This window comes from Acomys russatus, chromosome 32 (genome assembly GCF_903995435.1).
Source record: "Acomys russatus chromosome 32, mAcoRus1.1, whole genome shotgun sequence".
NCBI lineage: Eukaryota > Metazoa > Chordata > Mammalia > Rodentia > Muridae > Acomys > Acomys russatus.
The window spans coordinates 29816706-29939271 of record NC_067168.1 but is presented as its reverse complement, the minus strand read 5'-3'; the positions used below and the strand labels follow the sequence as shown (position 1 = coordinate 29939271).

Here is a 122566-nt window from a genome sequence, read left to right as displayed (position 1 = left end):
AATATTTTCAGCCTCTGAGACTTACTGCTGAGTAAGCTCACCCTTAATTGTTCTTTCTGAGCTCTGGGCTGGCTGGTTCAACTCGGCTGTTCTGGCTCAAACTCTTCTCCCAGCTGATTTATTTAATCTGGCTTCTCTCTCAGCCCAGAATTGCTCTGTTTGACCTCAAACTAACCCAGCAATCTGCTCTAATCTTCTGGCTTCTTCTCAGTTTCTGGCTCGTTGACTTCACTCGAGTTCTCTTTCTCTGCAACCCATTTCTCCATTACCATCCTGGTAAACTCCCTCTTCTTGCTACAAAACTGCCTCTTACGTAGCTTCCCTTTCCTCGCTCTTCTCCTGACAGTTGGGTGTATCCTATTCTGTCAAATCTTCTCTGATTCGTCACCTTTTCTGACACTCAATTAGACATCACTTTCAAACACGGGTGCTTCTTTCTACAAATTAACTTTACCTTTGTTTGGGATAACCTGGACCTAAGCTTTTCTTTACTTGATACTTGCTCTATACCAGGCTGGCCTTGAACTCAGATCTGTTTGCCTCTGTCTCCTGGATTAAAGGTGTGTTTGTATTCTAGCCAGATCACATAGACCTAGAAGATCTTTGGATGTGATCTCTTGCCAGAACAGCCATGTTCTGGATTAACATTCCTCTACACCTTCCTCTAGCCTCCCAGGTACTGATACACATGTGTGTGTTCACACATGCATACTGTTAGTAATGGTTTCTACTGCTGTGATGAAAAACCAGGACCAAAGCAACCTGGGGAGAAAAGGGCTTATTTGACTTACACTTTCATATCATTGTTCATCATCAAAGGAAGTCGGGGCAGGAACTCAAACAGGACAGGAACCTGGAGGCAGGAGCTGATGCAGAGGCCATGGAGGAGTGCTGCTTTCTGGCTTGCTTCCATGGCTTGCTCAGTCTGCTTTCTTATAGAACCCAGGACCACCAGGCCAGGGTGGCACCACCTACAATAGACTGGGCCCTACCCTATCAATCACTAATTAAGAAAATACCCCACAGGCTTGCCTACAGCATGATATTACTGAGATATTTTTCCAAATGAGGCACCCACCTCTGATGACTCTAGCTTGTGTCAAATTGACACAAAACTAGCCAGCACACATACACATAATTAAGAAAAAAGGTTTTATCAGGTCAAAATAGGCACATATATCTGTGGTCCTAGCTGGTCAGGATACAAAGCGAGGTGGGTCATACAAGCCCAGGACTTTGAGGCCAGCCTGGAGAAAATGAAACCAAATTAAACCAAAACAAGCAAAAGAAAGCCAGGTGTGGTGGCACGCATTCGTAATTTCAATACCTGGAAGGTGAAGTCATGGTGTCCTGCTTTGCTTTTAAATTACTGTGACAAACACTATGACCAAAAGAGACTTGGGGAAGGAAGGGTTCATTTGGCTCGCTTGTCCCAATCACAGGCCATCACTGAGAGAAGCCAGGGCAGGAACAAAAGAGAGGCAGAAGCAGGAACTGAGGCAGAAGCTATGGAGGAATGCCGCTTATTGGCTTGGTCCTCGGGGCACATTAAGCTTGCTTCTTTTATATGTACAACTTAAGACCACCTGCCCGGGGTGGCATTGCCCACAGTGGGCGGGGCTCTCCCACATTAATCGTTAATCAGGAAAATGCACACAGACATGCCTACAGGCCAATGCAATAGAGGCATCTTGTCAATTGAGGTTCCCTTCTCCCAGACGACTCCAGCTTGCATCAAGTTGACAAAAAAATAGAAAAACAAAAACCTCACCAGCACGTAGAGGGATCAGGGATTTTCATTCCAGACCAATCCCAGAGCCACAAATGTTAGGCAAGGGCTTTACCATTGACCTATACCTCTTGTCCCATTATTCTTAATTACTAACATAGGGCCTGGTAATATAGTTAACATTGAGAAGATGTTCCAGATCAATGAAGGAGTGATTGAATGACTTAGAAATCATGGGACTATCAGCAAGGAATCAAACGCACCAAAATAAAAGGGCCAAGGCCTTGTAAGGCTGGATACCCACGCTGTATGTGGAGACCTTTGGGGGTGGCGGGGAGACACTGGCACCCTCCTCCCCCACCCCCAGGGTGAGACTTTTAAGACCAGCTGGAGAAGGGGAACATTCAGGCAGTGGCAATCTGCCTCACAACTGTTAGAAGGGAAAGATCCTGGCCACCCGCTTCCTGCCAAGCTGTCTGGCCGGTGTGTGCGGCATTCTTGTGAGCTGAGCACTGGCGGAATTTCCAGCCTGGGGAGCAGAATGGAACTTGGAACAAACAGCTCAGCAGAAAAGAACCCCCGGGACAATGGGGCTGCTCAGCTGCCTTTTGCTAGCTCGTGATAGAATACCGGAGCTCAGCAGACCCTGGTCAAGGGGGGCAGGGGAGGATAACTGACATTCATCAAGCTGGGCATTCTGAGTCCCCACAGAGAAATGCCCATGTGGGGACAGTGTTAAGAATCTCTGAAGAAGCCTACTGTGATGGTGCATGCCTTTAAGTCCAAGCACTCAGGAGGCAGAGTCATGGCTAACCTGGTCTACACAGCAAATTCCAGGCCAGCCAGGGCTACATATTGTCGGGTCCAAAACCCTGCCTCCTCTCATGGTCAAGTTCAGTCTAGTACTTTGTCTCTGAGTTCTGGACTCCTCCAGATGCCTCTGGCTGTGCTCTCCCTCGTATCTTCAGTAAAAACCTTCCCTTCAGCCATACTGTGGAGCAGTCATGGCCCCACTTTACACACATATGAGACCCTGTCTCAAAAACAGCAAAGCCCCCTCCCAGACTTGCGGAAACACTCCAGAATGGTCACAGTCTGTCACTTCCTCTCTCACAAGGGCAGAGAGATCTGCATACACTGGAAGATGGATGTGAAGATTTCTGCAAGAGCTGAAACATGCTTTGGAGATGGGGGCCAGATAGGATGAAGGGGTGGTCACGGTAGGATTGAGGGCACACTGTTCCCAGCTTTCCAGGCAAGCTGCTTACTAACCAAGCCCTCTCCCTACCCCCTTCCTCTATGAAGCACACACTTATATTTGAGACACTGCTTTATTCAAAGTTGAGTAAAGAGCCTTCAACTCTTTAATAATCTGGAAGACGAGTTCTAAATACAAATAAATGGGTCCCCATCAATAATACATGATGGTCTTAAAGAATCAATGGCTTGAGCAAACGCAGAGAAGGGACTGCAGCCAAGGGTTGACGCAGCCGAGTTCCCGCCTGTGCTTTGCAGTGTGATTGATGGCATCTTTCCCAAACTCCATCATGTATAAGAAATTGAGGTCAGGCCGATAGAGAGGCCAGTGTCTTTGTGGTTGTGGCACCTGTAGTTAGTCTCTCCAGTGTGAAACTGGTCCTTTCCTCTTTGACTCCCTGGCCCCGAAACCAAGAGCGGCTACTCCCACAAGCTGCTCTTGTTAAGTTCCCCTGCCGCCCTTCTCTTCCCTGGTCACAGGGTTCCATGTAATCCTAGTTCTGGGGAAGCATCACTGACCAGGAAGTCTAGCTGAATTAGTGCATCCCAAGCCCAGTGGGAAACTATGCACCCCAAAACAAGGTGGGGTGGCAAAATGGCTTGCTGCCATGCCTGACCTGAGTTTGAGCCTCTAGATCTCTGCAAGTTGCCCTCTGACCTCAGCATACATGCCATGGCATTTGAGGTCACACGTATACAGATTTAAAAAACCAAAACAAAGTAGATGGCACCTGAGGCCTAAGCACCTAAGATTGTCCACTGGCCTCCAAGGACATCATGAACACACAGCCTGCATTTACCTACACCACTGCCACCAGCACCAACGATGTAAAAACAAAAGAGATTTTGTAGTGTAGGTCTATAATCTCAACACTTTTGGAGACAGAGGCAGGAGTGTTAACTCAAGGCCTGCCAGGGTTACACAGAAAGACCTTATTTAAGGAAGAGAGAAATCCAGCAGGAGAGATGGCTCAGCGATTGAGTGCTTACTGCTTTTGCAGAAGCCTGTGCTCAATTCCTAGTACCCATATCAGGTGGCTCACCATACTGTAAATCCAGGTCCAGAAGATCCAATGTACATAGTTACATACATACAATAAAAATACATACATACATGCAATAAAATACATATACTACATACGTACAATAAAAATAAAATGTGTCTTTTTAAAAAAGAGAAAAGGGGCTGGGGTCCAGTTGCTAAAGTGGCTGCCTAGGACACATGAAACAAACTTTGAAAAAAGTAGTGATGGGGCTGGAGCGATGGCTCAGCAGTGAAGAGCACTGGCTGCTCTTCCAGAGGACCCAGGCTCAATTCCCAGCACCCATATGGCAGCTCACAACTCCGATTCTAGGGGATCAAACACCCTCACACAGACACACATACAGGCAAAACAACCAATGTACATGAAATAAAAATAAAATGCTAAATTAAAAAAAATAGTGATAATCTCAGGTGGTGTACGCCTATCCCAGCAGAAGGAGGCAGACGCAAGATCTCCAGGCCAGCCAGGGTTACAGATCAAAACTCCATTAAAAGAAAGAAAGAAAGAAAGAAAAGCTAATTGAGGTAGAAGTTCAAGATCATCTTGTCATCTTGCCTCTGTCTCTGAAGGGAGTTCAAGGTTAGTTTGGGATACATGAGACCCTATCTTTAAGGGGGATGCGGGGGTGGGTGTGGGTGGGTGGGGAGCAGGTAAGGGCAAAAGAAGGAAAGAGGAAGAAAGAAGGCAAAAAAGAAATTTTGAGAAGAGGTGTTAAGCAAAGCTGGTGGCTCTGGGCAGTGCTGAACTTGGCCAATACTACAGGAAGGTGTCACAAAAGGAATCACCTAGGAACCATCCTGGGTTTGGAGAATGAGACAAATGTATCTCCTTAGTAGCCAGGTGTGCTGGGGCACACCTTCACTCGCAGAACTCAGGAGGCAGAGGCAGAGAGGCAGAGAGGCAGAGACACTCATACACTGATACACTCAGAGCTTAAATCTCCAGTAGGGTGACTACAGTAAGACTTCTAAAGGAAGACAAGAGGGAACTGATATAGAAGAGACAGCTCTCCATTTACTGGCTGGGTTCTATCTTTCCCACAAGGCTAGAGACCTAGATCTGAGTCATTTCCTTGGTGGTTGTCACGGCTTTCTCCTCTACTCTTAAGAGGAAGCAGAAGTTTAAAAGCGTACCTAGACCACACTTCTCATAGGGAAGCATACATTTGATTCTTCCGGCCCCAAAGTCAAGGCAGGTGGAAACAAGCATATTTTTGATTCTCGTTTCTGTATCTTGTGGTCGTTCCCTTTCCCCGTCCTTAAATCCAAGATAGGAGCCAAAGTTAAACCATAGCCATCAAACTCAAGTCAGAGTAGGAGGAATTCTAGGTGCATTAATATATTAACAACAACAGCAAACCTCAAAACCTATGCGTTGCGACCCCAGCAGCATATAACATAGGCACGGTGGGGTGTGTTTGTACTCTCAGCACTTGGAAGGTGGAGGCAGAAAGATCAGAAATGATCTTTTTCACGTATGGGGTTCAGAGAAGCCTGGGCTATGTGAGACCCAGTCTCAAAACAAAATAACCTCCCGAAAGCAGACAAAAAAGCTTTCTGGGCTGGAGACATATCAGGGGTAAAACTATTAAACTCAGTAAGCACAAATAGAGTGCAGGCTCAGGAAAACTAGTTGTGTGTTGTGTGTGATTCTGTGGGTGGAGCCCAGCACTGACATGCGCCTGTTAAACTCTTACCACTAAATCACATTCCCAGCTGTTCTCCATTTCACAAGAGCCTGCGTTAGAGAGTCAGATAGACACATCCAGGATGGAGTTCATAATCAGTTCCCTTTCATTCATCTACTGGCTTATTAAAGATCCTTCCTCCCATAAATGGAACAAGTACTAATCCACTGCTCAAAAGCATCCTGTTCAGAAGAAAGTAATAGGTGCCAGACCAGAGATGGTGCAAAGTAGAGCGAAGAGCAGGGCAGGAGGAACAACCTTGAACACAGCTGGCTTAACAAGGTCTCTTTACTGAAAGTTCAAACGCCTTACCAGGCCACAGTCCTGGCTAGCAGACGCACGTGTACCCTACGCATGCGCGCAACCAAGGCACACCGCCCCCTCCGGCTGGTCTTCTTCAGCCAAGTCACCAACCCTCTAAATGCCCGACCTCAAGGCAAGATCGTTGGCCAACCAGAGGCTGGAGTCACTGGACACGTCACTCTTTTTGCATATACCCGCTCCTCCCCCGCCCCCATGCTGGGCACCGCCCCGTCGAAGGAACGGATTGTCACCTAAGCGCTCCGTCCCGGCATCTGATTGGCTCTCCCGGAGGCTCCGCCCCGTGTCCTCCCGCCGCCCGCCCCGCTCGGCGCGCCCACAGCGGCGGGCGGAACCGAGTGCGCAGGCGCGGCGCTGCCTCTCTGTGCTGGTGGCCCGCCCTCCCTCCTCCCCTCCCTCCCCTCCCCGTCCCCTCTCCCCTCCTCAGGCCCGCGCGTCTTCCTCCCGCTCGCGCCGTCGTTAGCCGAGCGCTTGCCGGTGCGCGCTTTCATCGCCCCTCAGGCAGCGGGGCGGGCGCGACCCTGCTCCGCGCTCGCGGCCCGGGCGAGGAGCGTACCACCGTTCGGCGGAGCGCGGGGGGAGCCGGCCGCCCTGCCGCCCGCGCCTCGGCGACCCCGCGGGGCTGAGGCGACGCCGCACCCGGCAGCCTGAACGCACTGCCGGCCTTGACCCAGAGCTCCGAACCGCGAGCGCCCGCCGCGCCCTCCGCGGGCCCCACCCATCCGGGCAGCGGCCATGGCCGAGACCGAGGAGCGGAGCCTGGATAACTTCTTCGCCAAGAGGGACAAGAAGAAGAAGAAGGAGCGGAGCAGTCGGGCGGCCAACGCGGCGAGCGGCGCGGGCGGGAGCAGCTTGGCGGCGGGTGCCAGGCCCGGCGACGGCGGGAGCTCGGGCTCCGGTGCCAGGTCGGGCGACGGCGGGAGCTCTGGTTCCGGTGCCAGGTCGGGCGACGGCGGGAGCTCGGGCTCTGGTGCCAGGTCGGGCGACGGCGGAATCTCGAGGCCGGGAGACGGCGGGAGCGCGGGACCCGCCGGCAAGGCCGTAACGAAGGTGAGGGTCGGGAGGCCGGCCGCATGTGCTCGCCCCCGCCGGCCCGGGAGGCCACGTGACTCGGGCTTCGCACGTCGGGCGGGCTCGCGGTCCCCGGGTTCCCGCCGCCCCCGTCCGTCGTCCCCCGCGCGCCGCGCCCTCTGGGCTACGGGGGGGTTGGGGCGGGCCGCGGTTCCCGAGTGACGTGTGCTTGAGTACTCCGTCGTCCCACTTGAGCCGAGTTGGGGAATGGATTTCATTTTCTTAAGGTGTTTTAAGTCTCATGAGCAGCTGGTGTAGCGTGGCTTGCTCACCCAGCCGCGGCCACATGGAGTTGTGGGATTTCTGTTGGTTATTCTCCGCTCAGTTTTTTCCCTATAGTTGGTTTTAAGCAAAAGCAGAGAGGGCGTGTGGTAGCTAGGCACGTGTCAGGGGGCTTGGAAGAACGGGCTATGCTTTACAATCCAGCCACTAGACCCAACTTACTTTTTGAGACAGGGTCTCACTGTGTAGCCCTGGCTGGCCTCGAATTCACAAAGAACCTCCGGCCTCTGCCTCCTGGGATTAAAGGTTTGTGTCACTACCTGCAATTTTTGAAAGATCAGATGTATTTGCTAGTTTGTGTGCGAACACTCGTGTACATGTGCCAGAGAGATCAGAGGACAACTTGCCGTAGTGAGTTCTCTCCTTCCACCATGTGTGTGGGCTTTGGGGAATCAGACACAGGTCCTCAGGGATGATTGCAGGTGCGCTTACTGGCCGAAGAATTCCGGTGGCCCTTGATCACCGTTTTCCTGGTCTGAAACCTGTTTACCAAGATCTCTAATTAACCAGATGTTTTGCAGGTGCCTTTACCAGCTTGAGGAATCCCAATGGCCCTCGATCCTTTTTTCTTAATCTGAAGCCTGTTGACCAAGACCTCTAATTAATCAGATGGTATTTCTTCCATAGGATGAAGATGAGTGGAAAGAATTTGAGCAAAAAGAGGTTGATTACAGCGGACTAAGAGTTCAGGCAATGCAAATAAGGTAGGATGTGGTGACTAGTGGGATTAGATAACCTTGCAGAGGATAAACATATTGGACACATTTACTTTTTCTTCAGGCCCAATTTTCCTGGGCTTGAGCAAAGGCAGTCAGTCTCTCTGGTGTCATTAAATTAGCTTCAAGCTCTAAAATCCAGTGAGAGTTTCGCCACTTGGCAGCTGTTTAGATTTTTATTTGAATTGACTAAATGGGTTGATCATTGTTCATTTTAAACACATAGTGTTTGAATTTAGATGGTGCCCTCTATCCTCAGTAAGGTCTCCTGCAGCTCAGTCTGCCCTGAGAGCTTACTGTATAGCTGAGAACCTTGAGCTAGTTTAAGGGTATATGGATGTGAATATGTCTGTACTGTTCTCTGGGTTGTGCTAGGAACTGGACCCTGGGCCTCTGGAAGAGCACTGAGCCATCCTGACCTTCAACAGCTGATCCTTCAGTTTCCACTTAAATGCACCACCAGATTCTGTCTGTACTTTTTATGTTTTGGGGTTTTTGAGACAGGATTTCTCTGCATACCCTTAGCTGTCCTGGAACTCAGTCTGTAAACCAGACTGGCCTCAAACTCGGGTTCACTTCCCAAGTGCTGGGATTAAAGGCGGTCGCCACCACTGTCCGGCTTACTTTTTAATTTAATTTATTTCTTTAAATTCTCTCCAGTAAACAAGTTGATATATTTGCAATTGGAGTGTAGGGTATTTCCAGACTGTGCTCCCAGTGATCTTGCCTTCTGTGCTCATTGCCCAGTCAAGAACTGAATATCTCTGTTAAAGAGCAGCCCTCCTGAAGTCTTGCACTCACTGCCTTTATCCCCAAGGTTAACTGCTGTTGTGGCATGGCACATGAATTCCCTTTAGAATTTTATGGGAATGAGATTGTAGATTCTAAGTATTTTGTTTGCACAGGTCTTGGTTGTGTGTCCCAGGCTGGCCTTGAATGTTCATCCCATTTCCTCAGCTTTTGGAATTGCCATTTTAGGCTCTGAAGTGTTATTTAAAGTTGAGGAAAAGTCATTTTTTCAAAGTTGGATTGATTGATTAAGAGACTTTAAAATTGAGAAGTTGCATTGTTGGCCTCAGTTGTAGTTTTAGATTCCCCCCGTCACCCCCAGCTTTTTCCAGGCCAGTCTGGTCTACAAGGTGAGCCCAGGATAGCCAAGGCTACACAGAGAAACCCTGTCTCAGAAGAAAAAATCCAAAAACCTTAATTCATCTTACATAAACAAAAAATCTGAAATTAATTGCCATTGATTTGAAGCTTGCAATTTGTAAATTATTCTAGTGACTATGGGACAGTGGAGAAAATAATTTTCCTAACTCTAAACTGTCTTTTGAAATCTAGTTTATAGTATTTATAAGTAACTTCTGTTTTAAAAAAAAACAAAAAACAAAAAACACCCCAGCTACTATTTTAATGTTCCCGGTGTTCTCACACCAACTGTTGTGAGTGTACCAAAACATTCCTTTTTTGTATCGTGGAACTTAGAAGGTATCTTTTTGGTGTGTGTCTCATGTTTTTTCATTTGTGTTTTCCTTTTTTAAATTTCAAGATTTAATTATGTATGTGTATCTGGGTTGGGCATATGTACATTTGCATGCAGGTACCTGAGACCAGAAGAGGGCATTAGGTCCCTTGAATCTGGACTTAAGAGTAGTTGTGAGCTGTCTGTGAGTTTTAGGAACTGAATTTGGATCCTCTGCAAGAGTAAATTCTAGAAAATACTCTCATTGGGGCTGGTGGAGAAAGCCTTAATTCTCATTTTCTTAGGAGGCTGAGGTAGGAAGCTTGAGAAAAAAAATCGGGCCTGACTGGGTGAAGTGAGTTGAAGATTACCCTGAGCAAGTAGAAAATGTTCTTGTTTTCTTTGTTCTTTGGCTTGATCTGTGGAGAGGGAGTTTACAGGTTCCTTTTATGTAGGGTGCTTGGTAGACTGGATGTGCTCCCAGTACTGTAGTAAAAGTTAGGCTCTTGGTCTGCTCTTGTTCTTGAATATTTGAGTGGTAGTTTTGGCCATGTTGAATTTAATGGGCAAAAGTTATACCTTCTAAGGTGGGGGAGAGGGCTTCAAGTTTATTTGGTATAAAATTTAGTTTTGTTATGAGATATTTAAATTGAATTGTTTTTCCAGCGGCCTTTATTTTAACTTTTTTGGAGTCAGGAATTTGCTTTGTAGCTCAGGCTGGCCTTAAACTGATTTGGTCCTCCTGCTTTCGGGCCCTAATGCTAGGACTATAGTATGTACCACTATGCCCAGCTTATTTTGGCGAACCTCCCCCTTTTTTCTTGCAAGTGTGAGAATCAGACACATGGTTTCATACAACATAGGCAAGCCCTGTATCACTGAGTCATATCCTTACCCCTGACTTTACTACCTAACAGTTTTTGGTTCTTTTTTTGAGGCAGGATCTTGTAGCTAAGTTGGTATTAAACTCCATATACAGTCAGGACTAAACTTAAACCCTTTATCCTCCTGCCTTTACTTTGCAGTGCGTTGTGTAAGATAGTAGTCACAACCACTGGGTTGTCCAGGTGAGCTCCCAGGCTCCTGGTTGGAGTGATAGATTATTTGATCTAAGGTAGACTAGCTTTTGTGTGTATTTTTTTTCATTGTTCTTAGTAGTATTTTGTCATTGCTCTCCAGTAGTCATTCTAGAAGACTTCACTGGTCTTTACTAATAGTTTATAATCTAGATGTGTTTTTAAAATATGGTTATTTTAGTTATTCCTAAAAGTCTTTGGACAGAGCTAGATGTGGTGGGACATGCCCATAATCTCAGAGCTTGAGGTTGAGGCAGGAGGATAAACATGGGCTCGACCTAACCTTAGCTACAATGGGAGAGACATTGTCTTTTTGTTTTGTTTCGAGAAAGAGTTTCTCTGCAGTCCTGGCTATCCTGGAACTCACTCTGTAAACCAGGCTGGCCTTGAATGCACAGAGATCCTCCTGCCTCTGCCTCCTGAGTGCTGAGATTAAGTGCGTGTGCCACCACTGCCCAGCAAGATGTCTTAAAAAAAGAAATGACTTATACTTGATGCTATCTGTTAAGCCAGATTGGAGTTTTCCTTTATATTGTGAGCATGTGGTATATCCTGAGTGTTCACTCCTGTACTCTTGGATTTGAGGTCCAGAGGAGTCCATGAGCACATCTTCCTGTATCTCTCCACTGTATTTTCTGAGGTAAGGTCTCTTGGTGAACCTGAACCCCTCACCATTTGGTTAGGCTGGCTAGCCAGTAAACTTCCGAGAATATACTGTCTGTGCCCTGCAATACTGAGCATGCCTGGCTTTCATATGGGTACCAGGGATTGGAACTCTGGTTTCTTTACTTTTACACCAAATGCTCTTTAACAGTTGAGCACTTGTGATTTCGTGCATCGGTGAGTAAATGGATTCAAAATGTGAGTAAATAACTGAAAGCTGCTGCTTCAGTGTTAGCATGCCGTGAAGGTCTGTGTGGGAATCTTTACCTCTTAAAAGGATTGGTTTGTGGGGATATCACCACTAGTCATTTGCATCTAGGTTAATACTTGTTTTATTCATGAGGCAATTATCATAGTACAACCATATTGATACGGCTTTAAATTTTTTTTTAAAGTAAAAAAACCTTTTGAAAAAATTCCTGAAGTTTGGACACTATGATTAATCTGGGTAAATTATAAACTTCATACTAGCTAATAAAGCTACTGTTAGGGTATCACTCAGCCAGGGTAGTGGCACACTTCTTTAATCCCAGCACTCTGGAGGCAGAGGCAGGTGGATCTCTTGAGTTCAAGGACAGCCTGGTCTACAAAGAGAGTCCAGAACAGCCAAGGCTACACAGAGAAACCCTGTCGAGGGGGAGAAAAAAGAAAATGGTGTAACTCTGTCTAACCAACTTTTTAAGATTTGTTGGAAGCCAACAGTGATGGCACACACCTTTAAGCACTCAGGAGGCAGAGACAGGATCTTTGTGAGTTTGAAGCCAGCCTGGTATATAGAGTTTCAAGATAGCTACACAGAGAAATCTTGTCTTGAAAAACCAAGAAGATGTGCTAAATATATAAAATGCTTTAGTTGATTATTAAATGGCATGAGTATTAATTAGTTTATTTTGTGTGAGCATGCTGTTGCAAACATGTCAGAAGATACCTGGCAGGAGTTAGTTCTTTTCCACCTTGTAGATCATGGGGATTAGATTCAGATTGTTAGGCTTGGTGGCAACCTTAGGTTTTAGGAGAAGTTATCACTAAGTCATTGCCCTCTTGCGTCAGCCTCTTGTGTGCTGTGGTCATCACAATTTCCAAATGGTGTCTACTTTTGTGCTTCTCTTTCACTATTGGGCATCATGGCCAGGGCAATGTACCCTGTTACTCCTCCCTATCCCTTAGAGAGTCTTAAATACAGACTGAAGATGAAGCTGCTCCTCTTTGTTGGCATGTAGGTCTTTGGATGCTGTAGTTATTTGGAACTGGTGGGCACTGTCTCTAAAGGATCTTGGGGAGAGGGATTTGGTTTTTTGAGACAGGGTTTTTCTGTGTAGCCTTGGCTGTCTTGGACTGGCTTTGTAGACCAGGCTGGCCTTGAAGTCAAATAGATCCGCCTGCTTCTGCCACCTGAGTGCTGGGATTAAAGACGTGCGCCATCATGGCCTGTCTAAAGGATCTTAAAGATGAGTATGGTGGTTTACATTTTTAATCTCAGCTTTTGAGAGATAGAGATGGGAATACAGGAAGATCAGCCAGGAGTTACAGACCAGCCTGGGCTACCTGAGACCTTGCCTCATAAAAGCAAGTTAAAAGGGTCAAATTTGTCTTGGATTCTAGAAAATCAGTTTAAAATGCTTATGTAGCATACATGAGAATCCAAATTAGATCCCACTCACCCGCTCCCCAAAAACCCCAAAACCAACACTAAGCCAGAAGAAATTTGTCTTACAGCGAGGACACATTTTGCTTTAAGAGAACTATCCTTTTTGGGGCCCAGCAAGATGGCTCGCTGGTCATTGCTGTTAAAGCTGATGACCTGGCTTTGTTCCTAGAACCTACAGAGAGAACCAATTCCCAAAAGTTGTGCTTTGACTGCATGCACTTACACACACCTTCCCCCTAAAAGTTTAGCCGGCCGTGGTGGTGCACACCTTCAGTCCCAGCAGAGACAGGCAGATCTGTGAGAGCTGGGTCAGCCCTGACTATGTGTCTGCTACTGTGCCAGTCGGGGCTGCATAACATGACCTTATTTCAAAAAAGGAATGACTTTTGTAGAAATTTGATATCGTGGTGCATACATCTAATCCCAGCATTGGGGAAATTAAATGTACTTGTTTGTTTTTCCAATAGTGAAAAGGAAGACGATGATAATGAAAAGAGAGAAGATCCGGGCGACAGCTGGGAGGAAGGTGGAGCTGGCAGTGGAGGAGAAAAGTCTTCAGGCCCCTGGAACAAAACAGCCCCGGCACAAGCACCTCCCACTCCAGTCCTAGGTAATCTTCTGTTTCCTTTTCTGAGAGGATGGGGGAGCGGGAAACTTACTACTCCTGGGAGGGGGGTGCATTAATGGAAGGAATGTAGTAATTGAGTGACAAACTTTTGTCCCATAGGCTGTCAAAGTTTTTGGTGCAAGAGCATGAAGCCAGTAGTTAACCTGCATTCTACCACTAAATTACATCCTTGATGCTATTCCTAATCTTGAAGCTTTAATTCTCAGCAGAACTTTGTTTTCTGAAGGGAGTAAACATATCTTGGAACTAAAAAACAAAAAACAAAAACCAGCCATGTGTGTGTGTTTGCAGCTTGTACAGGTGCTTTTGGATAGGCCAATTTTTTTTTTTTTTTTTAATCATTGTCCACTTATATTTCTTGAGTAGGTTCCTCTAGTGAGGGATTACAGGTGACTGCCATGCCTACCTAGCTTTTACATTGAATCTAGTCATCTAGCTCTGGGCCTTATACTTGCTCACCAAACACTGCCTCAAAAGTTTTTGTATTTGCTTTGCGAGACATTGAACTAAGGGCCTTGCACATGCTAAATGTGCTGTACCACTGAGCTGCATTTCCAGTTCAGAAATCTTAGTTTTTTAAATTTTCTTTTGAAGCATCATTTTTATGAAGCCCAGTCTGGCCCTGAGCCCTCTCTGTAATAGGGATGACCTCATGCCACCCCCACCCCCCAACCCCCATTTCCTAACGCTAGGATTACAGGCATGACCTTTCCTGGCAGCTTTTCTCACTTAAAATATTTTTAGGATATAAGTAGTAATAAAATAATTTTTAAAATATAAAAATAAAGCTTATAAAATATTTTAAAATTATTTTTATTTGAGATTGTCATACAGTATATTTTTGATAATATTCATCCCTACTCTTCCAAGACCCACCAACCACTCTTGCCTTTTGAGACAGGATCTCACTATGTCGCCCAGGATAGCCTCACATTTATATGGTGTGTGTGAAGGCCGGAGGATGACTCTGTGTGTCTTCCTCTGTCAGTCTGCACCTTATGTTTGAGACAAGTTCTCACTGAGTCTAGAGCTCATTGAATGGCTATACTAGACGGCCAGCACGCTCCTGGGATCTTCTTTCTCTGTCACCACCCAAGCCTGATCTGTTAACGGGCACATGCTGGATTTCTGTGCATACAAATGTAAGTCTCGTGTTTTTATGGCAAGCGCTCTACCAGCTGGACCATCTATCCTCCCCAGCCTCTCGATTGCTGAGGAGACTGGTGTGAATTGCCATGGTAATGCTGCTTGGTTTTTCTCTCTTGAACTTGATACACTTCACCAGGCACACAGCTCCTATGTCTGTTCTTAACGCTTTGGGGCTCTATCTTTCTTCTTTGTGTCAGGTGCCTGAAACTTTCTCTGTGAAAGGCCAGATGGTAAATAACCTAGATGAGAGGACTGTGGTGGTTTCTGTTGTGCTTCTGTGGCACAGAAGCTAATGGGGTTATAACAACGATGAGTGCAGCCATGTTCCAGTTGTTGGGCGGATTAGATTCAGCTTGTTTGCTAACACTTAGTTTTATATGTTTGCTTTCTTTTTCTGAATTTAGTATTTATTTGTGTGGTGAGTTTGTGGAGCTGGATCTTGCCACCAGGTTTGTACAGAGAGAGAGAGAGAACATCTTTACTTGCCAATCCATCTCCTGCGGTCCTCTGCAGGCCTTTAGTTCTTTCCATGGCTGCTTAATTTAACCCTATCACTGAAACCCTCCCTGAGGTTCTTTTTAGAATGCATGCAGCCCCTTTGGGGATAGAGCGAGCACACTCAGCAGTTCAGAGTACTAACCTGCTCTGCCAGGGAACAGAACTGTTATCTCAGTGTTCTTGTCAGTGGGGCTCATAAATACCTATAGCTCCAGTTTCAAGCAATCCAACTTTTCCTTCTGGCCACCATGGGCATTGTGTGCCTACACACAGTCATGCATATTGTTTTTAATTACCAATATTATCAGTATGACCAGTGTGCCTGGCTAGCAATCAAGACAGACACTTGTTATATTTTAAAATAGCCTTAGTTAACCTGGGGTAGGGCAGATATCAACCCTCTATAAACTACCTCCCATAGTGGGGCAGGCATGGGATCCCTGCCTCAATCCCATGCCATCTGCTTCCAGTAACTTCTATCAAGCTACCTCCCATCCATAATCCCAACTACTTGCTAATGTTCTTCATCTGGGCCGGATTCTCCAACCATTAAAATTTTGGGAGGCGATGGAAGAGAGAGCTCAGTGATAATGTGACCTCTAGTCACGTATTACTGTTGAGTTCTTAGCTTGTAGCCGATGTGACTTAGGGAGCTGAAATCTAGATTTCATTTTACTCATCTGAAATAGCTACATGTGTTGCTCTGAATCTCAACACTTGGGACACTGAGGCAGATGGAGTCTTTGCGTTGAGGCAGCCAGGGCTATAAAGTGGAGACAATCTCTCTCTTTTTTTTTTTTTTTTTTTTTTTGGGAAACAATCTTATGAATGATTGAGTGATTGATTACAAAGTAGAGCAAGCGAGCAGGCAAGTTTCTCAAGTCATATCACCCACAAACAAATAATAATTCTTTTTAGAGCCATATGTGGCTAATGGCTGAAATATAAAATATAAAGGTCGTAAGTATTCTTTGAAGATGGGTCTGAGTTGCCCGGGTTGGCTTTGAACTCAAGAAACTCCTGTCTCAGCCCCCTAAGCGCTGATGTTGCAAGCATGTTCAACCACTCCTGGCGGTTTTTACTGTTTGTATCCCACGCTCAGGTTAGATAATAAATAAGCATGTAAGCTCCCCTCTGGTATAATCTAAGCATGTAGAAAACAGTCTTTTAAACTGTGAGAACATTTTATTTGAGCTAGATGATGATTACGGAGATGTTTATTGTATTTTCATGGTGTAGGCTATCAAACCTCAGGGCCTTGCACTTGCTAGGCAAGTGCTGTACTGTTGAGCTTCCCCAGCCTGACACTTAAGTTTTTGAAACTGGAGAACAACACTGCTTGAAACCGTATCAAGATTCAGTTGGGGAAAGATAGAAAAAACCTAGAAGATTGTGGCCCCCAAATTAAGTCATAATTGAAGATGTTAAGCTGCTTGGTTGCTTTTTCTTGTGTTTTATAAGCAATAGAGAAACTGAACATCCATTGATCTTAAGAGAAGAAAATAAAAATAAAGACTGGCGCTTTTTTATTTTAAGATTTATTTTTATGTATAGTCTTCCACCTGTGTGTACACTTGCAGGCCAGCAGAGGGCACCAGATCTCATTATAGATGATGTGAGCCACTGTGTGATTGCTGGGAATTAACTCTGGACCTTTGGAAGAGCAGCCAGTGCTCTTACCCTCTGAGCCGTCTCTCTAGCCCAAGGATTGGCTTTTTTTTTTTTTAAGTCTAGAATCTAAAATACTATGTACATATATAAGATACCTGGCCTACCTTCCAAATAAAGAAAGTGAATGTCACATTTACTGATAGAAATGCCAGGGACTGCAGACCAAAGGGTAATCTCTTGAGGACTGTCTCATTTCCCAAGCCGGAGGACTCCCTCCATCAAGCCTGTAACCATACCCAGAGCATGCATACTTTATTCCCAGGGACGTTAGAGCACTGCCTTAGAGATGAGCAGGGTTCTGCTTTTTCACAGAACTTTGCTAGTGTTTACTCCAAATCCCTTCTAAGTTAGGGTTGCCTTTCTCACGATTGTTAAATGGTCAGCCGTGTAGGGAAATGTTACTAGAAGGTGAAGTGTTTGAATGAATGATTTATCTATTAGTTACAGAAACCCCGGAGCCGGCAATGCCTAGTGGTGTATACAGGCCTCCTGGGGCAAGGCTAACCACGACAAGGAAAACGCCACAAGGTCCACCAGAAATATACAGCGACACACAGTTCCCATCCCTGCAGTCCACTGCCAAGCATGTAGAGAGCCGGAAGTAAGTATGTGAGGTTATGAGTTAGGCTTTCCGACAGGCAGCTAGGAGCCGGCTGGGACTTGGGTGGCCTGGAGGGAAGGAGGAGGTGGGGCAGAGTCCTTGGAAAGGGCAAGAGAAAGGATGCTGAAGACAGGTTTGCTGTCTGCTGTGTTTCTGTCACAGCCCCATGTAGTTAGTTCTTAAAAGTACATTGTTAATGGCTTACGTTCCTTTAAAATATGGGAACTAGAAATGTAGAAGCATTTATCATTGCATTTCCAATAAGTGGGAGTAGATGAAAGATACTAGTGTTTACAAATCTAATACTAAAAATAATCTTATTTCAGCAGGTACTTAAAATGAATGCTACCTGAAGTTAAATGACCACATGTGGCACATCTACATCTTATTTAGGGACATGAAATTTCAAAAGTAAATAAAATGGGAAGAAATGTAAATGGCATCAGATGGAAAAATTTTTTTGGGTGGTTTTAAAGTAAATCCCAGCCTTTTCGCCTCGTTGAGAGCACAGCTGGCTTGATTTTAGACCTCCACTCAGACTTGCTTCTCTCCTCTGTCCTCAGATGTGTGGGGACTCTGGGAGGGCAGTGACTTGCCACACGCATCTTTCTTTACCTGATCTAATCAGATCACTCGCCCAACGCAAAAGGGAGGGGAAATCATTGAATGATGAGACATTACTTGAATGAAAAAATTGTTGCCCTTATGAATAGAGACCTGTTATGTACTAACTGCTAAATTTAGGAGCGAGTCTCTAGGAGGAATGTCATGCTACAGCTTCTTTCTGGTTGTCTTCAAGTTGGTCCCAAAATAATTCTATTCAGAAAATGGGGCCTAGGAGCTTCAGTACAGTATTACATGTTTTCTGTTCAATTGAAGCCTTAAAATGGTTTGATAAGGATTTTGTATTCCCTTCCTGTCTCTCCAGGATTATTTTTAGTTGTTTTTGTTTTTGTTTTGTTTTGTTTTGCTTTTTAATTCAAGGAAGAATACTTTCAAAATTCCCTAGTGAAGAAGAAATTTACTGATTACATTTCTTTTCCCTTAGGGATAAAGAAATGGAGAAGAGCTTTGAAGTAGTAAGACACAAAAATAGAGGTAGGGAGGAGGTTTCAAAAAACCAGGCCCTTAAACTTCAGCTAGACAACCAGTATGCTGTGCTTGAAAATCAGAAGTACAGCCACACACAGTACAGTTAAGGAATGGTCTTTGCTAAGCCTTCCAAGAAAGGTAACTAGACCACAGCTAACCACCAAGGACAGCCATTCAGCGTTTTTGATTTCTGGATCTACATTGACTGACTGAAGACCTCGATTCCGGTGACTGTGCCTGTTGCACTATGGAATTTTCAAGAGTCACGACTGATCTTGATGTGTGTTGGATTTAGGGGTGTTGTCATTGTCTTAAATATTTGTGAATTAGATTCAGCAGTGTTTTCCATAGTTGCTCTGCGTTTAAAACCAAACCTGCAGCCAGTGGTCATTTCAGACATCGTTATGTTCAGATACTGAGCCTTCACAAGGCTGACTACCTCAGATTTGCTGCACTTCATTGCGGATTTCATGTGGATCCCAACTTCTACATAAGGTTACAGCTAGTAGTGTCTGTGTGAACCTCGGAACCAACTCTACTGGATTCCTGTCAGAGAGCCTTCAGAAGTCAGCCATCTGGGTTCTGATCTGCTGTAAAAGATGGAGTTAAGTGACCTTAGTTAACCTGTTCAGTGCCCCATCCTAAGGAGTACTCTGTAGGCTGTGGCTATATTAGACTTCTGGAACAAGCTGTTGTCAGAAATGATATGTTTGGATCATCTGTGTGGGGCTATGATTTATAACAAGTTTTTAGTTGTAGTATGAAGTAACTACAGATTTGATTCAACCAAACTTGGGTCCACCAAATGGGGAATGTGGGGGGGGGGGTCTTGTTTCTTTGAGTACTTTTTTATTCAGATAGTGCTTGTTCTGTTCCACATTAAGGCCTTGCTTTGACTTGGAGTAAGTTCTTTGACAGCATATTGTGTGGTGGAATAGCTGAAATGAGACATTGAAGTGTGAAATGCCCTGTGGATTTGCCAGTCCGTAGGTGGAACCAGGTAGCCTTGGTGTGAAGGGCAGCCGATGCCACAGGTGATGCTCAAGCCTCTTAATCAGGTCTAAATTGCAGTGCTGTGGGTGGAATGTGGTGTCTGCTCAGGTGGGAAGGAGTTCACTGACCTGTCTTAACAGTTCAAAGCAGCAGGAGCAAAACCTCACCCAAAGTGGTTCTTGCATGGTGTCTGATAAATTGTGTGTGCCCCAGATTTGAAGGTATTGGTGTTCTGTAGATGCATCCGTTGTTCCACCCAGCTCTGTTCACATTGGGAGTATGTTTGTGGTGTTCACTTGAAGAGGCAGGGGAATAGCTAGCAATGTAGCACTTCTGTTGTTAGTAGTTACAATTTAACTTCCCAGTAACACTCGGCCCTTAAAGAAGTGACTCTGCTAAGTTAGTTTCCACTCAGTCAAATAGTCTGGCAGTTGCCTACTTTAAAGTCATTAGAAATGGTTCAGTGCAGATACTCTAATATTGGCATATATGATGCCTGGTTTTCTCTATGTAAATGAATCACTTTGCCAAATACATTTCAGACCTGCTCACTACTGACAGGTGAAACAGGTAATGAGGGAAGCTCTCCTGGCTTGAGAACATGTCTTGCAGTTTAGTGGGTGAGTGCAGCAGCGTGGGGAGCGGGAGGTGTAGTGTAGCCTAGTGTCTGCTGGGCAGTCATGTTGGCATGATCTGAGCCAGTCCTGAGGAGGTTGGGTGACTAGAAATTTGAGATTCTTGGTTAAACTGGAAACTTATTTGGGCACCAGAAACCTTAACAAGTAATCTCACACATTGAGCCACGTACTTAAAGTATACTTTACCCCACCTACACACACGTGCACACACCACCACATTCTGTTAGGGGTTATAGTTTAAGAAGTGAACTGAGACAGATGTGAAGGTTTGTTTAATGGCATACTGTACTGGAACACTGAAGACCTGCAGCAGATGTAAATTCCAAGTCTTTTTAAGATTGTGAAATTATCAAAATGCACATGAATCAAGTTTTAATACACTGTCTGGATGAATGAGGCTGTCCATCGCAGCATTTTCTTTGGGTTCTCAGGCATGGTTCGACAGTGTAAGACTCTGTAACATTAACATTGAATAAAAAGTAAACCTATGGATGGTGGAGTGTCATGCTTTCTGTTGAAACCCCTTAGCCTCAGATCCATTTCTGGGGATGAGGACCCTGCTCTCCAAGAGTGAATTTAGAAAGGTTTGCTAAATTCTGTAGAAGTTAAAAAGGCATGGGTGATACAAGTCTGAGACAGTTCCTTATGAGAAAATGTTAAACCATGTTCTGGAAGCTTCTGTAGATTTTGTTAGCTTTATTATGTCAAGGGGAGATCTAACATATTTTATCCTGTGAACTGAAAGTTCATGTTAAAGCTTTTTTTGTTTTTTTTTTTTTTTTTTAAAAGGAGGGCAGAAGATGGAGGAATGTGTGGGCCAGAGGTCAAGGTCAACATTGGGTATATTCAGTCATGGTCACATGTGCATTTGCATGTATGTGGAGGTTCGAGAACAACTTTTCAGAAGCCGATTCTCTTCCTATAATTGAGTCCCAGGGCTTGAGATGAACTTGTCTGGCTGGAAGCACGCTCCTTTACCAGCGGAGCTATCCTTACTCTGCCCCCCTCACCCCCCTGTGTTTTGTAGGTAGGGCTCCTGCTAGCTTCAGAAATCTGCTGGCAACCATTGTGCCTTCTTAGCCATCTTTGTGCTTACATAAAATCGTAAGACATTTTTAGTAGTTCTTTTGTGTGTGGGTGTTTTACTTGCCAAAGAAGTTTCTGGATCACCTGGAACTGGAGTTAACAGGGCTAGTTAACAGGTAGCAGTGGGAATCAGACCTGGGTCCAGAGCAGCCAGCCAGTGATCGCTTCTGATGGCACTCAAAGGAATAGCATTTTCCAGTTTTAGGATTTGGTTTATAGTTTCTAAGTCAGTAAAAATATTTTTTTAAGTAGTTTTTGATAATGGAATTTATATCTGTTTACTCTGTATTTGGTTGTGGCTTAAAAAATATTCATGTATGTCTGTGTGAATATATGCTACTTGTGTACAGGTGCTTGAACCAAAAGTGTTGAATCCCCTAGAGCTGGAGTTACAGGCACAAACCTTGCATGGATGCTGGAAACTGAACTCTGGTCCTCAGCAAGAGCATCACATGCTCTTCACCACTGGTCTATCTCCAGTTCTGAGGCTTAGCTGTTTTAAAATAGAAAATATGAAACATGCTATCACCTTAGGGCCATAAACATTCCAGGCAAAGTATACAACCCTCTGGCTACATATAATGACTCCATTACCCCCCGCTCCCCGTTTTGAGATAGCATTTCTCTATGTAGCTCTGGCTGTCCTGGACTCATTTTGTGTATCAGGCTGGCCTCGAACTCAGATCTACCTGCCTCTACCTCCGAAGTGCTCGGATTAAAGCGTTCGCCACCACGTCTGGCTCTTCAGGTCAAGTCTTATTATGTAGCCAAGATGGTTTTGAGATCAAACAGACAAAGTCTCAATGAGTACAGGCTACCCTTAAACTTGCTTTGTAGCCAAGGCTAGCCTTGAAATCTTGACCCTTGTATATGCTACCTGGGTATAGTGTCTTGTATCTGTAATCTCAGCACTTTTCTTGCAGAGACAGGAAAATACTGTTTTGTGGCCAACCTAGTCCACATAGCTTGTTGCAAACCAGGGCATATAACAAAACTCAGTTGATGGAGTTCTGGGTTTTCTCAAGGGTATGTGCCCACTGCAGCTCTTCATTCTCAGAGACTTCAACACCAAAAAGAAATGCCTCACTTATTGCCTAACGTGGGTGTTGGTACCTTATGAGATATGTGATGTGAAAAACGATTTTTTATTGTGTTTTTGAGACAAGCTCTCATGTAGGCCAGGCTGGCCTCAATGACCCTGAGCCTTCTGATACTATTACCTCCTTCTAAGTGCTGGGATTACAAGCCACCCTGCTTGGTTTTATGCAGTGCTGGGACTGAACGTAGGCTTCGTGCAAGAACTTTTGAGTACATGCCCAGCTGTTTCTTTTTTCAATACACATACATACACAGTCTGTGATGTATGCTTGTATGACCATATGGAAGACAGAGACAACAGTCTTCCTCAACCACTTTTCACCTTTTTATTGGTCTTTTAGGATTTAAGTAAATGTTAATTTAGTGTGTGTCATACACGTAGCGTTGGAAGACAGCTTGGGGAAGTTACTTCTACTGTGGGTTCTAGAGAATCCAACTTGGTTGTCAGCTTCATGGCAGTTATCTTTAACTGCTGAGCCTAAGCCATTTCCCTGGCCCTCCACCTTAGTTTTCAAAATTGTTTTACATTCTTTTTAAAGATTTTTTTTATTATGTATACAGTGGCCTGCCTATGTGTACAGCTTCACGCCAGAAGAACACATCAGATCACATTATAGATGGTTGTGAACCACCATGTGGTTGCTGGGAATTGAACTCGGGACCTCTGGGCCATCTCTCCAGCCCCTACATTCCTTTTTTAAAATGTATATGGATGTCTTGCTGCATGTTTGTCTAGGTGCAGCTTGGTCCCTATGGAGGCCAGAAGAGGGCGTTGGATCTCCTGGGACTAGAGTTAAAGATGGTTATGAGCCCCCACAAACCCAAGTGCTCAAGAGTAGTCAGTGCTCGAACTGTGCTACTTTGTGAGACACGATGTTTCACTGAACTGTTTATGTTAGAATGCTAGCCTGTGAATCACCGTTTACAGATTGTGGAGCCTACACTTGGTTTTATGTGGGGTTTAGGGATCTAAGCTCAGGTCTTCGTGCTGGTACAGCTTCATGGAGCCAAGCCATCCATCTCACCTTGGTTTGGCTTTGTTTTTAAGAGATGTATTGTGTAACTTGGGCCAACTCAACATATTTTGTAACACACTTTTGTCACCTTTTAAAAGATTTGTTTTCTGTGTGTGAGTGCTGGTGCCCAAGGGACCCAAAACCATCAGATGCTTCTGAGTTTGGGATTATAGGTGATGGAGAGCCACCTGCTAAGGGTGCTGGTAACTCCTCCAGAAGAGATGTATGTTCCTAACTACTGGTGCCTCTCTAGCCTTTGCTTTATTGAACAGTCTCTACAGCCTAGGCCAGACTCAAACTTAATGGTCCTCCTACCTCACTACTGAGTTCTGAGATTACAAGTGAGCCTGTTGTCCCTTGCTCTCATCTGTGTGTATCTTTGGGAAAGGGTCTTACTGTGTAGCTTTGTCCTCTGCCTGCTTGGGATTCACACCAAATGTTTTCAAGGTAAGTATAGCAACATCAGCAAATCGAAATGAACAAATAACATCAGTTTGAATTGCTATTTTTTACTCTTTATATAATTTCCTAAGTTTTGCTGCCCACGGTTGGCAAATCATGGAAGTTTATACATACATACATTTACATATATACACATTTAAGTTTAAAGCCCCAGCTTCATTATTAAGTCCTGTGCTTAGGCTGTTAGGTTAAATGGCAAGTATATATATATATTAATCAGGAAACATGAAATAATCCCAATTGATAACTTTTGCTTTTGTGAACTAAGACATTTCCAAACAAAATCTTATAACTATTATAGCCTCGGGTATTTACAAGAAAAACACGTCCTTTAAGCACCCAATGTGGCTTGACAAGCTAGTAAAGGTCCCTTTTCATTAGGAACAGTCAGTATTCAGTGATTCAGATTCAGGTGTTAAAGGCATCAAGTTCACAAGATCATTACATTAATCCTTCAGATGAATGCCTTTAAACTGCTACACAAACCCCATCCCCGCAGCATTCAGGTTGTAGCTGACAATTTTCTTGCTTTGCATTGCTGGGGACCAAACCCGGGGCCTGATGCATTCTAGGCAAGTGCACTGTCACCAACCTATAGCCATTTCTGAACTAGAAAACATTTGCTATTTGGCAGCTAGTGTAGTGCATCAGTGCACTCGAGGCCTTTTGACGCCATTCTCTGTCAGAGTTTTCCTCTTCTGGGGTAATCCAGGCCCAGCATCCTTATTCTGGAGTAAAGCAGCTTCTGATAGACGGTAATTATCCACACAAGGAGGGCTTTCCTAGGATGGGAAGAGGGAACGTTCAGATTTTAAGTTTGTAGGCATGAAGCAGTGGACTCCATTCTTTGTTTTTCCGTAAGAAAAGAGTTTCCAGTTTTTTGTTTGCTCAATTAGGGTGCTCATAGGAACCTGTGGGACAATGCTCGGGTGAGGTGTGGCTAGCTCAGATCTATACTATACCCTCAGATAGGTATTTACAGGTAAAGTCTTAACTAGCAGGTAGCAAGGACATTAAAGCCTTTCTAACTGGCTCCAGGCCCCTGCATTTTTCACCTTCGTAGCCATTTTTCTATTTTCATAGATAACATTCCCCCAAAGTAAATAACCAGTCTCTCTAAAACAGACAAGCTATTCTGTAGTACATTTTGTAGCCCAGAATGCCTCAGACTTGCAGTGATCCTCCTATCTTTAATGCCCAAGTGCTAGGATTGGAGGCCCAAACCACCATACCAATTCCACCTTTTGAGATGGTTACCAACAGGCCTATGTCTAGCTTCCTGGTGCCAAGATTATAAGCCGGGGCTACCATGTTTGCCTTTTTGGGTTTTAGAAACTGAACTCAAGTCCTTATACCAACTGAGCAAGTTCTAGCTCCAGCCTCAATGATAAATTCTGACTAAATACATTAAGATGCTGGAGAATACCAAACAAATGCTACCAGGAAGTTTATACTTGGAAAACTTGTACCTGTTTATTTGTTGTGTCTGTTTGGCTACCTAAAATTCTAACCGAAATGGCTTGAAGAACCAATCAGGAAAGCAACTACACTCCCACAGAAAATAAGGTTGGGAATCCCAATAAAGGCCAAACCCTGGAAGCCACAAATACAGTCTGTGGAGCAGGGCCAAATCTTTGGCCTCTAATCCATGTATAGGAGACATGAGTTAAGGCTAAAATGTGCACTGATGGTTGTGCTGTTTCTGTTGTGGTTAAGTAAACGCAAGCAAACAGTACTCTTTAAAGGAAATGCCAAGATCCAGAGTGTCTACAGTTTATGCATGATATCCAGGACGTGACCCAACAGAATATAACCCACTTTCAGCCAGAATTGTACTGAAGGATAAAACCAGGGAGAGCATGAAGGCACACATGGGGCAGCTGAAGGAGCAGAGTTCTCAAAGCCAACTTGGACTACACAGTGAAACTGAAAACAAAACTGGGATATATAGTTTAAACTGACATATGAGCTACATCTTAACGATTACTGAATGCTGAGAGAAACTGCAGATCTAATTTGATGCCTCATCACATCACAACAACCAATCACAGTGATGCTAACATCAATGCCCACCCATGTTAGAGCTTTGGTAACTTTAAAGTAAACAAGCTTAGCCTAGATGTATGTAAAAGGGGTAAAATACCTATAAGGACCTTGAAAAAGCACTGAGAACGTACTGCCCCTTCCCAGGCTTACAATTAGCTCAACATTAATCATAAGCAAGAAACCGTTAAGACTTTCAGAAGGGAAAATGGCCAGCTATAAGGCCCTAAAGCTGACTAGGTAAAGAACTGACAAAGCCAACAATCCATAAAATGTTGGAACAGACCTCTACAATACAAAATGCTTTCTCTGCCATAAGCCCTAAGACAATAAGGAGGCTACAGACTGGAAGGGGGAGGAAAAACAAAACAAACCCACACATCCAGCAAAGTGCTGTTATCCAAGACCAAACATTTTCAAGGTTCAACAGTGAAAAACCAACTCAACAGGAAGTGAGAAAATGTGAGCTAGGGTTGGGGTGTAGTGCTTGCCTAGTATACAGGGAACTTTGAGTGTAATCCCTAGAATTGCAAACTAGGCAATTCAGGGTCGTTCTCAGCTGCATACTTCCAGATACTAGTTCATGATATCAAATTTCTAACTCAAAATAGTATCAAGAAATTTAAAAGCAGAGGCACTAAGTCAAAAGCATTTAGGCACTTAAATGAATAGTCCCAGTGAAATGAAAACTCAAGTCACAGGAAACAAAAACAAAACTGTATACAATGTTTCTAGTAGCTCTTCATAATGCGCCTAAGCAAAACCCCAAACACTCTTTTGGTTTAGGTTTGCCTTAGCCAGGGCAATGGCTAAGCAAAGGATGCAAGGAACAGTCTGGAGAAACTCACAGAATTTGGCGAAATGCAATCCCCAAAGATAAACATTATACTCTTTAACGTGTTTCATTTACTTGCTTGCTTGGAGACGGGCCTCACTGTATAGCTCTGGCTGGCCTAAACCTGCTGGCAGTCATGATGGCCTTTAACTAGGATCTTCCTGCTTCAGTCTCCATCCTGACAGAATTATAGGCATGTGTCACCACCCAAGAACACTATGAATCTCACTGATATGTGATTTACACATGACAACTACAGGAATCATAGAAGCCACTAACAGATCAGCAGTTGCCAAGGGTGAAGTAAATATTGCAGGATTAGAAATGCAGCTCAGTGGTATAACATCAGCTCGGCATGTATGAAGGTCCTACAGTTATTCCCAACACCCCTTCCTTCTTCCCTGCCCTTCCCCTAAAGTCAGTACAGGACTTTCTTTCAAGTTTTTGTTTTGGTGTGGTTTGCTTTGGTTTTTTTGACACAGGATTTCTCTGTGTAGTCCTAGCTGTCCTTGAATTTACAGCAATCCGCCTGCCTCTGCCTCCCAAGTGCTGGGATTAAAGGCATGGGCCACCACGCCTGACTTTAGTTTTATGTGGATTAGTATGTTACTTCAAGCAGACTGGAGGGGGTGGGCAAAGAAAAAGTGCAAGCGTAATGATAGCGTAAGAAGTTCATTTTAAATATAAAGCCACATAGCTCTAAGGCTATGCAAGCATTGGGTAAAGGATATTCAAGACAGAATTCTCCAGCTAGGTATAGGACACAAGACTTTTAAGTGCCAAATCCCCTCTTGAATCAATAAAAGTCTATTCAACAAATGGTGGACATCTATCTGTTTGGGAGAAACTAGCTGCTACCTCACAGCACAAAGGATAACTGAGATAGGTCACAGACAAACAAAAGATATGAGAGCTTAGGTTATAGAACACTTGCTGGTCTTCCAAAGGACCAGCATTTGGTTCTCAGCACCCTTGTCAGACAGCTCACAACTGTCTATAGCTCCAGCTCCAGGGGATGATATAACCTTTCTGGCCTCTGACAGCACCCACACATATGTGCACACAAAAGGTAAAATAAAAGTGTAAAACGTTTAGATAAAGAATACCAGAGAATACACTGACTGGTTCCCTGAGAAAAGGCAGGATACAAAATATATAATTATTTACAAACAGTGTTTAATAAGAAATAGAAATTTAAGCCAAACATAGGGATATGTGCTTGTAATACCAGCGCTTGGAAGGCTGAAATAATTGTTTCAAAATAATTGTTTCAAGACCAAGAGGAAAAGAGAGAGATGAGCAGATTGGTTTACTTGTTGTTGTTGTTGGTGGTGGTGGGTTTTTTTTGTTTTTGTTTGTTTGTTTGGAGACAGGGTTTCTTGTTATCTTGACTGTCCTGAACTTTGTAGACCAGGCTAGCCTTGAACTCACAGAGATCCACTTACCTCTGCCTAGCAAGTGCTGGGATTAAAGGTGTGTGCCACCACACCCAGGTGAGAAGATTGATTCTTTAAAAAGTGTGATGTTACCCCACTATAACCCTACCAGATGACCAAAAGTCAAATGTATAAAACCAAATGATGGCCAGATCTCTTTTAGAAAAAGTCTGGTACTGAATACCATGCAATCCTAGTACCAGCAGACAGAAGGAGGAGGCCCTGCCAATTTAAGGCCAGCCTGACCACATACACTAAATGTTATTTAGTCTGCAGCCCAGCACTTATACACATCTACCTCGGGAAAAGGGTGCCTGTTCCTATTCAGTGTCATCAACAGCCTGAAGGGAAGTCATCAGGTGCTTTCCTCAGACAGAATGTTCTATAGTAAAAAGGAATAAGCTACCAGCAGGCACCATGACCTGCACACATGGACACTATACCAAGTGAAGCTACAAAACAGTAGTGTTCTCTAATGGCAGGTAAATGAAGCTCTCAGGCAAAATATATTCTGGGGACAAATAATCAAAACAAGCTTATTCCCACGGCTAGGATAAAGGTCATTGAAAGGGGGCCCAAAGGGAAGGGGGGGGCAAGGATGCTTGTGAGGTAAGATCGTGCTCCTGATACTCATTCAATGGAACTGTGAGCTACAATTTTCACTGTACAATAGCTCTTCTAAGAAAGCAATAAATACTGGATTCTAGTTAATGATATACATGCTAAGTCTTTGAGAGAATGCATGTTCTGATTTTTACAACTCTGAAATGCATAATAAATGAGAAAGGAACTGATATGCAATAAAGCAGATTATTGAAATGTTTCTTGTGCAAATATTAACTTTAGACCTAGGAAACAAGTATATTGTTTAAAATTCATTCATTTAGGGCTAGAGAGGACTTTGCAGTTAAGAGCACATAGTGTTCTTGCAAAGACCCGAGTTTGATTCTCAGCACCCACACTGGGCAGCTCACAGCTTCCTACAAAACCAGCTCCAGGGGTCTAACTCTCTTCTGAACTCCATGGACACCTGCACATGCCCGTGTGCATGCACACACACAATTTCAATATTAAAAAAAAAACTTAAAATTTTAAGTTATCATTCACAAAACAAAATATTAGGTCTGAAGAGTGACATGGTAGGCCTCTGTTACTGCTGGGCACTGAAGCCGAGTCCTCCGGCAGCCAGTTCTCTTACATCTGAGCTGTCTCCCTAGTCCCTCTGCTTTCTTTATAGCCCAATATTTTTAAGAACTTGTAAAACATTTTAGAGCTACTCATAAACTTCATATTAAAAAATGTTTGTGTTCAATATAGAAATGAAACTAAACAAAGAGGCTGACTAGAGAATAGCAGACTATTAATTCTATTGGCAGCAAGCCATGGTCTGAAGTGCGGCTCCTTATTTGCAGCTATAAGCATACCTCTAGAAATAAGGAAGTGTGGGGCCAGCAAAATGACTCAATATGTAAAGGTACTTGCCACCAGCCCGACAACTTGAAGTTGGTCCTCTGAATCTACATGGTAGGAGAGAACCAACTCCTGCAAGTTATCCTCTTACTGGCGCGCGCGCACACACACACACACACACACGTGTGCCAACACACAACACACACACACACACACACCCACCCACCCACCCCAGAAGTAAGAATAGAATGTGACAAACCAGCATGAGATAATCAGCAATATATTCTGTTTTCAAGCAGGCCATGTTCTGGGCAGCAGCCTCTGCTATGAAAACTCTGCAGTCATCAGGTTTCAGTTTATTGAAGTCACAAAAGAGATGTGTAGCATCTTTAAATAAAGGTACAGGATGGCCGGGTAACACCTAATGAAAAACAACAAGTATCATCACCCCTCCATCCTCCAAAGTGACTCAGCTGTGAAGTATGTGCTCAGGAATGGAGACCTCACAGAAGCCTTGCTGGGCAAGGCTGGGCAAACGTGCCCCTTGAACAGCAGTACATTAATCCAGCACAAACCTTTCCTCCTCCTGCCTGAAGAAGGCGCTTGAACCCAGCTTCTCGGGGCCGATCAACACGTAAAATGACCTTCCAGCCACTAAATGCTCCCTATTAAAAACAAAGGGTGGGGGGGTTTAACATACTAAACACTCAAAATGCAGAGGTCATACATGAATTTATCTTTTTTGTTGTTTTGTTTTTTGAGACAGGGTTTGTCTGTGTAGTCTTGGCTGTCCTGGACTCACTTTGTAGACCAGGCTGGCCTTGAACTCAGAGATCTGCCTGCTTCTGCCTTCTGAGAGCTGGGATTAAAGGTGTGTGCCACCACACCAGGCATTGCATGAATTTATCTTTGTTTAATGTCAATAAGTAACTTGGTCTTTTTTTTTTTTTAATGTATATGGGTATTTTGTTGGCATATATACACAAATACTGTGTATCACTTGTGTACAGTGCCTGTAGAGGTCAAAAGAGAGAGAGTCACATCCTCTGGAACAAGATTTACAGATCAACAGCCTTGCAGGTGATGGGAAGTGAATCTGAGTCCTCTGGGAAAACAGCAGGCACTCTTACCCCTGAGCCATCTCTCCAGCCCACAACAAACAAACAACACCCCTCACCCCACCCCTGCTGACAAAAGTTTCATATAGCTCAGACTAACTTCCCAATGTAGCTGAGGCTAACTCTGAACTCCTGATTCTCCTACCTGCCAAGTACTAAGATTACAGGAGTACTCTGCAGTAGACTTATTGTCAACAAGTAACCTCCCATCCCATTATTTATTTGGGGAAATGGGTAGAAAGCTTTTGCCAGAACATGCCCATGGAAGTCCGAGGACATCCTGCAGGAGTCAGTTCTGGTTTTGCCACTCAAGTCTTGAGGATCAAACTCAGCTGGTCAGGTTTGGCAGAAAGTGCCTTTCTAGCTGCTGAGCCATTGGACTAGGCCAATAGCCCTCTACCCTCTACTTGTGTCACAGGTAGCCACGAGCATGAAACACACGTGGCCACAGTGTGTAGCCATGGTGTGTGTCACTGAGCTGAGCTTCCAGCCGCTGACATGGGTACAGTGAAAGCCTTACTTTAAAGAGGGTGGAGCCTTCATTATGTCTCACTTAAAAATGTTTGATATTTGGAAAAATTAAATATGTAAGTAAGAAATAACACAACAAAAGACAGTAAAATTATTCTGGAAGAAAGGGAATATAGGCTAACTAGGCTTTCGAGAATGCAGAGAACTCAATGGCCCATCAGAGTGCTTTAATTGAGAGAAGCTTGGCCGTCCTGAGAGTTCTTTGACCATCTGCTCAAACCTATTTTTCTTTAGCTAACAACTTAATTGTGAGATAATCCCATACAATATAAGTACTATTTTAAAATTTCAAAATACAAAGAACCATGTATTAAAAATGATCAAATATTAAAAGCAAATGTGTGACATGGTAGACAGTTGTTATATTATCACATTTAACAAAAGCACTAATGACAGGTCTGATGATAATAAAAGTGAACACAGTATCTCAAGATCTTGTAATTAAGATGCAAGTAAAAATAACAGATTCTTCTATTGAAAATGGACGCAAAGAGTCATTTAAGACTTCAAACTTTGGGGCTGGAGAGATGGCTCAGAAATTAAGAGCACTGGCTGCACTTCCAGAGGTCCTGAGTTATCTATTCCTAGCAACCACGTGGTGGCTCACAACCATCTATCATGTGATCTGGTGCCCTCTTCTGGTGTGCAGGTGTACATGCAGACACAACATTGTATATAAAATAAGTAAATAAATGAATAAATCTTTCAAAAAGGGAGAAAAAGAGACTTCAAACTTTGAACATGCTACGAGAGAGGCTACAAGAAATTTCTAAAAAGAACTCTAATGTTATGGGGGACATATCCTGAGATGACTCAGGATAAAGGCGCTTGCTGTCAAGTCTCATAACTTGAGCTCAATACTCAGAGCCCTAGTGGAAGACGAGAACCAACTCCAGCAAGTTGCGCTCTGACTTCCACATTGGTGCCATGGTGTGAGCCTTCATCCCTGTTATGGGAGAAAATCTTTGCTAACAGTATATCCAACAGAAGATTGACATCTAGAATCTATAAAGAACTTCAAAAAACAAAAACAAACAAAAAAACAAAGAAAAAACACAACAACAAAACCCCAATTACCCAAGGCAGGTGTAGTGGCTGTACACCAACAGTCCTAGCACATGGGAGATGGAGCCGGAAAAATCAGAAGTTCAAGGTCATCCTTAGCTATACCAGGTTTTTGAGATTGCCCTGAACTACATGAGACTGAGTCAAAAACTTAAAAACAAAACAACAACCTCAAATCATTCAGTTAGTCAACAGGCAAAGGAAGTAAGCCAAAAGTTCTCCAAGAAAATACAAATACTGAGCCAGAGAGATGGCTTAGTGGTTAAGAGAGCACATTGTCCTTGTAGAGGACAAGTTTGATTCCCAGCACCCACCACACAGGCAGCACAAAACTGCTTATAAGCAGCTCCACCCTACACACACATAATAAGCAAAATACATGTGGACAACAAATACTAAAAAAATTGTTTGAGTTTTAGCTTTTAGCCATCAGGAAAATGAAAATCAAAACTAAATTAAGATTCCGTCTCAACCTAGCCAAAATAGCTAACATCAGAAAATAACTAACAACAAATATTGGCAGAGACATGGGCAACATTCCGGAACAATATTGGCTGCTTAAGGGAATGCTGTCATGTATTACATAGGCACATATACTGAAGTGTTATTTAGCCATAGGAATGGGATTACGTCATCTGCAGGGAAATGGATAGAACTGAAGATCATCACTTAAGTTAATAGGCCAGATCTAGAAGGGCAAATGGGATGTTTTCTCCTGTACGCGGAATCAAAATTGTAAAAGTTTAAGGTTAAGAAATGAATATAGGACATGAAAGCAGAAGGGGGCTGTGTGGGGCAGAGGGAAGGGACCAGCCAGAAAGGGAGGGCTGGGGAGGGAGACCAGTAGAGGGTGAAGATGGGCAAAGTACAATGATATATATGCACGAACAGCTATTAAAACTCATGATCTTGTCCGCTAGCTAAACAAAACAACAAGACAAAACAAAACTGGGTTTTACTGGTAAAATTCACAAGTTTGTTAACAGTGTTGTGATTTGTTGTCTAAACTTATAATTAATGTTAGCTTTCAATTAGCAATTAGAAAAAACGGACATAATTTCCCTACTCAAAGTATGCAGACTTAGCTGGATGGTGTGGGGCACGCCTTTAACTCTGGACAGAGGCAGGTGGATTGCTGTGAGTTCGAGGCCCGCCTGATCTACAAAGCGAGTCCAGGACAGCCAAGGCTACACAGAGAAACCCTTTTTTGAAAAACAAAACAACAACAAAAAGTATACAGACTTTGGGGCTCAGGCTGCAGAAGGAGAATCTGAGGGCCCAGTTTGGGACTCCTGATGCTACACTTCATCTAAAGACATGGTATCTTTAGAAGACATCTCCCTCCCCCATCCCCACCCCCAAGACAGGGCTTCTCTGTATAACAGCCCTGGCTGTCCTGGACTTGCTTTGTAGAGATCCTTCTGTCTCTCTGCCTCCCGAGGGCTGGGATTAAGGGCATGCACCACCAAGTCCGGCAGAAGACCCACATCTTATTGTATGACACAATACTCTGTTTATTTATTAGACAAGATCTCTCTACGTAGCCCCGGATGTCCTGAAATTCAGTCATCCTCCTGCCTCTGTCTCCTAAGTGCTGGAATTAAAGGCATGCGCACGGCTACAACACGAATTTGAGTTCAGTGTAGAATGCACAACTAAATATACCAAATAAGGAATAAAAGACAACTAGAATTCCTTGGCTAACCATATCCTGCATCCCATTTGTAGTATCTGTGTGATAGTACCTCAACAATGCCCAACTCTCGCCTTTGCTGGATCCTTTTCCTCCATCTCATTGCTGCGAGTGCTAGTTTTTGCTGGTGCTCAGTGACATCAGTGATAGCAGCAAGTATGGAGCTACTTCCCCATTCATAGTCTTCTTCCTGGAAAATCAGGCCAGTGAGCCTCTGGGTTCAGTCTATTAAGATCAAAGCTGTATGTGCAATGGTTACATACAGAGAACACGAAACGTTTTATGAATACATCGAAACACAGATGCATACAGTTTTATGTTAAGAATCAAGTACAGCTGCCTCTTTTATTTTTCCCCCAAGGTAGGGTTTCTCTGTGTAGCCTTGGCTGTCCTGAACTCCCTTTGTAGACCAGGCTGCCTTGAACTCACAGAGATCCACCTGCCTCTGCCTCTGCTGGGGTTACAGGCATGCACCACCACGTTTGGCAGACAGCTGGCTCTTACTTAAAACCAGAAACTCATTTCCCAGAAACACAGTCAGCAGCTGTATTTTGGTGGTTCGAGGACACTCTGGATATTTGGCTACACGGGAGCAGTCAGGAAGCATGGACTGATATAATTCCCAAGGAACTCAGATTGGAAGCTTCAGAAGCTACAGGGTAGACGCTAAGTATTAAAGAAAGAGGCTTACAATGAGGTATCTTGAAGTCATCTCATATTAAGAGAATATCATTTCAATAGAAAGGCTCTGACAAACTAAGTAATAAAAAGTGAGTAAGCTACAACGAAACTCATTTTTTTGTATGCCAACGAAAACATTTAAGAAAAAAAAAAAAAGAATATGGTCTTGAGAGATGTCTCAGCAGTTAAGAGCAAACACTGACTGCTCTTCCAGAGGTCCTGAGTTTAATTCCCAGCAACCACATGGTGGCTCACACCCATCTATAATGAGATCTGGTTTCCTCTTCTGACACGTAGGTATACATGCATATGGAGCAGTCATATACATAAATTTTAAAAAACTTTTAAAAAAAAGAAAGAAAAGAAATGTGAATAAAGCAACCTGACTCTGCAAACTTTTTGTTACTAAGATCCTTATACAACTGGTGTGATCTACATGGCCACATGTGGTCCTTTAAATTATATATATGGTGAGTGTATGATCAGGGATCTAAGACATTTACAAGAGAACAAGCCCTCATGGGAATGTGAGTACACACCTTCACAAAATGCCCAGCTGTCCTGCAGGCTTCCAGGTAGGAGCGATGAAGTACCCACTTGCCGGCTGCCATGGAAGCTAAGTACTTCTCATTGCGCAGCGGGTACCCCACAACCATGTGTGTGCAGCTGGGGTCTGAGCACTGCTTCTCAATCACCGACCCACCTTGTGAAGAGAGAAATGAGCTCTACTAGTTTTCTTACCTTTCTAGAAAAATAGTCATAAAACGTGCATAAAAATTACTTACATAAAATGAACAACTCAAATAAAAACTTACACAGATATGTAAAATTAATATTCAATTCAATTTATTGCCCCTTATCCTATGGCCTAGTAATTTGAATGTAGATTGGGGTTTTACAACAATCAAAATTCCAATGCTGATTCATGTGTACACTTGAAATTCAGGGCTTCACACCTGTGAAAAAAGTAATCTACCCTGAGCCACAGCACCCCCATTCTCTACAGTTAAAAACACTTTATTATTTTTGTGTATGTGTATTTTGCCTGCATGTGTACCTATGGGGGCCAGAAGAGGGTCTCAGACCCTCTAACACTGGAGTTACAGATGGTTATGAGGTACCATGTGAGAACTGGGACTAGAACCCTGGCTGTCTGTCAACGTTCTGAGCCCTGAGCCATGTCTCCGGGGTCTAACCCTTTCTACAGTCTCACTGTGCAGCCCACTCTTGCTTCAGCCTCTCAGGTGCTGGGATTACAAGCTAGAGCCACCAACGCTTGGCCTTGTTATTTCGGAATGCTTTCTTTTGCTATGACAAGCTTTGCTATCAGGTTCTGTTAGTATAAATCTTGACTCTATAGAGCTAGCAAACAAATAAAACTGTAGTATAAATTCAGGAGGCTGTTTCAAATGAGTTAAAAGAAAAGCAAAAACATTTCACAGATGTTTTATGCTGATTAAATGCTGAGCACGTTTTCACATATTTCACCTGTTACTTCTTACTTCCCAGCATGTGGCTACTAGACAGCCCAGTCCTGTCCCTACTACAGTCCAGCTACACTGTATCAGTTTGCCTCTCCCAGGTGTCAGAGGGAAAGTCTGGCAGCTGGGATAAGGGTAATGTTACTGAGAAGTAATTCTGAGTGCTGGGAGGCACTTGTCCCAGGCCGAGTGAAACCTTTAAATTCTTAGGTCCTGTGACTCAGTAATTGGTATAGCAATTTGGATATAGATTAGAGCTTAATCTGATTTTAGAAAATCAGACTTAATTTGATTTTACAAAAATCAAAACCCTAATGCTGACTCAACATATGGGCTTAAACAACTTGCCCGTGTTCTTTTCTCAATGTCTCCCCATTACACATGGTAGAAATAGGATTGTCTTTGTATTCTAAATAAGTTGTAATAATGTTCTTAAGTAAATACCACAAGAAAAAGTTTTGGAAAAAATGTAAAATATTGGTACCTAAGTTTTTAATCAGGTGACAGTAATCAATGCGTTCTTGAGGATTCAGAGATGACAACTGAAACACATACTGTTTTTGAGGGTTTTCATGAGTCCCATCCAGTGTTTGAATCTAGAATGCAACAGTTTTATTTTAGAAAAAAAATTAACATTAAAATTACTATCAGGTATAGTTATTTTATAGTGACATTTTATCCAGTCTTCTAAGGTATCACCTATACAAACTGTAATTCAGAGAAATGCAGTTTTCAGTAGTGATGAGTCTGATGCAGCAAACAAACTCCCCTCCAGCATAAGAACACCGCTCAAAGCTGTCACCACCACACCAACCGTCAGGTCAACAAACCTTGTCCATAGGCTGTGGAGCCACAGGTGGCTTGGCCAGGGGGAAAGCCATGCTGGAGGCTTGAGGCCCAGGGATCAGATCCCTATCTGCTGCTGGAGTTTCTGGGTATTCAAAGCCTGGGTGCCCTGGGACTTCAGTCACACACAAAGCTGAGGGTGAGGAAGAAACACAGGATTATGTAGTGCACACATGTAACCGAGAACAAATTTTAGGGATACTCTCCCTTGTCTTGGCCAAAACAGAATGAATCATGAACTCTGCAATCACAAGTACACAAAGGCTGAGTGAGGCATGGTGGTGTCTGCTTGTGACCCCAGCAACATAGGGCCAAGACAAGCTCTCAGGTGTGAGGCCTACATGGGTACAGCCCTGCCTCAAAAACAAGTAATACATGTAGAAGAGAGGAGTCCATTTCTCCAGCCTATGAATAAATGCAACTAAGTAACTCTGAAGGGCACATGTGTTGCTTGGGTGGAGTGAACCCTTCCTTTCAAAACTGATCTTTTCATCACTGTAACATAACCAAGTTTGTAAGATGAAAGCAATTCTTGGAGAAAATCAGAGACCAAAACTGTATATTATCCAGCACAGGAAGATAACCTTACCCAGTATGAAGGGGGGAAAAAACTCACTTAAGCCAAAGAATAGCAAACACTACCTAACAGACAGAAAAGAGGCTAGAAAGAAAACAAAAAAACAAACAAAACAGAGCTAGCACATGCCTTTAATGCCAGCACTTGGGAGGCCGAGGCAGGTGGGTCACTATGAGTTCAAGGCCAGCCTAGTCTACAAAGTGAGTCCAGGACAGCCATGGTAACACAGAGAAACCCTGTCTCAAAAAACCATAAACCTACACAGAGAAACCCTGTCTTGAAAGAACAAAAACAAGAACAAAAATCAAAAACAAAAAACCCCAGTCAACCAAAAACCAAACCAAACCAAACAAAAAAACCTCTGGTTAATCCTAAATTTCTAAATTTAAAGATCAAAAAACATTTTTCAACTGACTGATATAGTACTAAACTTCATTTTCATCTGCATGTGCAATACAGAGAACCACAGTGTCTTTAAGAGATCAACTCAGTACAAACAAATAGGACTTTATTACCCTGCTCAGCAATTTCTGAATGGTCTACAGTCTGTGGAGAGGGAGAATCGCTCAGTTTTCTTATGTCAAGCTGAAGCTCAGAATGCTGTGTGGGGTGGCTGGGCCACTGTAAGTTGCTGGCGAGCCTTGCTCTCTCCTCCCGTGCTGTGGGGTCATCCCAAATGATCTGCTCGTTTTGGGAGGGCTCTGTGTTGGTGTCAGGCACTATCTGTCGAGACTGCCTAAGGAATAAAAGAGACAATTAAATATAACAGCCACTACTGAAGCCAGGTGCATAAAATCAGTAAGTAATACATACACAATATTTGTTGAATAAATCAATCAAACATAACCTTTTTCTTTTCATTTTTCTTTTTCTTTCTTTTTTTTTTTTTTGCATATAGGGTCTTTTTATGGCAAGTATGGCTTTAAACTTGAGGTAAGCGTCCTGCTTCTGTCTCCCAAGGGCTAGGATTATAGGCATACACCCTAGTTTGCTTTCCACTGCCATGATAAGACACAATGACCAAAAAGCAGCTTGGAGAGGAAAGGGGTTATTTCAGCTTACAACTGTAGCCCATCACTGACAGAAGGCAGGACAGGAACTCAACCAAGAACCTGAGGCAGAACTGAAGCAGACTCTAGGTGTTTACTGACTTGCTTTCCAAGGCTTGCTCAGCTTTGCTTCCTAATACAACCCAAGACCACTGCCTAAAGGAGGTACCACGCAGTGGGTGGGGCCCTCCTACATCAATCATCGGTCAAGATGTTCCAGGGATGTAACCACATACCAAAGTGGTGGAGGCATTTTCTCAAGTGAGGTTTCTCTTCCTACATGACCCTAGCTTATGCCAAGTTTACAAAAACCTAGCCAGCATGGTAAATTTGCATCAGGTAAATTTGTTTTGTTGTGTTTTGTAGACAGGGTTTCTCTGTGTAGCCTTGGATGCCCGGGACTTGCTTCGTAGACCAGGCTGGCCTCGATCCACTTACCTCTGCTTCCTCGGGTACTGAGGTTACAGGTATGTGCCACTCCATGCAGTTTCAAATGTTTATGTACTTGTATTTCAAAAAATATCGTCTTTTTAAAATTTTTAAATAATGCTGCATTTTAAAATGGGATCTTTTTAAAAAAATATTTTATTAATTTATTCATATTACATCTCAATTGTTATCCCATCCCTTGTATCCTCCCATTCCTCCCTCCCGCTTTCCCCCTACTCCCCTCCCCTATGACTGTGACTGAGGAGGACCTCCTCCCCCTGTATATGCTCATAGGGTATCAAGTCTCTTCTTGGTAGCCTGCTATCCTTCCTCTGAGTGCCACCAGGCCTCTCCATCCAGGGGACATGGTCAAATATGGGGCAACAGAGTTCATGTGAAAGTCATCCCCACTCTCCACTCAACTGTGGAAAATGGCCTGTCCATTGGCTAGATCTGGATAGGGGTTCGAAGTTTACCACACATATTGTCCTTGGCTGGTGCCATAGTTTGAGCAGGACCCCTGGGCCCAAATCTGCCTATCATAATGTTCTTCTTGTAGGTTTCTAGGACCCTCTGGATCCTTCTATTTCCCTATTCTCCCATGCTTCTCTCACCTAGAGTGCCAATAGGATGTCCTCCCCTCTGTCTCACTTTCCTGGTAAGTGAAGACTTTCATGGGACATGTCCCTTGGGCTAGTGTCCAGATGTAAGTGAGTATATACCATTTGACTCTTTCTGCTTCTGGCTGAACTCACTCATTATGATCATTTCTAGTTCAATCCATTTGTTCACAAATTTCGGGAATTACTTGTTTTTAATAGCTGAGTAGTATTCCATAGTGTAAATGTACTATGGTTTCTTTATCCATTCTTCTACTGAGGGACACTTAGGCTGTTTCCATGTTCTGGCTATTATGAATAACGCCTCTATGAACATGGCTGAGCATATATCCCTGTTGTGTGGTGGAACATTTTCTGGGTATATTCCAAGGAGTGGAATAGCTGGGTCTTGAGGAAACCCTATTCCCAAAAATGGAATCTTTTTAATTCTAAAAGTTAGTAAACGGGACGTTTAGAAAGCTGTAGCTACTGAGTTTAATAATTGCACTTTAAACTTTCTTTTAAAGATAGGTAGACTCTATAAAGCCCATATTGGCCTCCACTTTCTCTGCAGTGAAGGATGACTCTGAACTCCTGATATTCCCTCTTCTAGTTTCCATGTGTTAGGATTAAGGGGTGTAATAGTTAAGTTATATTTTGTTGTTTTTTGAGGCAGGGTCTCACTATGTGACTCTGTCTGTCCTGAAACTCACAGTGTAGACCAGGTTGGTCTTGAACTAATAGAGATCCACTTGCCTCTGCCTCCTGAGTGGTAGGACTAAAGGCACATGCTACTATACTCAGCTTTAAATTGTATTTCTGACATGACATTGAAGCTATAACTAATGGGTCTTTTGATCCTTGCCGAACAAAATTTCCAGTCTATGATAGACCACTTACTGAATTATGAATACATTAAAACGTTTTCAAGTATTTTCTTTCTTCATCTGCATGTGTGTATGTGCACACATAATTGTGGGTTCCCAAGGAGACCAGAAGACGGTGCTGGATGTTCTTGACCTGTAGTCACAGGCACCTATGAGCCCCCCCCCCATGTAAGTGCTGGAAACCCGACTTCGGTTTTCTATAAGAGCAGCAAGCATTCCTAACTGCTCTCTCTCCAGCCCCTTAAAAATATTTTCTTTATACTTATTTGTTTACTTTGTGTGTGTGTACAGATGCACTACAGTGAACTTACATGGGGTCAGAGGAAAACAGACACACGCATAGAGGGGCGGGGGAAGAGCTGAGCACACAAGCATTTATAGACTTTCTGCTTGTATTATTAAGATAGGGTCTATTATACAGTCTAGGCTGGCGTAAGCTTGGCATCTTCCTGACTCCATCTCCCAAGGGCTGGGATTATAGGCCTGTGCCAACCCCAACCCCACCTAGGTATATACATTGTTAGTAAGTGGCCAGTGCCTTTAACCGCAGCACTCAGTAGGCGGTGGCAGGAGGAGCTCTGTAAATTCAAGGCCAGCCTGGTCTATATATTGCGTTCCAGGACAGCAAGGGTTATATTTCAAACTTGGCAGGTGCAGAGGCAGGCAATCATCTTTTTAGTGAAACCTTGTCTTAAAATCCAACCAGCCAGCCAGCCAGCCAGCCAACCAGCCAGCCAGCCAACCAGCCAACCAACCAACCAGCCCAGAGAGCCTTCCAGTCTCAGATGATCCGCCCTGGCACAGGGCTAGGAACATGCCCTGCACTGTTGGGGAAGAGCCACTTTTCTCAGAATTCAAAATGAACTCAAAGTCAGCAAGCACTCAAGAGCTTTCACCACACAATTAGATTTTTCCCTCAGCGAGAAAATGGTATTGGTGGGCACAGTAACCCAGCACTTAGTAAACTGAGGAAGAAAGACACAAAGTTTGAGGCCCACTTTGGCTACTCAGCAAGAAAAAGAGGGTAAGCTGGGAGTGGTAGTAGACACCTGTAATCCCAGGAGCCTGAAGCAGGAGAATTGGGAGTTTAGGGTTAACACTGGTTATACAGTAAGTTGCAGGGCAGCCTGGGATAAGACCTCTCAAAAATACAAAGAGAGAAAAATACACTTATATGACCGAGCTTAAGTTATACTGCACTAAGAACTGCGATCACCTTTCTTAGAAAACAAATAGCAGTAAAATTAAATAAATAAAAAAAATGTACATACAATTCCAATAAGAAATAAAAAGGGAGCAGGGAGCAGTTGAAGACCTATGTCCAAATGTTCAGTCCCTACACGCTGCTAGGAGTGGAAACCCTGAGCCCTACAATGCTGTCCTTTATCCTCATCACAGGTACTGTGGTATGCATGGATCCATGCCCACACACCACACACTCAAACACACGGTAAGAAAAAGGGTTAAAACATGCTCTAAGCACTATGTACACACTCACTGTTCAATGCTAATACTAAGGAACAGAGAGGACTGACTGCCCACCACCGTGTCTACTTCAAATGGAAGAGTGAGGCTGGGCATGGTGGTGCATGCCTGTAATCCTAGCACTCGGGAGGCAGAGGCAGGCGGATCTCTGTGAGTTCGAGGCCAGCCTGGTCTACAATGTGAGACTAGGACAGCCAGGGCTACACAGAGAAACCCTGTCTCGAAAAACAAAAATAAAATGGAAGAGTGGACCCTAAAATCCCATACCTCAAAGTACGGGCTGTACAACTGCTGTGCAAGACAGAGGAATGCCCGTTAGCAACAGACAAAAGGTGGTTACAGTGGGGTATAATGTAGTGTTTGAGCTAAATTAGGCCCCAACATAAACCCCTTCACTGGGCTGAATATTGTAAACTTGTTTCATTAAAAAAAAAAAAAAAAAGTCGGCCTAACCCATCAATCTAAGCCTCCACCAGGTGCTTTCCTTTCCTGCTCTCAGGCCACTGCCGCCACACAAACCTCAGTGCCTCCAGGACTCGGCTTCGCCCACTCCGTGCAGAGCGAGCGCTGTCTGGAGTTGAGGAAGCACTGTTACAACTGCTTCTCGAAAGGCACGTCCTCTGTGCCTGCATCTTCACAATGCAGGTTGCTGACATGATCTCTTGCAGTTGCTTCTGGAAGTTTTCTCTCATCTCTAAAGCCTGTGTCAGAGCTTGAAACAAATACAGGAATCAATACCAGTTACGAGAAATCTGTCCCCTCTCCTTTGTCCCTGTCCCTTGCTGTTCTTGAAGATAGTCAGGCTGACCTCTCAATTGCGATCCCTCTGCCTCAGTCTCTGGAGTGCTGGGGTTACAGGCGTGCATCACCTTACCCAGTTACAAACTTCTCTTGTCATCCTATCTTACATTATTTTGTGTATATCTGTTGAACAAACAAATTGCTGCCATTTACTGAACACGTCACAAAACACAAAGGCAGCTACAAGGACTGTATCTGCAGTGACAAGGGCTCCGTTGGAGGAAGACTTTATTAGTCCCTTTGAAGAGCTCCCTACTTGCTTCTGATGCTTTCTCATTGCTGCAAACTACACTGAGATTCATACAGTCTTCTCTATGTACCTGATTTTCTTCAATTGCTCTAATTGTTCATTTGCTTTTGGAGAGCCCAAGTTAGACTTGAGCTCTCCTTCCTCAAATTCTGGGATTACTGCTGTAAAAGCACTGGGCCAAGCTTTCACTAATCCTTGAAAACATAGACCACAACAGATCTATCTCTTCTTTCCATTACAGACTAGACACTGAAGTAAATACAAATAAGTATTTTTGGAATGAGTGGAACAGAACTAAAAGGTAGGTCAGAAGGAAAGTTCTAGCAGGCAGGGTATGTAAGGAGAAGGCAGAGAATAATTCATTACAAGAGAACATGTACATCTACATAGAATACTCAGTGCAGCACTGTTTGTAACACCAGAAAAAGTATTAAAAACAAAAACCCAAAAACCTGTTAATGCCAATTAACAAGGACAAAATAGAGCAGGGCAGTCCAAGCCTACAGGAGATTAAACCAAGACTGAAGCAGCTGCTGTGCAGGCACATCTTGCTTTATCGTATCTCACAAACCCAGGTTCCACGGCCTGAGCGTACACCTACCTCATGTGGGTTGAAACTTGGCGTGTGCTGTGGTGTAGTGGGTAGATCCCTTAGAAGGTGAGGCCTAGTCTGACTGAGGTGGCTGGGTCTTGAGGAACACTGCCCCGGAAGCAATGAATGTCACTGTCAGGGGGACTCCGGCTAGTGCTGCTCTAGATTGCTATGACAAGAGTAAGCCTGGTCTAACTCGTTTCCAGTCTTTCCCTGTGATGACACTCGCCCAGCTGCACTCTTTCCTTTTCTGATAAGCATTTCTGCCATGACAGGATGCAGCCAGAGCGTCTTCACCAGGGTTCAAACCAACCCAGCCATGACTCTCAGTCTCTAAGGTTGTTTGAGCTAAAAATGTCCCCTATATATTTTTTTACCCAGCTCTGGGCATTTCTTCTCACAGCAACAGAAAACAAAACAATAAAACAATACATGTGGTAACCATGTGTTAACAGTTGTCCAGCCCTTCTCAATAATTCTGTCTGTGTGGTCGCCCATGACCAGTGACCACACCAGTACCAATGCACACTTAAAAGCAAAATTAGTTTGATTTGAACTAGAAAGATGGCTCAGAGGTTAAGAGCACTGTCTGCTCTTCCAAAGCTACTGAGTTCAATTCCCAGAAACCACATTGTGGTTCACAACCATCTATACTGAGATCTGGCGCCCTCTTCTAGTATTTAGGTGTACACGCAGGCAGAATACTGTATGCGGAATAAATAAATCTTTTTTTTTTTTTAGTTGATTTCAGCTGTGTGGTGGTGGCAGCCCATGCCCTTAATCCCAGCACCAGGGAGGCAGCATTAGGTGGATTTCTGGGAACTTGAGGGCAGCATGGAACACAGTTCGTATCCTTCAGTGGTGTTAAGTACTCGAGTGAAAAGAAGAGTCACACCTTCTATCTAGCTCTAAGGAGAAGCTAGCAATGACTGAGTAAGTGCAGAAGGCACGCATGGAAGCCTAGTTAGGTCAAAAGGCCAAGCTGAAGGTATGCTGAACAGTTAAGCTGAGAACGCAAAGAGAAAATTCTTGGAAGAAATTCAAAGTGCTACCAGGAAGTACACAGCTTAATGAAGCTGCAGGTGACTAGCTGCACCTAGACTGGACGAAGATGCCTCTCTAGGACTGTTTAAGAGAGAAGTCAGTGTCTGGCTTCAAAGCTAGAAGGCCAACCTTCTGTTAGTGGCAAACGCAGCTGGGGCTTTAAGTCAAAACAAATGTTCTCAAAAGTAAGAAGCAAAAGAGGGTGTGGTGGCCCACATCTACTCCCAGCACTCGGAGGAAGAGACCGGCAGGTGGGTCTCTGGTTTTGAGGCCAGCCAGGTCTACAGCCAGAGTTACAGAGAGACTCTGTCTTTGGAGGGGGAGGGATAGAGAGTGAACAGAGTCTCACCTCCTTTACAGTCATTTCCTCCATTCCCATTCAACAGTCCTGACTCCTTGTTACTCGTGACCGTGTTGTTTGCCTCGTGTTCTTCTACAGACAACTGATCTGGCTATTCAAAGAGAAAATTGGTAACTTCTCAAACAAAGTCTCCACATAAAATTTCACAGAGGTCTACATCCAGCTTAAGAGGGACACACATACACGCTGTCCACACTACCTACCTCGTCGTCCATAGATGCAGAAATTGCTAAGGGTACTCGGCTGTTACAGAGCCGGCCATCTTCCACTGTACTGATGTCCAGGCTCATCTTGGGATTATAAGTGTGTGGATAAAGAGATTCAGGAAGATGCTTATACTCCTGAGCACACTGAAATATAAGTGTGCATTTTAGAAAGCAGTTTACAGTGAAAAACTATCATGTAAATACAAATTGGGGCCTGAGAGATGACTTGGGCAGTAAATGTCCTTGCCCTATTAATTTGGTGGCCTGAGTTCAATCCTCGGAACCATAATAAAAGCAGAAGTAGTAACACGACCTCCACACACACACACAGTAATAAACTGAACACATTGCCCTCGCTTTTAAAATGGAATATCTATCAAAGTGTAAACTCTAGTTCTGACTGTGCACTTAGCAAGGTGCCAACCACTCCACTGAGCACCAAGAAAAGAATCACAGCTATAAAGTGTATCTGCATGCTAAATCAACTCTCCTCAAATAGTATACAGTTTTCATATAATTTTTAAGTTGCATTTCTATGTATTTATATTATGTGGGGGGGGGGCAAAAGGTAGGGATGGTACGCATGTGGGGTGTGGAGGTCAGGAGACACCCTGTGGGAGTTGGTTCTCTCCTTCCACTGTGTGGGTCCCAGAAACCAAATTCGGGCTTGGTGGTAAGAGTCTTTACCTTCCAAGCCTTTTATTTTACCCACTCTTCATACAATTTTCAACGAGGTAAAGAAATCAGAATAAAAGTATTAATTTTTTAAAAAAGATTTATTTATTTTTTATTATGTATAAAGTGTTCTGCTTGCATGTACACCTGCATACCAAAAGAAGGCACCAGATCTCATTATAGATGGTTGTGAGCCACCATGTGGTTGCTGGGAATTGAACTCAGGACCTTTAGAAGAGCAGACAGTGCTCTTATTTGGTAAATATTTAAGGAATAAAAATCTTGAGTCCTGATGCTAAAACAACACAATCCTCATGTATGTATATCTGACCCACGCATAGCTCAGATCTTAAGAGTGCTCAAAGGCTCTTATGTTATGAGCACAGTCTGACTCCCTTGGGTGAGCCCTGGAAGGAAGCAGGTGACTCTGACCCCTTTCTGCCATCCCTCTTGCACTCCTCAGCCATGAAGTGAGCACTTATTGCCATGACATGTCACCACCATTAGCCAAGTTATCAAATTCGCATTCACTGAAATTGGCTTGTGCTCTGAAACGTTTGTACATTTTCAACCAAGTAAGAAGGGACGGAGAAGCACCGCCTACCTCTAAAAGCCAATGCTCAGAAACAATATGCACCCCTCTTTCTTTTGCAGATTTGTACTCTCGATTATTATCATTTGCCCGACCCTGATAAATGAAATGAGTCACCGTCTCATCAAAACTCCACCTGAAACAACCAAAATGATAAAAGGAATGACTGAGGGAAACAGCAGTCCACTCCAAACAGAATATTCTGACATGCAAAACTCAAAGAACTAGAAGCTAAGCAAGAATAATAAAACGGCAGGTTTTGACAAATGTTAGTGGCTCCATTTCCAGGTATGCAGTGTAGGAAGAATACTTTAAAAATGCTTTCACTTTGTTTTATGATGTTAATCACTTTTTAATTACAATCAAAAGCATTTTCAAATTACTAAAACTTAGTCATGCACAGTGGCATACGGCTATAATCCCAGCACTAAGGAAGGCAGGGACAGGTGGATCTCTGTAAGTTTGAGGCCAGCGTGGTCTACAAAGCTACAAAGTCCAGGACAGCAAAGGCTACACAGAGAAATACCACAAAAACAAAAACAAAATCAAATTACTGAAACTTAAGGCATCCAAATCCACTGTCCCATCACTGGCCACCACCTTGATTATTTATTCTATTCCTCATCACAAACTGTCTCTGTGTCTCTTTCTCTGTGTTGAGAATTGAGCCCGGGCAAAAACTCTACCACAGCTTAAGAAAACAGTGGAGACAGGATCTCACTATGTAGCCCTAGCTGTCCTGGAACTCACTATGTCCACCCTCACAGAGATCCACTTGCATCTGCCTCCAAAGTGCTGCGATTAATGAAGTGTACCACCATGCTCTGCCAAGATACACTAAAAAAAATTTAAACAAACTAAAATGTTTTTAATGGCCATTTTAATCCAGGAGGGCTTGCTACTCACAGGAAATCACTAAGGTAGAAATGAATTCAGTCAGTCCGGAGTTTAAACTCCATGAAGGTACAACTACTCTCAACTATGCTGCCCATTCATGGATCACGAGCTTCCAGACCAGCTTCACAAGTATGTGTTGGATGTATGAACTATCGGAATGAACTGCTGTGTGGGGAGTAAGGCTTCTCATAAATGAACACAAGGCCTTTGGTTCCCTGAGCTGGGCAGTGTCACCAACATAAAGCTGTGCCTACCTGTACTCTGCTCCCAGTGAGGCTGCAGTCCCATTTAGCTCACTCTGCTTTTTACTGAGCTTTTTACTCACACACACCACAACTTTGTCAAGTGGTTTCGGAGCTTCTTCCTGTATAGGGAGAAATAAACAGGTCAGCCATGGTTCTTTGGCGGGCATGAGGGACATCTTCCACTTAATAAGAAAACCATGCCTACCTTCTCTGAAAGGGCACCCTGCAGCTGAGGGCTAGCAGAGAGACTGTCGGGGTTTCGGGAACTGTTTGCCAAAGCCACCTTCAGGTTTCTGACAATGACTTCCGAGAGTGGAGAGCTCAGTTTCCTCTTCTGCCTGGCAGCATTTGGGGTTTCCAAGGCTGCAAGTGCATCCTGTGTTTAAAAGGCAGAAAGAAAAGGAAACAAAGACAAATAAAAACCAAAAAAAGAGGAGAGAGGAAGAAGGGGATGTAAGAGGGAAAGAGAGAAAGTAGGGAGGAAAAGGGAAAAGAGATTATATCTTTGACCTCCTCTTTTTCTCTCAAATAATAAAAAGCATTAACTATAACTTATATTTTTATACTATAAAGAAAAAAAATTCCATATCCTTCACCAAGCATTAAATATGGAGGTGGAGAGATGCCTCAGTAGCCAAGAGCACCCTTCCAGCGGACGCAGGGAATCAATCACCAGTGCCTACAGGCAGTTCACAACTATATGTAACACCAGTTCCAGGGGATCGGACACCCTCTGGTTTTCATGGTCAGCAGGCATACTCGTGATGTACAGACATGCATGTAGGCAAAACAACCATATACATAAAAATATAGATTTAAAAAACAGTTAAACAAAACTATTATGCTTACTTACCTTTTCAGCAGTACATATCACATTTACTTGAGTTAAAATTGCAATTACATAAAGGACCTCAAACCAAAATGAACGCAGATAGAAACGAGTAAGAAAGGATGGGCATAAGAAAGAAATTCACTTTAAGAATAGGTAAAAATGCCGGGCGTGGTGGCACACACCTTTAATCCCAGCACTTGGGATGCAGAAGCAGGTAGATCGCTGTGAGTTCAAGGCCAGCCTGGTCTACAAAGGGAGTCCAGGACAGGCAAGGCTACACAGAGAAACCTTGTCTTGGAAAAAAAAAAAAAATAGGTAAAAAGTCAGAATGAGCCAAGAACCAAAAAACTCTTCAAAGGCTCAGAGGGAGAGGAGGGTTGAGAAGGGGACATGCCCCTTTCCGACCACCCAGGTGACAAAACTCAGAGCCAACCAGGGCTGCACTGGAAGCTGGAAGTGGGCAAGCATCTGACACCTTCATCAACAGGCAGCTGTTCCTGAGTCCCACCAAGGAAAGTTCTAACAGGCTTCATGACAATGGGTGGTGATACATAGACAGTAGACTGATGCCTCCCTCTCATCTGGGATTTCTGCAGACTACACTGGAGGAATCCACTCTGCTATGCTCCTCATGATGATACCAAGAAATGCATAACTGATCACAAAGATACAAAAGTTCAAAACGAAGTTCTTGAGAAGAGCTTCTTCTGTCTGTGTGAGTAACAAAAGTAACACACCTCAAGAGGGAAAGGTCATAAGAGATGTGAACAAATGTGATCAGGAATATAAGTTCATAAACTTTAATACCCAGATCACATAAAAGACACTATGAAAAGACGTGGACAGTCAATGGAGAGGGCTCGCTGCCTTGAAACTATCTTCTAAGATTCAGAGAGGCTAGAAAGGAGAGGAGGGAATTGGTGGAAAAGTCACCGCTACAGATGGAACTAAGTAGGGATTTACTAGCTAGTTACCAAAACGGCAGATGATCAACACAATGTGTGGCTTGTGCTGGGCTATAGCTCAACTGGGAGAGTGCTACACAGCAGGCACAAAGCCCTGGGCCACTCTCCAGCATCATACACATTAAGCATAGTGATGAGCACCTAGGTTTAGGTAGCAAGCCAACCAGGGCTATCTATACAGTAAAACTTTTAAAATCTAATAAAAAGCCAGGCATAGTGGTATATGTTTTTAATCCCAGTAGTCAGCAGGCAGAGGCAGGTGGATCTCTGAATTCAAGGGCAGTATATAACTCAGACCTTATCTCAAAAAAGGTGTGGGAATTCTATACTACATACCAAAAGAGGGGAATCAAGCAAGCATAATATAAATGTATATAATGCAAGTATAAATTAATACATGTAAGTACATGTACATGTAAGTACAAAATAATATATGACAAAACTGAGCTAAAGATAAGATAGTGAAGACTGAAATCCTAGAAACTGAGCAGACAGCTCTCAAGCCAAAAAGCATTAAACAGTTCATGATAGTTTATAATATCAAAAGCCACATTCTACATTCTGACTAATGAAAGTCATGCATATCAGCATGTCAACTCACATAGCAACTACATAGTAAAAGTAAAAGCCATGCGAGATTTTGGAAGAAAAGAATTACCAGCACAAGAAACTTACAAACATCACTTAATATATAGAAAATGTAAATAAAAACATTATTAGGAAAGAATGTGAAAGATTTAAGTAATCAAGAAGTTACATCTTTCATATAAATATATTGAATATATATAAAACACTACACCTTAGATAAAAGAAAATATCATCTCATGATAAATGAATTAACTACAGTTATATAGAACATGGGCAAATCTCCACAATAGAGGCTAAACAAATCCAACAAACAAATTCAAAATAGGACTTTATAACTGCTTCTATGAAAGCCAAGACCAAGTATAACAGAGCTCTGACAAACTGTGGGGAGGGAGCCACTGCTATAAGATGCAATCAATAGGAAGCAGCACGCAGAAGGGCAAACAGTATCAGCAACTCTACCTGAACATGCACGGTGGCTTCCCAAGGGTTACACACTGTTTCACTTAGCATTCCTTCATTTACTATTTAAGGGATCTGTGAACTGTGCAACTTAAGAAGTTGTCTGCTCGGAGAGGCAGAAGCAGGTGGATCACTGTGAGTTCGAGTCCAGCCTGGTCTACAAAGCAAGTCCAGGCCAGCCAAGGCTACACAGAGAAGCCCTGTCTCGAAAAATAAGCTAGATAGATAGATAGACAGACAGACAGACAGACAGACAGACAGACAGACAGACAACATAATCCTATAAAAGGAAGGTAAAGCTCAAAAGAGTTCACGTGCATCAAAAGGCAGCATGAAGCAAGGTTGTCCTGACTCCAGAAGTTATGGCACCGAGACAGTGATTTTCCTCTGCTTAAGGCTCATGGGGCAGAACACACATCTCAGCACTTTGAAAGGGATTTTATGTAAAACTATAAGACTCTGCTTTTGTAGAAAGAAGCATTTTGTCTTTTATGAGAGCCACCAAAACTGGTAAGATTAAGAACAGACATTAGCATGGAAAAAACAGTCCTGGGTATCAGATTAATATTTATTTTCAGAAGATGAATAATCTGGCCCTAAATGCAGTAGTAAAAATACCTAAAATCCACTTGGTTTTCTTGTGGATTGAACGCAGGGTCCTCTCATATCTGCCAGGACAATATTCTACCAGACCTACCTCCACAACCCTATTTTAACAGCAAACAAAAATAAAAGTATTTTTTGTTATGAGGCAGGCCTTGAGCTCACTGTGTACACTAAACAAGTCTTAAACTTATTATGCTCCTCCTTGGCCTCTGAGTTACTGAGATTATAGGCAATACTACCAGGCCCAGGCAAAATGCCATTTCTTAATATTCCGTACAAAAATTAACAACATGTAAATAGGTTCAAAGATACAGAAATCCTAAGCATAGGTGGAGGAAAAAACAAAACAAAAAACCCAAACAAACAAAAGAACTATATTAGAGATGAAGGGAAACTATTTGAAAATGTTTTATTAATCTTTAATTTGTGAATAAATTTCAAAAGCTGTCACACTCCACTGTTCAGATTAAATAGAAAAACACTACTCATTTCCTCTAAGAGGAGTGACTGAAAAGTTAAGGTGACACTGGCTTTCAGAAAGCCCAAAGCACATTTATGCCATGCAGAACAAGCAGCGCCGTGTTTGTTAGCTGAAAGCTTAGAAGCCCTTTCATCCTATTACTTCACTTCAAGGTGATGCGTAGAGATTTAAATGATCTGCCTAGAACCGTGTTTACGAGCAAAATAGAACTTGAACCCTGAGTCCTAACTGCACACTGTATGTCGCCGCAGCTGTTATCTCAGCTCTCATCACCCATTTATTACCATCTTTGGAAGACTTTCTATGACAAACTTTGGTGGCAACGAGCAACTTGGGGCTCTACTTTTATAAAACTTCCCCTTTAAGCCTTACCGTCACATCAAAGGATGGCTTGAAAAGCTTGTCCTTGGACAGAAACTTGGACGGTGTGTCCAGGCGTAAGGAGGGCTCCTTCTTCAGGGGCTGTCCTGCTGCGGGAGGGGCAGAGTCCTGCCGACCATGCTGCGAGATGACAGCATGGAAAGCTTTACTCTGAAAGCGGTTCATGTCCAAGGGTGTAACAGCCATTTTTCTGTGAATTTCCGGGTGTGTGTCAGGAAGTGCTGGAGAATCTGGAATTGTAATCACACCATTTGGTATCTTTGTTTCTAATACTTGTTCTATAAATCGGAAAAATACACACACAAACAAAAACAAAACAAAAAAAACAAATGAGTCACTAGTGTAAGCATTTTTTCTCAAATGAAGCAAAATGACATTATATTTTATTACATTGTTCATACTGTCTCAGTACACTTTAATCCATAAGATTATATTCCTATTTCCCATGAAGCAAACCAGATAAACTTTTTTTTTTTTAATGGAGGAATTTTTTTTTTAATATTTATTTATTATGTATACAGTGCTCTGTCTCCATGTACACCTGCAGGCCAGAAGAGCATCAGGTCACATTATAGATGGTGGTGAGCCACCATGTGGTTGCTGAGAATTGAACTCAGGACCTCTGACAGAGCAGTCAGAGCTCTTAACTGCTGAGCCATCTCTCCAGCCCCCTAAACTTATTTTTTTAAGACAGGTGTCATATACTCTTGCAAGCGTACGTAACGTGTGACATTGCAGCAAAACACTGTCATCTACAAAGAGAACCCAGATATCAGGGTTTTTAAAAAACAGCAAAAAAAAAAAAAAAAAAAAAAAAACCAACAACAACAAAAACAGTTAATGATTCTGTGTTGGGCTGCACTCAGAGCCATCTTTGTATGAGTGCAGCCCACAGACAACAGACCAGACATGCTCCTGCCTCAGCCTCACAAGTGTTTGGCTTTATAGATGAGTGCCACAAATCCCTGCTTCCAGATGACATATTACAATATATGTTGGGGACTGGAGAGATGGCTCAGAGGGTTAAGTGCTTACTTTGTAAGAACAGAGACCTGGGTTCAGGTCTCTAGCACCCACATGAAAGTTCAGTGCAGTGGTGTAGGCAGGCAGAGCCCTAGAGTTCACCTCAAGTGAGCCCCAGGTTCAGTCTAAAGGCAAGGTGGAACATGACAGAGGAAGACACACAATGCTGACCTCTGGTCACACAGACATGCACATGCATACATCAGATACACGAATACAGATAAACACACACATAGACATAGATACATGTGTGCAAGTGTGCACAAATATATGAGTGCATGAATATATGTATTGAATTAGGCACACATTAAATGGAACAAATGACTATAAACACACACACACACACACACACACACACACACACACACACAAATTTATCAACCCAGCCAAGGCACTGTAAGAAGAAAATTCTAATCACATGTACTCAGAACTAAGTGTAGTTGAAGTTTTAGAAAGCCTACCTACTGAGATATCCTACCACCCAGGCTCACTGCTGTGGCAATCACATCCAACCTGGCTAGGTTAGTAGGTAACAGCTCTCAGGTGTTCCCAAGAGGTTGCCTGGCCTCTGCAGTACGCCCAGCAATGCAATTACTTAGCAAGGCTACTTGTATCCTCCCACTTCTGCCTTCTATTTTTGCTCAACATTAAACAAAACACTTGTGACTACTTCATGCCAGGTGCATTGTTAAACAATAAAAATAAAGATTTCCCAAGACTTGCGCAGTCCTTGCTTTTACAGAGTTTATAGTTTCGCAGAGACAGAAAAGCAAACCAGCCTCTTTAAGCAAGAAGAATCCCAAAAGGGGAAAAGCGCAAAGATAAGACAAGGCCATAACTGCTAAGTCAAAGACAGCATCTGTCCCAGAGAAATGCACACTCTAACTGAAGACAGAAGGAAGATAGCTGTGCTGCAGGCTTTGTGTCAGTAGACACAGGCTGGAGGCACTGGGAAGAGGGAAGCTCAAGAGAGTATGCCCACTAGATCGGCCTGTGGCCTGTTTTCTTGACTGATGGTTGATTGGGGGTGAGGGGCATTCACTGTGGGTGGTACACCCCTGGGCAGGTGGTCCCTGGATGATATAAGAAAGCAGACTGAGCGAACTGAGAAGTAAGGCAGTAAGCAGCACTCCTCCATGGCCTCTGCATCCGTTCCTGGACTTCCCTGGATGATGGACTACAAGTTGTAAAATGAGATAAATGCTTTCTTCCCCAAGCTGCTCTGGGTCATGGTGTCTTATCACAGCAATAGAAAGTAACTAAGACAGTAGACAAGTATTACATCTTGAAGTAACACGAAAAGGTCCAGATAAGAGCAAGAATGTAACATATTTGCTACACAGCATACTAGTGTGAGCCACAGAAGGAATCAACACAAGGTAGTTGCTCACACCTTTCACAACATGTGGTACAGTGGACACTAAGGGTCTGTGCTAAGGGCACATATCCATCTGGCCACCACTAACAACGCCCAACAAACATGCACAGGACCCACCACAAACAGCAAAAGAAATGAACTTCTCAAAGCAAGTTCTGGAACATTCAGATTTCAGAAGCCATCAAGTTGTAAACTACAAAAAAAGAAAGAAAGAAAGAAAGAAAGAAGAGTTCTAACCTTGTTTAGGTGCACTGTCAACCAGAAAAAGGTTTTCATCTGCTCTCTTTCCCGTTCTAGCAGTTTCTAAGAGCCATGAAACGGTCACTGCTGGCAAACTCCACTTCTTTGCAGCTTCATATTTAGAACCATTCGGTTCTTTCACTACAAGATGTGTACTTGCAAGCATGCCTTTCTTTGCATTGGATTTTCGAACAAAGAATTCTTGAACACTAAAATGTATATGGAAAAGAAAACAAATGATCACACATAATTAGAACAAACTTTATTTTACAACAGACTGGTTAACATCAAGAAAACATGCTCCAGGTGCATGATTTTAACCCCAGCACTCCAGAAACAGAAGTAGGCAGATCTCTGAGTTTGATCAAGGTCAGCCTGTTCTACAGAGTGAGTCAGGGCTACACAGAAAAAACATGTCTTGAACCACCACGCCCCCCTCACCAAAGAAAACAAAGGTAATAAGGTGTGTTTTCAATTATGCATGTATGCATGCATATGTGTATGTGCCTGTGGAGTCCAGAGGAGGGGTTGTGAGCAGCACCACATGGGCGTTGGGACGGGACCGTGGGTCCATACCCTTACCACCAGCCCATCAACCAGCCCCAGGACAGTGTGCCTCGAACTAAGCCAAGCCATTACCACTGCTTACTCTGGGATAAAAACATGCTGCCACATAAGACAAAAGACAAAAATGCCTCCTTAATTTTTAATCATTACATCCACCTGTCCTTTCCTACCAAAAGGAGGTACAAAACAATTTAAGGTATACAGTAATAGTTTAAAAATACATTATCTTTTTACTTGCTATAATTTCCCAAAGCATTTTCATATGTAACCTGAATTGATGGTATCAGTTTTATAAGTCTCAGTATTTTACAGGCAAGGAGAAAAAGTGAAATACATTAATGGAATATAGGAAGGGGCAGCCCAACACTTGAGACAAACAATTTAGCCTTTCCTGATTCTGGGTCTTATGGCCGATTTCCTGTCCTTTAGGATTGTGTTAATCTCCCAGTAGTATTGTTTGTTTGAGCCCATATTCAACATTAACAACCAATCCAAGTGGTGTGGGAGAGCTAATCGTGTGTATGAGGGAGCTTCAAGGAGGTTAGGGCAGGTTGTATGACCCACCCTAAATGTGCGAGGCTCGCTCCACGTGGCCTATGTTCATTGATTCCTCCCCTGTTCTCCTAGGACAGTTGTTCTCCACCTGTGGGTTGTGATCCCTTGCCAACTTCTATCTCCAAAAATTATTTACAGTAAGATTCATTAACAGGCCGGGCGTGGTGGCGCATACTTTTAATGCCAGCACTTGGGAAGCAGAGGCACGCAGATCGCTGTGAGTTCAAGGCCAGCCTGGTCAAAAAAGCATGTCTAGGATAGCCAAGATAACACAGAGAAACCTGTCTCAAAAACAAACAAACAAAAAAGAATCATTAATAGTAGCAAAATTATAGTTAAAGTAGTAATGAAAATAGTTTATGGCTTGGGTCTCTACAACATGAGGGTCTGTATTAAAGGGTCCCAGCATTAGGAGGGTTGAGAACCGCTGGTCCTAGGAAGAGACAGGTGCTCTACTTGGTATATCGACATTTTGCCTTCTGTGTGAGGACCACTCTACATGCAGGACTCTTCTTGTTTAATGCCTTTTGATCCGAAGTCAAACCTGTCTAACAGTAAAACTACAACCTCCCTTTCGTCTGTTATTACTTCTACCTTGGCCATCATTTCTTCCCAGAATGTTCGGAGTAAGCTGTTTATGCTCTTAATCTAAAAATATTCCCCACTAAATATGAAGTTGGTTGGTTGGTATGTGTTGCTATAGCTGGTTTCTACTCCTTTTCAAATGCTACCATATAATGAACAATTAGGGACGTTGAGCTACTTAAGGATTTTGTAGGTAAATTTTAAATTCCTTTATTTCCAAAATGTTCCTGTGTACCTTGCAAAGTGCTCCATTTGCATTTCTGGTTGAAACCAAAAGAAGCAATGGATGTACATTTAAAAGAAGAAAAAGAAAGAGGAGGAAGGAGAGGAGGAGGAAGGAGGAAGAAGAGGAGGCTTTGAAAGGCACAAGGTACCTTTCCTGGTGGCTAGGCCAATGAAAGAAATCATGCGTACAGCCTGAAAAGTCTGCCAGACATCCATCTAGTTTATACAGACCAGTACCTACCCAACAACCACACACACAAATCACAGGACACACTTTCCAGTAACTCAGAGCAAACAAAACACGATGTGGTTGGGGATGCCATAGTGGAGCCCTTGCTTAGCATGCACAAGGTCTCAGCTTGATGCCTAACACTCTGTGTACTTGAATGCAGCGGATAAGCTGAAAATATTACATACCTTGCTCCAAGATGACTTGCTAAGAATACCAAGGACTCTCTTTCTGCTCCAACACACTGACTAAATGAAATCACACAGTCCTCTAAAGGAGTCGTTCCCGACATAACTGAGACTGGTGTGAAGAGGGGATTCGACTTGGGATCAACTAACGTCTGGTTATCTATACACATGACCTTTGAAAACAAAAGCAATAAAGCAATCAAGTAAGAAACAAGTGGCCAGGAAAAGCTCACGTTACAATACTAGCAATTTTAATTTAAGGAAAAGAGAATTTTCTATCAACAAACTTGAATATGCTCATTCTCAGCACCTTCCAAATGATATTTGAAGAAATGCAGACATCAATTCTTTACATTTGCATATTAAATCAGTAAGATGTAGCAACTGGAAGTTACTTTAAATTTCACCTATTTTAATATTTTAGTTTAATGTTTTGTCTTCATTCTTTGAGATGTTAAAAAGTGCATGTTACATACTGGCTGCAGGATAAACAGTATGAAGTAAGAGGGGCTGCCATGACCTCCTGAAAATGAGGACCGGGCCCAAGGTGCTGGGATAGCAACTTCTGTACGTCAGGGTTAGAACCCAGAAGTACAGACTTTTACACTCTTTAAAAGATTGTTTTAGTTTTTATTTGTAATGTGTGTATGTATGTATGTGTAGTGAGGGTTTGTGTATGTGACTGCAGTGCCTGTGGAATCCTAAAGGAAGTGTCAGATCACCAAAAGCTAGAGTTACAGGATTAGGACCAAGGAGCCAAAGATTAAAAATTTTTTAAACTATAATCACTCTGTGTGTTTACAAAGACACTCAGGAGAACGTCTACACAAGTGAGAAGACAAGCATCTGAGAAGTAGGGAAAAAGTGAGGGAGTGAAAGAGAAAGGGTATACGCATGAGCACGTTTTGGGAGTTCCCTCCTTCCACCATGAGTTCTGGGGTTCAAGCTCAGGTGCCAGGCTTCCACAAGTGCCGTTATCCACTGGGCCACCTCACTGGTCTCCAGTTCCAGGATTTTAAAACTGCCTTTGCACAAACCAAATGCCAACTTAGGTAAAGCAAACAGCTTCAAAAGTAAACCCTGACTATTGGCTTTTGACTGTCAGATGTTTCTTACCAGCCATGTATTTGTAACAACTTCTCCCACAGTTGCTTCTACTTTACACCCCAGCAATGGAACCACGGCATAGTCAGCAACAGTTCTGCTGGGAAAGGACACAATCTTTCCAGCATGCTCTCTTATGACGTTCACAATATTACGTTCATTTTCAATACTAAAACCCAAAACCAGGAAACTCTTCTGGCTAAATAAGCCTTCCTCAGGAACTGTGGCGCCATCCAGGAGGCAATGACTGACAGATGACGGGTTTTCCTCTTGCACAGAAATGTGAGTGGAATCATCACAGGGCTCAACGTGAGTGGAATCATCACAGGGCTCAATGTGAGTAGAACTGCTGCAAGGCCCAACTTCAGGCTCCATAGCTTCAGATGGCTTAGTTTCAACTGGAAAACAAAAAGGCAGGTTTTCTATTTGACAATTTCTAGACTTAAGAGTTTATTTTCACAGGGTGTGGTGATGCACAGCTTGGATCCCAACACTTGGGAAACATAAGCAGGTGGATCTCTGTGAGTCCAGGGCAAACTGATTTGTACAGCTACTTCCAAACCAACCAAAACTATATAGCAATTTCCCAGCAAAGTCATTACTTTAGCAGAGTCTGATAACCATAACACTTCTAAGACTTGGGTTTAAATACACAAGAAAGAAGGCTCTGCACTCATCCCATCTTCAGGCTTACCCCAAATGCTACAAGTATCCCCATCTTCAATTAGAAAACACAACTGTCATGTTAGTTCTAAGTATGGAACTAGAGCAGAAATCCAAATTACCTAAAAATTATGACGGTCCAGTAGACGTGTGTTTTTGTTTTTTTAGTTTTTTGTTTTGCTTTGTTTTTGAGACAAGGTCTTTCTACCTAGTACTGACTGACCTGGAGCTTGTTATGTAGACCAGGCTGGCCTCAAGATCCTCCTGCCTCTGCCTTCCCAGTGTTGAAAGTAAAGGTGAGTGCCACTGAATAAAGTTAGAAAAATAATAAAAATGTTTGTTTCCCAGAATTAAACAATTACGATTCTATAAGCGCTGAAAGCTGTGTTATTTTTGTTTTTTGCTTTTTTTTTTCTCAAAAGACAGGGTTTCTCTGTGTAGCTTTGGCTGTCCTGGACTCACTTTGTAGACCAGGCTGGCCTTGAACGCACAGCGATCTGCCTCCCGAGTGCTGGGATTAAAGGCATGCCCCACCATGCCTACCTAGCTGTGTGTGTTATAGTGGCAACAGAGACCTACAAAGTAAATACACTTGATGAAGACTGAACTAGACATAGCCAGCCCTAATGGAATAGGCCTGTAGCACCAACTACTCAGAAGGCTTAGGCAAGAGGATTGCAAGTTCAAAACCCACCTGCCCTATGGAGAAGTCCAAGGCCAGACTAAGCCTTAAAACTAAAAATAAAAAGGTAACAGCTCAATAATAGAGCCTATGCCTGGGTCATGCCTCAGCATTGCAATAGAGAAACAAGTAAGTAACCTACATACAAAATTCAAAGAATCATATGTAGACACCTCTACATGACAAACTATACAGAAAACCAGGAGGGACTTTACAGGAGGCTCTTGGCACAGGGGTAATGCTCTACTTTCATAAATAGATAATATGTTATTTTTCATCACAGAATTCTATCTTTTTGCTATCAAATATTCCACAACACACTTTAAAAAGAAGAAAGATTAATTCGTTGTTGATAATCTACCTTACCACACGGATGAAACTACATGCTGAGACAGCAGTACCAAGAACAGCACTGAACGCATGAAAGGCTTCCCACAGCCCAGTCAGAATGTGCTCATTACAAGCTTATGCTATTACAATCCACACACAGGTGTCAGAGAGATGGCTCGGCGGTTAAAAGCAGGAACAGCTCTTACAAAGGACTTGAGTTCTATTCCAAGCATCCATGTTAGACACAGATGCCTGTAACTCTAGTTCCATGATGACCTCACCTCTGACCTCAGGAACTGGCTCTCTCTCTCCCGTGTCTCTCTCTCTCTCTCTCTCACACACACTCACACACACACACACACACACACACACACACACACAATTAATAAACAAACAAAAAGGTCCATATTCAAACCAAGCATAGAGCTAATGAGAAAGCGAGTGAGATGATTAAATGATTTGGAGTGTGATGGCCTTGCTTAGCTAGAAAGAACTGGAAAAGTTACATATCTAAACATTTTTGGAAAAAAGGTTCATTTAAAGAAAAACCTTGGCAGATGACATGCATTTATACAGTACTTCCTAATTATAAATGCTAATCAACTATTTCTTACCTGTTGTGGAGTCATTATTTACATACTGAGCAAGTATCTCCTCATCAGCTAGCTGGAGCGCCTCACTAGGAACACAGTCTTTCTTAGAGAATGTGCCACTCTTCTCTAAGACAGCTGTCTGGTTTTCATGCTGATCTGAAACTGGAATTCCAGCTGGCTGGTAGTTAGCGTGGATATACGGCTCCTCAGGGAGTAGATATCCTTTACTAAAACATTCCAGCAACCACTTTGCTCCCACTACATGAGGCCTACAACAAGAGCACCCAGTTAAGCTCCAGGGTAAGTGAAGAAGACCCATTATCCCACATGCCATGTGTCCCCAAGCTGCAGGCATGCAAATTTAACCCAAATCCGAGTTCTGAATTAAAGACTGACAGGACCTGTGAGATGATTTGCTCCAAAACTGCCTCAGGTCATCCTCATAATCGCCCACAATTACATGAGTTATATCTTCACTGAGTTGATTAAATCGAACTCCACCTCCATTGTTAATAAGCCTTCGCAGCTTATCTAGTTTTCTGCCACTAAAACCACAAAGATAGATCTGCAAAAAAAAGATTTGCTTGGATTAACATATTCAAGCCTTTTTATAAGCAGAAGAAATACAAAAGAAAACTGTATCCACTGTGTATAAATAAGACACTTCATATACATTTTGGGATATGTAATAAGTGAAATATATTGTCTGAAACTAATACGTGTATACATACATACATATATTGGCAGCTAGCAAACCCCTGGAATCTGCTGCCTTCCTGACCCAGTGCTGGACACCATCACTTACAACTCTTACATGGTGCTGGGGATCCAATCCCAACCTCCATGCTTTCACAGCAAGTGCCTGACCCACACAGCCATCTCCTCAGCCTGAAATTGGTAATTTTAATCATTTGTTTACAGTCCCTTAGCACCATTACCTCTCAATAGATACCTAAAGGAGGGTTGAGGCCTCAAGTAAATTAGAAGACAGACTTTAACATCTTTTAAATTTTGGTGCACAACGTACTAATATATTTCTATTTTGTATGTGTGTGAACATGCACACACATGTCATAATATATACGTGGAGGTCAGAGGACAAGGAACACAGTCTCTCCTTCTACATTATAGGTGCCAGGAATGGGATGTAAGTCATCAGGCTTGGTGCGTGGCAGAGCTATTGCTAATATGCTGACAGCTTCTTACATTGTAAAGGAATGACATCTTGTGAATGTGAGCAATTACAAAGTTACACTGTAGTTCACTGTGAACACAGAGTACCCACGCTTCCCTGCATATTGTAAGCTAGTGCTGATCAACCATAAGACCTGAACAAATTCTTTAAGGCTCTGAGTCAACTCATTCCCTTATGTCTGTTTTTCCTGCAATTTCTTTGCTAGTTGAATTAATCAAAAATAGCAAGTCAAAGAGCTGAGCACAGTGCTTTGAAGAAACATGTTGAAGAAGCGGGGTTTTTAAATATGAGGGTATATGTTTAAGCTAATTTAACTAACAAATGTTTTTTTTTTTCACTCCTTTTAAAAACTTCAAAAATGACAATCTATTTCCATTATGTCCCAAACCATCACCATTACTAGAATACATCCTAATAAAAATTAGATATCAGCTACTTTACACATGGAAAGAAAAATTCAAAGTTACATCAAGAATTAGTATGTTCTAAGATCAAAGAAAAGAGAGTACATAAAGTCTCTTTCTGTCTCACCAGCAAGTTGATAAATCTTAGAAAGATAATTGGCCCTTAAAAATAAAATATTTTTTATGTAAGTGGTAAGATTTCAAGCAGAGTTGAGGAGTAAGATGAACTTTGAAGAATAACAGATGAAGCTACATGGCATGCAGACTCATGACGTCAGCAGTCTTCCTTTAGTGGCGGGTCTGTTTCCACAGACAATGAACAAGTCCAACTATGAGGGGTCTTCAGAGTCAGACTAAGAGGTGTGTGTGTGTCTGGAACTCGCTGCACAACCCAAGCTGACCCTCCACTCAGGGCTGAGGATTCCCAGCCCTTCTGGATGTGTTAACATATGCAGGCATACCCGACAGCCATCTAATAGATCTTCAGGTGCTTGAAACACACTGATGTCCAGATTCTCTAGGTTTTCCACTGTACAGTCAAGTTTGCTAGTAGTTGAAGTGAACATTGTTTCATTTACACAGCTGCCATTTATGTTGGATATATGGCTGACATCTGCAAGAGTGCGACCTACGTATGTAAAAGGAAATGATAAACTCATGAGGTAAAAGAGTCATTACATGTTTCCTTATAAGCTTCCTAATAAATGGATAGGAACAATTTATAAAGATCCTGAAACCTTAGTGACAAAGTATGAGAGTTAAGGCCAGGCATGGTAGCGCATGCCGTTAACCCAGCACTCAGGAGGCAGAGGCAGGAGGATCACTGTGAGTTCAAGCCAGCCTGGTCTACAAAGTGAGTCCAGGACAGCTAAGGCTATATAGAGAAACCCTGTTATATTAAAAAAAAAAAAAAAACTAGAAGGGAAAAAAAGAAAATTAAGTTTAATCATTAAAATGAAATTATATTTAATATCTCTTTAAAGTAGCTTAAATCCCGTAAAAATGTACAGCTTTAAGGCCGAAGAAGCTTACATTTGAAAAAAAAAATTATAGGAAGACTTTGCTAAATGACACTTCCAAAATAAAGGATCAGTATTGACTGAATACACTAGCCAAGCTAAAATATTAGACCATCACAAAGGGGGTCAGGAACTTTCATTTTTAAGTTTTAGAAGCTGTCTCTATTACTAGCGGGTGTGGGTGGAGGTGCACAGCTGGCACAGATTCCTGTGGAGGTCAAAGGGCAAAGCTGTGGAGTTGCTTCTCTCCTTCCAGCTTTTCATGGTTCTAGGGACTCAGGCTGTCGCGTTTACATATCAAAGCACTTTAGCTGCTATTACATTCTGAGCTTTTCAGTTTGGTTTTGTTTTTGAAACAAGGTCTCTCTATGATCTATACCAGTGGTTCTCAACCTGCGGATCTAGGCCCTTTGTGAGTCAACAACCCTTTCACAGGGGTCACATAAGACCACTGTAAAATTTGCATTACAATTCACAACAGTAGCAAAATTACAGTTATGAAATAGCAACAAAAATAATTTTATGGTGGGGGGGGTCACCACAACATGAGGAACTGTATTAAAGGGTCATAGCCTTAGTAAGGTTGAGAGACACTGCTCTACACAGAGGCTGGCTTTGAACTCTTTGTAGCCAAAGAAGACCTTAAACTCCTGAACCTCCCATCTCCAAACTCCTAAATGCTGGGATTACAAATATGCGCCAACCATTCCCAGTTTTGTAATGCAGTACTAGGAATGAAAGCCAGGACTTCATGTAGGCTCCGTAAGCACTCTATCATAAGCTATCCCATCCCCTCAGTTTAAATACGCAACATAACACTTTAGTAACAAACCTAAAAAAAAAAAATACTTCCATAGATAGTGAACATAAACATGACCATAAACAGAAAACATGGATGAAATGCAGATCTATATACATGCCTTCTTAATATGGTAAAAAATGGGCACTGCAAAGAGATTGTCTTAGTTTCTGAGACAGGATCTCACACTAGGCTAATCTTGCCGGGAACCCATGGCAAGCCTCCTGCTTAGGCTTCCCAAGTCCTAGACACAGGAAGCATACAATGCTAAATGCAAACAAACAAACAAACAAACAAAAACCACCCTGAATTTATATGCAATGATCATCTATAACCATCATAGTAAACCAATAAAGAAAATATAGGCTAGGCACAGTGGCACAGACCTTTAATCCTAGCACTCAGGAGGCAGAGGCAAGCAGATCTGAGTTCAAGGCCAGCCTGATCTACAGAGGCCACACAGAGAAACCATGTCTTGAAAATCCAACCAACTCTATTTCCCTTAAGGCTGCCCACTAGTGTCCTTAGTTCCCTTTTGCCTGAATTAGGAAATGAAAAAAAGCAATCACTCATTCTAAAAGGAATACAAACAAAGTTCTGTACAGCTTTCTACACAACCTGGCTATTTTGTTCTTTAGTTCTACCCAGAGGCACAGGGAGAAAATAGAAAGTTCCTACTACAATTCAATAGTCTGTTAGCAAATCAACTCCTTCAGGTCGTGTTTAAGGAGTGAGCCCCTGGGCTTGCACTCAGAAGACAAAAGCTTTCCCCGCTAAGCTATATCCCCAGTCCAGTACACCAGTTATCAGATAGACTAGTAACTATTTAATGTGAGACTTACTTTCAGCTGCTGCATTGCTCTGAGCAGTGGGAGTTGAAGTATCAGGCACAGTCTTTACTTCTGCTCTGGGCTCAGCCTTATATATAGATTCATCCTGACAGAAGCCTTTCTCAATACTGTCATGGAACCACTTCAGGGTCACACAGTGCACATTCCATCTCTTGGCACATTCATATTTTTGTCCTGTTGTGTTCATTACAAGAGAAATACAGAGACTTTTACATTATATATGTTAGCTCATAGTAAATTATTTTTTAAAACATACCTGAAACAAAAGTAATGATTAAAGATTACCAGTTAATTATTTTTACCTCAAAAAAAAAAAAAAATCATTCATTCACTTAATGTGTTTTGTTTGCATATATATCTATGCACTACTTGCAGGCCCAGTGCTAAGGAGCTTAGAAGAGGGTGTTGGATACCCTGGGACTGGAATTACAGACAGTTGTGAGTTGCCATGTGAATGCTGGGAATCAAACCTGGGTCTTCTCAAAGAGCAGCCTGTGCTCTTAACCACTGAGCCACATTTACAGACAACCCCCTTTGGGAAACAAGGTCTCACTATGTAGGCTTGGCTGGCCTGAAAACTCACTAGGTAGACCAGGTTGGACTTGAACTCGAACTCACAAGAGATCTGACTACCTAAGCTTCCCAAGTTCTGGGATTAAAGACATCACCATTGTGTGGTTTTAATAAGAACACGTATTACAACTGCAGACATGTATGTAGTATAACAAATACTCTCTTTGACTAGACTATACAAGTGCCAAGAGGAATTGGCTAAAAGTAAAGAATAGGGTGATAAAACTATATTGAACTTTTCCAGTAAAGAATATATTGTTAAATATACTTTTAAGTAGTAGCACAGAAAAAAATGAAGTCAATATGTAATACCAAATGGTATTTTGGCACTGTTCTTTTTTGTTTGTTTGTTTTTCAAGACAGTGTTTCTCTGTGTAGCCTTGGATGTCCTGGGCTTGCTTTGTAGACCAGGCTGGCCTCGAACTCAGAGATCCATGTGCTCTGCCTCCCCAGTGCTGGGATTACAGGTGTGCACCACACCCTGCTTGGCATTGTTCTTGTTTTGACTTTTTTGTGTTTTTCTGAAGTTTTTTTTTTCAGAGACAGAGAGACCATATAGCCCAGGATAGCCTTAAACTCTTGATCTTCTTGCTTCCATCTCCTACAACACATAGCTCAATCTTGGATGCCATAGAGTCAGTGGAGCATCGCCTGGTGGTACAAGTCTATATCTCAGCTATTTAGGACTATAAAACAGGAGGATCACAAATCTAAGGCCAGCCTGGTAAACTTGATAAGATCCTGTCTCCAATACAAAGTGACAAAAGGAGCCAGGTGTGGTGGTAAACGCCTTTAATCCCAGCAATCAGGAGGCAGAGGCAGGCGGATCTCTGTAAATTCGAGGTCAGCCTGGTCTATAAAAGTGAGTCCAGGACAGTCAAGGCTAAATAGGGAAACCCTGTCTCGAAAAAACAAAAAACAAAGTGACAAAAGGACTCAGGATAAAGTTTAGTAGAAGAGTACTTGCCTAGCATTAGCAAGGCCCTAGATGCTATCCCTTGTACCTCAAGAAACAGTCACCAGATAAACTGCCTTCAGATTGAGAAAAGCCACAGCAAACCATCCTACCATAATTGTCACACCAATCTCCCAACCAGATGATAATTATCAAGTAATTAACAGTTATTCTCGGCCGGGTGGTGGCGCACGCCTTTAAACCCAGCACTTGGGAGGCAGAGGCAGCATGGTCTACAAAGCAAGTCCAGGACAGTCAGAGCTGTTACACAGAGAAACACTGTCTCAAAAAATGTAAAAAGAAAAATTCTCAAATACTACTTATGAAGGTAGCTTAATAAAAGAGTACAAATACAAGAGTTACTAAAAACTCAGCAAAACTCTTCTCATCTGATTACTAGATTTTATTAATAAAACTATTTCCCAGAATAAAGTACCTGAAATATCAAAAACAATAGTTATTTTAAGGTTTTTTTTTTTTTACCAGCAATGCTTTTTTATACTTTTGTTTATTTGATAATCTGTATAATATATTAAAAATTCTAGTTCATAGCCTCGTTGGGAAACGTGGCACAGTGAGAGAGCACTTGCCTAACGCACGAGGCCCCGAGGTGCGCCCTCCCAAAACCCACCCCAATCCTCATAAGTCAATCAATGCACCCCAGTGCCTGCTTAACCAAGCCTCTTAAATTAGTCTTGAGAAAAAAATGATACTTAGCTACACACATAATTTTCTTGTTGTGGAGAATTCTGGTTTTAGTCAAGGTCTAGCAGTCAGGTGACGAAACATCACTGACAGTTTTTGGTATTTTATATTTATTCCATGACCTAGATAAATACAAGAACGGCCACTTAATTTTTCTACACTGTGACCCAAATATCTTTGCAAGAATTTAGAAGGTTTAAAAACAAAAACAAGAGACAAACAAACACAGATAAACCAGGCGGGGACATGTCGGGAGCACAAGGCAGCCCACAGAGGCTTGGAGCAGCAGTGCTGTTCCTAAAGCTGTCTCACCTTTCGGCTCCTGCACGACGAGGTGTGTGCACTCGTTCATCTTCAGCTGCCCCGTGTACTGGCCTCCATGCTTAGCTGTGAGTTCCTCAACTGTCTTTCTGTGTATGCTATTCAAGCCAGTCACACAGATAATGCAACCAAGAAAAGTAGGACACTTAAAATCTTCCATGTTTATATCAGTGTATTTGGTTATTTTTCTGGAGAAAATAGATGGTAAAACAAGGGGGGAAAATTAAACAATGATTATTTAGATAGTTTTAAATACCATTGCTTTCCTTGTTCATTTTTTTATTTTTAGGATTTATAAGCATTTTTTGAGAAAGGAAAATTGACATTGAAGATTACTCTAACTGCTCATCTAGCCCAGTCTCATGTCTCTAATAAAAATCTGTATTTTAAAAATAGTCTGAAGACCATCTTAAAGAAAGCACTATTAAGTCCTTGCTAATAAATGGGAGCACCTGGCAGAATTATAAGATTGAACCTCTGCATAAAGACTAATGTTCATTGACTGTCATAAAATAAGCAAATTCTTCCATTATTCTTGATAAGTAAAAGTAATGATTTTTGGCAGCGTGCCAACAAAAATACCACTGCTATTTTGTTGCACAATAAACAGATCTGATAACATCACCAGGCTGGTACTAAGAAACATACTGAGTACATAATGAACGGTACTGAGACATGTGCACTTTTAGATATCTGGACTTATGGTAGGGAAAACATAAGTACACTCTGAACCTTAGGCATATTTGCTGGAGAAAACTTTAATTTCATTATCAACGCGTTTGCCCTCTAGTGCTGACTCTCTGGCCCACCTTTCCTGACAGTGGCATCCTTATGGGCTCTCTGCTCCAGTCACTGGAGAAATGAGCAATAATCTCATCTTGTCTCTCAGTAACAAACCCATGAAAACCCAAAAGTATGCTAAATTAATCAAATGCAGCCTTTTCTCAAATATACAAAGTATACGAATGTAACTTACTCCTCTTGTGACTTCTCCCAAAGTGTTTTTACCCAAGAAGGAAGCAAAATAGGTTTCTTGAGATTAGCAGCAACTAAATATTTTTTGCTCCCAACTTCTCCTGCAATAAGGTGAGTGACTGAAACATTAAGGTCTCTGTATACGCGTCCACCCATCATTTGTACATATTTATGAACTTCATCCTATAGACCCAAAAGAAATAATATTAACGCTGGAGAAAACAATATCTCTTCTATTTAAAAACAAGTAAATATATTTGTGTTGTATGAATGTTTTGCTTGCACTGTGTCTATGTACCATGTGCATGCCTAGTGCCCTGGGAGGTCAGAAGAAGGCATCAGATCCCCTGAAACTGGAGTTTCAGATGGTTATGAGCTATCAAGTGGAGAAGCAAAGCCAGGTTCTCTGTAAGAGCAACACATGCTCTTAACTGTTGAGCCATCTCTCCAGCCCCCCATAAATACCTTTACTGCTGCTAGCCTAAATATACAAATGTCTTTAACCACTAAAAAAAGTAAGTAATTAACCAAATTACTTTTGGAAAGATGTGTATGAATTTTAAATTTAAAAATAACTATTTGTAGGCTGGTGATGTAGCTCAGTAGTAAATGCTTGCCTACCATGCACAAGGCTCTAGGCTCAATCCACAGCCTTCCCCCTAAAAAACAAAACAAAACAAAAACCTGAAAATAACTGTTTTCTTGAACAGTCACATATTGTTTAACAATACTTCAGTCAACCAACATTTATAACAATGTGGTCTTGTGGATTAATATTGCTAATGGCACCATAGCCTTAAGTTTAAATACACTCAATGACAGTCACCCTGAGAAATATTTTCAGATGAATCATTAATCATCATGAATCATTAATAGGTGGCTGTGTTTATTCTTCTAAACTCCAAAATTTAAAACTATGTTGCTTCTGATTACATTTTCCTTTTTTTTTCCTTTGAGACAGTGTCATACTACATGTAGCCCTGGTTGACATGGACCTCACTAATCTGCCTTTCTCTGCCTTGCAAGAGTCAGGACAAAAGGCATGCACCTCCACACCTACATCAGAATCCTTCCTTTAAAAATCTTCTGTGCTGGAAAATTAAGTGATCCAAAATCAAGCTTACTGACTGTATAAGAAAAAGTAAAGTTTCTTTTAAATCAAAATGAAACACTTCACTTAAACCAGTTCCTCTACAAAATGCATTCCGTATTCCCCAGTGAAGGGCACACCAACTGAGTATCCAATACTGAATGGTTAGTTCTGAAGGAATACATATGAGTAACAATATGCAGACTAAACAGGGTGTACTTATCTATTTAGGAATATATCTATCTCAACAGTGAAAAAGTGGTTATAAATTTGAAAGATAGCAAAGAGTGGTGTGTGAGAGGACTTGGAGGGAGAATAAGAAATGAGGAAATGATGTAATTATATTATAATCTCAAAAAAAATTAAAAACAAAACATCGGGAGCCATGCACTGAAGTCTGTTAGGTTAGGTTGTGAATACCATTTTCACATAAATACAATAGTCTTTCCTGGGGAAAATGAGGTGCAGAGCCAGGCCTGCTCTTTTCAGTGCTTACTCTTTTGTCTTTATCCATGCTTGTGCAAGATACAGTTACTTCAGACATAATCATATTGTAAACTGGATGCTCAGCTCTTGGAACACACTGCTGGTGATACATGCAAAACGTGACTACTTGAGGACCAACAATTCTGCAGCCAAGCTATAGAAAGTTAAGGAAAAGATCACAAAATTAAAATTTGGAGCATTTACCATTCAATCATCACTGAAGCTGACAACCACTGCAGAAAACCACCGAATGTTAGAAGAAAAATAGACCACCATATAACTCCTCAAGCAAGTATAATTGGCATTAAATAAACCCGCATGCTCAAATGCAAAACCACAAGTCCTTCATTCGTAAATGCCATCAAAATTTCAACCTCTTAAAACAAAGTCAATCTTTTTAAAAATTTAATTGTATGTTAGGGCTGGGGAGATGGCTCAGCAACTAACAGCACAAGTTGCACTTATGGAGGACTGGGTTTGGTTCCCAGACCCACTTGGTAGCTCACAACCAGCTAGAACTCCAGTGCCAGGGGACCAATGCCCTCATCTGACCTCCAAAGACGTGAGGTATGCACGTGGTACACCTACATGCGTGCAGGTACAGACTCTTACTCATACAATTAATGTAAAGACTTGTTTTCATTTTTAGATTATATGTGTACCCTTATGTAGAGAGATATATATTTTGTGCAAGTAAACTTGGAGGTCAGAGATATTGGCTCCTTTTGGAGCTGGCATGACGACCAGTTCTGAGCCGCCCGACACAGGTGCTGGGAAACAAATTCAGGTCCCTTGAAGAGCAGTACGTGCTCTTAACCACTAGGGCATCTCTCCAAGTCCAAGAAATATAACTTTTTTTTTTTTTTTTTTTTTGAGACATGGTTTCTTTGTGTGGCCTTGGCTGTCCTGGACTTGCTTTGTAGACCAGGCTGACCTTGAACTGAGTTTAAAGGTGTGTGCCACCACACCTGGCAAGAGGCAAGAAATGTAATCTTTTATTTTTTTGGTTTTTCAAGACAGGGTTTCTCTGTGTAGCTTTGGCTGCCCTGGACTCATTCTGTAGACCCGGCTGGCCTCGAACTCACAGCGATCCACCACCACGCCTGGCAAGAAAGGTAATCTTAATGCAATACTCTTATAACTGAGAAACATCCAAGTATGCTCTTCAAACGATGCTCCAGCCAATAAAGCAGCTCAGATGTCTAAAAACCCAGAGGCCAAAGAATCCCAAAAGCACTCACAGTACTCAGGATAATAAGGAATTCACAAAGCACAAGACCTTAAACACACACAGAGAGAGAGAGAGAGAAACACAGAGAGAGAGAGAGAGAGAAACACACACACACAAATTAAAAAAAGAAGAAGTAAAACCTACCACCAAATAAGCATCTCAGAAACAACCAACCTGTTTAAGGTGATCAAAAACAGCACCACTGAACTGGTCGCAGATATAAAGCGATTTGTCATTCTCCTTTATCTTCAATGCTTCCTCTTCTGTAATAATCTGAAGATAGTCTTCAGGTTGTAATTCCTTTATTGACTGAAAGAAAAAACAAAGAATAGAAATTAGTTCCCTAAATTTAAGTCCCACCAACTCTCAAAAGCAGCGAAGAACCCATCTCAAAAAATACTGTGGAGGGCAACTCCAGACTATACCAGACATTAAGCCCCAACATACACATGTGCACAGATACGCATATGCTATGCCCCACCTCGCGCAAAATTCAGGTCATGTTACTTTCTGCTCAGAATTCTCTCACTTTCTACCACACTCAGACTTAGAGGGTCTCATTTGGGGCCTGCTACAGTGAATACTCTTCTCTGAGGTTTTCACCAGGCATGATTCTTTATTAAAGTCTGCTTAAATGCCAATCCCTGGAGTCACTTTTCTTGGCCATGGTGGGTTTGCTTTGCAGCACTGGGAACCAAAATCGGGGTTTTATGCGCACTATACAAATGCTCTACAACTAAGCAACACTCCACGGTATAGTTTCTAGAATGCACTTCCTCTATCTATCGAATATGTCAGATAAAGGAAAAGAACACTGGTTATTTTAAATATGTGTATTTTTATTTCATCTCTGTAAGAATGAATGTTTTGAGTCTGTTAGATGGCTCATGAGGTAAAAGTGTTTGCCTTTCAGCCTACCCCCATCACACTCAGTTGTAACCTTTCCATTTCTGTCGCCCCCAACAAACATAGTCTGGCAATCCTTAAATTATTTCCATCTTCTCATCGTACTTGACCCCTTATAACTCGTTACATAGACAGCAGGTGTGGTGGAACACATCTGTAACCTCAGCATTCAGGAGACTGAGGCATGAGGACAGAGTTACAGAGTGAGACTCAGTCTCAACTCTTTGCCTGGTTCCCCACACTATAGAGTTTCTTGCTTATCACTGGGTTACTATCTATTTCTTGTTGAACGTATGCTGAAGCAGGAGAGATGTTTACTCATTCTGATCATTGGCGTACCCTAAATATTATGCTAGAGGAAAACGTATTAGATGATGGGCAATCAACTGATGGGTGCTGAGAGAGTGAACTTTGAAAACCTGTAACAGCTAACTGCTTTTCAAACCGGAATATGCCCTGGGGGTTTTGCTTAAAAACGCAGATTCTAATTGTCAAGTGTATGCTGGGGTCCCAAGACTCTGCATTTCTAATAGATTCCCAAGCTACAAGGTTATCACTAGGGTCTAAATGGCAACGCTTGAAAACCACACTCTGTCATCTCATACTATACCGTGTGTGTGTGTGTGTGTGTGTGTGTGTATTGTGGAGATATATATGCAACAAACCGAAACTATTACACTGTGACTCAAAATTTTTCACAGCTCAAAGGATTGATGGGTTAGTAGACAAAACAACTGTCAAGAATTCCAAGTCAGAAAACTGGGAAGCTGCCTCAGTCAATAAATGCATTAAAAAAAAAAAAAAAAAAAAGCCGCCCTCTGCCTTACAGTGCTCCTGAAATCTCAGCACTGGGAAGGGTGAGACTAGATGACTTCTAGGACTTGCTACTCAGGCAGTTGCAGACATGACCCAGCCGGCGTGGTGGCACACGCCTTTAATCCCAGCACTCAGGAGGCAGAGGCAGGCGGATCGCTGTGAGTTCGAGGCCAGCCTGGTCTACAAAGTGAGTCCAGGATGGCCAAGGCTACACAGAGAAACCCTGTCTCGAAAAAACCAAAAAAAAAAAAGAAAGAAAGAAAGAAAGAAAGAAAACACCTGACATGGATCTCTTGTCTTTTCCCCCGCTTCCCCTCCCACACACACACACACACGGGGGAGGGATAAAATAGATGAGAAAGAGAACTATAGGTCAACATTTAATTGTCATAATAGATTTCAATCCCCCCAAAATACATAATGGTATACTCACATTAACTAAAAAGTATGTAACAATGATCCATCTGTATTAAGCACATGCAGTAGCAAAATTCCATTAAAATACCTAATTATTATAAGACATAAACTCCAACAAATCAAAGACATTTTGAACACGAAAATGAGCTCAAGAATCAAATGAGACATATCCAATTAGTCTTACCTCAAGAGCTTTAAAAAAACGTTCTGAATTGTTTGAAGACTTTAAAAACTTCACAAAAAACGGTTCTTGGCCATTTCTGGACATAGCTGAACTGTGAGAATAAGACAGTCAATAAGAATAAAAATAAATTAGGTAGGGAATTGAATGCTCAAATTTAAAAAAAAAAAAAAAATTCTTTTGGGGACAAGCCCTAGCTGTAGACCAGGCTGGCCTCAAAAATCAAAGATCAGCCTGGCTGCCACCTCTGCCTCCCTAGTGTTGGGATTATAGGCGTGCAAATCAACTACTTTTTTTTTTTAATTTAGGCAAGAGTGCCTAAGAAATAGACTGCTGGTTCTGTTCATGAATTCATCCAAGATGTTTACAAAAGACCCCAGAACGCGGGCAAAGTCGAAGAAAAGGAGGGGGGGAAGATTAGGCAACGCGGATCCTTGCAAATCTGAGAACAAAATTGACGTCCCTGAATACCCTAAGGCACTTGGTTTGGGCCCCTCAGTCAGTCACCTGCTGGGTGCTTAAAGGCAACAGAGGACGGCTTCGGCTGCTGGTACCCACCGCAGCTTCTAAGTCACCCGACTTTAAAAGCAAGCAGCCACTATGCAAGGCCATGCACGCTCGCCCGAAAGGCCCACGCGATTGTCCCCAGCTCCCAGGGAAAGAAAGGGTGGGCTCCTGGAACGCCCAAGGCGCGGCTTCCCACGATGTCTGAGGCCCACCCGCCGGTTACTAGGGCCCCGAAGGCCGCAAGAGACTCCGGGTGCGCATCCAGCCGGGAGGAGCTGGCACTCACTTACCTCGGTGGAGCCCTAAGGCCCACGGGCATCATGTCGGGGTGCGCGCGGCCCACAGGACAGCGGCTGGACTCGGGCGCCAGCGGGGCGCGCAGCCCCCGCCCCCGGCGGCGCCCCCTGCCCCAAGCTAACGCTGCAGAACCCGGAAGCGCCGAGGTCGGGAACCGACTTTCGCGCCAACAGAGAGGGCGCAACACCTTTTCCGGAGGAAGTGGCGTCATCAGGGCCTGGGATGGAAAGTGGAACAGTCGGAAGTGGGCGTTCCTTGTGCCCTCTTTCCGGAAAAGCTCTTCGCCCTTTGACTTGCGGACTTGGATTGGCGGGAGCTCACGGTTGCGGGCCAGGGGCTTCAGGCAGCTAGACCAATCAGCGAAAGTCCAGAACTTGCAGAAATAAGGCCACGGGTAGAGCAGGGGGCGACTTGTGGCGAATTCTCCCCACCGTGCGGGGCAGTGCACGAGAAAATACTCCGTGAAGCTAATAGCAGTCTCTCCAGTTTAGAAGTGTTCAAATGAAGGCCGTGGGGTATGTTTGTTATCACGTAACTTGTATTTGGGAGAATTATATGATTATCTTAAGGAGCTGGGTGCGGTGGCGCACGCCTTTAATCCCGCCACTCCGGGAAGCAGAGGCACGCCTCTGCGTTCGAGACCAGCGTCCTCTACAAAGCAAGTACAGGCCAGCCAAGGCTACACAGAGAAACCATGACTCGAAACAAACAAAAAAAGAATAGGTCAAGGGCTTTCAGACTCCCCTGACTGGGTGAGGTTCTCTCTTCCATAAGAATACAATCACGTGCCGGGCGTGGTGGTGCACGCCTTTAATGCCAGCACTCTGGAGGAAGAGGCAGGCGGATCGCTGTGAGTTCGAGGACAGCCTGGTCTACAAAGCGAGTCTAGGACAGCCAAGGAAGGCTACACAGAGAAACCCTGTCTCAAAAAACAAAGCAAAAACCTTTTAGGTTCTAACCAGAACTCCTTTATTATGTTACCTCCTAAAATTTCTAAGACTAAATTACTGATAAAATGTTGAATTATTAGCCACCCCCAGCTCCGCCTCCCCACTCTTCCCTCCCTCCCTCTCTCTCTTTGAGACAGGGCCTCTACATAGCCCTGGCTGTCCTTGAACTCACTATGTATAGAAGGCTGCCTCTGCCTCCAACAGTGCTGGGATTAAAGGCGTATCATCACATCTGACCCAAACTCTAAAATACAGGGTATTCAGGGTTGCTGGTCACTACAGTGATTCTAATGATCCTGTTTTAAAGGTATTATTATTATTATTATTAATGAAGATGAACGGCAACTAATAAGACAAGCCTGGAGGTAAATACCCAATAGGGAGGAGAAAGGAAATACTTAGAATTAAGGGGCTGAGGATGTAGCATGCACTTGCCTGGCATGTACAAGTCCCTGGGCTTTATATAGCCCAGCACCACATAAAACTGGGTGTGTTCTAGCTAAGCAGGAGGTATCCTGGGGCACACGAGACCCTGCAGTGCCTTGAATAAATTATTAGAGCTGAGAAAAAGAAGCCACAGTTCATGGTTAAAATGCACTTCTGTCCTGAAGCAGCCGTCGTATCTATAGGTACACCAAGGACTGAGGAAAGGCAGGGCAGGAACTAAAGCAGAGGCGATGACACCCAGGCTTACTGCCCGTGCCTTGCTCAACCTGCTTTCTTAGACCACCTAGGACCACCTGCCCAGGGGTGGAGGCCCTCCCACAGTAATCATTAATCAGGAAAAATACCCTTCTTCCCTGTCTACGAGCAATCTGGTGGAGGCATTTTCTCAGTTGAGATTCCTTTTACTCAGATAACTCTAGTTTGTGTCAAGTTGACAAACCAACCAGGCACTTGGCTCAAAAAGTCAGACGGCAATAGACAAAGATACCTGAAGCTGACTTTTGGCCTCCATCCACGCATGCCCTTTTGAGTACATGCTCATACACAGAACACAAGAACAATTTAAATACAGGATGCTGAAGTGCTTATTTTACTTGTAGGGTTTTATGTTTAAGTTCCCAGTATTTTGGGAATGGAGAGATGGCTCAGCAGTTAAAAGCACTGGTTGCTCTTCCAGAGGTCCAGAATTTATTCTGTGTGTTTTGTTTGTTTGTTTTTTGAGACTGGCTGTCCTGAAACTCCCTCTGTAGTCCAGGCTGGCCTAGAACTCATGGAGATCCACCTACTTTGTCTCCCCAGTGCTGGGATTAAAGGTGTGTGCCACCACGGCCCAGCTGAGGTCCAGAATTTAATTCCCAGTGACCACATGGTAGCTCACAACCATCTATTCTGGGATCCAATGACCTCTTCTGGTGTACAGGTGCAAATGAAGACAGAGCACTCATACATAAGATACCTAAATAATAATTGAGATATAATATGAATAAATCAATAAAATATATTTTTTAAAAAGATACCTAAATAAATGTTTTTTAAAAATTGATACATCTATAAAAGACAGAGAAAAAAAAAGACCTCTCAGTATTCTAAATGAATATGTGTAAATGCAAGTGGACTTAGCAAACAGCCTGAATAGCTACAGAGCTAATTTTCAGTAGCTAACATCTATTTATTTTTTTTATTTTATTAATTTATTCATATTACATCTAAATTGTTATTCCATCCCTTGTATCCTCCCCTTCCTCCCTCCCTCGGCTAACATCTACTTAAACCAGTAGCTTCAGCTAGCTGGGAAGTAGAATACGGCCTCCAGATTGTGTGAGCTCCAGGGAGGAGACTTCAAAGTAGAATGTCAGCACCAACACTGTGTGGATTGCCCCTGGCTGTGTTAAGTGAGTCTTATAAGGAGATACACTCAGAAAATAATGGCTTCTTTGCAATAAATAAATACATAAAAATATTAAAAGCCAAAAATATAGGATGTTGCATTGTTAAAAAAGGCTGATTGCATCTGGGTTCTAAAAAGAAGAGAAATTTGAGCTTTTTTTTTTTTTTTTTTTTTTTTTTTGAGTAACGATCACCACAACCTATGTATGTAGGAAAGATTTGGTAAAAGAGGATGGGCCTCTTTTCTGGGTTGAGTAGACACTCCATCCCAGAAACAATGACTTTAATCTCTGTATTTCTGGATTCTGTAGAGACCATGGAGAAAACCCTTGGCATTCCACCCGTACCATTACCGCTATCATCATCTGTTTTCTTTTAACTTTGGTGGGTTTGTTTGTTTGTTTGTTTGTTTGTTTGTTTGTTTTGGGGATACAGTCTCGTTCCGTAGTCATGCTGGGTTGGAACTCATTATGTAGCCCAGGCTGGCCTTCACCCCATGCTGTTCCTCCTATCTCAGCCTTGTAAGTACTTGGAGCACAGTAGTGATCCATGATGACTGATCCATACTTCCTCCATGTGTTACTTTTCTCTGACCTGTGTGTGTGTGGGGGGGGACATCAGAAACAATGCAATTTATAAGAGTGAGAGTTCATTTGAGCTTATGGTTCCAGAGGTTTAAAGTCCATAGCAATAGGGACAGCATGGCAGCTGACAACTGAGAACTCACCTCTTGCACTACAAACACAAGACAACAAACTGCAAGTAGGCAAGTCTTTTTATTCTTATTTATTTATTTTTATTTATTTGTTTACTTTTGTTTGTTTGAGACGGGGTTTCTCTGTGTAGCCTTGGCTGTCCTGGACTAGCTTTGTAGCCCAGGCTAGCCTTGAACTCACCACAATCCACCTGCCTCTGCTTCTCAAGTGCTGGGATTAAAGGCTGCCCCACCACGCCCGGCTGTCTTTTTATTCTTAAAGTCCAACCCCGAGTGACATACTTTGTCCAAGCATGACTGCACCAACCTGGACAAGCAGGTCATTCTTCAGTGACAGGGTCCTACGTGGGAGATGGCCATTCATTAGATAAGAAGACGACAGAAAATATGGCCAGGAGGTCTCACACGGGCTATGTCTTGTGACAAGCAAGCTTACTAAAAAGGAGAGCGTCTTACATATATTATTTCCAGGGAAGGAAGGGGACAAAGCCAGCAGAAACTGTCATCAGAAGGAACAGAGTCAACAGGAAGGTAAATCAAACAGTGTTGCACAAGGGGAGCACATCTCAAGAACATTGCAGACCCAGCACCCAGCGACCATGGCTGATAACCGTGGCCCCATATTGTGGCAAGAGTTGGGTTCTCAGGAACTGAAGCCACAGGTTTCCGCCGACCCCCCCAAAGCCTGGCCCCAGACCATTACTGGGTCTGCCAGGCTTCTTCCTTCTCAGAACCTCAGAGCCTCAGGCAAAGATTCCTTGATCTGATCCTCAACAGCACACCACTTAAACCCCCCCAATAGCACCACCAGTTCAGAGCTTCTATTTTGGTGATAAAACACCATGACCAAAAACAAAACAAAACAAACAAACAAACAAAAACCTTAGAGAAGGAAAGTTGATTTAATAGTACAGCTTGTAACCCATCATTCAGGGAAATCGGGGCAAGAAGTTGAGGCAGGAACCTGACGGCAGGAATTAATGCAGAGGCCATGAAGAGGTACTGCTTACTGGCTTGCTGTTCCTGGCTTGCTCAGCCTGTTTTCTTGAAGCATCCAGAACCACCATCCCAGGGGTGATACCACTCACATTGAGCTGGGCCCTCCCACATCAATCATCAATCAAAAACATGGACCACCGATGAATCTGGTGAAGACATTTTCTCAATTGAAGTTCTCTTTCCCCAAATGATAATATCACATAACACAACCACCACCTGGGGACCAATTGTTCAAATGCCCAAGGCTATGGTGTGTGTATGGAGGGCACACTTCCCATTCAGAACAACGCATTCCTCTTACACACCTCTGGAAATTTCTACCAATCAACAAGCGTTTTCTTTGCATAAAGGTGCTCTCTGGCCTGAGGAGTCTGATGTGCTGCCTGTATAACAAAGCAGGTGTCTGGAGGATATATGGCCCACGAAAGATAACTGACAGGAAGGGGCATAAAAACCTTCATTGGTGTGCCCTGTGGGTGGGATTACGTATCCTGGCTCCTAAAGTTTTCCCAGTGGAATTAAACCTCAATCTTGACAGTGGTAACTGACTTGTTAACACATTGTTTGGATGCCTTTACCCTTCCTGTCTCATTTCCATTTATTTATTTATTTATTTATTTAGTTTTTTTGAGACAGGGTCTCTCTGGGTTAGTCTTGGCTGTCCTGGACTCACTTTGTAGACCAGGCTGGCCTCAAACTCACATCGATCCGCCTGCCTCTGCCTCCCCAGCGCTGGGGCGCCACCATGCCCAGCTCTCATTTCCCTTTTTTTTTTTTTTTTTTTTAAAGCCTTTACTTGCCAGGCATTGAGGCACACACCTTTAATCCCAGCATTTGGGAGGCAGAGGCAGCCAGATCTCTTTGCATTCAAGGCCAGTCTGGTCTACAAGTGAGTCCAGGACAGCCAAGGCTACACAGAGGAAACGCTGTATTGAACCCACTCCTCCCAAAAAAGCCTGTTATCAAATTAAGCATTAGAAAAATCTTGTGGCGGTGCATGCCTTTAATCCCAGCAATCGAGAGGAAGATGCAGGCACATCTCTGAGTTCAAAGCAAGCCTGGTCTATAGAGCAAGTTCCAGGACAGCCAGTGCTACACAGAGAAACCCTGTCTCCAAACAAACAAACCTCTTATATAACAGTATGTTTGGAGGCTGGGAATGAATATAAACCAGTTGGTAGGATGCTTACCTAGCTAGCATGCATGGAACCCAGATGAAACCCAAAGTACTACTTAAACCTTTGAGGTGGTGAAAGTCTACCCTTAGAGGTGGGAGGAGCAGAAATTTAGTGTCATCGTGGACTATACAGTGAGTTTAAAAGCAGCCTGGGCTTATATGAGAGCATGAGTTTGTTTGTTTGTTTTGTCTTATTTTTAAGGTTTTGTTTTTTGAGAGGCGGGGTGGGTGGAACCTGAACTAAAACAGCTTCTAGCCAAGACATATGCTCCTTTCATGTTCTCTTCCTGGAGAAATGTGAAAAAGAGGGGGGAAAGTCTAATCACCCTAGAAAGGGGCAGCCAAAGAAATCAATGTACCGAAGTTAATTTGGTAAACTTGGGCTTATTTGCATAAACACAGTTGACTCAAAGGCAGTTGTACCACTGAAGGCCCAGCCCATCCTTGTGATGACTCCTGAACTCACTGGAGCTCACTGTCTAACTTGCAGGAAGCGACAAGGAGCCTCTTCCTCCCTAGCAATTACTGACTGCTTATATTCTCCTGTGGAGGGGCCTGTGAGTTTTGGACATTTTTGAGCCTCTTAAGTTTCATGAACATCCTGCATCTTACAAGAGGAATGTCTCAATGCAGAGGAAGGAATGACAGCTGCTTCCGTTCAATGACAACTGTGCTGAGCTGGAAAGAGATAGCCAGCCAGGGATTTCAGTTCTAAAGAGTGCAGTATGGCTACAAAAGGAAATTGAAGAGAAAGGAAGACCACAGCAGGGATTTTTGGATGATAATAGGGAATATGAGTCCACTTTACATCTAAATCGGCAGCTCTCAACCTTCCTAATGCTGCAGCCCTTAATACAGTTCCTTATGTTGTAGTGACCTCGATCATAAAATTATTTCCTTGCTATTTTATAACTAATTTTGCTACTCTTATGAATCATAATGTAAATATCTGATATGTAAAAGTATCTTTTATTTTCCTGATGTAATTGTTCTATCCAAGGCTTATTGCCTCTGTGTGCTAGCCTAGGCCTAGTCCTGGAAGCTTCTAGCCTCTATACAATCTAATCTAGGCCTAGAATTTTCCAGCCTCTGAAACTTACTGCTGAATAAGCTCACTCTTTCTAGCTCTTTCTGAACTCTGGTTGGCTGGCTCAACCCAGCTGTTCTGTCTCAAACTCCTCTCTTAGCTGACTGATTAAAACTGGCTCCTCCCAGCTTCTGACTGAATTGCTCTGCTTGCCCTCAGACTAACTCTGTCTGTTCTAATCTCCTGGCTCCTTTTCATTCTCTGGCTCATTCTGTCTTCACCTGTGTCTAGCTTGTTCTCTCTTCAACCTCTCTCTGTAAAACTCTCCTGGTAAAACTGCCTCTGAATTCCACAAACTCAACTCTACTGCACTGCCTCTCAACTCACTGACTCAAATGAACTAACTAAACAGAACTGACTAAAACTCAGAGATCTGCACGCCTCTGTCTCCTGTGTTGGGATTAAAGGCATGTACTACCACTCCTGGATCTAAGTTTTTCTTTATCTGAAACTTGCTCTATACCAGGCTGGCCTTGAATTCATAGATGTGCTTGCCTGTCTCCTGGGATTAAAGGCATGTCACACAGTCTTAGAAGGTCTTTGGATGTGATCTCTTGCCAGAGCAGCTATGTTCTGAATTAAAATTCTCTATGTCAATATACAGAATATTTGATATGTGACCTCTATGAAAGAGTTGTTTGACTCCCAAAGGGGTCACGACCACAGGCTGAGAACTACTGATCTAAGTCAGGGTCCTCTGAGTTAAGGCCAATAGGACACATATAAGCATCATGTCTATCATTTCTAACTCCACAAAAAGCTCTTGCACCATCTCCCCTTATTCTAGAAATCCATTTAGATGTCAGCCTACTGATGATTCTTAAAAACTGCATGTTAAAAATGGAAGAGCTGGGACTAGCGAGATGACTCAATAGGTAAGGGCACTGTTGCCAAGCCTGATCCAAGACTTGTATGTTGGAAGGAGGGAACCAACTCTCACAAGTTGTCTACACACACACACACACACACACACACACACACACACACACACACTTACTTTTTTTTTAAGTCAGACTTCGGAGTCTAGCTCTCGTGTTGACTGAAATGGTTCCACCCCCATGAATCACCACTATGGCTGTCAGCTGAGCTACACATGAGGACGACGTCAACTGCTCCCCTAAGCCACTGAGGCTTCGGCAAGTCTTGAGGTAGCCGGGGCCAGCGTAACCTATTCTGAACTGGGTGCTGTTCAGGGAGTGCGTATGCTCAGAAATGGCAATCTTGGCTTAACTCAAGCTGGACCATAGAAGGCTTTCTGGAGGTTAGGTAAGAGCCAGTATTCCTCAGGAGCTTGTGAAATGGATTCCCTTTAGGGTTAGGGTTTGGGTGTATTGCTCCTGGGAGAAATGCCCAAGACCACAAAACATGCCCAAAACATATGAACCTGAACCGTGGAAGCAGGTGCTCACTTTGACATACTGCTCGTTGGACTTTGGACACATTACTTAACCTCTCTGCCACCCTTTCTTCCTGAATGCAAAAATAGTCAAATACTACTTATAAGTGTATCACAAATTAACGTTAGGAAAAAACACTTAGCCTAGTGTCCCGTACACAATAGGGACACATGCCCAAATCTATAGTTTTCCGAAGAGAACCCTTGGCACAAAGTCTTCAAAACTGTTTCTTCTTTTAACCGTCTGGATTTTGTTTTGGTTTGATTTGGTTTGTGTTTGCTATTTATTTATTTAAGAGTCTCATGTAGCCTGGGCTGGCCTCAGACTTACTATGTAGCCAAGGCTGCCTTTGAACTCCTGGTTCCCCTGCCTCCCGAGGGCTGCAATTGCAGACATGAGCCACTGTGCCCAGTTTTTCTTACCGTCCATCTGGCATCTGACAGCCTGAGCCCATGAGATGACATTAGCACTTTGGGTGTCCTTTCTTTGCTATATGAGCCAGACATTTTCAGAGCATGTTTCAATCGTCAGCAGGTACTTTGGCCCTTATGGATTTGGGATGTGTTAGCTTTAGGTGGATCATTAACTCTAGGAGGACCAGTCACCCCGGGTCCTGTGTGGCTTTTGCTTACAAGCCTGCAGAAGAGACTGCTCAACCTCTTTTTGGGACATTTATGTGCATTTATTCATCTGTTTGATAAGTGGATCCTATATCAAGCATCGTAACCAGTCACCATATACCAATCCAGGATTAGAATGTTGAGGATTTCTTCTTCAGAGCAGGGTTCAATCAGAACAGATAGTTTCAGGCCAGACTGAGTGCATGGAAAGACCATGTCCCAAAAAATACAACGCAACAACTAAACTAGAGGAAGAATAAAACCCAAAGAGAGTCAAGAAAGCAGAAATCCAGGCGGTGGTGGAGCATGCCTTTAATCTCGGAACTCGGGGAGGCAGAGGCAATAGGATTTCCGAGTTCAAGGACAGCCTGGTCTACAGAGCTGGTTTCAGGACAGTCAGGTCTATACAAAGAAATTCTATGTAGAAAAACAAAACAAACAAAACAAAACAAAAAAGGGCTTTAAGAAGGGCATGGTGAGCAAGGCAGTGGTGGCACTTAGGAGGCAGAGGCAGGCAGATCTCCATGAGTTCGAGACCAGCCTGGATTACAAAGGGAGCTCTAGGATAGCCAGAGCCATTACACAGAGAAACCCTGTCTTGAAAAACAAACAAACAAAAAAAGAAGGGCATGGAGGCACACACCTTTAATCCCAGCATTTAGGAAGCAGAGGCAGGTGGATCTCTGTGAGTTTAAGGCCACCTGGTCTACAAAGCAAGTCCAGGATAGCAAGGGGTGTTATATAGAGAAACCCTGCTTTGGAAAAAAAAAGGGGGGGGGGGGCAGAAATCAATGAAATGATAAAATTTGTATAGAAAAAAATCAGCAAAGCCAAAGTTGTGGGTGAGATATAATTTAAATATTTATTTTATTTGTGTTTACATGTTATGTGCACGTGCTTATTTAGGTGTATGTACACTGTGAGTGCAGGTAATGTCTGGGGGGGGGGGGGGGGCGGAAGACAGATTGGTTTCCCTAGCCCTAGAGTTCAGGCAGTTGGGAGTGTTTGATATGAGTGCTGGAACCAAACCTGAGTCCTCAAAAGGGTAGTAAAGTACTCTTAACCACTGAGCCATCTCTCCAACCCCAGTTCATGTGTTTTGTTAAATTAATAAAATAGTAAAACCTTGGCAGCAGTAATCAAAGAAAAGGAGTAAACATAAGTTACCAGTGTCAACGATGGAAAAAGGTGTTAGAATAAGTATTTGTCACACATTCAAAATATTATTTACCAGGTCTTGTGGTGCAAACCTGTGAGCTCAAGTGGGCTGAGGCAGGAGGATTGTAAGTTCTAGGCCAGCTTGGGCAACTTATTGAGACCCTGTGTTAAAAAAAAAAAAAAAAGAAGTTAAAAAATAAAATAAGAGGCTGGAGAGATGGCCCAGAGGTTAAGAGCACTGTCTGTTCTTCCAAAGGTCCTGCCTTCAATTCCCAGCAACCACATGGTGGCTCGCAACCATCTACGATGAGATCTGGTGCCCTCTCTGGCCTGCTGGCTCACATGCAGGCAGACTGTATAAATAATAATAAAATAAAATAAAAGGTGGGGCTAGGGAACTAAAGATCAAGTGCCTAGGAAGTGCAAGGCTCTGGACGACATCCCCAGTACCCAAAACCAAATACCAGTAGCTTTGTGAGTGTGCGTGGGGGGGTGGGGGTTGTTGTTTCTGAGACAGGGTTTCTCTGTGTAGTCCTGGCTCTCCTGGATTCAATTTGTAAACAAAGCTGGCCTCAAACTCAGAGATCAGCCTGCTGCCACCACGGCCACCATACCATACCCTTCTTAAAAGTCCTCTGTCAGATGTAAGGTTGGTGAAGACCTCTTCCCAGTCTGTAGGCTGCCATTTTGTCCTATTGACAGTGTCCTTTGCCTTGCAGAAGTGTCACACTAACTCTAGTAGATTTTGTGTGACAAGTTCTACAGACTGAGGTGTTAACTTCAAAGGAAGGAGGTCTCTTAGAACCGGTTGTGGAACTCTTGGCTGGAGAAAAAAAATATTGAGCTGTAATTTTTTTTTTGTTTGTTTTGTTTTGTTTTGTTTTTCGAGACAGGGTTTCTCTGTGTAGCCTTGGCCATACTGGACTCACTTTGTAGACCAGGCTGGCCTCAAACTCACAGCGATCCACCTGCCTCTGCCTCCCGAGTGCTGGGATTAAAGGCGTGCGCCACCATGCCCAGCTTGAGCTGTAATTTTTTATGACAATTAATCTATTTTATTTAATTTTTTTATCTACAAGATGTTTTTGATAGTCTAGGCTTAGATTTTTAGCGAGAAATTGAATAAAAGACCATTCTTTGATATGGAGTTATTGGCCATGACCTTATCTCCGGGAGAACCAGCGCTTCATTTTATAAATCATTTATAAAATAGTATTATGATTGGTAAAAACTTTTCCAACAACAAAATATCCTATGGTTATACATGTGTTGTCAGAAGTGGGCTTTGGTATATGGTTAAGAGACCTTAAATAAAAAGTGAAAATAGTTTGAAATCACACCCTGAAGATTCACAGAAATATAGGTTAGATACTACTGGCCATAAGAATTTTTAACCTGATCTTGGAACAATGCCATTCGCCTTGGATAATTTTGTCCTTTCCTGTGCCAAATAACAACGATGCTATCTGTCTCCTCTGTGATTGCTTCACTGCACAAACCTTCTTTGTTCTATTCGTGCTTGCTTCACTGAACACATCTTCTAAGAGCTGTAATACTTGTTTCACTGTGTATGAAAATCCTTGCTCGGGAGCTACAAAATACACTCAGATTCAAACGGCCTCTGTGTTTGTCTCTATTTGTCGCCGCTGAATCCTTACCCATCTAGTCTTCGAGGACTCTCATCCCAGGGACCCCCCATACCTGGCTGGGGTGGTCCGTGGCACAGAACCTTTTCAGTTTCATGAGGTCCCGTTTATTAATTGTTGATCTCAGCACCTGAGCTGTTGGTGTTCTGTTCCCGCACCCAGGGCTAGCAGTCCCCAGCAGCCTGGGTATCTGCTTGGCCAGATAATGAAGGGATAAGGGGTGTGGCGGTGGCGAGCAGCCCGGTTGGGGCTGAAAAACCTTTCCCAGTAGGCAGACTCGTCAGTCAAACCTCTGCCTCCTGGGTAAAGTGCACCTCGACTGGAGGAGTGCGACCAGGACGCATTCCCACAGCTGAGAATGAGGCTGATCCTCTGTGCCCTGCTATGTGCAGGGACCCTAGGTGAGTGTGGGGAAAGCCAGGCAGGGACCTGGCCCTTCTGATTCTCTGGGGAGGGGACCAGGTGTCAGTAGCTGGCCAGCCACCTCAGAGACCCAGTGCTGTGGCTGGACAATCTATGATCCCAGGGAGAAGCAACCGCTCTGGATTGGAGTCCACCTGCCATGCAATGCTGTGCAACCCCCCCCCCAACACACACACACACCTTTGCCCTCTCTAAGTTGATGTCATTGTGGACTGTCTCTGACTCTCTTATCTGTTTTTGAGACCCTTTTCCTCCCACTGGGTTGACTAGTCCAGCTTGGATACGAGAGGAGGAACCTGGTCTTATTTCAGCTTGATAGGCCACGTTTGGTTGGTCTCCCTGGGAGGCCTGCCCTTTTAAGGGAAATGGAGGAGTGGGGGAGGGGCGAGAATACTGGGAGGAGGACAGGGAAGGGAAACTGAGGTCTGGATGTATTATTTTGAGAGAGAGATACAGACAGAGAGAGAGAGAGAGAGAGAGAGAGAGAAACAAACAAACAACTTGGTTTAATGGTGCGGCAGGTAAAGGCACTAATACCATGATCCGACAACCTGTGACCCCCAGGACCCATATGGTAGAAGGAGGGAACCAACCCCTGAACGCTGTCCTCTGACCTCCACACGTGGCATCCACAAAATATTAATTTTTTTAAAAAGATGTGTTTACCCAACAAACACACACAAAAAAAGAGAGAATGTGGCTAGAGGCAGGCAGAGTTCTAAGCACATAAACAAACGCAGGAGGCTCGTTCTCGGGTTGGGAAAATGGGGTCCTTCTTCCAGGGAAGGTCTGGTGCATGGTGAAGAACTCTACCCCCACCCCCTGCCTCAACCATGCCTGGGTCTTCCTCCCCTTAGCTTTGTCTGGTCTGAAGCTGCAGTGTGTGTGTGTGTGTGTGTGTGTGTGTGTGTGTGTGTGTGTGTGTGTGTGTGTGTGTGTGTGTGTGTGTGTGGCCACCTGCAGCACTCTCAGAGAGCAGCTGTCTAGTCGCTTTGAGAATTCTCCTGTACTGAGCCCTTGCTCTTTGTTTTTCTTGCCTCATCTCTGGCAAAGTCAGACACTGGCCAAGAGTTCATTTTCCTAACAGGCTGCGGTGCTTGCATATTAGAGACTAGAGATGGCTCTCTGGGCCTCCTTCCTTCATGACCTTTCTCCAGGCTACCAGACCAGGCTGCATTCTGGGACCTGTGTTCCTCAGTCTTCCAGTCTGATAAGAACACTTGTGGTGGCAAACGACAAAAAACAAACAAAACCACCAAACCAACCAACCAGCCAACCACCCAAACAAACAAAAGTAGCCAAAGTACCTTAACAGGAAACACATAACAGAAGGGACACATATTCTAAGCCTTGCAAAATCCAAGAGTCAATGATGGTCTCGTCGGGGGTCCAAGAACTTTCTCCAATCAGGTAGTGAGTAGGAGGCCACCAGCAGCCTTTCCCTTTAGTCTGAAATAGTCACGGGATGCTCAGACGGCCTCTTCTTGTATTTGTCAGCTGGCCACTTCTGGAAAGCTGTTGGGACCCACCTCGTCTGTTATCAGACCCCACTCACACTTAGCTTGTTTGTGCAAATCCTCTCTTAAGATATTGCTAGTTGTCAAGCCAGGAAAATGATGACAGGCTCGTGATACACAGCCTGTGAATGAATTCACCAAAGACAGAAGAAAGCGGAGTGCAGAAGGAGAGCTTACCAGCTGCACTATGCTACACCCAGGAGGCAGTAGAAACTGTTTGCACAGAAGCTTTCTAAGAAGCTGTGTGTGTGTGTGTTTATGTGTGTGTATGTGTGTCTGTGTGTATGTCTGTGTGTGTCTATGCATCTGTGTGTTTCTGTGTGTCTGTGTATGTCTGTGTGCCTGTGTGTCTCTGTGTCTCTGGATGTGTCTCTGTGTCTATGTGTGTCTGTGTGTATATGTCTTGTGTATATGTGTCTGTGTATATGTGTGTGTCTGTGTCTGTGTGTGTGCGCACACACGCGCGTGTTCTATAGGTAGACAGGTAGCATTTCAATGTCACAGTGCCCTGGAATAGTGGCAGTTGAGACTTGTTGTGGTTATTGACAGCTTGACTGTGATATAATGGTCATATTGCTGAGACTCAGAAATGGCTCCACACACCTATGAGTCCTAAAGTGACACCTATCATCTTTAGCTAGGGCTTGTTATGATGAAGTTTTTGTCATATGGCAGTAGTCCTGTTCAAAGGCAAAAGTGTCTTTGAAGCCAAAGCAGCCTTGTTCTGAGGCTTGAAGTGGCTCAGCAATGTTCCCCCACATTACTGACATGCCATTTACACACGATAAACTACATTCATTAAAGGAAGATACAGCTCAGCTAATGTAACTGCCACTGTAATCACGATAAAGCACATTTCTAACTTATTCAAATTGCCCCTCATCCCTTCACAACCACCCCCACCGCAACCACAATAATGTGTATTGTGTCTAGGCTTACACACATGGGGTCATAAGTACTCACACTCTGATGTATGTTGTGTCTAGGCTCACACACATAGGGTCATAAGTACTCACACTGTGATGTTTGTCTTGTGTGGGCTCACACACATGGGATCATAAGTACTCACACTGTGATGTGTGTCTTGTGTGGGCTCACACACATGGGATCATAAGTACTCACACTGTGATGTGTGTTGTGTCTGGGCTCATACACATAGGGTCATAAGTATTCACACTGTGGGTTTAGGATTTTTTTCTTTTTTACATTAATTTCTTTATTATGTGTGTGTCTGTGTCTGTGTGGATGGACTCTACAGGAAATGACTTTGGAGTTGGTTTTATCATAATGTCACATGGATTCTGGGCATCAAACTTAGATTATTAGGTTTGGCAGGAACTTTTTATGGATAAAGTTGCCATACATTAGTGGGCAGGTTTTTGAGAAGGTACTAATTTTCATTTCTTTTATATAAATATCTAAATGTAATGGGTTGTATGTTGGTAATTATATGTTAAATTGTTTTGTTTGTTTCTGTTTGTCTTTTTTTTTTTTTTTTTTTAGGCAGTCTCAATTTGTAGTTTTTTGGGTTTTTTTATAGAGAGGGTTTCCCTCAAGATCTCCCTGTCTCTCTCTCCCCAATGCTGGGATTAAAGGCATATACCACCATTCCTGGACCTCATTTGTTGTTTTGACTGACCTGGAACTCATTATGTAGACCAAGATGACCTTGAATTTGCACCAACCCTTCTGCCTCCCAAGTGCTGGGATTATAGGTCTGCACTAGAACACTCTACTGTATGTCACAGATAGTTGTGAGCCCACAATTTGGGTGCTGGGACCCAAATCCAGGTCCTCTGCAAGAACAGCAAGTGTGGCCAGGTTGGTGGTACAGGCCTTTAATCTCAGCACTGGGGAGGCAGAGGCAGGTGGATCTCTGTGAGTTTGAGGCCAGCAGTCAGTGCTCTTAGACAGAGAGCCATCTCTCCAGCCCCTTAAACATTTTTATTTATTCATGTATATTTATGTATATAAGTGCTCTATCTACTGTGTATGCCTACATGACCAAAGACAGCATCAGATCCTATTAGAGATGGGTGTGAGCCACCATATGGTTGCTGGGAATTGAACTCAGGACCTCTAGAGGAGCAACCAGTGCTCTTAACCACTGAGCCATATCTCCAGCCCCTTTTGGGGAGACTTTAAATATATATTTTAAATATGCATTCTGGGGGGAATATATGGAGAGAGAGAGAGCGTGCCCTAAGAATTCCCTCAAGGAATACAGATAATTCAGTTTGTGGATAACACATATTAGGTTCTATTTTTAGCATTAAAATATTAGTTTTCATTACACACACACACACACACACACACACACACACACACATTGTGTTGGGGAAATTTTGCACATGATTCACACAGAATCCAGAAGAGGGTGCCAGCTCCCCTAGGGCTGGAGTTACAGGAGGTTGTAAGCTGTCTGACTCAGAGACTGGGGATTGAACTTGAGTTCTCTGTAAGGGTTGGATGCAGACTTCACCACGGGTCATCTCTCTGAGCCACTCCGCTGGTCCCTCTATCCTAGGGCTATGCCGGGCTGGTCCTGAGAAGACTGTACGGTGGTGTGTTGTATCAGACCATGAGGCCGCTAAGTGTTCCAGTTTCCATGACAATATGAAAAAGGCCCTTCCTGCAGACGGCCCATCTATTACCTGTGTGATGAAAACTTCTTACACTGACTGCATCAGGGACATATTGGTAAGTCACTGCTGCCTAAAAGAGAAGAAAGTTTGCGCTTTTTCTTTTCCTGTGCTTTGCAGTGCAGTGAAGAAGGCAGCTAGCTGCTCAGCACTTCCTGGTAGCAAAAATAATCTTAACCGAACAACTAATACAGGGTTCGACCTTAGCTACATATCTATGACACAGCAAAATCTAATACTGCCCCACGATAATTTGTGAACATTCAGAGGTAAACAAGAAACTATGTAGACCAGGCTTGCCCAGAGCTCACAGAGTTCCTGTCTCCTGAGTGCTGGGACTCAAGGTGTGGACCACCATACCTTGTAAGTACAAAACGTTTTTTGTTACTTTGTTTTGTTTTTAGGTTTTGGTCTTTGGTGTGTGTGTGTGTGTGTGTGTGTGTGTGTGTGTGTGTGTGTGTTTTAAGCAGGGTTTCTCTGTGTAGCCCTGGCTATCTTGGAACTCACTCTGTAGACCAGACTGGCCTCAAACTCACAGAGATCTGCCTGCTCTGCCTCTCAAGTGCTAGGATTAAATGTGTGAGCTACCACTGCCTGGCGTGTGGTTTTTTGTTTTTGTTTTTTTAACATGGCAGTGGTAGCACAGGCCTGGAGTGCAGTGAATTGGGAGGCTGAGCTAGGAGAGGTTGTGAGTCTGAGGATTGCTCAGGCTGTAGAGCGAGTTCGAGTCCAGTGTGGGCAACTTAATTAGGCTCCATCTCAAACATTTGAAAAGTAAAAGAGGAGCCAGGTGGTGGTGGTGGCACATGCCTTTAATCCCAGCACTCGGGAGGCAGAGGCAGGCGGATCCCTTTGAGTTCGAGGCCAGCCTGGTCTACAGTGTGAGTCTAGGACAGCCAAGGCTACACAGAGAAACCCTGTCTCAAAAAACAAAACAAAACAAAAAGTAAAAGAGGAATGGAAATATTACGCAGTGATAGAGCAGTTGCCTAGATACACAAAGCCCTAAGTTCATTCCCCAGTGCTGAAAAACAGAATGTCAATTACTGAGGACTAGAAAGAATGACTTGCATTGTGGGTAGGAAATGACCCAACTTCATCTCAAAGGGGCTGGGAAGTTGCTGCTTCCTGCAGGGGAGAAGGAACTCGTGGTGGACAGATCTCTGAAACCCAGACGTGGAAGATGCAGCCTGCGTTCTCATGTGTGGAAGTATTCTGCAGGTCGTGGACTCACTCAGCAGACACATATGGACACCTAGCCCCTCTAGGTGCTCATGTATGTGCTGAGATTACCAAGGCAAAAACCACAGAGGTGTCCCCCACCTTCACAGACCTTGCATTTCAAGGACAAGGCTAAGGGCCGAGGAGGAAAACAAAACGGCATGCATCCAGTGGTAGCTTTTTGCTGCCTCAACAGCCTCATGGAGCAGACAGGGATGAGGTGGAGGAGAACCGAGCTAGGAAGAGTCTATGGAGCCAGAGTCCCTAGCAGAACACAGTAGAGTCTTCAGCAGGGGTGATGGGTTTCGTTCACATCTGGCCTCTTGTCTTTCAGGCCAACAAAGTCGATGCTGTGACTATTGATGGAGCTTTGATGGCTGAGGCTGACCTGCCCCACGACAGCCTGAAACCTATTATGGCAGAATACTACGGATCGAAGGATGGTGTGTTCTCCCTGGGGCCTAGGATCACTGGTGTGACAGTGATGGCTGCTGGGGTTGGCAGGGACTTTGCTGAGTGTGTTGGTTACTTTTCTCATTGTGGTGACAAAACGTCTGGCAAGAGAAACTTAGGGAGAGAAAGGTTTATTTTGGCTCACGGTCTGAAAGGCTCCAGTCCGCCAACCACCGTGGGAAGGGTACTGCCGAAGGAGCAGGAGGCCGCTGGTCAGGAAGCAGAGAGAGATAGAGAGTGAGAGGAACTGATGCTCAGGCCCCTTTCTTCTCACTTCTATTCATCCCAGGGCGTGGAATGATGCTACCCACGGCCGTTCTTTCTCACTTAAACCTCTCCGGAAACTCCCTCGATTTCAAATCTAGCCAAGTTGACAGCGAAAAATGAGTCAACACACTAACACTCCAGGAAAGCAAGTCTCTGAAGCTCTCTGGGTTGACAGTGTTGTTCACTGGCCCTCAAGGGCTGGGACACTTCTCCACAGGGAGCTGTGGCTTTTATGAATCCTGATGGATGTATCCTTGGTTCTGTAGTCTGTGGGATGGTTGCATCTTAAGAGGAAAGTTATCCACTAGGGTTGTGTAAGTGACAGAGCTTTTCTGAGGACCCACAAGGCTCTTTCTTATGCTGTGTCTTGCAGGTCCTGTGCAACACAGGTCTCTGTCTAGAGTGAAGGGAAGCTCTTGGGGAGCAAGTGAGGGGAGAAGTCTCTCTTTCCTAGCTCTGTTCTTTACTTCTGTCAGTGTGTGGGAGCAGAGTTCAGCACAGCCTGACTGCAGCTTACAGGCTCCTGTTGTGTCCTGGAGACATCCTCATCTCTCATGCTTTCACTTTGTCAGTGAGCTGTAAGAACCAGAAACAAGGGGGAGGGAAAAGTCCACATAGAAGCAGCAACAGTACAGGGACTGGGAACTAAAGCTTGTGGTCCCCAGAACAGCCATAAGTCCTGTAATGGAGGGTTCAGGCTTCTAGCTCTGCAGACTGAGAGTGACTGGCAGAAACAAGACAAAGCCCGGCAGGATGACTCTAGAGGTCCTAGCCTACAATGAACCTGGTCAAACACATTAGGAACAAAAGATATTATAAGACCAGATGCTTCCAATACAGCTGGTCTGGCAAGTGTCCTCACTTAGCAGCACAGTGCTGTGGACCAGTGTTTGTTGTGATCCCATGGCTGACTACACACCACAGCTTGCTGTCTCTGCCTAGCTTCAGAAGAGGGGATCAAAATGGATTTTTAATTTATTTATTCATATATATATATTGGCTTCTGAGACAGGGTTTCTCTGTGTAGCCTTGGCTCTCCTAGACTCACTTTGTAGACCAGGCTGGCCTCGAACTCACAGACATCTGCCTGTCTCTGCCTCCCAAGTGCACCACCACCGCCTGGCCTCATAATGCATTTGAAAGACCAAATAAAAAAATCCAAAGGACACTACTGGCTTTTGCACCTACCATAAAGCAAAAACTCACAAATCTATCTTGTAAGTCAGGGAGCATCTATAATAATTCAGTGCCTTGAAAACAGTCAATTCTCTCCTGTCAGATAAAGGCATGTTTTGGTTTTTGTTTTGTTTTGTTTTGTTTTGTTTTCTCTTTCTGCCCTTCTTGCTAGTGGGTGGTGCAGGGCCCAGGATCCTCCGACGTTCTACATTGTGCATGCCCTGGAAGGTCACTTGCAACGATGCATTTCTCTTTCTCTCTGCTCCATCACAGATCCGAAAACCCACTATTATGCTGTGGCTGTGGTGAAGAAAGGATCTGGCTTCCAACTGAACCAGCTCCAGGGCAAGAAGTCCTGCCACTCTGGCCTGGGCCGGTCTGCTGGGTGGTACGTGCCCCTCAGCCTACTGCTTCCTTCTGGCTCTCTGGGAACAGGTGAGGCAGCTGGGGCTGGGCGTTGTCAAGTGGGGTCCCTGTGCTGAGTGGTCTAAATGGATTGTGTTTGGGTTACACAAGAGGTCAGTCATTTTTCTTTCTGCTGTGAAAAGCACCCAGCGAAATCAACTTCAGGAAGGAAGGGCTTATCTAAGCTTACAGTCTGAACAAACAGTCCACTGTGGTGGGAAAGTCATGGCAGCAGGAGCTCGAGGCATTGCTAGCGCTCAGTTCTCTGTGTCTTTGTCTCTCTGTGTGTGTGTGTGTGTGTCTTTCTGTCTGTCTGTCTCTCTCTCACTGTCTCTCTCTCTCTCTCTCTCTCTGCCTCTCTGTTTCTCTGTCTCTGTCTCTCACTGTCTGACTCTGTCTGTCTGTCTCTCTCTCTCTCTCTCTTTTTTTCTCTCTCTCTCTCCTCCATCCCATCAACGGTGACACACCCATGCTCAGGGTAGATCTTCCCTCTTAAAGTTTTGGAAACAGCCTCATAGACACACCTGCATGTACGTTCCCATGGTGATTCCAAATCTAGTTGAGTTGATAATGCATGTTAGCCACCACTTGGTCACTGACAAACATGTGTTTTATGCTCTCCAAGATGGAGTAAGAGTGTGTGCAGCATCACACAGGCGCTGGGGAGTCTTCTCTCAGTGGAGATGCTTCTGTTTCTCTGAGCTGTCAGTCTCCGCTTTGCAGGAATCACAGCAGTTTGTCTTGGCAAGGGGTCTCTTGGAAAGCCCCTGAGGAAGGTCACCTCCCTCCAAGCCTCCAAGGAAGGTTCTCTGGGGCCCCCAGAAATAAAACTAGCTACCGCTGCCCACTGCTTCCATGTGTTAGTGCAAGGGCTTGGGTCATGGGCAAGGATGGGATGCCTGGTTGATGCTAGGACATCCCTGAGTGCTCCAGGCTTCTTGAGCAGTTAGTATGAGCCACAGTGAGCCCAGACCTGTCCATACCTTGAAGATGATCACCCTGCAGAAGTGTACCTTCTGTGAGCTGGCAGCCTCTGCAGTACTCATATATATATTTGTTTTGGTTTTTCGAGATAGGGTTTCTCTGTATAGCCTTGGCTGTCCTGGGCTCACTTTATAGACCAGGCTGGCCTCATACTCACAGAGATCTGCCTGCCTCTGCCTCCCGAGTGTTGGGATTAAAGGCGTGAGCCATCACTGCCCGGCTCAGGACTCATATTTGAACAGAGAGAGGAACAGGCAACTATGTGAGTCTGATGGAACCTTGGCCTCAGCTTTGGCCATGTTTTGACCTTTCTATGGGTGTTCACTTGCCTGTGTGGCAGGTACCACCGGACATCTATCTGGGCAGTTAGGCAGTAGTGGCAACTGGCCTGTTTCTCTGCTGACTCAGCAGCAGGATCTACCAATCATGCCCACCCCTACCCCCCACTCCCCCACCCCACCCCCACCCAAGGAGATCCCATGAGGCATCATAGACTCTGTTATACAGAAGGGTTGAAGTGGGCTGGACTCTTGCCTTGAGAAAAGGCTACTGGGTGGTGACTGGTCTACAAGGGTTCCTGCCTTCTTTAGTGTTCTGCCTAGCTCTGGTGTTGGTAAATTAACAGGGTGCATGGCACTTGTCACATCTTGTTTCCATGTGGGCGACAAACCAGGAAGCATTTTCATAGGCTCGAGCCCTGGGCCCACATAGTGTGAGTCTCAAACACATAGGGCCCTCGCCATCCATCCAGTGGCGTGGACACTGTCTGCTCCCTATGGCAGAGGCCCTGCACATACTTTTCACTTCCTACAAGCAGTCCTAGGAGATGTCCACACACGTAGGCTCTCCCATAGGGCACTTGCTCACAAACGTGCATAATCTGAAGGCTTTAGCCAGCTCACACTCTGTGGTCCATGTCTCTGTGTTGAGCAGCAGCTGCCACGTTCTTCTCCAGCAGCTGTGTCCCCTGTGCGGATAGAAAGGCATTTCCCAGCCTGTGCCAACTGTGTGCGGGGAAGGGGACAGACAAGTGTGCCTGCTCCTCCCGTGAACCATACTTCGGCGACTCTGGAGCATTCAAGTAAGTGAAAACCCTTGCTCTGAAACTAGGGAGTCTATTAGTTGCTTTTCTATTTTTTTTAAAAGTATTTATTTATTTTAAGTTATTTATTTTAAATTTATTAAGATAATCTTTATAAATATTTTATACAAATAATTCAATTGTGTGCATTTGTGGTTTGCCTGCAAATATGTCTAGGTGAGGGCATCAGATCCTTTGGAACAGTTGTGAGCTGCCATGTGGGTGCTGAGAATTGAACCTGGGTCCTCTGGAAGACCACTCAGTGCTCTTAACAGCTGAGCCATCTCTCCAGCCCCTTAGTTACTTTTCTCATTACTGTGACTGAACAAGAGACAACTTCCAGAAGAGTTTATTTTGGCTCACAGTTTGGGAGGATACAGTCCATCATGATAAGGAAAGCTTGGCTGAGGGAGCATGAGCTAGCTGGTCATGTGGAAGGGTGTGGGATGCTGCTGCTCTGCTCACTTTCTCCTCTTTAGTCAGCCCTAGGCTCCAGCTCCATTTAGAGTGGGCCTTCCCATCTTCATTAACCTAGAAACCCCCCTCACAGGTAGGGACCACAGGCTTCTCCCCTATCTTATCTCATCCAGTCTGGTTGACAGCCAATGTCAGCCGTCACAGAGAGACAAAGATACAGGATTGAACAGGACATATCCCTAGCAGCCAGAGAGCATGACCATCAGGGCCCAGAGTCCCTCCCATAGCCTCCCCCTGCTCCTAATCATCCTGACGAACAATCTTCTTTGTGGGAAACCTTACTGTCTCCCCAAAGCTAGGGCCATGGCTTGCTCTTCTTCATGGTAACAGAGATGCCAAACGGGCAGACTCATCTCTGGGCACTGGGGTTTGCAGACACGAGCCTCAGGAACCTCCCAGCTAACCACCTTTGGTATTTGCCTGTGTCTTTACATGCCCTCTCTCTCTGTAAGAGAGGAAAGTGACCACTCAAACCAAAGCAGGACTAGCTGGGTTTTGAGGCTAGCTTCTGACTTTTAAAAAGCTGAAAGCAAACCAGCTGCTTTGAGCTGCTCTCTCAGAGGAAGGTGTGTGTGTGTTGGGGGGGGGGGGGTTCCTAATAGCTTCATCACCCTTCTCTAGAACTGTCTGCAAGTTGTTTTCCAGGCACCCTGCCTGCTTTAGGTGTCAGCTAAGCTGTGAGGTTCAAAGGCCTCATGTAAGGTAGATGGGATGCCTGAGAAGCTACGAGCAAAGCCTCGGCAGATCCGAAGGGGCAATTACACAAGAGCCAGGTGAGGTGTGTTCCCCCATGGAGTGCCTGACCTGGGCTGTCCTGTTTGCAGATGTCTGCAGGATGGTGCGGGGGATGTGAGCTTCATGAAGCACCTGACACTGTTGGGTAAGTACGAGTGGAGCAAAGAGTAAAGTGGTCCCCAGCTCTTGCCTCTAAAAGGTTGCTTTGTTTGTTTGTTTTTGTAAACTTCCAGAGAATATTAGTATGGAGACGGTGATGCCTCCAAAGAGATTTTATGAAAGTGTTCCCACCATTTCTATGCTGCTTAGGACCCCCTTTATTCTCAACTTGCACATCTGTCTCCTGCTGACCACGCCCACATCAGGGACCTGCACCTCCCCCTCCCCTCCCCTGCTCTCTTCACCAACCTGCAGATGCCTCTGTAAATCTAGTAGTGAGCACGATTTTTTGGACTCTTATCTGCTGCTTACCAACTAATGAAAGAAGTTCTTTCTGCAATACCCGGCATCAAACCAAGAGCCTTGCACGCACTAGATGAGCACTTTACACCTGAGCAACAACCCCCAATACGCACACCTTGTTTTAAAATGTGAAAACAAAAATAGCACGATACCCCTCTCTACCACTTGGACAATTCAGCTCCAACGGAGTGCAGAGCTTCACACGTGCTAGGCAAACCCTCTGTCACAAAGTTGCGTTTCTAAATCTTCTTTTGCTTCGTATTTATTAGTTTTGGTCACTTGAGGCAAGAGTTCACTAAGCTTCCCAGCTGCTCTCCAACTCATTCTAGAGTCCAGGCAGGTCTCAAATTTCCTATCTTCCTGCCTCAGCCTCCAGAGTAGCTGGGTTACAGGAAAAAGCCAGTAGGCCTGGCCGGATTCTTAGTTTCTTTCTTTCTTTTTCTTTTTTTTTTTTTTTTTTTTTTTTTTTTCTGTTTTTGTTTGTTTGCTTGGGTTTTGTTTTTGTTGTTGTTGTTTGTTTGTTTGTTTTTGTTTTTGTTTTTTCGAGACAGTTTCTCTGTGTAGCTTTGGCTGTCCTGGACTAGCTTTGTAGACCCGGCTGGCCTTGAACTCACAGCGATCTGCCTGCCTCTGCCTCCCAAGTGTTGGGATTAAAGGCATGTGCCACTACGCCTGGCTCTTAGTTTTATAGCCAATTAAATACACTAAGCCATTCAAAATGTTTAAAGCTCAAACGTATACCCATGTGCTAAGCTCGGGTTTTATAACAAAGGCTTCCAGGAAGTTTTCACTCCTCACAGTTTACCCTGTCCTCAGTTACAACCTAAATGCCATCTGCCATGATCGTTGGTGGTAAGCTAAGGCCTGCTGTCAGCACTGCTTGCTCCGCCGTCTAGTGAGCAAGGCAGAAAAGCATTTTCTTTCTGAGGTTGTTGGAGCACATGGATTTTTTTGAATTTTAACTTTAATGATACTAACTCATCAAAAATTCATGGCCTGGTAAGGTGTGGTACATGCCTTTAATCCCAGCCATTGGGAGAGAGAGACAGGAGGATGTCTGTGAATTCGTGGACAGCCTGGTCTACATATTGAGTTCCAGCCCATCCAAGGCTATATAGTAAGATCCTGTCTAAAACCAATTAATTAAATAAAATTAAAAATTAAAAAATAATTTATTTCTCTCTTTGTTTTAAAGTACTGGGGTTGTGGGTGTGTTCTTCCATATTCGGTCAGTATTTTTAAAATACAAAGATTTTAAAGATGTGGGTTTTTTTCTATTACATATTGAATTTAAATCATAATGATCCCCAGATTCCAATGGTAGTCTCTGTAGCAGAATTTTGGAAGAGCCACTGCACCTGGGCATTTACTCTGGTGTGATGGCCACTTAGCCTTGAAGTCTTGTAAACAATCAGTGATCGATATCTGAGGTTTATGGGGGATGCTATTTCTTGGGAATTTCAGACCCTTAGCTCAGTCCCAGACATTCCTGGCAAACCTGGGATTCCTGTAATGATTGTGTTTGCTTAGGTAGCGGTTCCCTAAGACAACTCCTAGAGCTGATAAGAGATTATGGTACTCAGGAACTGACTTGCTAAACGGGGCCTTTTGTATAACAAGCAATAAAAAGGGCTTCTGCGTTCAGTTCATCAGAGCTGATCCCCACGCTGCTGGGAAGCCTAAATTCATCCCACAGTGTCCCTCTCTCATCCATCCTCAACAGCCCCCTGCTCCCCTCCTCCCCTTTTTTCCCTCAGGTCTGACCAAAATGACAGCTTCGCCCATCCAGCAAGTGCCATACCACGGAGCTATATGTCCCAGCTCTTTTTTTACTCTTTCTCTTTTGACACTTAGTCTCACCAAGTTGGCCAAGCTAGTCTTGAGCTTACTTTACGGCCCAGGCAGGCCATGGACTCTGTCTCATGAGCAGCAGGGAGAAGCCTGCTGCTCCTTCTCTTTCTCTATGAGACTTTCATTCACCCCACAGACTGTCTGGGTTCGTTTTCCAGGCCTGCCAATACAAAGTGCCACACAGTGGGTGGTTTGAGCAATAGACACTCATCAACCCCTCCTTGTGGAGGCTGGAATTTCAAGATCAGGGTGCTGCTTTCCTGCCTGGGTGGCCATCTCTGGCATTCCTCGGCCAGCACACACAAATCATCCCTGTCTGACATCATGTTTATAGCCCAGTCTCCCTGTGTGCCCATCTCTGGCCCAATTTCCTCTGTTCACAAGAACACCAGTTGTGTTGGATTAGGAGCCCACTGTATTCCACTATGGTCACATCTTAATGGTGTACATTTGGAAGGACTACTTCAAAGTAGTCACGCTTGGAGTTGCTTTGCACCCTGGCTGGGACCCTGTGTCTCCTTCTCCCTCTTGGCTCTCTTTCTTAGTGCTTTCCCCCCAGCAGGCTCTGTCTCTGGGGAACTTGGCTGCCTTCCACGAGGGATGTGAACAGCCCCAGCAAGGCAGACAGCATCAGTGAGACTCTGACAAGTGACCTTTAACCCTGACTCTGTCTCTTCGTGTCTATAATGTGGTCATTCCGTGCCTGGTCTCTTTTAGGTTGGGAGATAGAGTGTAAAGAGGTGTCTTGTGGGTTATCACTGATAAACGTGTTTGCTGTCATGGATCTTATTTTCAGAGCTGCAGCCAGGCATGGTTACCCATCCCTGTGTGGTGTGCAGTGAGACCGTATTCCCTGACGAGTCCTCCGCTCTCTCACCTGTGTAAAGTGTGTTTGGAAAGGATTCTCGTGGTGTGTTGGTGGTGCGTATGTGCGTGCGTGCGTGCGTGCGTGCGTCAGCGCTTCAGCGCTTCAGCGCATGTGTCAGTGCATGCATCACCACAGTTCCCGGCTCAGCCTGCTCACCTGGACTCTGACTTTCCCTCCTTAGAGGTCCTGCCACAAAAGGCCAATAGGGACCAGTATGAGCTACTCTGCACTGACAACACCCGCAGGCCGGTGGATGAATACGAGCAGTGCTACCTGGCCCGGGTCCCTTCTCATGTCGTTGTGGCTCGCAGTGTGGACGGAAAGGAGGACCTGATTCAAGAGCTTCTCAGGGTGGCCCAGGTAACCCCTCCTGACGTCTTTTTCCCAGGCTGCAGCTCCCAGCTTCAGTGTTCGGGAGAGTGTATGTGTGTGTGTGTAGGTGGGGGGGGGAGTGGGGGAGGTGGGGACGGGGAGTCGGGGCGGTGGTCCTCCTCACCATGTGTCACCGTACCTAGTGAACACAGTCCTTTGAAAGAGGCCCGTGGGCTTGTGCTACTATAGGCTGCAATTGGGTGTGAGCCAGGCACAGGAGGCACAGGCAAAGGACACTTGGGTTATTTGGGGGAGCCTGAAAGGAAAAGTTTAATTCCCATAACTGGTCCTTAGCAACAAGCTGAGGTCCAGGACATCTGACCTGCAGCCCTTGTGACAATGGTGCTGGAGCAAGCAACTTCAGGGCAAAGGCTGGCATTGCCACCAGGGCAGTCAGTCAAGAAAGAGGCAGCCATCACCCTGCCCACGGGAACACACAGCAGGAGCGCTACTGGAGGTGGGCAACTGCCTAGCACATGACTAACTCAAACCCCTTCCAATAGGTCTGGAGACCAGCTCATTATAGTTTTCCTGAGTCTACATGATGCAGACTAGATGGAATTTGAGTAAAAATGTCCCTGAAAAGACTTGTTGGAAGCCTTGGCCTCCTATCTTCCTTTATCTGTGTGTAAGGCATTATTTATTTATTTATTTAGGGTTCTCAAGACAGGATTTCTCTGTGTAGCCTTGGCTGTCCTGTACTCACTTTGTAGACCAAGCTGGCTTCAAACTCACAACGATCCTCCTGCCTCTGCCTTCCCAGGTGCCAGGATTACAGATGTGCACCGCAATGCCTGGCTTAGGTGTTTATTTAAAAAGCTTTAGTGGATGCCTGTAACTGCAGAAAGTCTTACCCTATTGATAGATAAATAGATAGATGAATAACAAGCTAGTTATAGGTAGATGGATAGATATGTAGACAGATAGATCCTCCTTGACGCCATGAGCTGTGTTCTTTTATCACTGTGTTTAAAAACAAAAACAAAAAAACAAAGTCAAACTGTTGTAAGTCAGCAATCTGTACACTCAAAGGTATTAATAAAGATTAATGTACAATTAAGTATGATAAGAGATTACCAAGAATAAAAAAAATACAACCTATACTACAATTAAAGTCATTTAAAATGTATTGCTTCTTTCTGGAACTTTCCACCTAGTATTTTCGGAATGCTGTTAATTGCCAGCAACTGAAACAGCAGAAAGAGACTGTGGACAAGGATGACTGCGTGGCTCTCCCCTCTCTTTCCCTTATGTGGTTTGGATTCATTTTGTCCTCACGTTCACCTTCCTGTCAATGGCACTCACTCCTCCATTTCTTCCTGCCCCTGCACAGGAACATTTTGGGAAAGGCATGTCATCGACATTTTGGCTCTTCGGCTCCCCTCTTGGGAAAGACCTGCTGTTCACTGACACTGCTCGTGGACTTCTCAGGGTCCCTCCAAAGATGGACATCAACCTGTACCTGGGATATGAGTTTTTCTCTGACATTCAGAATCTAAAGAGAGGTATGTCAGACGCGGGGAGTGATCTGCCGAGCTTCAGCCACTGGGTAAGGAGAGGCTATAGACTGAGACTTAGCTGGTGGCTCTTGTTTCTATCAAAACTCAATTGTTCAGGTTTTACCAATGAAGACTCGGGAGCCAGATGCTGGGGTGAAAGCCTGCTAGCTTAGAGAGGCAGAGAAAGCACCCTGCTGACCTTCTTCCTCAGCCAATGTCCCAAAACAATGCTCCTTCCCCACGCTGTCTCAAAAAAAACAAAAACAAAAACAAAACCCTCAAACTGAGTGGCCCTCCCTTCTACTTCCTGCACATCTCTCTATCCATCCTCCTGACTTTATCTTATTCTCTGGGTTCTTTTCCTATGTTCACTTCCTGTCAGCTGTTTGTTTGCTCCTCCTCTTGACCTATAGTTGACTTTCTTTTTTTTTTTTTTTTTTTTTTTTTTTTTTTTGGTTTTTCGAGACAGGGTTTCTCTGTGTAGCCTTGGCCATCCTGGACTCACTTTGTAGACCAGGCTGGCCTCGAACTCACAGCGATCCACCTGCCTCTGCCTCCCTAGTGCTGGGATTAAAGGCGTGCGCCACCACGCCCGGCTTTAGTTGACTTTCTTTAATCCTGTTTACAATAGTCAAGCAGAAAGTTCTTGGATTAAAGATCGGTACTAGAACTGAGCCACACCACAACAAGAAACAGGTTTTTCCAGTAAACAGCACAATCTCGGGGTTCACAGTGTGATCTAATATCCTGCCACAGGTGGCTGCAAGTGCCACCTTTTAACTGTATTGGCCTGCAAAGCCTGTGAGAGCTACTCAATACACCAGGCTAATGAGCAGATGTCCTGCTAAGCCAGGAGAAAAGTCTACGTTATTTAATGGCAAGAACAGTATATTGGTGGAGGTGGCAGTGCTAGGACTTGAACTCAGAACCTCACATACATTAAGCAAGGACTCCACTATCCTTCAAGTCCCTACAAAGGGGATTTGAGGACCTTCCTATTATAGATGACTTAAAGCAACAGTGGTTCTGGCTTCTTGAGTTAACTGAGTTAGTCCACTCACCCAGTGACAGGTCTGTCCAACAGGGAGGACAGTCTATCTTAAGCCACGCCCACAATCAGGAGCAGAGCCAGAAAGGCCTTGCAGAGACTTTGAGTGCAGTGCCCCTACCCCCCTCCACCGGCCTCTACCACCCCTTTCTTTGCTTCTTCTCTGTTTTCACCCTCCATTTAGTCAAGCAGTAGTCACTGAGCATTGACAGAAGAGCAGTTCAGGTGTCAAATGTGAGCTAACACACCGGTGAGCAGCAGCAATGAGACCATCAGAGGAGAACGCATGACTGCCACGGGCTGCTCCCTGGATGGAAGATCTGCAAAGAAAACTTACAGAAGGCCTAGCTGAGAAGCTGGAATGGAGAGCAGAGAAGCTTCTCTGGGGAAGTTGACATCAGGAGGGAAGGAATAATTCCGCCTTTACTGTTATTCATAAAAACCTGAGTCTCCACTTCTGTACAATGACAGTCAGGAAGGAGCTGTGGCCATCGCTGATGTCCTGTTAGGCATCATGTCTGCAGCTGTCTAGGGCTTTCTTTGGGTCTTTGCATCATCTCTATGCATCCTAGGTTTGGGACACTCCCAGAGGGTGACGTGGTGTGCCGTGGGCCAAGAAGAGAGAGCCAAATGTGACCAGTGGAGTGCTGTGAGTGGTGGCGCTTTGGCATGTGCCACAGAGGGGACCCCTGAGGACTGCATTGCTGCCATCACGGTAGGAAAGTCCCCCTTCCTCATCTGGCCTCCTGATTTTGGATAAACCTTTTGGCGCTAACCCATAGGCCTCAGGTTTTTCTGGCTCTGTAGTTTCCTAAGCCTGTCAGTTGTAAAAATTACAACTTGAGTACACTAGATATTGCCTGGCATAGAGCACTCTGTTAATAAATGTTAGCTACTTTTGTTATTTAAAGTCTTGGGTACAGCAAGTAAACTTTCTTAGGTAATGAAAATGTCAGTTAAAATGTGCTTTTTAATAGCTGCAGATCCAGGCTTGGTGGCACACAGCTGTAGTCCAGCACTTGGGAGGCAGAAGCTAGAGGGTCAATTGAAGGCTCTTTTTGGCTCCACAGTAAGATTGAGGCCAGCTTGGGTTTCATGATACCTTGTCTCAAACAAACAAATAAACAAACAAAGCCTGCACAATATCCCACAGAATATTCCCACCTCAAATTATCTAGCTAATTTATATGTATTTGAGTTATTTAATAATTACTTTGCTACTATAAATGTGGAATTGAAAAAATGTGTAGCTATAACTATCAGTATTTCTGAGTTCATTGCTAATATTAATTGGTAGCTAATGCTTCTGCTGCTACTTTCTACATATCACATAAACTTTCATTAACTCCCTTGAACATCACCAAAAGCCCACTGGGTACTTTTCATCATTTTATGAATTTAAAAACGTACACAGCACAGTATTTAGGGATATGTGCTTTGGAATAGCCAGATCCTGGAGGCTGTGTTGCAAAGTGGATATTGTAGGAATTAAACCATCTATCAGAAAAATAAGCCTCTCTCTGCTTTGGTTTGTTAATTTATCAACTCACACTTTCTGTATTATCTGACTTTATGAGGCATAGGAAGTGATTCACTGCCCAGTGTTTAAATATATTTGTTCACAATATGTCATTCATTTATTTATTTTAAGATTTATTTATTATGTATACAGTGCTCTACCTGCATGTATGCCTGCCTGTCAGAAGAGGACATCAGATCACATTACAGATGGTTGTAAGCCACCATGTGGTTGCTGGGAATTGAACTCAGGACCTCTGGAAGAGCAGCCAGTGCTCTTAACCTCTGAGCCATCTCTCCAGCCTTTATTTTTTAACTCTATTTTTGAGAGGTTTGTTTGTTTGTTTTGTTTTGTTTCTCTGGTACTGGGCATTAAACTGAGGCCTTGCACTTCTCACTGAGCTCCATCCCCAGCCACTGCACAGTACTGGGGAAAGAGCCTGGGTCAGGATATCGGTTTCCTGCTCTGGTTAGCTTTCCAATTTCTAGAGCAGTCAAGGAGTCAAAAGTGAAGCATACATATGAATGAGCATTGTTGTTGCTGCTGTTTAATACAAAGTCGTCTCACTCTGTTGTTAAAGTTATTCTTAAAAAATTGCATTTGTTCCTCGATTTCTCTATTACCCTGGCTAGCATCAAAATAAATAAGACTCTATTATATTATTTGCTTATGAAACTTTACAGCACAACAGCTGAGCAGTAATTACTCTGTTCTTAACCCTCTAAGCTAATCTGTCTTCCTCCCAGTGTAAATTCCTGAAATAGTTGCACTTTAAGGCTTTCTCTGCACAGCTGCTCTCTGTTCATCTCTCCTGGACTTCTGCCCATGGCTGAATCCCTTACTTCTTCTCCTAACTCCTCCTCCCCTGGCTGGCAGGAAGTCCGGCCCTATTCTGTGCCCTGTTCAGTGGTTGGCTGTAAGCTGCTTTATTGGCATATCGGGGACAATTGGGGAGTGATGTCTGTACAACGTTGAGACAGGAGATTCTCAGAACAAGGACGGCAACCAGATTTGGGGGGGTACATAAATCAGCATTTGAATTCCATAATCACACCATGCTGATATTCTATATTGCTGCCTGATCTGGCACTCATTTTGTTGCCCAGCCTACCCTTAACCTTGTGGCAATTCTCCTGCCTCAGCTTTCCCAGTGCTGGAATTACAAGTATGAGCTACATTTCATAAGCTATGTTTTTAATCTCAGTGATCTTATTTATGGCTATACGAGCACATTAGTTGCTCTATATAGAATCTTGATTAGCATACCAAATTAACTATGAATGAATTGCTCACTGTTTATTAGTTATTTTGTTAGTTAATTATTTATTGGAAACATTTCTTGCAGTGTTGTTATGAGTATGGTGCTGATGGGGATTTTGGGGGAACAGATTTAAACCCCAGTGACTGAAAGAAAATATTTCCCATGAAGCAGATTAAATATAGTTCCTGAGTCTAGCCATGTAGCTTGCTGAATTAAGTAGCAACGGTCATAAAGAAAGTGTGCTCTGGGCATGTCTGGAGTGGGGTGGGGGGACTGTCTCCCAGGAGGACACAGGAATATCCAGAGAACATGGCCTGAGTGAAGCCCTTGTTTCTTTCTTTCTTTTCTTTTCTTTTTTATTTTTCAAGGCAGGGTTTCTCTGTGTATCCTTGGCTATCCTGGGCTAACTTTGTAGACCAGGCTGGCCTCGAACTCACAGCGATCCGCCTGCCTCTGCCTCCCGAGTGCTGGGATTAAAGGTGTGTGCCACCACTGCCCAGCTCAGTTCTAGTTTTCTAAATTCACTATTCCCACAGCAGAGGACTTGGGAGTGCCATGGTCTGGCTAAACAAAGGCACGAGACAGGAAGCTCACAAGATGAAAACTCTGAGGGTCAGTGAGATGGGAGATAGCTGCATAGTTCACCGCTGATTTCTTTCTTAACTTTAGAAAGGAGAAGCAGACGCCATGAGCCTGGATGGAGGATTCGCCTACATCGCAGGCCACTGTGGTCTGGTGCCCATCCTGGGCGAGAACTATCGTGAGTGGAGGGCGGGGCTCCTCTGTGTTTCCTCCTGGGCCACGGGCACAGGAAGGTGAAGAAGTAATGTCATTTTCTGATAGGATGGTAGTAACTATTTTTGCAGCTCAGGGCTTTTGGAAGTAGAATCTTCTACTCCACATTCAAGCTACTGGTGTGGGTGTTGGGTATGTTTCCAAAGACTTTAGGACCAAGGACTGGGCCCCAGCAGCATGACAAGCTAAGCTCAGGCACTCCCCTCAATACACCAACTAAAAGGTCACATAATAGTGAAGAAGAGAGGGAGAGGGAGAGAGAGGAGGGGAGAGAGAGGGAGGGAGGGAGGTGAGGAGGGGGAGGCAGAGGGAGGGGAGGAAGGGGAGGGGGCAGAGGGAGGGAGGGAAGAAGGAATGGGGGAGAGAGAAGTTTATTCAGCATAGTCAAATGATGAATTAGAGGCATCATAATCCCCAATTACATCCATAGGATCCTAATATGAAGGTTCAAGTTTAAATAGAAGGCAAGAGAGATGCATGGATTGCAATCCTGGTCACGGTGTGGTCTCACCCATCCACCCATCATGCTTTTTGGCTTTAGTATCCTCTGTAAAGTAGCTTCACACATGTCAGAACTGTGTGGACTCTCTCCCTAGGAGACAAGTGTGGGTGCTGTGGCCCCAGAGTGGGGCCCAGTGGACAATGTGGGAGGCTTCCATACCGCTCTATAGTACAAGGAGTGGCCATGTCCACTGGCATTCTGTGTGACACAAAATAGAGGATTCTGGCAAACTAGTAGAGCATCAGAATGGGTCTGAAACAGGGTAGTGGCTGCTTCCTACCCGTCCCCAGCCCACTTCATGGAAGTCACTCTGGTGCTGGCAGGCCTGGCATCCACCCATAGTGACAGTGGGATGGTTGGCTACCCCAGAGCTTATATTGACTCCCCATTGGTCCAAAGGGTGTATAAAAAGGTGTGCTTCCGCACAATAAAAATAGATCTGCACCTCGATGTTTGTCTCTGGAGTCAGTTTCCCGGTTCATGACTCCACCCCCTTTACCTCCTCCTGGATCCGGGTTCCCACAAACAAGGCCTTCCTCATGTTGTCAGTAGTCAGTAGTACTTTAATTTAGTCTTTGCCTTCCCCAGAATGAGATTCCTGGAGGAATACCAATTTCGTTGGGACTACCGTTTTCAATAGTCTGACAGCCAAAGCGAGGGAACCAACTGTCTGTCTTTTCAGTGTCTTTGCCTCTGCTGAGACAGTCACAAGCAGAAAGATTACAAAAATCATACCTCTTATTATGGAGGACATGCAGTGGGTAGAGCCATCACAGTGCTTGTCAGATAGCCCCTGGGTTAGCCTTGCTGCTAGCTCGGGGAAGAAGTCATATCCAGACAGACATATCAAAAGGATCTCCACCAATACCTACAGCGAGCGGTTTCTCTTCTCCCCTTCAGTGGGCATCTTACTTTATTTTGTATCTGTTGAGTGTTGAGATTATGGGATAGAACCTAATGCTCTAATGGCAAAGGACAGGGGAAGGAGAGCTGAAATAGGCTACAGAACCTCTGCCAGTTGATAGCCACCCAGCGTTTCTCATCTCATTCGATCTCCATTGCAACTCAGAAGCTCACAGCTTGGCTAGAGCAATGTGAGAGTTTAACATGGACCACTGACGTTTCTATTTTCTTTTCAGTGTCTACACATGGCAGTGGGAGGCTGGGATCCAAGTGTGTGAATGCACCTTTGGAAGGTGAGTCAGCGAACAGTGCATCTGTTCAAAAGCAGAACCTTATCCTTGGGAAGAGGGTAAAGGAACCCTTGGAAACAAACAAAATTGGGGGCTTAGCAGTGAAGTATAATTATTGGTCTTGCAGAGGACCCAGGATGCCCAGTACCCATATCAGGTGGCTCACAAACACCTGTAATTCCAGTTCCCTCTTTGGTGCCCTCTTCTGGCCTCTGCCAGCGATACTTTCATGAGTGTGGTACACATAGACTCATGCAGGCACACACATAGACACATAACTTTTTTTTAAAAAACGTCAATTTATTAGAGTTGAAAGTAGAAGCTGGAGTTCATTGTTGCTATACAAAGCTGTCCTAAAGCAGTCATAATAATTGATGTCCGCAGGGCACTTGACAGTTGAATGACTTCTATTAGCATGACTCCTGTTTATTCTCCTCAGCAACGTTGTAGAATGGGGGCTGTTGCTTCATGGTATGTCGATGGGGACACTGAGGCCCAGGGACTGGGTGGCTTCCCAGAGGCACACAGCTAGAGGAGGCTGTCAGTGAGCTTGAAGAGAGTTTAAATGAGTGGGGACTCCCCCCCCCCCAACTCCTTCTGACAGAGCACCATACCCATGCTTGCATGTGGGGCAGCCCTGGGGTATGAGCAATCCAGGCACTTCTGGGATCAGGTGAGGCCACATGAGAGAAGGAGATTCCCAGGGGCTGCTAAGGAGAACAAGGAAAAATGGGAACCACCCTGTGGTTAGCTAGAACATACTGACAGGGGAGTCAACCTGGTCCTAGAGCAAAGCCACCCCCAGGAGATGAGTTCTCCTGCCTGGCATCTCTCCATGGATGAAAGAGTTTATATCTCTCTTGATGGTCCAGTCTTGAAAGCATGGTGGAGCATGGTCCCTGAGTGTAGTCCAGGGACCCAGCATCATCAGCATCATCTGGGAATCTGTTGGAAATAAACTACCTTTGGGGTCTTCCTAGTCCTATCAGGTCAAACACTCCCTGGCTGAAGCAGGAAGCCTGTTTTGGGTTTAATGAACACTAAGATTTAAAAATCCACTGTGACAGCTGGGCAGTGGTGGCACACGCATTTAAGCCCAGCACTCAGAAGGCAGAGGCAGGCAGATCTCTGTGAGTTTGAGGCCAGCGTGGTCTACAGAGAGAGCTCCAGGGACAGCCAGGGCTATACAGAGAAATCCTGTCTCAAAAATCCAAAACAAACAAACAAACGCACTGTGACATGGAGCTTAGGTTGAACTTTGAGGCTTACTTAGATCAATAGAGCTGAGGATTTGACCCAGCACAGCACACAAAGCCTCAGTGGACTTTGTTCCTGTTGAGCACAAGGCCCCAAGGCCATGTGTCATAAAGTTAGTGTTGTCAAATCCCTGTTCACCTGCAGCATCCCACCCTAATCTCCCTGTGAGACAAGACCCTGAGGCTCCCTAACTTTCTATACTCACGGCAAAGACGTCTTCTCTGAATTGTGTCTTCATATACTCAAAACCAAGGGCTAAGTTTTCGTCAGCCATGTATTCCAGTCCGATCATTTATGGTCAGAAACAACATGCCTGTTTCAAGAGAAGTTGAAATTCCCTGGAGCTGCAGTCACATGCAAATGTAGTTCAACAAGGGTGGTAGTTCAGACACATGCTGGTTGTGATAGGGAAGGGTCAGTCTGAGCACGGATGGAGAGGTCCCTGCATTTAGTCAAGTGTATGAGTTATTTTCCTTGTTGCTACGGCAAAAGCATCCTAAGGGAGGAAGGGTTTATCTTAGCTTACAGTTGTAGGGGATACAGCCCTGCACGGCGGCAGGAGCAGGAGGCTGGCTGGTCTTGTTGCATCAGCATCTCAGGAAGCAGTGAGAAATGAATGTCAGGGCTTGGACAGCGTTCTCCTTTTTGTGGGGCCCAGGGAATGGCACCTACTTTCCCACCTCAATTAACCCAATTGAGATCACACCTCACGAACATGCCCAGAGATTTATGTCTAAGGTTGTTCTGGATCATGCCAAGTCAACAGCCAACATAAACCATCCCTCTAAGCCTCTGTCTCTCTCTCTTATCTTTCTGTGTGTCTCTACTATCTCTACTTGCTTTTTGGTCGTGGTCTTTTGTTGCAGCAATAAAACCATAACTAAGACAGGGAGGAAAAGGTTTATTCAGCTCATATTTCCACATTGCTATTCATCACCGAAGGAAGTCAAGACAGAAACTCAAGCAGGGCTGGAAGCTGGAGGCAGGAGCTGATGCAGAGGCCATGGAAGATGCTGCTTACTGGCTTGCTCATCAGGGTTTGCTCAGTCTGCTTTCTTATAGAACCCACGACCACCAGTCCAAGGGATAGCACCACCCACACTAGGCTGGGCCCTCCCCCTATTAATCACTAATTGAGAAAATGCCCTACAGCTGGATCTTAATGGATGCATTTCTCCAACTGAGGCTCCTTCCTCTCTGATGACTCCAGCTTGTGTCAAGTTGACACAAAACCAGCCAGTACAATTGGCTATGACGTGTTCACACACCATCCAAGAGATGGAACAGAACAGACTACCAAGTTTACATTCTCATCCACATTGAGATGCCATTAAATGTTCCATGGAAGAGGCATGTCAGATCCCACTTCTGTCTGCTCTTCTTCTAACAGTAAGGAGCTTGTGTCTTGGTGTCTCCACTGCAAGGTTATTATGTTGTGGCCGTGGTTAAGAAATCAGATGTTGGCATCACCTGGAACTCTCTGCAAGGCAAGAAGTCCTGCCACACGGCAGTTGGCACTTCGGCAGGCTGGAATGTTCCCATGAGCTTAATATACAACCAAACCGGGTCTTGCAACTTTGGTAAGTGTGCTATGAAGGTGATGTGGTGCCTTCCTTGGGCTTGTTCCTGAGTTGGGGTCGGGGGGGGGGGGGGGGATTCAGTCAATGGATGAAAAGGAATGTCCTAAATGGGTATTTGGTTCAAGAGCTTGACAGAAAAAAGGTAAGCCACACCCCTCCCTATGTAGCTCCTCCCCCTTCTCCACACCCACTTACTGGGATTTTTGTTGTTGTTTGTTTGTTTTGTTTTTAGAGACAGGGTTTCCTTGGCTGTCCTGGACTCACTTTGTAGACCAGGCTGGCCTCAAACTCATGGAGATCCACCTGCCTCTGCCTCCTGAATGCTGGGATTAAAGGTGTGCGCCACCACACCCAGCCTCACCCACTTGCTTTTGATGGGCCTACGGATAATTCTGATAGTACTGATGATACAGGTAATGTTTTAAAACAATAATCCCCTTACTCTAGGGGTAGAGAACACTAGCTACACAGTAATATCCCCTGGGGTCTGGGCCTTGCCCCTCACTACTCTCTTCTCTTGACGGTCTATTCCAATGGCCTCCATTAAGTTTTTTATGCTACATCTGGACCTCACTCCCACACAGGCCTTTTCAGGTGCCAGTTCCCTGTCTGTAGGCTTCTCTTCTCTCTCTTTCCCTTGAGGACCCCCTACTCACTCCTCATCTCTTGTCTTGACTCCCAGCTCTATGAAGGGTCCCTGTATCTCCAGCTTCATGAAATCATAACTGTCCTTCCCAGAACAAGAGAATATGTGCAGACCCATGGTGTGGTTACTTGGGTTTTGACTGATACCCATAGGTGGGTACCAGTCAGAGGGAAGGGTGCATGCTCTGTGTCATCACTGTAGTTCCCTGGAACCCAGTGCTAGGCTTGTCAGCCATGGCTTTCTATTCTTTCCTAACACAAAGTCACAATGAGAAGCTTTGTAAGGGAAGGACCAAGACAGTAGAGACCAGGAAAACATAGGTGTAGGTCAAACCCCACTATTTCCACTCTATTAGGGTTAAACTTTCTATCAGTCCCTCAGCATCCCTGTCTTATATGGGGACAGGGGTAGACTTCTGTGAGCTCTCAGGCTGGTCCATCTCCAGCCAGTCCTTTTGTGTATCTGCCTGGCATCTTTCCTTTTATTCCATAAGGTTCTTGTTCCTTTTATTAAAAATTAGTTTTGTAGGCATAGTGCATGTATGTGTTCACATGGGTGTGGCTATGTGTATGTGCAGGTGCATGTGTGTGCATATGTGTGGAGGCTAGAGGTAGATGTTGGGTGCCTTCTTCAATTGATGTCCATCTTTTTTTTTTATTTTTATTAATTTATTCAGATTACAACTCAATTGTTATCCCATCACTTGTATCCTCCCATTCGTCTCTCCTTCCCACTTTCACCCTATTCCCCTCCCCTAGGTCTATGACTGAGGGGGACCTCCTCCCCCACTATATGGTCATAGGCTATCAAGTCTCATCTTGGTAGCCTGCCTATTCTTTCTTTGAGTGCCACCAGGCCTTCCCACCAAGGGGAGGTGGTCAAATATGGAGCACCAGAGTTCATGTCAGAGTCAGTCCCTGCTCTCCACATAACTGTGGAGAATGTCCTGTCCATTGGGTAGATCAGAGTAGGGGTTCGATGTTTACTATTGGATTGTCCTTGGTTAGTGCAATAATTTGAGCAGACACCCCCCGCCCACCCGCGGGCCCCGATCCATCCATCACGATGTTCTTCTTGTAGGTTTCTAGGACCTTCTGGGTCTCTCTATTTCCCCATCTCCTATATTTCTCTTACCTAGAGTCTCAGTAGGATGTGAAGACTTTCTCCATCTTACCATTATTGTTCGAGTAAGGGTCCCTCTATCTAGCCCTGGAATTCGCCATCTAGACCAAACTAAAAATTTACAGAGATGCAACTGCCTCTGCCTCCTGACTCCTGGAATTAAAGGCCTTCATTTTATTTTTTGAGACAGTGTCTCTCACTGAACCTGGAGCTCACCAGTTTGACTAGGCTGGCATGCCAGTGAGCTGCAGGAGCCACCTGTCTCCACCCCCTTCAGCACTGGAATTACAGACTTATGCCACTGCATCCAGCTTTTATATCGGTGCTGGGGAATCTGAACTCTGGTCTTCTTGCTTGCATGGCAGGTACTCTGCTGACTGAGCCATCTCCTCAGCCCCTTAATAATGTTGCCAAATAACCAGCTGCTGCTTGTGTTACAGGCAGTCTTAGGGACAAACCCTGAGGCTTTCCTGCAACCACAGGAAGAGCTGACTCTGGCTGTCTTTCTTTGCAGATGTGTTCTTCAGTCACAGCTGTGCCCCAGGGTCTAACCCTGACTCCCGCCTCTGTGCTCTGTGTGCCGGTGGTAACAGCCCAGCCCACATGTGTGCTGCCAACAGCCACGAGGGATATTATGGCTCCAGCGGAGCTCTCAGGTTAGTGTCTGCCTATTTCTTTCACTGCATTGACCCCCTCATCTCCTCACCCTTTTATCATCCCACTATCTGTGTGTGGAGCTGGAACTGGTGAACAGTTACTGCAATCCCAGTGGTTCTGCAGGCTGATATTCAGCCAAGTTCTCTAGAGAGTGGTCCCTCAGCCCAGCTTCCTGAAGGTACTTCAGGGACCCTGACAGGGCAAGATCGGCAGGACAGCATCTACTTTCCCTCTTTTCATCTATGTGACTGTTGATAAGGCATGGGCTCTGTTAAACCTCAGCCATCAATCACAGCAGAAACCCAAACACTTGCTTCCTACACTCAGTTCATGCGTATCTTTTACAATAGATCTTCTAGGCTCTTCCATCCATCCAGGCAAAAGAAGACATACATACAGAGCCCTGAGTGCCAAGTGCTGTTCTGGGCAGAGGCATTACAGCCAGCACCAATATACATGGTCCTGTCCACCCAGTGGAAGAGCAGGACAGTAAACACCAACTAAGCAAGATTCTTCTCAACTGTATATATTGTAGAGGGACCAAGGGGAGGCATGTGTTACAGAGTTTTCCATCCTCAGAACAAAACATCTGAGACAATCAGCTTCTCAGGAGAAAGGTTCATTTTGGCTCATGGTCTTAGAGGTTCTAGCTCATGATCTAGAAGAACCAATGCCACTGGGGTCCAGCCATCCCTTTCAAAGACATGATTTCTCACAAGCATCCTTCCTTCTTCTCCTCCCACTCTTCTTCCTCCTCCTCCCACTCTTCCTCTTCTTCTTCCTCTTCCTCTTCTTCCTCTTTCTCCTCCTCTTCTTCTTTTTCCTTCTCCTCCTCCTCCTCCTCTTCTTCTTGGTTTTTCAAGACAGGGATTTTCTGTGTAATAGCCATGGCTGTCCTGGAACTCTCTTTGTAGACCAGGCTGGCCTTGAACTAAACAAGATCCACCTGCATTGCCTCCTGAGTGCTGGGATTAAAGGCGTGCACCACCACGCCCGGCTCAGAACCAAACCTTTAAAAGTCATGTGCCTTTGGAAGATGTTCAAGATCCTAACACAGCAGGGGGTGATGTGGCAGTGGCCAGGGCGGGGAGCAGTTCTAGAAAAGGTTCACTGGGAAGACCTTAGTGAGCAGGAGAGCTGAGAACTAAATAGCAAGAAGAAATCATCTTGAGAGAATCTGAATCAAGAACAATCCATAACTGAGTCAGCAAGGTTGGGGGGACGGATGGCACAAACCACACAGTAGTAAGGTCAGCGATAAGGGTTTGTGGGCTGAAGTGCGGAGAAGGCATGGTCTGCATTGTGAGCTGCTGGGTCAGCATGTGATGGACATGTCTATTCAACCTGTGGACATGGCTGAGCAGGCAGACTGAGTTTTAAGTATGATGGTCCATGAAGGACATGTTCAGATTGGGGTACATGTGTGTGTCCTCAATGAGTAGAAGCTGTGTAGGCAGCATGTGTTGGTCTAGAAGACTCTCCTGTCTCCATACATGCCAGGTGACTTCATCCTGCCCTCCAAACTTTTGCCTCTCTTATCAGTCATGCATTAGTGACAATATCTGATAAAGTTCAATCTAAGCTAAACTAGCTTAATTTTTTTTTTATATCATAAAGGCATATTGGTGTTAGGCTTGGCCCAACTTCAATACTTTTTCAAGACATTTTTATTTACTTATTAATTTTTGTATTTGTGAGTGTATACATATGCTCCAATATTTCTATCTATCTATCTATCTATCTATCTATCTATCATCTTCTATCTATCTATCTATCTATCTATCTATCTATCTATTCATTCGTCTGTCTGTCTATTTGTATGGGGGGAGGGTAAGGGAGACTCATGCACAATAGTGCAGATGTGGAGGTCAGAAGACAACTTGAGGCAGCTGGTTCTCCCTTTCCACCAGGCGGGCTCTAGAGATCAATGTCAGATTGTCAAGTTTGATGGGTGAGCCATTTATTTACTTATGTATTTATGTATTTATTTGTTTAATGAAGACAGAACCTCACTGTGTAGCCCAAACTGGCCTTAAATGTGTGGTTCTTCGGTCTCAGCCTCTCAAATGCTGGGCTACAGATGTCACCACAGGCACACATTTTCCCATGGGATTAACGATGAGCTGTGTCCGGGGAAGCACGTTCGCTATTGTCAGTACTGAGCCGACATTTGAGTGCGATGGAACTCCACACTGCCTGCAGTGTCTCGTGGTGTGATAGATACTACACCACGCGGGTCCCATGGGTCTAAGCAGAGCGCTGCCCCTTAGATCTCTCTGTTAGTGGGAGAACACAAGCAGCCCATCTGGGGAAAGAGGTGAGACTTTTTAAAGAGGACCTGAATGGTGCTTTCCATAAGTGCCACTCAATAAGCAGTTCTGTCTTTCCATAGCCTTCCTCCTCTAAGCTCTAACACCCGGGGGCCCTGCAGGTGTGCGGGTGCTGGGGGCCCAGGAAGGGGTGTGATTCCCCCTTGGTGGCTCCCTCTCACTCCTGTTGGTTTTCTTTGATGACCTGGCCCTTGTTATGCAGGTGTCTGGTTGAGAAGGGGGACGTGGCCTTCTTGAAGCACCCCGTAGTTCTCCAAAACACTGATGGTAGGTGCCCGCACTGCGCTTTCCCTTCCTTGGAAAATCTGCGTCTCCCTTGCACAGTGGCTCCCCAAGAGGCAACTGTGGAAGTTAAATAACTAAACCTAGCAGACTCCAGTGACTGGGATCCTAGAATTTCTAGTAGGGTTCCAATCTGTTCAGACTTTATGGTGCCAATTATCACCCTGGCCTTGACGCCAGCTGACAGAACACAGATGCCATGGGCTATGTGAGCATGCCTGACTCCCTGATTGACATGAATTCTTTTTTTTTTTAACCCATGTTTTGATTTTTTAAAACAGCATATGTGTTAGATGCCATCATGACCTTTTAAAATTTTTATTTTTAAAAAATTATTTATTTATTCACTTTATATCCCGATGCATCCCTTCCCTCCTCTTCTCCCAGTCCCACCCCTCTCTTCCTCCCTTTCCCCTTCTCTTTCTCCTCAGACAAGGGGAGCACACACACACACACACACACACACTCACACACACACACACACACACTCACACACATACACTCACACACACACACACACACACACACACCCCTGGCCTCACCAACTCACCCTGGCACATCCAGTCGCACCAGGACTAAGCACAACTTCTTTCACTGAGGCCAGACAAGACATTCTTTTGCTGCTTGCAAATTAAAGTTTTTCTTGACAGCTACCCATTTTGAAACATATCTTGTCTGTTTCTGTGGCTTGCATTTTTCCCCTCTTAACATTTATTTACTTGTTTGTTTATATGTGTGTGCTTTTGTGAGTTTATGTGCACCACACGTGTGCAAGAAACCAAAGAGACAGAGGGCATTAGGAACCCCAGACCTGGAGCTGCCTGACGTGAGTTCTAGGAACTGGCCTTGGGTCCTTGGAAAAGCAGTGTGCTCTTGACCCCTTAGCCATCTATCCAGCCCCCAAGTGCACAGTTTAATGTTGTTGTTGTTTTGTTTGTTGTTTGTTTTGTTTTGGAGACAGGGTTTCTCTGTGTAGCCTTGGCTGTCTTGGAACTCACTCTGTAGATCAGGTTGGCCTCAAGTTTAGAGATTCATCTGCCTATGCCTCCCAAGTGCTGAGATTAAAAGTGTGCACCACCACTGCCTAGCAACAAGCTTAATTTTAACATACTCTAATTTATTGAATTTTTCCTTTTTGCTTAATACTCTCAGAACTGTAATTTTGATTTTTTTTTTTTAATTCAGTTCTGGAGAATTTAACTGAGGGTCTTGAGCATGCTAGGCAAATGCTATACCAGTGAACTACAGCCCCAACATTTTATTTGTTTATTGGTTGATTGCTTTTAAATTTTATATGTATGTTTTACCTGCATATGTATGTCATAGACATATTTATGTTTCTATACCACATGCATGCCTGTTGCCTGTAGAGGACAAAAGAGAGCATCAGATCCCCTGAGTTGGAGTTGCGGACAGTTGTGAGCTACCATGTCGGTACTGTGACTCAAACCCAGGTTCTCTGGTCCTTAACCTCTGAGCCATCTCTCTAACCCATTTACTTGTTTAAATCTACATTTACTTGTTATGTGTTTGTTCCAAGGTCAGAGAACAACTTCCTGGAGTCAGTTCTCTCCCTCTGCTATGTAGGCCTCAAAGATTGAATTCAGGGCCTTAGACTTGGCAGCAATTGACTTTTTGCCCCACTCCCCTCCACCGAGCTATCTCACTGGCCCCAGGCATTATTTTTTTAAGTTTTAAAAAAATGTCTTGCTGCATATTCCAGGCTAATCTTGAACTTGTAGTCCTCCTGCCTAAGCCTCCTAACTTACTAGTATAGTGGTCTATAGGAGCCTTTTGTCAAGCCTTGTGATTTGCCACCATGACTACTAAGAAGAACACATTGGGTAAGTCACATAAAACATGGCTCTGCCTCCTACCCCCAATTCCAGATCTCTGATTTTGAGTTTGTCTTTAGTTGTGTGACTCTGGGCAAGTCCTGTCTGAGTCATGCTTCACACACACACACACACACACATACACACACACACATGCACACACACACACACAAACACACACGCACATCCTTCATGCACTATCTTGCTGAATAACACTGCTCAGCCTGGATGATGAGTGGCATTCCAGGCCAGCAAAGCCAGGGGCTCATGCTGATGTCTCCCTGTTCAGGCTTGTTAATACCCTGGCACTGCCTTACTTATTTATTATTTTTATTTGATGAGCATTGGTGTGAAGGTGTCAGAACTCCTGAAGCTGGAGTTACGGACAGCGGTGAGCTGCCGTGTAGGTGCCTGAAATTGAACTCGGGTCCTCTGGAAGAGCAGCTAGTGCTCTAAACTGCTGAGTCATCTCTCCAGCAACCCCTTGGGACTACTTTAAGAAATGTTTGCCTTGAGATGGGCATAGTGGTATATGCCTTTAATCCAAGCACTCAGGAGGTAGATGCAGAGGTAGGCGAATCTCTGTGAGTTTGAGGCCAGCCTGGTCCACAGAGAAAGTTCCAAGTCAGCCAAGATTACATAGAGAAACCCTGCCTCAAAGAAACAAACAAACAAACAAAAAAAGAAATATTTACCTCAACGGGACTAATGGAGAACTAAAGAAGAAGGTTATGAGTTTGTGAATTTCTCTCTTCTATTCATTTTATTTCTCTGTAGCGTGGCATTGCCAGGCACTGGTGGCCAGTGTCATTCCCTGTGAGGGCACCTGGACTAGTGCTCTAAGCTGTGGCTGATCCGTCATTCTCTCCCTAGGAAAGAACCCCGAGGTTTGGGCTAAGGGTCTGAAACTCGAAGACTTTGAGCTGTTGTGCCTCGATGGTACCAGGAAGCCTGTGACCGAAGCTCAGAACTGCCACCTGGCCAGAGTGCCAAACCACGCTGTGTTCTCCAGGAAAGATAAGGCTGACTTCGTTCGCAGAATAATCATCAACCAACAGGTATGGACACAAGTACCTACGTCTGTGTCTCAGCACCCAGTTCCCTGAGCTACACTGACTCCCATGTGCCCGTGCACCCAGTTTAGCTCATGCTCAGAGGGACCTGGGCATCCCAGTCCTGGTGCCCACTTGTTCTGCACCCTAAGGTTCACAGCATTGAATAAACACAGTGGATCTTTTGGAACTGCTCAGTTCTCCAAAAGAGTCAATCCCTTCTCTCTTCATCTGGTGCAATAAGTAAGGGAGTTGTTGGCCCAGTGCCTAAGTGTAGGAAAGGAGAATAGGTCCATCTGAATTTGTCACTTTAACCTGGATAAGTTGGCTGGGTGCCATCTGGGCTTCCTGAAAGTTAAGGAGCCAACCATCTAGGAAGTCTATGACCTTACTGGAAAGCAACAGTAGCTGATCTTATGGCGTAGCAGATGCCTACCCTAATGATCTGAAGGAAAACCTATAATACCCTCTGCCTATTGCAATAGACACCCCATTTCTGGAGGTTCCTCAAAGAAGAAACCCATGTTTTATCATATATCACTTTCATATCCGTGTTTTTTTTTTAAATGGTGGCCTGGTGTTCCAGTTTTCTTCTCTTTGCTTTGCTAAAACACTAAGCAAAAGAAACTTAGCCACAGAAAGGGTTTATTTGGCTTATAGGTTATAGTCTATTATTGGGGGAGCCGCGTGAGAGCTCAAGATAGGAAACTGGAGGCAGGAACTAAAGCAGAGACCATGGAGGAACACCACTTACTGTCTCGCTCCAGGCTCACATTTAGCTACCTTTCTTGTATAGTCCCAGCCTATCTGCAGAGGGATGGTACCACCCATGGTGGGCTGGGCCCCCCTATATCAACTATTAAGAAAATGCCCTGGAGGGGAGTAGGGGGAAAGCGGGAGGGAGGGAGGAATGGGAGGATATAAGGGACGGGATAACAATTGAGATGTAATATGAATAAATTAATAAAATATTTTTTAAAAAGAAAAAGAAAATGCCCCATAGACATGCCCACAGGCCAATCCAACAGAGGCTTTAATTGACTGAAAAGCCCTCTTTCCACGTGGGTAACACTGACAATCAAAAATAATCTTCACAGCTGGGCATGGAGGTGCACGACTTTAATCCCAGCACTCGGGAGGCAGAGGCAGGCGGAGCACTGTGAGTTCGAGGCCAGCCTGGTCTACCAAGTGAGCTCAGGACAGCCAAGGCTACACAGAGAGACCCTGTCTTGAAAAAAACAAAAACAAAACCAAAAACAAACAAACAGATATAACCCTCCCACCTAAGAAAACCATTAAGATAAGTGAGTCTTACTGTGGACATGTCACATAAGACAAGCTGCCGTGTTGGCAACTATGGAAATTAACTAAGGAAGAGAAGTAGAAAGCAGGTGTGGAACTCGTTGGAATTCAGAGAGTAGAAGCAGAAAAGCAGCAAGAAAGAGCTCCAGGTGGCAGAGGACATGGGAAGATGATCCAGACAGCTGGGGAAACACCTGGCACTGGCTGCCTAAATAGTGACATATTCCCCTCTCTATTTACATTTCTTTACATAAGTCACTGCACAGTGTGATGTGACTGTCTCTATTTACAAATGAGCAACCAGGTTGACTGAGCCCGGTGAAGAATTCTCTCCTAAGTTCACCTAGCAAGGAAAAGATAAAGCCAGGATTCTAAACCACAGACCATGCTTTCTGGTACTACAGCATTTATCCTAAACTGTTGAGGTGTCCTGGGGTTCCCGAGTAGGCACCTCTATGCCTCCCAGCACCCTCAGTGACTGACTCTCTGTCCCGACCCAGGAGCTCTATGGAAGAAATGGATTTGAGTATATGATGTTCCAGCTGTTTGACTCCCCCTCCCCCGCTAAGGACCTGCTGTTCAGCGATGACACAGAGTGCTTGTCTAACCTTCAGAACAAAACAACATATAAAACCTACCTAGGGCCACAGTATCTTGCCTTGATGGACAACTTTAGGCAGTGCTTGTCCTCTGGTAAGTAGAACCGACCACCAAGGAGAAATGACGGGAGGTTCAGCGTCCCTGTGTTTATAGTAAGAACTCAGGTGTGGCAAGTTCTCAGTGGATGCAGATGGGAGCGTGGAGAAGTGGAAACTGTCTCCTTGCCTTGAAAGAGTCAGAGCTACCATTGAGTCAATGCAACTAGACAACAGCGAAAGATACAGTCTGTGCAGCGCTACATTGTCTGCAGGAGACAAGAAGTGTAGCAGAGTCTGAAGCCACTTGGGAAAGGAAGCTCTTCTCCTGTGTGTGTTTTCCCATTTTTGCTGGTCTAGTTGGAGCTTGAGAAACAACACAAGCTGTATATTCCACCTGTGAAGGGCTGACTTCTGATGGTTTTATGCAAAAGGCACAAACCTTAATAAAAACAAACATAGCACGGCTAGCCCTATAAGAGTCTTGGTATGCCTATTTTAGATGGCATGGCTGTCTCAGAAAGAAAGAAAATGAGGAAATAAAATTAAGGCTGAGATAATAGGACTATTGGGAATATGCCTGACTTTTTGTAGCATTACATTGCATGCTAAAGATAACAAAAGTAAGGAGGAAGGGCAGTACAACTGCCTACGGATAGACATCGCAGAACCGAGGGTGTCTATGAGGGTCTTAAACCACCTCCATTAACCACGGCTTACTTCTAAAAGACAAGGTGTTCCCAAGATACTTTCAAGAAGTTTGCTTTTAAGATCACAGGGAGTTGGGAGCAGAGTCAAGAAGTTTGCTTTTAAGATCACAGGGAGTTGGGAGCAGAGAGGAGAGTGGCAAGCACTGGCAGGGCCTGATATTTTCTCTTGTGTTTTGCTTCACAGGACTGCTGGATGCCTGCACGTTTCATAGACATTAAACCCCATTCAGCTGGGGTAAGACAGGGACAGGAGGCCCAGCTGTCTCCATGAGGCCTTGTGCTGACATCTTGAGAACTCAGTGCCATAATTGACCAAATAAAATAAAATAAAATGAGTAAAAAAAACTTCCCACGAAACATCACTGAATGTTTTCAGATTTGGGGGTGAGAGTAGGGGATAAGACTTTTGTATATTAAAATTGTGCCTCTGAGTTTAGTATCCACTAATATTATAGCTTACGAGCTGGTGCTATGGCTCAGTGAGTAAACGCACTAGCCTGGGTTTGAGCCCTGGGACCTACACTGTGGAAGAAAAAGAACGGACTTCCACAAGTTGTCCTCTGACCTTCACATGGACATAGTAGCATGAATGTGCCACCAAGTGCACACACACACAAATAAGTGTAAGAAAAAACAGCCTTGGGGAAATGGCCCAGTGGGTTAGCACGTCCTTTGAAAGCATAAGAACCTGAGTTAGGACCC

General features: G+C 44.1%; 3 protein-coding genes across 6 annotated transcripts; 2 read left to right on the top strand and 1 right to left on the bottom strand.

Annotated features, from left to right (window-relative positions):
• The first annotated feature begins 6483 nt into the window (after positions 1-6483).
• Cdv3 (CDV3 homolog) lies at positions 6484-20548 on the top strand. 4 transcript variants are annotated; one of them, XM_051139985.1, is made up of 6 exons: positions 6486-6945; positions 6982-7090; positions 8021-8097; positions 13426-13568; positions 17346-17505; positions 18554-20548. In XM_051139985.1, the coding sequence occupies exons 1-6, from the start codon at positions 6776-6778 to the stop codon at positions 18702-18704; spliced, it is 810 nt and encodes a 269-aa protein (XP_050995942.1). In that variant the 5' UTR covers positions 6486-6775; the 3' UTR covers positions 18705-20548. The 4 variants fall into 4 exon arrangements, with proteins under 4 accessions (XP_050995944.1, XP_050995942.1, XP_050995941.1 ...); XM_051139987.1 differs by having other exon boundaries at positions 6484-7090; positions 17835-18696; XM_051139984.1 differs by having other exon boundaries at positions 6486-7090.
• Positions 20549-24115: 3567 nt separating this feature from the next.
• Topbp1 (DNA topoisomerase II binding protein 1) lies at positions 24116-74293 on the bottom strand. The gene is made up of 28 exons (XM_051140048.1): positions 74117-74293; positions 73323-73413; positions 71174-71308; positions 69779-69922; positions 68194-68375; positions 67209-67405; positions 64655-64837; positions 62456-62622; positions 60797-60960; positions 60417-60664; positions 58140-58525; positions 57024-57196; positions 54672-54883; positions 52025-52311; positions 47924-48094; positions 47728-47837; positions 46589-46712; positions 45307-45453; positions 45092-45194; positions 42575-42767; positions 38122-38342; positions 37014-37162; positions 36668-36779; positions 35242-35405; positions 34074-34211; positions 30190-30279; positions 29874-30035; positions 24116-24672 (listed from the first exon to the last, which is right to left on the bottom strand). The coding sequence occupies exons 1-28, from the start codon at positions 74146-74148 to the stop codon at positions 24538-24540; spliced, it is 4620 nt and encodes a 1539-aa protein (XP_050996005.1). The 5' UTR covers positions 74149-74293; the 3' UTR covers positions 24116-24537.
• Positions 74294-85941: 11648 nt separating this feature from the next.
• Positions 85942-122209, top strand: LOC127184388 (inhibitor of carbonic anhydrase-like). The gene is made up of 17 exons (XM_051140759.1): positions 85942-86106; positions 90173-90345; positions 91843-91951; positions 93678-93839; positions 95727-95874; positions 97176-97231; positions 100449-100627; positions 101973-102144; positions 103759-103901; positions 106636-106726; positions 108403-108459; positions 111138-111293; positions 113576-113717; positions 116251-116315; positions 119039-119223; positions 121020-121212; positions 122049-122209. The coding sequence occupies exons 1-17, from the start codon at positions 86064-86066 to the stop codon at positions 122081-122083; spliced, it is 2109 nt and encodes a 702-aa protein (XP_050996716.1). The 5' UTR covers positions 85942-86063; the 3' UTR covers positions 122084-122209.
• The last annotated feature ends 357 nt before the right edge of the window (positions 122210-122566 follow it).

Excerpts from the sequence above, each read along its gene's own strand:
- Topbp1 (XM_051140048.1), bottom strand. The coding sequence starts at position 74,148 with ATGATGCCCGTGGGCCTTAGGGCTCCACCGAG. Across the intron at positions 47,838-47,923 it reads AGGGTGCCCTTTCAGAGAAG|GAAGAAGCTCCGAAACCACT; the intron begins GTAGGCATGGTT and ends CTCCCTATACAG. Across the intron at positions 35,406-36,667 it reads TCACCTGATTAAAAACTTAG|GTGGGTCGGTGATTGAGAAG; the intron begins GTACCAATATTT and ends TCTCTTCACAAG.
- LOC127184388 (XM_051140759.1), top strand. The coding sequence starts at position 86,064 with ATGAGGCTGATCCTCTGTGCCCTGCTATGTGCAGGGACCCTAG. Across the intron at positions 93,840-95,726 it reads TTCTGGCTCTCTGGGAACAG|CAGCTGCCACGTTCTTCTCC; the intron begins GTGAGGCAGCTG and ends TGTGTTGAGCAG. Across the intron at positions 108,460-111,137 it reads TGTGAATGCACCTTTGGAAG|GTTATTATGTTGTGGCCGTG; the intron begins GTGAGTCAGCGA and ends CTCCACTGCAAG.
- Cdv3 (XM_051139984.1), top strand. The coding sequence starts at position 6,776 with ATGGCCGAGACCGAGGAGCGGAGCCTGGATAACTTCTTCGCCAAGAGG. Across the intron at positions 13,569-17,345 it reads ACCTCCCACTCCAGTCCTAG|TTACAGAAACCCCGGAGCCG; the intron begins GTAATCTTCTGT and ends TTTATCTATTAG. Across the intron at positions 17,506-18,553 it reads AAGCATGTAGAGAGCCGGAA|GGATAAAGAAATGGAGAAGA; the intron begins GTAAGTATGTGA and ends CTTTTCCCTTAG.